Source organism: Sinohyriopsis cumingii, unplaced genomic scaffold (assembly GCF_028554795.1).
Source record: "Sinohyriopsis cumingii isolate HCF-2022 unplaced genomic scaffold, ASM2855479v2 utg000198l, whole genome shotgun sequence".
NCBI classification, from domain to species: domain Eukaryota; kingdom Metazoa; phylum Mollusca; class Bivalvia; order Unionida; family Unionidae; genus Sinohyriopsis; species Sinohyriopsis cumingii.
The window spans coordinates 2,492,094-2,636,272 of record NW_028315875.1 but is presented as its reverse complement, the minus strand read 5'-3'; the positions used below and the strand labels follow the sequence as shown (position 1 = coordinate 2,636,272).

General features: G+C 35.9%; 2 protein-coding genes across 3 annotated transcripts; one reads left to right on the top strand and one right to left on the bottom strand.

Moving 5' to 3' along the window:
• Window positions 1-47,378: 47,378 nt before the first annotated feature.
• Window positions 47,379-65,149, top strand: LOC149774580 (GPI-N-acetylgalactosamine transferase PGAP4-like). The gene is made up of 2 exons (XM_089945036.1): window positions 47,379-47,662; window positions 60,885-65,149. The coding sequence occupies exons 1-2, from the start codon at window positions 47,660-47,662 to the stop codon at window positions 62,142-62,144; spliced, it is 1,263 nt and encodes a 420-aa protein (XP_089801162.1). The 5' UTR covers window positions 47,379-47,659; the 3' UTR covers window positions 62,145-65,149.
• A 10,910-nt stretch (window positions 65,150-76,059) lies between these two features.
• Window positions 76,060-143,485, bottom strand: LOC149774579 (cytoplasmic dynein 2 intermediate chain 2-like). Of its 2 annotated transcripts, none has more exons than XM_089945044.1 (12): window positions 143,371-143,485; window positions 126,614-126,698; window positions 115,051-115,189; window positions 110,326-110,405; window positions 108,614-108,666; window positions 106,304-106,485; window positions 104,597-104,730; window positions 96,783-96,862; window positions 88,271-88,452; window positions 87,700-87,857; window positions 82,967-83,175; window positions 76,060-77,318 (listed from the first exon to the last, which is right to left on the bottom strand). In XM_089945044.1, exons 1-12 carry the CDS (start codon window positions 143,427-143,429, stop codon window positions 77,189-77,191), a joined length of 1,491 nt encoding a protein of 496 aa, XP_089801170.1. In that variant the 5' UTR covers window positions 143,430-143,485; the 3' UTR covers window positions 76,060-77,188. The 2 variants fall into 2 exon arrangements, with proteins under 2 accessions (XP_089801170.1, XP_089801169.1); XM_089945043.1 differs by lacking the exon at window positions 143,371-143,485 and adding an exon at window positions 139,388-139,521.
• Window positions 143,486-144,179: the final 694 nt, after the last annotated feature.

The window sequence follows — 144,179 nt, the reverse complement described above, 5'->3', positions numbered from 1 at the left end:
GTGATTTCAGTGACTGATAGATTTTTCAGGTTGATAATTAACACCTTAAACAAAAAGAACAGAAATATTGTTTCATTACGTCAAGAAAGGAATGAAATACTTGACTGGAGTTTAGTCGTTCAAATTGTTAGTACCTGTCTCTACCTTGTACGCTAATTGATTTTAATCACATGCTAGTTTCTAATTTTCACCTCTCAGAAGAGACGATTTCAAAAGGTATAGCCTCTGGAATACCAAGAGCGTAACTCGACATTCGAACAGAAACTTATGATAAAGAGAAATCACGGAAAAGTGCCTGATGTACATTTTTTTTTTACCTTTGTTGTTGATGCATCTGTGATTCAGACAAGGATTGTTAATACAGTTTTCGTTACATCATGTTTATATGCATGAAGTTGCTTATTATCCGCTGTAAAAAATATGTGACTGAACAGAGCTTTGTCTTCAGTTTGCGACCTCGACATTTTGAAGGTAAAATCAGTGTATCTTCATTATCAACGTAATATTTGTTATTAGTCTTGTCGTATCCGCTGGCATCATGCCAGTACCACATCTATTTCTACTTACAATCATCAAAAAGTGTTATAATCAGTCAAGGGTAATACTGTTGACAGTGAACTAAATGACAAAGTCAGCTCCTTGAATGACGCAACGTTTTCCTTGTGCTCTTCAATCTCTTTCATGGAAAACAATTTACTATCGTTTAATCAATTGTCATTATGTCACACCTTGTGTTTCCCCAGTGAAAACGTTGTCTTGACCAGGGTCGGATCAAATGATGAAGACGGTATAGTAGGAACTATGTCAAAATGATCATCACTCACACTTTCAGTTTGTTAATGTTTGCTATCTCCGAATGATGTTAAACGAGAATGATGATACACGTCGATAATACACCTGAGTAATCGTCCACCTGATTGGTGGTACACCTGATTTAATGTTTTGTTTTGGTTCAAATACTATTTTTCTTGTTTTAATTAATATAATTTTTGTCACTGTGATATCTTTATCTCATATATTCATTCTTCTATCCATTTTTTTAAATATTTATTCCAGTACTCTCATGCTCTGGTTTTTACTTGTTTTTTTGCAGCACTCTTTTAATATATATATATATATATATATATATATATATATATATATATATATATATATATATATATATATATATATATATATATTCTTTACGATTTTTGACAGCGCCATTTATAAATATCTTTCATAATTATGCACTTGGATTAAAAATTATTTTGCACTGTTTAAGTCAACTGTAATAAATCTCTGTTTCGGTGAACATTTCATGAATAACTCGTTTTTGATTTTATCAGACGGTGGCGCCACCTGCACCGTTGTTGGGTATGTTGATGATACATTAATACTAAGGTTAAAAGAACTGGAAGGTGGACATGACAAAAAGTAGGATGGAAGCAACACTAGCAAAGAACCTAGAACAGTTACTTTATAAAAGCAGAAGAAAAACCACGACTAGTTCTGACGTTCAAAAAGTAAAAATGTTATTTCACAGGTAGTGATGTAGCTACTTTAGGTGTCTTGTCCGTTTGGTCTATAGGAAACTCCTTTCTTCGCAAAGTATTCAGCATCCAGTTGTAACAAATGTTGCAGCTGAGCGAAGTTTCGTTGTGTTTCGAAGGAGCAAAAGAGACTGATAATTAGCAGTCACCCAAATAATATCATATGCCGTATGTATCAGAAGTGCAATCACAACATGACAATCTTATGTTAACATTTAACTAAATACCAGACCGTTTCAGCTTTATATAGAAAGAATTCACTTGGAAGTTTATAGAAGCATGTACTTGTTACAGATCACGTTTACCCAGTGTGACCCTGACGAAAACCAATCATTTTTACTCTTCAAAAATAAAAAGTAAAAAGAACTGTTTATATCTTAAAGACAAAGTCCCATCGTGAGCTTGGAAATAACCAATCATTTTAAAATAAAATAGAACTTGTTTACGAAGATTGCTACAAATTCTGAAACAAGGTCAGAATTTAGATCAACACCTGACAAACTATTTACTCAATAAATAGCTTCTCATCTCTGAAGATTAATGCTTATTTCTATTTCAAAGGACAATTGCACATTTCATCAACCTGAAAAAGGCTATTACTTTTCTATTTTGATAAATAACCCTAAAAATAGCACAAATCATGCAAAAAACAGACTTATTCAACGATTAATGAAATGAATAGCTGAGTATTTAGTGATAATTATGTTTAAAATATCTATCTTCATACTCTTAAATTCGTTTCTACTTCAGGAGCTTGTTACATGGCTTGTACTTTGTTCTTGTTTTGGTGTTGATGCATCAAGTATAGATATGGACATTTGGATACATTTAAGGAAGCAGATTTCAATATACATTTTGCAATTCTGCACCTGCCTTTAACTGTTTATGCTTTGACCTTATCACACAATGTAGCAAAAGATCATCTACTCCCTCGGGTCTGTAAATCCCTGGGGGTGGGGTAACCATCTCTGCAGTTTGTGTCAATTGACAGCTACTAGAGATATCGTACATCGAATCATTCAGATTGTTGCTGACTCGCCTCAGTTACACGCTTTTTAACATCTATTTCAACGCACAGGTCGAAAGGTCAGATGGTCCTGAAACAATTTAAGCTGTAAGCATAGTGAAATTGTTCTCCGAAACTTTAAAATGCACCACAGTTCTAACGTATAATGATTTGATGGCAAGCCATTCAAACCATACCACTAGCATACCTGACGTCGAATGGACTAGAAATAATATATATATATATATATATATATATATATATATATATATATATATATATATATATATATATATATATCCCTGAATAGAACAGAACCCGAGTCTACTGGCACTAAATTATCTCTATATTAGCATGCGAATAGCGTATAGGTGGTGTACAATGTAAATGTAAGGCTTCTCTGTCAGACACGGTCATTTTTTTAAAATCAATTGGATCAAAGACTGCAGTACATTTAATTATGTTCTGCACGCCATCCACAGATTCTCACTCTGTTTAGCTCTGTTGTTTCTTGATTAACAAAATCATCGCATGTATAAAAAGAAAAATTCTGATTGTTTCAATCCTATTTTTTTTTATTATACATTTCGTAGTTCGCTGTATTTTTGATCATATACATCCGTGAAAAGATATGTATTTTATTGTCCATTCCAGTTGAGACATTCAGAAATACTGTTCGAAATGTAATTTTCTAAATGTAAACATCTTTTTCAAAACGCTGTTCATGATATATGTCCGTGAAAGTATATGTATTTTATTGTTTATTCCAGTTGAGACATCCAGAAACACTGTTAGAAATGTAATTTTCTAAATGTAAACTTTTTTTCTAAACACTGGTCGAAATGTAATTTTTCTAATTGTAACCATTTTTATTTTTCAATGTGAGGGAAAGCCATGCAATGATAAGACTACAGTCATGATAAAATATACTGTGGTTAAGAGCTATATTACTCTAAATTACTAGTAAAAGAGGTGGGCCCCTAAAGACTGGTCGAGGGTGCTCGCCTTTACAGATCACCAATGTCTCACCTCTGTCAGTGTGGGCTCGAGTCTCTGCTTGGACAACGTGGGGATGAAAGAAACCATGCCAGTATCATCCCCTGGGTTGGTGGGTTTTCAGGATTCTTCATCCAGCAAATATATTGGCTGCCACGTATACCTCGCTTATCATGTGCTGAAAAATGGTGTTAAATCCACAAAACAAATAAACAAATACTTGTACAAAATGATCCATAGGGGATGTTATGTTATTAGGCTAGATTCGATTGAAAATATGGTGGGAATGTAATGCACAACTAACGGGCTTACGTGACGAATGCCATGAAGCCATTAGCGATGTGTCATTTATTTTAACATTGATACTTGGTCGAACATATTTGTTTGTCTTACCTAGCACTGGAGCGGATACGAAGTTAAAGAATTCAAATTATTTTTTCTCACTGTGGTCTTTATCTCTCATTTAATGCGAGGTGGATAAACCCCAAGGTCGTATTTTGAATTTCACAGCCATCTCTCTCTCTCTCTCTCTCTCTCTCTCTCTCTCTCTCTCTCTCTCTCAGAAATGGGACCAGGGATCAAGACACTTAGTAGTTTTCATGATACAACATATACACATTTGAATTTAAGTGGTGTGACGGTGAGTCAGTATAAAATTATCAAAGATAGTTTGGAAAAGATATATGACCAAGCAACTGGTTACGAGTTGATTTTCCATAGGTGAATATAAATGAATATAGGTTTTTTTTTATTTGGGCTGTTCGACTTTTGTGACGAAATCAAATAGAAAATGTAAATATATGTGAATAATACCTTCCCTTTAAGATAGGCTTTCGTTGTTTAGTTTAAACCAAGCACCAACAACATGGCAGACGAGATGTACGAATAAACTATTCAACGTTACGAGATGCAAGCAAAGTAGCAATTACCAAGTCAGCAAAAATAACATTGTTTATGAGAAGAATTTTTTAAAAAAAATATCTTAAACAGTTTCAAAATTATCGGACTTTCTGTTATGATCTTTAAATTACAATTGATTTCCAGCATAAGTACATGTTATTATATACCAATTACGATTCGGAAGGTCTTGGCCAATTTTCCAAAATTTAATTTTAAAATGGTGTCCCCCAAACAAACAATAACTGCTGATATGCTTATTTGAATGACAGTTTTAGTACATAATATGTTATTGAATAAATGAAACAACTCTGTTTAAGGTTAAAGGTTGTTTTATTTCTCAATTTTATATATGATTTGGACGTGTGTAAATCCTTTAGAAGTATACAATAATTCCAATGGACGAATGATTTATATTCGTAAACTTTACGACTTTGCAATATGGCTATTGTTCCTACACACTGTCCCCATGTAACATCATCGGCAACCGTATTTGTAATATCTGGACAAGTTCACTAATGAATTGATAGTGTTTGGAAGTTTAAGACAGTACTACAGAACATAAATAAAGAGAATTAGGCTTTTGTGAGTATATTTATTTGCAATGCTCGAGTTCATTTTGCCTTAGCGTGCCTAGTCGAAAATGGCTAACACTGGCGGCCTTGTTAGCTACCAGGTTGTTCTCCATCCAGGTAACAGGGACAGAAAATCGTCTGCTAGTGACCTTAGAAAGAAGGGGTCATATTTATACACGTATCATCTCCAGATCTGATAGCAATGGTATCTGTTATCTTGACATTCATCAACATACTAATATTTTTTAAATATATGGCTTAAATGTAAACGATCTGAAAAGATCAAACCTGAACTTTAAAAACAAGCCATTGTATCCATTAAAAATTCAAACAGCTTTGTAAAACATTCGAACCAAATTTTAAACGGCTAATGCAGACTATATTTTTGACAAGGAAGTACAAGAAGTACTAAAAACAACAACTACAGACAAACCAAAAGTCAGCAGGTATCTCTAGAAGTGAGCAAGTGGCAAAACTTTCTCAATAACATTAACAAAATGTAATCTCAGATAACAAAGTTAGGAACCACAGTTATTAATTATTGCATTAGCTCTGTTTTGACTGTGCCTTACTTATTTAATCGACTGAGAATAATCGAAATCGTAACTGTCACAAATAATAGTTTCCAGCTTTGAAAAGTTCAAAGCAATTAAAAAGTTAGTCACTAATCTTTGCTCGTCCACACACACACAAACACACACACACACACACACACACACACACACACACACAGACACACACACTGCTGTACAAGGAATCAACACTAGCTAGTCAGATGTTTATTCCTATGTATAAAGACATATGCACATACCACCACACAATTATTTTGAAAGAAACTATGTTCAACTGTACTTTCAGCATTTTATAAAGCATTCGTTTAAAATTGTCAGTAATGTGCAGAGACACACGCCAAAAAACAATCACACCTTGTTGAATTTTGGCAAGAAAAATTTAATTCCACAATTCAACAATTATTTTAATATAAGAAAATTATCTATGTATTGTAAATCCTCACACAGCATGATGTGTGAAACTAAGCAAACACAGTACGGTATATTAAACTACAGTGGCAATTAAAGAACATCACTAATTAACAGCAACATATATTCATCAAACTGCATTTGCGCATTTTAAATATTAAACTACAGAGCTAAAATGATTATTGGGTGAGACAAAACGAACAAAAATAGTTTCCAACAGGGTCCAAAGCTCACTAAATCATCCAAATATTTGAATAATAAATCATGAGAATATATGAATATTCAATCAACCAAAATATGATTATTAAAACATCCAACATATAAATATTAAATCATCCAACATATGAATATTAAATCATCCAACATATAAATATTAAATCACCCAACATATGAATATTAAATCATCCAACATATAAATATTAAATCATCTAACATATAAATATTAAATCATCTAACATATGAATATTAAATCATCCAACATATAAATATTAAATCATCTAACATATAAATATTAAATCATCTAACATATGAATATTAAATCATCCAACATATGAATATTAAATCATCCAACATATAAATATTAAATCATCTAACATATAAATATTAAATCATCCAACATATGAATATTAAATCATCCAACATATGAATATTAAATCATCCAACATATGAATATTAAATCATCCAACATATGAATATTAAATCATCCAACATATAAATATTAAATCATCTAACATAAATATTAAATCATCCAACATATAAATATTAAATCATCTAACATATGAATATTAAATCATCCAACATATGAATATTAAATCATCCAACATATGAATATTAAATCATCCAACATATAAATATTAAATCATCTAACATATAAATATTAAATCATCTAACATATGAATATTAAATCATCCAGTATATGAATATTAAATCATCCAACATATGAATATTAAATCATCCAACATATGAATATTAAATCATCCAACATATGAATATTAAATCATCCAACATATGAATATTAAATCATCCAACATATAAATATTAAATCATCCAACATATAAATATTAAATCATCCAACATATAAATATTAAATCATCTAACATATAAATATTAAATCATCTAACATATAAATATTAAATCATCTAACATATAAATATTAAATCAACCAAAATATGATTATTAAAACATCCAACATATAAATATTAAATCATCTAACATATGAATATTAAATCACCCAACATATAAATATTAAATCATCTAACATATGAATATTAAATCATCTAACATATAAATATTAAATCATCTAACATAGGAATATTAAATCATCCAACATATGAATATTAAATCATCCAACATATGAATATTAAATCATCCAACATATGAATATTAAATCATCTAACATATGAATATTAAATCATCCAACATATAAATATTAAATCATCTAACATATAAATATTAAATCATCTAACATATAAATATTAAATCATCCAGTATATGAATATTAAATCATCCAACATATGAATATTAAATCATCCAACATATGAATATTAAATCATCCAACATATGAATATTAAATCATCCAACATATGAATATTAAATCATCCAACATATAAATATTAAATCATCCAACATATAAATATTAAATCATCCAACATATAAATATTAAATCATCTAACATATAAATATTAAATCATCTAACATATAAATATTAAATCATCTAACATATAAATATTAAATCAACCAAAATATGATTATTAAAACATCCAACATATAAATATTAAATCATCTAACATATGAATATTAAATCACCCAACATATAAATATTAAATCATCTAACATATGAATATTAAATCATCTAACATATAAATATTAAATCATCTAACATAGGAATATTAAATCATCCAACATATGAATATTAAATCATCCAACATATGAATATTAAATCATCCAACATATGAATATTAAATCATCTAACATATGAATATTAAATCATCCAACATATAAATATTAAATCATCTAACATATAAATATTAAATCATCCAACATATAAATATTAAATCATCTAACATATGAATATTAAATTATGCAGTATATGAATATTAAATAATGCAGTATATGAATATTAAATAATGCAGTATATGAATATTAAATCATCCAACATATGAATATTAAATCATCCAACATATGAATATTAAATCATCCAACATATGAATATTAAATCATCCAACATATGAATATTAAATCATCCATCATATAAATATTAAATCATCTAACATATAAATATTAAATCATCTAACATATAAATATTAAATCATCTAACATATAAATATTAAATCAACCAAAATATGATTATTAAAACATCCAACATATAAATATTAAATCATCTAACATATGAATATTAAATCACCCAACATATAAATATTAAATCATCTAACATATGAATATTAAATCATCTAACATATAAATATTAAATCATCTAACATAGGAATATTAAATCATCCAACATATGAATATTAAATCATCCAACATATGAATATTAAATCATCCAACATATGAATATTAAATCATCTAACATATGAATATTAAATCATCCAACATATAAATATTAAATCATCTAACATATGAATAATAAATCATCCAACATATAAATATTAAATCATCCAACATATGAATATTAAATCATCCAACATATAAATATTAAATCATCCAAATCTGTGAATAATAAACACCCAAATATATTAAAACTGGATGTAGATAACATGAAACTCAAAGAACCGTCTGCGAGCACATTGTGTCAGATGATTACTTCTTGCTTGTCGAACGTTGCCTACAAGTCTGAGGAACTTTGGCTGCTATACAAAATTTTGAAACTCTGCGTAATAATGTGAAAAATACACGTGTTCTTATTGTATAACTAACTAGAGTTTAGAATGTGGAGGATAAGAATGAAGGAGACAGAACGTGTTACGTTATAAATTAGTTTCATTTGTTGTAGCTAACTGTGACCGTGGCAATAAGGAATCGGAACATTATAGAAGGTGATACAGTTATCCATATATCAAATTGTCGGACAAGGATTGGTTAGTATTATTAAGTCTGTTCCAAAGAATAATAAACATCTTGTTTATATGCATAGAATAATACTGAACTGGTGAATCTCAGAATTTTCCAGAAATGAGGAAGGGTTTGAATTACTGACATTGGCATCAAGAAAATTCAATGTAAATACACGCATGAAAATATACACGTGTCTTGTATTCAGAAATATGTCCGTGTAATAGAGCGAATTGTTTGTTTTGTAAAATATGTTTCTTCTTGACGGTAATGTATAAAAGCATAATGTGTATAGGGGCTCGGTCCAATAGGAACACATGAGGTTTTTACGCGAGGAGAATAAGACTTCGGATGTGATCATCCGAACTACTATCCATGTTATGAATGTCGCGACACGTGCGTGCAATATGAAGATGTTCAATATCGTAAAATACTGCACGATTCTAAAAATGTAAAGTTAACGTAGAAATAGAACTACATCTACTTCGGGGACGGTGTACCAACACGAGTCGACGTTTCAATGGAACAGCTGGATGTGGTTCATGCCTGGCGCACTTTCCGCATATTGTCTAAACGTTTGATGATGTTCCATACATATTCTAAACAAAAAATAAGTGGCCCTTTTATCTAAAACCAGATTTGATGAATTTCAAAGTATAACTACACATAAAATAGTGTTTACATTCTTCATTCGATATTTTCTAATGGATCGTACTCCACATCAGTTCATCTAAAACCTTCATCCATTTTTAGCCTCATTTTTCGTGTGCCATAAAGGACATTGCATCCTTATTTGGAAACGCAAACAGGTCCCTTGTAAATGGCATGCATCGAATAAACTATTGTAGAAGATTCAGATGTGGTATAAACAAGCCTCATTTGAAAAACGAGATACCGCGAGAATGTCGCGTTATCTGTTATGGTGGACAAAGGACGGTTAGTGTAATAATATCACAATAATTTATCTTATATTGGCTTAATAACTTCATCATAAGCCCAATTTCATTCAAACTATTACTCAGCCTAGGGAGTATATTTTTACCCAGTTATTCTTTCTGACTTAAACGTTAGTTGTATTTGATCCATTACATAATATGGTATCAATTCGTAGCTCGATGTGGTCGAGGCCAACTGCGATATAACTCAAACGATCTCAATTGGGCATGCAGATAATGACACTAACAACCAGAGAAAATATCAGAAACTTCAGCTTGTGAAAACCTAAAACGCATACTTGAGAGTAGGTTGTTTCCTTTGGGTAGTACAAGAGTGATGTAGATATACTAGCAAAACACCAGCATACCTGACAGTAGGTTGTATCCTTTGGGTAGTACAAGAGTGCTGTAGATGTACTAGTAAAATGCCAGCATACCTGACAGTAGGTTGTATCCTTTGAGTAGTACAAGAGTGCTGTAGATGTACTAGTAAAATGCCAGCATACCTGACAGTAGGTTGTTTCCTTTAGGTAGTACAAGAGTGCTGTAGATGTACTAGTAAAATGCCAGCATACCTGACAGTAGGTTGTATCCTTTGGGTAGTACAAGAGTGCTGTATGTGTACTAGTAAAATGCCAACATACCTGACAGTATGTTGTATCCTTTAGGTAGTACAAGAGTGCTGTGGATATACTAGTAAAATATCAGCATACCTGACAGTGGGTAGTACAAGAGTGATGTAGATATACTAGTAAACACCAGCATACCTGACAGTAGGTTGTATCCTTTGGGTCGTACAAGAGTACTGTAAATATACTAGTAAAATGCCAGCATACCTGACAGTAGGTTGTATCCTTTGGGTCGTACAAGAGTGTTGTAGATACACTAGTAAACACCAGCATACCTGACAGTAGGTTGTATCCTTTAGGTAGTACAAGAGTGCTGTAGATATACTAGTAAAATGCCAGCTGGAGAAAACCGTAGGTTCTTTTAAATGGAACAGACTCCATTTAGACCGCATTTGCTGCGATCTTTCTTTGCAAATGGTTTAGTGCAGAATGGGAACATTTTGCCAAAGTACGTAAGAATGGAAGGTAAGTAATTATTTACTTTCAAGAGATGAGACAAAGAGCTAACGATATTACAATGTAGCATGTGACATACGTAGCGATATACTTACGACATCAAAATGACGCACATTTGATACTCAGTTTGGTTCATTTTCTCTTGCTTTTGATTGACTTTCGGTCTGTGAAATCATGGTATGTAGGAACCAGCCGCGTGCCACTGTATCAATGCATGTTGGCGATTTACAAAGGATCAAATGACTCATTGCTCAACAATTTTATGACAGCGATATATTTTGAAAAGCAAGGGTGCATAAAACAAAATGAAGTACTGCACAACAGTAGTGAAGGGGGATCCTATAGGGTCTATGGGATTTATCATTAAAAAGACCCTTGGGAACATATAGGGTCTATGTAAATTTAACATGGAGAAAAATCGTGGGAACATATAGGGTCTATGGGAATTTAACATGGCCAAAAATCGTGGGACAATATAGGGTCTATGGGAATTAACATGGCCAAAAACCCTTGGGACAATATAGGGTCTATGTAAATTTAACATGGCCAAAAAACCCCTGGGACTGTATAGGGTCTATGTAAAATTGAAACAGGGAGGGTCTCTATCTCTAAAAAATTAAAAAATAAAAAAAGGGGTTGGCAATGGAAAGGCTATCTCTTTTCGAGAAATATGGCTGGCCCTGAAAAGGGCCTTTGGTTTATGTTAATATGCCCTTAACATAAAGGGCATTTGCGACATCTTCTTGTCCTCAAACTTCGTCTTACAGCAGGGCCATACATCAGAGTTCTCTTCAGGCAACCTTGTCTCTCTATATAAACTCTTCTTATCCACAGGCTGCTGCTGGTCCTGTGGACAACGGTCCACTTGGATCGGACATACATGAGCATGTCCGTCCTGAACATCATTGTTGACACAAGGGTTGAAGATTCAACGTCTGTCCACATGTTGAGGCTCCGACAATAGGTGAATCAATGCAGTGAACTGCGCTTATTTATAGGGACAGAAAGGATTGAAACGGATTGAGTTCATTCACCAATCCGAACACGCGTTACAGAATTCAGTCAGCCCGCATCCAATCTGAAGAGAGCAGTCTGTGACGTCACGTAGTCTATATAGATTCGCTAGCGCTTGTGTGCAGTCAGTCTATGCGACAGTGATTCAACATGACGGAAACTCAGAAAACGATCCAATGGGGTGCACAAACAGGGGAGACCGCCCAAGGGAACCCGGACTTACTTTCAGAAGAGGTGAATTGGGATTTTGTGGATTTTCTCTCCTCGCAAGAATTTGTTCCGGAACCTTCGTTACCTTCTTCATTACCGCAAGTGGAAAATTTTAGACAGAGACAGAAAGAAGAATTGGAGAAATTTATACAACGACAAAAGGAAGCGGAACAGGCTTTTCTCCTACAGCAACAGCAACAAAAAGAAGAGGTAAGAAAAAAACAACAGCAACAACAGCAAGAAGAAGTAGCAGCAAAGAAACAAGAGGGTGAAAATCAAACGGTCACGGTACTGTTGGACATTTTAGCGGAGTTAAGAAGTCTGAAACAAATGTATCAGACTTCTTTATCACGACCGAAGAGAATACGACCTTCCCGAGCTAAACACGTCAACCCTGTGACTAAGCCTACCGTACCACCCTTAGTGATTTCAACCCAATCATTATCATCATCATCAACATTACGCAGTCCAGAAGTAGGCCTTGGCCGTGGCAAAGGCATAAGGCAGTTAAAGTTGATTGCTTAAACTCACCCCTTCACCATGAAGAAAAAAGGCCCTTTTCAGGGCCACCCACATTTCTCGAAAAGAAATACAATTTCAATTTGCCAATAACTCAAAAAAATAAACCCCACCCATTTTACCCTTATAGTACGTGTCTGTGTATGAGTGCGTGAGTGTAGCTTCTTATTTTAAAATCAAAACTCAAAGACACTTACCTTATATCATTAATTTATTCTTTTCTCCATCTTTTACAATCCAATTCACAATTCACAACACAACACTTTAATTAAAAGTTCATTGACTTCTTCTTTCTCCTTGTTTAGTCTCTCTGCTTTTTGAATTTCTTCACCGTCTTTTCCTCATTTTCTTCCCTTCTTCTTTTCTTCTTCTCCTGTTTCTTTGCCTCTTGTAAATAGAATTGTCTTTTTTCTTCATCTTCTTCCTCTAAAGAATCCCTCTCTTCTTTCGAAGAATCCCTCTCTTCTTTCGAAGAATCCCTCTCTTCTTCTGAAGAATACCTCTTTTCTTCTGACTCCTCTTGTTTCTTTTTTGGGCAATCTGGAGACCAATGTCCTTTTTCTTTACAATAATAACAGGTATCTTGACTTTTGTCTTTTTTAGTCCCTGTTTTTGTTCTTTTTTGACGGTCTGGACACTCTGAAGACCAATGCCCTTTCTTCTGACAGATATAGCAAGTATCTTGACTTTTATCTCTAAAGGAAGGAGAGTAGTCCGTAGGCTGGTCTGAAGAGAATTTTCTAATGACCCCTCGCAAAGCTCTGACGAAACGTTCCATCTGGTTAGTCTCTTCCATGGTTGTGCTCGGTTTGAGAGTGAAATGAATAGTGAAAGGACAAGACACACACCCTTTTATATACGCTGGTCTGCTATGACTATAAAGAAGCTCATGGTGTTTGAACTTGAGTCATTTGACTTTTTGCTTTCAAGATGAAACGATCTAATTCATTCGAGAAGAAAGAAGAAGAAAGTAAGAGGCAGAAACGTGATCTATCGCCTCGAACCAGGGCTGAAATCTTGGCACAAATTCATGCCAGTGATTTTGAAGAGGACATGAGTGAACCAGAATTTGAAACCTCTAAACCAATTTCACCACCCTTAGTCAACCCTGAAAAATACTATTCCATTCGAGAGACGGAAAAGCGTTCCTCTAGAAAATTTAGAACCACGGCTTACAAATACACGGTGAAGTTTAAAGATTTCAAGTCCGAAGTACCGTTAGAGAAAGAAGAAGGGTTCATCACCGGAGTGTGGGATTCTCTGCTCACTGCACTCAAGCGACAATGTCAACCCAAAGAAGACGATCGCTTGAGACTTTCCATACAACACGACGGTTTGAAATCCCCTGTTTGGATCGAGTTTAGCACCCCTGCAGAATTGACCGCTTCCAAAGTCATGGACAAGATTCAACACGTGCAACAATCTAATGACCAGTTTGACATCACCGATGGAAAAGCCACATTGGACATGACCCACGTCTCTCCTCCTCAAGGGACCGGACGCAAAAAGATGTTATTGGTGAACGACCTTCGCAGCATTAAGCGTAGCCTTGTCCAAATTCACAATCCTCAAGACCAGATGTGTTTAGCCCGTGCCATCGTGGTGGGACGAACCTATGTCAACAAGAACGACACGGCAGAATGGAAAAGAGACTGGGAGAACATTCGACAATCGGACCGAGCCAAACAACGAAGTGAAGCAGAACTCCTGTTACGACAAGCTGGCATGTCCAAAGACACACCCTGTGGCATTCCTGAGATGCAAAAATTGCAAGATGCCCTAGCTCCACGATACACTTTGAAAGTGCACCCTCAAGAAGTGCGCGGGTCTCTGTTGTTTCGAGGGCAAGATTTTAAGGACGGAAAATACATTCACGTTTATCATCACGATGACCATTTCGATACCATTACCAGTATCACCGGATTCCTGGGATACCGTTATTACTGTGAGAAATGTGACCATGGTTATAATAATCGAGAGCAACACAAGCATTGTGGATCGAAATGCACAGGATGTTTGGCCTCTTCACCCTGTCTGAGCGAAGAACCAGTGCCTTGTTCGACTTGTCTGCGCACGTTTGTCAGCCCTACCTGTTACCAACAACATTTGAAGACGCAAGGTTCACAGAAGAAATGCGCTTGTCAACTGCTGCGATTGTGCTCTACGTGTGAACAAGTCATACGTACCAATAATACCAAGGCACACGTATGTTCAGGAAAGAAAAAATGTCACATTTGTCACCACATCGTGGACTTGGAACACCAATGTTACGTGCAAAAATACCAACCCCCACCAGAGAAAGAGGACGGTCACAAGAAGAAAGGCAATTTCATCTTTTTCGATTTCGAATGCATGCAAGAGACCGGCATTCACATTCCTAATTTCTGCGTGGCTCATCGAGCGTGCGAGAAGTGCATTCAAGAACCTATCTTCAGTCATTGCCCTCACTGCAGCAAGATTCCCGGAGGGCGTGAAAAAATATTTCAGGGGCCGAACACGTTAGCCGATTTTGCCCAATGGGTCTTAGACCCCGTCGACAAGACGTGGAGCCAAGAGGATATCGAAAGTTACGGAGATTGTCATCGTCATGCCACGGTGATGGCTCACAATTTCTCCGGATACGATGGACAGTTTCTTTTGAGGTACTATACGGAACAAGGCACCGAGCGTCCTAAAGTGACTTTGAACGGAGCCAAAATCATTTTCATGCAAGTGGGACAAGTACAGTTTAAAGATTCGATGAGTTACTTGGCCATGCCTTTGAGTCGAATGCCTAAAACGTTTGGAATGATTGACAGAAATGGCTAAAGGGTACTTTCCACACTTTTTCAATACGGAAGCCAATCAACACGCCGTTCTACCCCATTTACCTGAGGCTCACTATTACGACCCCGACAACATGCGTACCGAACAACGAGAAGCTTTCTACGCTTGGTACCAGGCTCACGCCTCGGACCCTTTCGACTTTCAGGAAGAAATGCTAAAGTATTGTCGTTCCGACGTGGACATTTTACGGCGATGCTGTGGAAAATTTCGAGAACTGTTCATGGAACACGGAGGGGTCGATCCTTTGAAAGAAGCTTGCACCATTGCCAAAGCGTGTTCCTTAGTGTATCGACAACGATTCATGCCTGAAAACACCGTGGCTGTCATCAGTCCTCAAACGACCCACTTTGTCAAACGTCAATACTCGGTCAAAGCCCTACGTTGGTTACATTACTTGTGCGACAAGGAAGACAAGTGGATTCAACATGCCCGCAACGGAGGAGGCGAAAAGACCATCGGAACGTATTCGGTCGATGGCTGGGACTTAGAAAACCCCAAGATCGTGTACGAGTTTAACGGTTGCTTATTTCACGGATGTCCCGTCTGTTACCCTGACCGTGGCACTAAAAATCAGTTTTTGCAACGAACCATGGAAGACTTGTACCAGGGCACTTGTCAGCGGCGCCTAAAGTTAGAACAGGAAGGATACCAAGTGGTGGAAATGTGGGAACACGAGTACGATCACCGTATGAAAACCGATTCCGAGTTTAAACGCCTCGTGGAAAGTTACCAGTTCATGGACCCGCTGAACCCGAGGGATAGTTTGTACGGAGGAAGGACCAATGCCACCTGTTTGCTGTACCAAGCCGACGAAGAGAAAGGAGAAGAAATCAAATACTTGGACGTGTGTTCGCTGTATCCCTACGTGTGCAAATATTGTCGCTTTCCTGTAGGGCACCCGTAATTGTTCACGGAACACATCGACCTGAAAAACATTCGACAATACGAAGGCTTGATCAAGTGTAAAGTTTTGCCTCCCACGAACCTATACCATCCCGTCTTACCTCACCATTGTCAAGGCAAACTGATGTTTCCCTTGTGCCGTACTTGTGCCGAAACGTGCAACCAAGACCAACCTTGTCAGCACAGCCAGGAAGAACGTGCCTTGACGGGAACCTGGGTCAGCGTAGAATTGTTCAAAGCTCTGGACATGGGATACCAACTGTTAGAAGTGTACGAAATTTGCCACTTTCCCAAGACACAACAATACCACAAGGGTGACCCTACTCAGAAAGGCATTTTCGCAGACTACGTAGATGCCTTTTTGAAACTGAAGCAAGAAGCCAGCGGCTATCCGTCCTGGTGTCACACTCCCGAAGACCAAATAAAATTCAAAGAGAAATACTACGAACAAGAAGGCATCACTTTAAACCACATCGAAAAAAACGAAGGCAGGCGATCGTTTGCCAAAGTGATGTTAAATTGCTTGTGGGGTAAAATGGCACAACGACCGTGTTTACCCAAGACGGAATATTTGACAGAACCTTCCCGCTACTTCCAGATGATTCACGACAAAACCAAATACATGAAACACGTGGACGTCGTTCGAGAGAATTTGATCTTGGTCAATTACGAAGAAGATCTGGACTTTGTACAAGACGACCCTTTTGGAAATGTCATCATTGCGGCTTACGTGACAGCCCATGCTCGCTTAAGATTGTACGAAGCTTTAGAACTGTTAGAAGAACGCGTCCTGTACTTTGACACGGACAGTTGCATTTACATCCATCACCCGATTCAACATCACCCTAACATCGAAGGAGACCGTTTAGGAGCCTGGACAGACGAGCATCCCGACGACAAGATTCTAAGTTTCGTCAGTGGTGGTCCCAAAAATTACGGCTACGAATACCGGGACAAACAAGGAGAAGTGCACACGACGTGCAAAGTGAAAGGACTGACTCTGAATTATCGTACCAGTCGAGTGGTCAACTTTGGGGTATTGAAAGAAGCCTTGCAATCGGGAGAGGATGGAAACTTTAAAGTGACCACCTATCAACCGAACAAGATTGTACGTTTACCCACTCACCACATCGTCAGTCGACCCTTGGAAAAAGTCTATCAAATCGTGTACCAGAAGCGAGTGCGATTTCCCAATCATTTCACCTTACCGTACGGTCACGTCGGTATTGGTCTGTATATAAAAAAAGAAACCCTAGGCAAGATCGATAGTTCATTGGGACTACCAAGACCGAGCGAACAAGATGAATACTTTGAAAGAGACATCGTTCCAGTTTGGGGATTGTAAAAAAGTTGTATCTTCCTCTAGTGTGACTAATACTGGATGGATAAGACCCAGGCATTGCGACGGAAAATGTCCGGAAGGAAACTGCGATTGTCCATGTGGTTACCATTGTAATTGCGTAACGGAGTTTGCAGACGAGTGCGATTGTGAGCCTTGCGATGTGTACGATGCTGTACGTTGTGACCTGAGCGATGCCGTAAAGCATCATGGGAACTTTAGTGTCCCTACCCCTATCATGGAAAGGGATGCTGTGCGTGTCAAACCTGTGGGATGCGAAAGTGATGCCGCTCGTCCTCTTGGACATTTTACTGGGTTTCGTTTTAAAGGGGAATGTCCACCTTCACGTCTACCCCCTTACGGATGTCATCCAGCCCTGAGCAAACTCCTACCTATGTCACTTAACCCTCATCGAAACGAACCTGTGAAAGACGAATATTCGTTCCCTGTGCGTTTGTCGGAATACTGCGACTTTGAAAATCGTCTTCAATCGTTCAAAGGAAAATGGCCAAAGTATCTGGGAGGACCGACCCCCGAAGAATTAGCCAGAGCCGGATTTTTCTACTTGGGTGAAGGAGATAAAGTCAAGTGCTTCAGTTGCGGTGTGTCACTTCACCACTGGGAACCGCAAGATTCGGCCTACGTAGAACATGCTCGATGGTCACCGAATTGTCATTACTTACCCTTAGTGGGACCGAGACATTGAAGTAACTTCTTACCATAATAATCTGTTCATGGATACTTTACAAGAGAACATTTCTGCTTTGCCTGTGGAGTTGAGAGAACGCATTTACCGAGAGCTGGTCAAAATACAAGTGAAACGTAAAGAACAATTGCATCCGTTACGTCACCGGTGTTTGAACCACTGGTACCTGAAGGCTATACAAGGACTGATTCAATTGAAAGTGTTCCATCGGACGGACATTGATCAACGATCCTCTAGTTTTAAAAAGGATTGGTTTGGTATGGACGATTCTATCTATTACATCACTGTAAACTTACTGCATCGAATTCCAGAGGAAGAGTTAACGAATTACCAACATCTTGAACACAATGTCAACTTAGTGAAAGAGGAAACTTCTGAACGAATTGTAATGTGTAGATTAGTGACTCAACGATTTAAATTCGACACTGAAGTAAAACCATGTTTGTGCAAAGAGTACATATCTTGTGTCAGACCAAAGAGGATTTAGTATGACCTATTCATGGATACTTTGCTAGAGAACATTCGTGCTTTGCCTGTGGAGTTGAGAGAACGCATTTACCGAGAGCTAGTCAAAATACAAGTCAAACGTAAAGAACAATTGCATCCGTTACGTCACCAGATCTTTAACCACTGGTACCTGAATGGTATAAGAGAACTGATTCGTCAGAAATTCTTTCAGTGGTCAGACATTGTTCGAAACTTTGAGGTCGCTAATGATCGACATGTTCATGATTATGGTTACTTCGAGATTCACCTAGTGCAACGCATTGAGGAAGACAAGTTAAAGGATTACAAACATATTTTACGTGGAATCTGCTTAGCGGAAGAGGAAACACCTAATCGAACTCTGACGTTTCGGTTACAGTATGCAAGATTTAGACTCCCTACTGGAGAACGAAGATCTCTGGCTAGAAAGTACGTGTATTGCATCCGAAAAAAAGAGAATATAAAAACAGGCTGCCATGCCACGGTTTATGTCACATGTCATCCAACAGATTCCGTGGAAGGAACTCAATGACCATATTCAAACCGTGGATCATTACCATCGATTATTACAAGAACTGTATCCATTCAATTTGGAACGACAAGTGGTGTGTGTCTTAGTGACTTGTTTTCTGGGATTTCGTTTACCAGCCGATTCTTTGTGGACTCTTTACGATCAGTACTTACCACCTCCATGGCCTTAAATGGTCACGAAAAACTCCATTTGCTCAAAGCCTTGCGGTTTCATCTGGATACTTCTCGACCTCAACAGGAAAAAAAGATTCGTCAACTTTTAGCTACCCAAGACGTGTATGACGATGTGTGTGTAGCTTGTGACTTACATCCCCATTGGACAGATGTCCGTGCCTGGAAAGAATGGGGTTTTGAGGCTTGGACCCAAGAAGTGGCCCAGTATGCACGAGAGTTGTTCAAGGAAAACAGTTACTTTTCAACCCGTGTTAGTGACGGTGCCAGAAGAACCCGTCACCCAGGACAGGACTGTCGTGGACAGGCCTGAAAGACCCTTTCGGGAGGACACTTGTGTGACCTTACCCCCTACTATAGAACTGGTTAGAACATTACCCAAAACATGTTGTTGTACAGACACGTGTGTTTATTCCACGTTCATAGTTATCATGTGCCTTTTATCCTTGTACTTAAGCCTTTGGCTTTTATGTATTTTTGTCTTTCGTATTCATGTTTGAAAAAAAAACATTCAATAAACGTGTTCTGAAAAAGTATATAAACTCTTGTCTTGTTTGTTTTTCGTGTCACAAGTGACATTTCTCACACCATGGCTACCTCTGCTGTCTCTGCTGCCTCTTCCTCTACTGTCAAAGTCATCGACGAACACTTAGATCGTGCCAGTTGGGAGGCTTTGTATCTTCGCCATCCCTTTAACATGCTCATTGCTGGACCTAGCGGTTCAGGCAAAACCGAATTCGTCAAACGTTTGATCGAACATAAACATCATTTGATCGATCGACCCCCTCAACGGATCGTGTGGTGTTACAAAGAGTGGCAATCGGCGTACAGCCTCTTGCGAGAAAGTCAAGGCGATTCCATCGTGTTTGTGGAAGGCATTCCTAAAGAAGACGACGGCATCGTCTCTGACTCCCGTCAAACCCATTTGGTCATTTTCGACGACATGTTAGGAGAAGACGAAGAAGAAATTAAATTGTGGTTCACGCGCAAAGGGCATCACCGTAATGCCAGTGTCGTTTACATCACCCAAAATTTGTTTCAACAAAGTAAAGCCCATCGCACCATCAGTCTCAATGCACATTACGTGGTCTTGTTTAAAAGCCCTCGAGATAAATCGCAAGTGCAAGTCTTAGCCAAACAGTTAGGAACGCCTTGGCTGACTCAGGCGTACGACGATGCCACTCAAACGCCACACGCCTATTTACTCGTCGATTTGAAACCTACCACTCCCGAGGATTTGCGATTTCGTACCCACTTGTTTCACCACTGGTGCCAAGACGGAGGGCCTGTCCTGTACACGTCTCCGTCCTCGACTTCATTTCACTCCCCATCAAAAAATCTATAAAAACCTCAGACCCTTTTTCGTCTGTCTCACACAGTGTGAACATGACGTCCATTCAGTCGCATCTTCCCGTCAAATTGATTCGTGCCTTGTATGGCATCAGTCGAGAAAAAGATCCACAAACGCGAGGTCGTGTCTTAGAAGCTAGTCTCAAAGAAGTCTTACGATGGTTTACGGTGACGGCACGTCAATTACTCCAAGGAATCATTCAGATTCCTCATCAAACCAAACGCTTTTTCGATCGAAACAAAGTCGCTTTGGTCCAACTGGCCGATCCCCGCATCGACACTCAAACCAAAAAACAAATCATTTTGAAACCTGGAGGGAGCGGTACTCTAGGAGGGGTCATCATTCGCTCACTCTTAAGATGGGATCCTAATGCCCTCAAAGTTATCCCTAAGACAAAAGTCCAACGAAGCCCCAAGAAGAAAAAGAAAAAGACCAGGTCCCCAAATAGAAGAACTTCTCCAGTGGCGGGACCCTCCTCTTACCAGACACCACCCCGGAAAAAGAAAAGAAGCCCCCAGAAAAAGAAACAGAGAAAAAGTCCCCAGAAAAAGAAAAGTCTACAGAAGAAAACTAGTCGCAAGAGAGGCACTGCGGCCAGGACGCAGCCTTACACTCGCAAACCACGACCTGCCACAGCGGTGACTGTGTCTCCGACAGCCTCACGTTTATCCACTTCTCCGTTGATGTCACCAGGAACTGAAGAGTACTTGGAGACGTTAATCACACCTAGAACTTCTCCGTTGATGACCCCCAAAAGAACTTCCCCAGTGGCAGGACCTTCCAATTTAGCGGCAGTGGCTGCTGCTCACAAATTACCTTCTCCCAAAATCAAAGTCCATGAAAGATCGGGCATGTTACAAAGTTTACTGGATTTGTCCAAGCAAGAACTGACTCGATTTAGTCCGTTACGTACCCCTGCACGACGTGTCATGCCTGTCATGAAGTTGATACGCCGTAAAGACAATCAGTGGCGACGCGTTCCAGTATAAAAAAGGCCTGTGACCAAGTAGGGTATCAGTGTTCTTTTGGTGCTCCTAAAGACTCAAAGATGTCACCCTCCAGAAAACCCCAAGGAAAGAAAAGGAAAGGACTGCCACCACGTTTAGCCAAACATGGGGACCTGTTATCTGTCCTGTCCAAAGCTTCTCCACCCCTACGAAAAAAACTCATTCAAACGGCCTCCAAAGAGGTCATCGATACCGTGTGCGAATGTTGTTTGAACGTTTTGAAAGGCACGATCCCTTTGTCCAAACACCAGAAACAATGCTTAGGCAAACATCGTCACGTTCTTCGCCAAATGGTTCAAAAGAAAATTCCCATTCGTCAAAAAAAGAAGATGTTGGTTCAACGTGGAGGCATTTTGCCTCTCTTGTTAGGCCCCATACTGAAAGGAGTCTTGGGAACCATGTTGGGAGGACTGATGGGAGCAAGATAAAAAGGCCTTCGAAAGTCCCAAGATCTCAGAATCGACCCCTGACAACCCCATGGAAGGACGAAAACTAGCTTTAGTGCCTTACAAACGATGGATGGAATACCATCGGTGGCAAGAACAACGCACCCCGCATTTACCTCCCAATCCCAATTTGAGCGAGATGTCCCAGTTACAACACGAATTGCAGTCCTTGATGGATCGCCAAGATTTGTCCGAAACAGAAAAATCGCAAAAGTACGGTCAACTCTTGCAACGACTGCAACTCTTTCACCAGAAAGCTTTAGACGAAACAGCTTTACCCACTCTAAAAGATTTTAAGACCTTGATGAAAAGTCCAGCACCATCACCACTACCAGTACCAGTACCAGTGGTCAAGACAGAAAAAGGAAAAGAAGAAGAAGAAGAAGGGTTTCAAACTCCACCAGAAAAAGTACGCAAGTTAACAACACCACCTACCTCCAGAATTGGATGGATTAAAAAGATGATGGCCACCCCTTCTTCCTCACAAGAGAAAAAGAAAGTGAAGACAGAAGTGAAGACAGAAGTGAAACAAGAACCGATATCCCCCGCTCAGACATCCTTCTCCTCTTCGACACCTATTGCTGGCCGCACACGCAAAGCATTGCAATCCAAGAAAATACCCCAAGAGAAAAAGAGTAGCATCCTCCAAGAGTGGGTGTCTTATTAACACACCAACCAACACAAAAAAAATGGAAAAAGTCTTAGCCAGCATTTACTACGATCCCTCGCATCCTGCAGGTTACGCAGGAGTTCAAAAATTGTATCGTGCTGACAAAACGCGACTGAAAAGTCTCCGTTTACCTCAAGTGCAACGATGGTTACAAGAACAAGCTACCTACACTTTACACAAACCCATTCGACGCAAGTTTGCCAGAAGTCGCACCCGAGTGGAAGGCATCGATCATCAATGGCAAGCCGATTTAGCCGATGTCTCTCATTTGGCCAGCTACAATCGTGGCTACAAATATTTGTTTTGTGTCATCGACGTCTTTTCCAAATTTGCCTAGGTTGTGCCCTTGACTTCCAAATCGAGCAGCGAGTTAGTGCGAGCCTTACAACGGGTGTTGAAACAAAGCGGTCGTCACCCTCTTCGATGGCAAACGGACAAAGGCACCGAATTTCTAAACCAAGCTTTCCAAAAAGAATTAAAGAAACGTGACATTCATTTTTTTACCACCGAGAATCCCGAAACCAAAGCCAGCATCGTGGAACGTTTTCAACGCACTTTGAAAGAACGCATGTGGAAATATTTTACGCATCACCACACTCTGAAGTACATCGACATCTTACCGCACCTGGTGCAAGCGTACAACCAATCTTACCATCGAAGCATCGGACGTGCCCCGCAAGATGTGACTCCCGACAACGAAGTGTTGGTGTTTGAGCGTCTGTTTGGTACGTCCCCGACGAGGGCTGTCCCCAAGAAAAGTGGAGAGTTGACCATAGGAGATTGGGTACGCATTGGCAAAACCAAACGCACTTTCGACAAAGGTTACTTACCTAACTGGACAACCGGACTGTTTCGCGTCACTGGACGAGTGCATGGCCGTCATCCTGCCGTCTATAAATTGGAAGACATGAACGGAGAAGTACTCAAAGGAACGTTTTATTTGCCCGAGTTACAACGTGTCACCAAAAAAGAAGACGACGTGTACGACATCGAAAGCATTCTCGAACGCAGAACCCGTAAAGTGGGCAAACGACGTGTCAAAGAAGTCAAAGTACGTTGGAAAGGATATCCACCCAGTTTCGATTCTTGGATCGACGCTTCGCAAGTCATCGACTATAAAAAGAAGAAGTGACCATCATGCCCTTTCACACAGCAGACGCAGCTACGTCGACCACTCCTTCTTCACCTAGTTCTTCTGTGCAAGATTTACAAAAACAACCCTTGTGGGTGTGGTGTGGAGAACGTGTGCCTAAAACGCAAATCGTCTTTTTCTGCCAAATCTTCGTGGTGTATTGTGTCATCGGGGCAGCCATTGCCAATTTGAGTTTGCAACAAGGAGACAAACAGTTGTGGACCGTTTTATTGAGCAGTTGCATCGGTTACCTGCTTCCCAATCCCTCCCTGAAATTCTCCTCGAACGGGAACCACGGGAACCTTGTGTCCAGTGCCAGTGTCAGTCACCAGTCCAACCACAACCAGAACCCCATTTTGGGCGGAGACACGCCTCTGACGTCCAGTAATATCCCCTCGGACAGCCACATAACTCTGGAATTATGAGTCACCAAAACCAATTTTACTTAACCTTACCCAGTGACAGTTCCATGGAGGTGTTTCCCCACAACACGTTGTGCTGTTACACGGCCAAATTACCTCAAGCCATCCCCTTAGATCACGAAGCCCATTGGGAAGTGGCTTTAGTAGAAATGATTCACCCGACCCAAGTCCTCAATGTCCTTCCCAATCAAAATTATTTTACGGTGGAAGTTCATGACGAGCCATTGCAACAGGAATTGAATAAGAGAACCATACCTGACAAGAAAACCTATAATGAGAAAACTCAAAAGTCGACCTACCACTTGTTCATTCCCGCAGGCTATTATTTTAGTGGTCATCATTTGGTCAGCGCCGTAGCCTCCAGGTTTAATGGCGTGTTTGGGAAAGCTTTTGAGCAGGTCAAGAACAAAAGTGTCACCATGGAGTACCACAAAGTAGCTCGTCGCTTCTTGATGAAATTTGAGCAGAGTAAAATCGTGACCATTTTATTTTGTCCTGAATTGTTTGACATGTTGGGCGGAGACATGAACATGAGAATGACCATGCTCAAGAAAAACGAATTACCAGTCATTTACGACAACGAGACTTTTGCCAAGTATTTTCGTACCCCGGTAGAACTGAACCAAGGACTGAATTTGATCTTTGTGTCCTCTGATGTGGTGGAGTACAACGTGGTGGGACACACCTCCGTACCGTTACTGCGTGTCATTCCTTTCAAAGTGGATTCTGCCACGAACGCTGACGAGGAAGGTGGAAACACTTACCACGTCCACCGCGAATTTGTCCATCCTCACTATTTGCCTGTCAGCAAGTCGTATTTGGACACGGTCAACATTACTATAAAAGGAGATTTGGGACAAAATATTCCATTCACCAAAGAAAAAGTCACGGTGAAACTCCATTTTCGAAAACGGTTCTCTCACGACTCGTAAGTAAGTCATGTATCCAGTGTACCAAGGGGTTGCACGACAGCGAGGACACGGTTTAGGAGACATGTTAAAATCGGCCTTTCGTTCGGTGGCCCCGGTGTTGAAACCGATGGTGACACGCGGATTGCACGCCTTGAAAGATGCGGCACTGACGCAAGGCAAAGAATTTCTCCAAAATGTCATCATCGACAAACAAAACCCTAAAGAAGCCTTCATGAGGGCAGGCAAAAATGTCCTGCTGCAAACGGGCAAAGACATTTTAGGCCGACGAGACACACCTATAAATGCCCTGCACGCTACCGAGTCAGGCATTCAGCAAGGACAAGGCAGAAAGAGACGACGCAGAAAACACCCTTTCACCAGACTTCAAGCTAGAAAGGCCAAGAAAAGAAGAACCGTTCGAGACTTAGACGTTTTCGATTATTGAAACATAGAAAAAAATGATGCACCGAGAGTCTTGCGCCTGTTCCAAGACGGAACTGGATATGTTTGCCATGCCCCCCACCATGATGACGATGCAAGAATCCCAGTGGGTGGAATTTCACCCGGTCTCCTCATTGACCGATTCCGCTCACATCGAGTTTGAAATCAAAGGACAGCCCGAAGATTACATCGATCTGAATAGCAGTTACCTATACTTGAAAGTGAAAGTAATCGAGCCACCCAACGCTAACATAGACGCTGATGAAGCAGTAGCTCCCGTCAATAATTTCATGCATTCCTTGTTCAGCGAAGTGGACTTGTACTTGAATAACAAACTGGTCAGCAGCAGTATGGATACTTACCCTTATCGAGCGTACCTGGAAAATCTCTTGACGTACGGAAAAGAAGCCAAGAACACTCATCTGGATGCTTGTGTGGTATGGAAACCTGACCAAGCGACTAAGTTCAACGGCATTACACTTGCTGGGGATGCTTCAAATCCAACGGGATTTGTAGAACGACAAAAGAAAATTGCTGGAAGTCGTAGTTTAGAACTGATGGATCGTTTGCATTTGGACATGTGGTTACAAGAAAAGTATTTGCTGAACGGGGTGGATGTCCGCCTGAGACTGAATCGCAGTAGTACTGCTTTCCATTTGATGGCTGCTGCTGATGCCACTTACAAAGCCATCATCCAAGAAGCCAGACTCTACGTGCGTCGTGTGGAGGTGTTACCTAAAGTAGGTAACGACATCAGTCAGACATTGAGCAGAACAACCGCCAAGTATCCGATACGACGCGTAGAAGTGAAAACGTTCACCATTCCTGCTGGACAGCGATCCATGATCGAAGATCATCTGTTCCAAGGACAGTTACCCAAACGTTTGATTGTTGGTATCGTCAAGAATTCAGCTTTCAATGGTGTCTACAACGAAAATCCTTTTGAGTTTAAGCATTACAATGTGTCCAAGATCGAAGTCAGTCGCGATGGCAAGACCTTGTGTACCCGACCTTTCGAGCCTAACTTTGGTGCCGCGAAGAATTATTTGAGATCGTACTTGTCCCTGTACGAAGCTACCGGACAGTTAGGAACCAACACCAGTCACGGCATTACGTACGACGATTATGCAGGAGGCTATGCTTTGTGGGCTTTCGATTTCACTCCAGACCAAGGCAGCGACGAGGGACATTTCCACCCTATAAAATCCGGCCAGATTCGTGTGGAAATTCAGTTTGCGAGTCCACTGGATGCAGGGAACACAGTGAACGTCATCCTGTATGCCGAAGTCGATAATACCATAGAAATCAACAGTTTGAGAGAAGTCATTCTAGATTACTAGAAGCCATGGAAGACTGTTATCCCTCATTACCTAGTGGAGAAACTTTGGACATGGAATGTGAGGAGACCCTGGAAAAAGAAGAAGTAATCATGATGAAGTCGAGATGGCCAGAACAAGAAGCCCATTTAGTCTCCTGTTTTGCCAAACACTTGGTCGACAAAATAACAGAATTGATCAAGAAAAATTGCTATGGATGTCAAAACGATCATCCCAGTCAAATTCAACACGATAAATGCCTGATGTTGAGTCAAGAAGAAAAATTGGACGAGTATCTGGACGAAGCTTGGAGTCTCATCTCGGACAAAGACGTGTTGCACCAGTGGTATAAAGACTTGCGTGAACATTCTTGTCCACCATTAACCACTCAAGAGATCCATCGTATCGAAGCTCTCCTGAATCAGAGTGAGGAAACAGAACGAATAACCGTTTATTCGTCAGACATTTTCAAGCAAAAAGTCAGGATCGAATTGACGACTTATTATTACCTGTGAAGAAGAAGAAGAAAAAAAACACAAAACAATGGATACCTGGGAACTTTATTACTTTTTGAACCACAGTTCGTATACGGCTTCTTGGAATCCTGTCGTCTGTGCTAAAGATGAACTCCCTCATCGCAAACCTAAAGACCATCAAGCTTACGTGATCAACACGGACGACAGTCATCTCCCAGGAACCCACTGGGTAGCCGTCTACTTTCCTCAAGAAGGATGTGTGGAATATTTCGATTCGTACGGATTGCCCCCTTTGGAAGACGATATCATTGACTTTATGAGAAGAAATGCTCAAACCACCCGATTCAATAACGTGAAATTACAAGGCACAGATTCCTTGGTGTGTGGACAATATTGTGTGTATTTTCTGCATCATCGCAGCCTGGGCTATTCCTTAGAACATTTAGTGACTCATTTCGATCCTCGTTCTTCTGTTAGAAACGATGTGAAAGTAGATCGATGGTTCTGTGACCATTATGCTTATCTTTTGTCTCAAGCTAGGAAACGTAGTGTCCATCAATGGCCTAATGATTTCCAACAGTGGAAATCACAATTTCATTCACAACGTTGTCAGCCCTGTTTAAAGTAGGTTGTAAATTGAGAAAAATTGTTTGTGATTTGAAAAAAATTGTTTGATGTTATATTGTTAAAAAAGTGTTAGAGTTGTTGTTTAGTGTTAAGTGATTTTTGAATAAAAAATGTTGTGTTTTGAAGAAAAAAATGCCTTTGTGGTTTGTTTAGCTATAGGAATGTTGGATTGATGCTCTTTCATTTCTTACTATCCCTCTCATGACACTCACTGAACGTTGCGACTCGAAAACCGTGTGGGGATGTTTTCCTTCACGTCCGCGCTTTGACTTTAAGAACCGGGGTTGTTTCGAGTCTAACCATCCATTGTCGACTCATCCTCCTACGAAGATGTGCTCCAAACTAGCTAAGCTCAACGAAGCCTACGTGAATTTGCATAGGGTCAGACACAGTCTGATACCAAAGCCAGAAGAAATAGAGAATGTGAGAATGTTAAAAATCACTGAAGACCTGATAGAAGAACTCTTCAGAGAAGAAATGAACAGGGAGAAAGAAGAATGGACAGAGAAGTACAGACTTCAGAGACAGCAGCAACAGCAGCAACAGCAGCAACAACAGCAGCAGCAACCTGAAGCTGACAGAGGCTTTGTCGATTGCCGTATCGACACCAAAGAGTTCTTCTTCTCTTTCCGAAGAAGCAGACCTATCGCCAGAAAGTCTATCCTCAGAGGACATCGCATTCTTAGAAACTAAACAAGAATGCCATAGCAAACAAAAAAAACAGCCCTTTTCAGGGCTACCCAATACTCTAGAAAAGAAATAACGATCGATTTGCCAATGTGTGTAGGTAGAGTAGTGTGAAAATAAACACTAACTCTTTTTTTAAAAAATGTGAGGGTATGTGATGGTGTGTTTGTGTTTGTAAGAGCTCAAGTAAGTTGGTGTGGATAGTAGATTAAAATGATGTTTTTTGGTGTTTGAGGTGTATATTTGGAGTTAGATTGGATTGCTTTGCGTATGTGGATAGTCTATTGAAGTGATTTATAAAAAATTTTAAAATAGTAATGGGTAGCATAAAAAAGTGAGTGAGTGTTTCTTTTAGGTCCGCGCGTTGTTGTTTTTTTTGGTCATGATCTAGGTAAGATGAATTTTATGTTATTAGGGGGATGTTTTCCTTCACGTCCGCGCTTTCAGTATAAATTGAAACTCGTTCGGCAGTCCAGCTACCCTTGTTGATTGATCAACACCAAAAAATGAACACGAGACTGGAGAAACTGTTGGAGCTTCATGTGCATCTGGAATATGCCAGGCGCATATTAAATGAACTGGCAGCGGAAGCCATTGTCGAGGAGGGAAGGATAAGACAGGAGGAAAGAAGAAACAAAGAAGAGGAGGAGAGAAGATATAAAGAAGAAGAAGAAAGAAGATATAAAGAGGAAAGAAGAAACAAAGAAGAGGAGGAGGAAAAGGAGAGAAGAAATTTCAAAATCCCAGAGAGCGAAAATTGGGATTCTGAAGCGACATATCCTGCCTCTGCTCTCTTCCCCCAAAAGGTAAAAAGTAACTGGGGGATAAGATGTGTATGTGGCGCCAGGCCTGGAAGGTGCCACCATTAACCAGGTGTCCATGAAGTTCCAAACAAAACAGCCCTTTTCAGGGCTACCCAATACTCTAGAAAAGAAATAACGATCGATTAGCCAATGTGTGTAGGTAGAGTAGTGTGAATATAATCACTAACTCTTTATTAATAGTGGGAGTGTATGTGATTGTGTGTTTGTGTTTGTAAATGTTGAAGTAAGTTTGTGTGTTTGTGTTTGTAAATGTTGAAGTAAGTTTGTGTGTTTGTGTTTGTAAATGATGAAGTAAGTTTGTGTGTTTGTGTTTGTAAATGATGAAGTAAGTTTGTGTGAATAGTAGATTATGGGTTTATTTATTGATTCTTAGTGTATGTAGAGAGTATAGTTGAGGTTTATATTATATGAAATGAGAAAGTAAGGGGATGTTTTCCTTCACGTACGCGCGATGTTAGTCATGATCTAGGTAAGATCAAATTTATGTTATTAGGGGGATGTTTTCCTTCACGTACGCGCTTTCACTATAAGAACCCACAGTGTTCGTTGTTCAAACCATTCTGCAAAGAATAAAAAGAAGATGGCGTCAAACCAAATGGACAAAATACAAACCTTGCAAGACGTTTTAGACAACTTAGGAATAATGGAACAGATGCTAATAAGACTGGTTGAAGACCATTATTCCTATAGTCCCCATCGTGTGAAGATGGAAATTAACAACTTAAGGAAAGCAAAGGACAAGATTAGTGGTGTCATGAAAGAGATCAAGGAGGAGAAGGAGGATGAAGAGGAAAGAATAAGAATACGCAAATGGAACGAAAAAATTGAAAAAGAAGAAGAAAATGAAAAGAGGAAGAAAGAAGAGGAGGAAGAGAAGAAGAAAGAAGAGGAGGAGAAGAAAAAAAAGAAAGAGAAGAAGAGTGTAGGAGATAAAATAAGAACTTGGTGGAGGAAAAGAAGAAATTAGAAGAAGAAGAAGAAAACCCAAAGGCCCTTTTCAGGGCCAGCCATATATCTCGAAAAGAGATAGCCTTTCCATTGCCTACCCCTTTTTTTATTTTATTTTTTTTTTTAAATAGAGACCCTCCCTGTTTCAATTTTACATAGACCCTATACAGTCCCAGGGGTTTTTTGGCCATGTTAAATTTACATAGACCCTATATTGTCCCAAGGGTTTTTGGCCATGTTAATTCCCATAGACCCTATATTGTCCCACGATTTTTGGCCATGTTAAATTCCCATAGACCCTATATGTTCCCACGATTTTTCTCCATGTTAAATTTACATAGACCCTATATGTTCCCAAGGGTCTTTTTAATGATAAATCCCATAGACCCTATAGGATCCCCCTTCACTACTCACAACTAATCGGCTATGAAAAAAAGTTGTTTAGACTGTTATGTAGATTATAAATAGACTTTCCTGACTGCCATTGCAAATTAATAACTAAGCCAAGGATTCATGATAGATGAAACGTCAAACGCGTGGGTACGACGGTCATGTGACAAAGTTTTACCGCCGTTGCATTTGACTTACGTAAACAATCACCTCACAATTAAAGGAGTTCTTGACAAAACATATTAGCTACATGTGCTCCTGCACATAGGGTTAACGGTGGGGTAGCAGATTTCACTTCTAAACATGTTATTCCAACATCTGTAAAACGTATTAGTTGACCACTACATGTTTGCCCCTCACCCCGAAAATGATTATGTGCGCGCACGTGATTAGTAACAACATCTGTAATGTGATTTCCAATTCACTAGCTAATTATTCAATAATTAATTATTTTCACTAATTCATTTTTTTTACAACTATGAGTAATAAAATGTCAAACGTTATCCAGAATATAATAAACCTGCATATTAGTTATCGATAGGTTACGCCGCATACTGCTAGGGTATAAGTCAGTCTTTTCAAATACAGCATGGCAAGAAGGTCAGACAGATTTTCATATATATAGGTCTATGTGTACCTGTATCCTAAAAAGGAGAGGTGATCTAGGTAGCATCTAAATAATAAGAGCCTAACTATTCATCCAGGTAAACGGCAATAATCGTCAGTATCATATATCAGACATTTGTCTCTATATCTAACATGCACGAACTCGAAGAGAAGTAATCAAGTAACAACCACGAAGTCTGCTTGCACGAAACAAACAAAATGCCCCATGCAAAGTTTTATTAACGCTCCTTTTAGGATTAGAACATATGGCTGCTTTTGTTGCATGAGTGGAAGGCAGATAAAGTATAGCGTCGCATTGTATCCATTATGCATATGTACTTTAAATTTTAAAAGCTTTTGTGACAGTATCGGTATAGACAGAATATGCCTATACAAAGATCGAATAATTAACACCTAAATAATAATAATAATAATAATAATAATACTGATAATCATCGAACATTCAAAGACGTCGTGTGTGTGTGTGTGTGTGTGTGTGTGTGTGTTAACGACACGACAATTTTTTGGTTTAAGTTTAGCTTTCCCAAAAGGAAAAAGAGTTAAATCCTCAAAATACGGAGTCAAAAAGGCTGCAACGTTTACCAATATGTCCAAATGTTTATACGATTTAAAATAATCAAAACGAGACCATGTTAACCTAAGCAATTAGAAACTCAACTTTCTCTCCCATCTGTCCGCTAAGCTTACTGAAGAGTTGATAGCTGTTATATTGTGCATGCCGTACGTTGCTGAACGTGCGAATTTTTCATTTGCAGTACGGCTTTCGCCTCTTATTACAATAAACTTTAGTTTGTAAGAAAAGTATTTTTTGAAAATATGTGATAGTTTTAATCAAAACTTTCCAAGGATATAGTTAGCAAATGTTAAGTATAACTGTATTGTCTAGACATGCGCGGAGATGCGGAAAATTATATTGTACTTTATTAATTGAGCTAACGTCGAGCTTGGCTTGACTTTTACTTGAAATATGAAAGTTAAATCTGATAATATAATGTCGGTATTAACTATCTACTAGTTACCCATATACAGGCAAAGTCAAATCTACAGGAAATGTTCATGGCTTCTAGTTTGCCGACGACTGTTCCCTGAATGTCAAATCTGGTTCTGACTTGCAACACAGTATGGACCATTTCTCTTCATCTTGTGACATTTTTAGTCTCACAGTCAATATCAAAAGACAGTTAATCACCAACCCGCACCAGGAAGCGTGACGTAGAGCCTACCATCGTAGTATATGGCCAACCCTTCTTGGCGATGGATAGGTACACTTATCTCGGCAGCACACTGTCAGGTGCAGTGCACATTGTTACGTGTTTAGGCTATAATGAACAGGAACAAAAGAAAGAGTGAAAACAAAAAGCGTTGAAAAATAACAAATAATTTATTTCTCTGGAAAAACACTGTAAAAATAATAAAAAAAGAACTTACGGTTTTAAGAATCAAATCCAGAAATAATCCAAGAATAATTCACGAGTTAAATTGCATCAGCACTCATCATCTTTCCAAGTCTATACGAGCTGATGTAAAACGTTGATGAAGCCATTGAAAGAAATTCATCGAAGTCGTTACCCATTTTAATGAAGCAAAAGAAACCCTGAGATATACTAGCATTCCAATAAATTTGATGTTGTTGGATACAAACGTACAAGGTCTGGCCGTATTTGAGTTGGTGCAATACTCAGTGATGGTCATTTGAGCTGATTTGGGCCGAGAGTGACTTGAGGAAAATTGTATTCAGAGTTGCAAGTGAATTTTACAATGATCCTGAAAATAAGAAGTCTATTTATTTGCAAAACCCGATTTACTATTTCGAACTACCATTAAACAAAATTATTTTACGCATCTTGATAAACTCCGTAAATTTCTCAACCTGACATTTGGATTATCCGCCTGACCTAATCATCCATGTAAAACCATATTCACGTGAGTAAAAAAAAAGTACACTCGCGACTGGAAAAACACCAAGAAGAAAAGACTGATTAAATTCTTGTGTACATAGGTAGTTCAGCGGCCTTGGATGAAATCAATGCAAGTGCATATGCCTTGGAAAAAAGTGAACTCTGCTGAAACAAGTGGTATTATGAATATTGTAAACCAGATTTGCTTACATTACGTGTTGTCCCTAAGGCTCGACAATACCTTAATTTAGGTATTGTAGTAAAGTCGCGCAAACAGCTTTGCATACCATGTGGAGGGGTCTGCGAGTATTATCGCGCTTGCCGGCAAAACCTTGAGAAACCAAATGTTGGAAAATACCATCAATTTTCTTGAGAAAAAATAGCGTTGAGTACAAAAGTACAGAAGTCGATGAAATGATATCCATGATTGAGACGATTGGGCTTTCAAATCCCGATAAAGTAAACATATATATATATCATCATTGGCGACTCAGTCTCGAAAGACCATGCGAAAAGCACCCTTGGGGTGTTGTCTGTCTATGTTGGCATCGTCTGCTGTGGCTGTGCAGGCCTATACGTGAGTGACAGTCCCTATTTCAGTTGGTGCAGACATACTGGGAAGTCTGCGTTGCTGTGGTTGCTGCTGCGTTCTTCTTTCTCTTACGTTTCTCTGCCGCCAACTGGCCTCTCCTCGCATCAGCGACTGATATGCCATTGTTTACCGTCAGTCTCCAGGTGCCTCGGTCCTCGGCCAGCTCCTCCCAGCCACCCGGTGAAATGTTGCATGCCTTATTGTCCCTCTTGCACACATCTTTGAAACGCGGTGAGGGGCGTCCGACTCTTCTCATGCCAGTGACCAGCTGCCCATATAGGATGTCCTTTGGCAGCCTTCCATCCTCCATGCGTCGGATGTGTCCCAACCATCGAAGGCGGCGTTTAATCAGCAGGGAGTACATGCTGGGGGTACTTGCACGCTGCAGGATCTCGCTGTGTGGAACAACGGTCTTGCCAGCTTTTTTTCAGGATGCGTTTTAGGCACCGTATATGGAAGGAGTTGAGCCGGTGTTCTTGCCTCATGTAGGTACTCCAGGTCTCACTTCCATATAGAAGGGTGCTGAGAACGCAGGCCTGGTAGACGCGGACCTTGGTGTGCTCTGTCAGCGCGTTGTTTTCCCACACCCTCTTCGTTAATCGAGCCATGATGGTGTTTGCCTTTCCAAGCCTTCTATCCAGCTCCATATCAATCGAGAGAGTGTTGCTGATGGTTGACCCTAGGTAGGTAAAGTTTTTGACTGCTTCCAGGGTGACACCGTTGATTTTGATGGAAGGGGCAATGGTGGTATCTAGCACGCTGACATTTGTTTTTTCTAAGCTGATGGTGAGACCAAACTGCATGCAGGCATCAGCAAAACGGTCTCCCAGTCTCTGGAGGGCTTCCTCGGTGTGGGCCACAAGAGCTGCGTCATCTGCAAAAAGCATCTCCCTGATGAGCACAGCTCTCACTTTGGTCTTTGAGCGCAGTCGTGCCAAGTTGAACAGCCTCCCGTCGGACCTGGTGTGTAGATATATGCCATCCGTGGACGTGTCGAAGGCGTAGGACAGGAGCGGGAGAAGAAGATCCCAAAAAGTGTTGGTGCCAGCACGCAGCCCTGCTTCACGCCGCTGTTAATTGGGAAGGAGGTTGAGGAGGATCCATCATACAGGACTGTTCCCTTCATATCTGCATGGAAAAAGATTATCATGCTGAGGAGTTTTGGGGGGCAACCGATCTTACTCAGAAGTTCAAAAAGGCCCTTCCTGCTGACCAAGTCAAAGACCTTGGTGAGTTCGATGAACATCATTTAGAGTGGTTGACCTTGCTCTCTGCTCTTCTCTTGGAGTTGTCGTAGGCAGAAGATCATGTCTGTTGTCGGCCTGCCTGCTCTGAAGCCGCACTGTGATTCCGGGTACACACGGTCCGGCAGCAACTGCAGCCTGTTGAGTATGATACGGGCGTACACTTTACCAACGATACTCAAGAGCGAGATCCCTCTGTACTTATTACAGTCACTGCGGTTGCTCTTGTTTTTGTAAAGGGTCACAACTGTGGCATCTCGCATGTCTTGGGGGACTACTCCTTCCTCCCAGCACAGGCAAAGTTGCTCGTGCAGTGGTTTAATCATTGTTGGTTTTCCACGTTTGATAGCTTCGGGCGGGATGCTGTCACTACCTGGTGCTTTGTCGTTTGAAAGTGAGTCGATTGCTTTGCTGAGCTCCTCTAAGGTTGGCACTTTGTCGAGCTCTTCCAATGTGGGCAGATTCTTTATGCTGCTGAGGGCTGCATCGGTGACTGACGTTTCTCGGGAGTATGGCCCCGAGTAGTGCTCCACCCATCTGGCCATCTGTTGCCCACGGTCTGTGATCTTCTCTCCCGTCAGAGATTTCAGGGGAGCGACCCCTTTCACTGTAGGGCCTAGAGCCTTCTTAATGCCACTGTACATACCTTGGATGTGTCCGGACTCGGCACTGCGCTAGATCCCTTCCAACAAGTGTTGCCAGTACTCGTTCGCACACTGTCTAGCGATGCGTTGGGTGTTACTTCGGGCACTTCTGAGGGCAGCATGTGTCCGTTCATTAGGGCATTTTTTGTAAGCTATGAAGGCTTTTCGTTTCTCCTCGATTTGTGGTTCCATCCTTGATAGGTGTGCGTTGAACCAGTCCTGACTGGGTCGTTCCTTCTTGCCAAACGTTGACATAGCTGTACTGTAGATGGCACTCTTCATGGCGTTCCACTTGGCTGTAGCGTCGTACTCAGGCAGGTCCTGGAGAGCCTTGTCCAGGGCGGACACATACTCCTCCGCCTTGGCAGGGACTGACATCTGCGCAGTGTTTATGCGAGGACGTCCTTTTGGTTTTGAGCGGTGTAGCATGTGTGGCTGTAGTCGCACTCTGCTGCTCACGAGGGCATGGTCGGAGTCGCAGTCTGCACTGTGGTAGGTTCTGGTGGAGAGGACGCTGTTAAGGGCAGAGCGCCTGGTGATGACCAAGTCGATTTGGTGCCAGTGATGAGATATGGGGTGTTTCCATGACACTTTGTGTTGTGGCTTACACTTGAAGAAGGTGTTCGTGACGCACAGGCTATGGTAGGTGCATAGCTACAGCAGTCTCTGACCGTTTTCGTTGGTCTTTCTAGTGCCATGATATCCGAGGCAGGTAGGCTATGACTCGTGGTCCGCACCTACTCTGGCATTAAAGTCGCCCAGGAGGAATAGTGGTTCGTTTTTGGGGCATCCTCTGATCTGTTCGTCCAGCTGCCCATAGAACTAATCCTTCGCGTCTTCTGACGACGTGAGGGTTGGGGCGTAGACACTGATGATGTTGACAGGACCTGAAGCAGTGGTGAGGCAGATGGACAAAAGACTCAGTGCCCCTGTGGGAGGTTCAACCGAGGCCAGGAGATTGTTTCTGGTGGCAAAGCCCACTCCGTGCTGGCGGGGCTCCTCAGGTTCTCGACCCTTCCAGAAGAAGGTGTAGTTTTCCTCTCTGAGGGAGCCACTTGAGGCGAGCCTGGGTTCCTGGAGGGCAGCTATGCTGATATTTAGTCTGGTGTGTTCTCTATCGATGATGGCCGTCTTTCTGGTGTCGTCCACTTCTCTGAGGCCGTCGGAGATGCCTGTACACATGGTGCGCCCATTCCAGCTTGCAAATCGAAGAGCTGGAGTCTTCTTTATTGGCTTCTTGTTTCTTTTGTCTGGTGTGGGATTACGGTCTGCTTGTCATGCTGAACAACACACTGAGCTCCAGACACCCACCAGAGCAGGCAGACGATGGCGGGTCAACACCTTATTGACCGGGGGCTGCCCGGCTTGAGGCGGGCGATAGTTGGCCAGTGGGACACGATGATCCCTCCCACCGTCAAAGCTGACTCGTGGCGCCCCTTCCCTACGCCAGTCGGGTGGGACTGATAACCCGTAAACTATCAGCTTCCGTGTTGTTTCCTCACTCAGTAGCGAGACTGGAGTGTCCTCTCCAGGGCGCAAGCCTGGGCGTGGAGTATGGAGATCCTGGGCTGCCCAGACGTCAGGATCCCCCTCTCGTCCTTGCTGGTGGGGTCCAAAGGAATGCTGAGCATGACATTTGGCACCAGTCTGGATGCAGGAGCTGCCGGAAAGAGGTTGTAGTCGACCCCCAGCCGCCTTAGGGGCTCCACTCCTGATTTTCTGTCTGGGTTTACTCCCGTAGCCTTTCCTTCTCCCGAAGATATCCACAAGGCAGTGGAGCCATAATCCAATGGATGGGACTTGGTAGGTTTTGAATCAGAGTTTCCTTCTCCTAGATGAACTGCCTGACAAGGCTAACGAGCTTCATCTGCCCGGGTTTGGAGTCAGAGTTTCCCTTCTCTTAGACTGGTTGCCTGCCAAGGCTAACGAGCCCAGTCTGCACACCCAGTTATACCGCCGGGCACTCGGTCGCGCCACACAGCAGGCTCTGTTGAAACAGGGGGCCCCGCGTGAAGGTGCTGCTGTGGGCACAATAGTGTATGAGAGGCCATATGCAAGTAACCTCCTGCCCCGCGAGACAGTGGTCATGCGGCGATCACTATAATCGTATTGACTGAATGAAGAATTAGATAATGTTTTATTATGACAGTACATATGCCGTGATTCAACTGAAGCAATTCGCGCGAGAGCGTGGAATAAGATTGCCGAGAGGTGCAAGAAAGGTAGACATATTTGGATTTTTAGGTCTTGCACTTGCACGCATGGTTGCTGATGAACAAGACCACCACCGTATCACAGCTACTATTGCTGCTGAGTGTGTCTTATAAACTCATCAACGAGTCCATATTCCCGAGTTTAAGTTACACAAGCGCGTCGGTAATTTTGACACTTACCGGGAACATATCGTAAGAATATAAACCGGGCAAAGACGCTATGAAGTTTGTTTTAAATACGCATATGTGAATCATATCAACATTGGAGCACGAGGACGTAATGTCACTCACGTCCTGTTTTAAGGTGAAAATTATTCTCGTTGCGGGCTTCGCTAAATCGTTTGCTTCCTCAACCAAAGCTTCAAACGACAGAGTTAAAATATAAAACGAGTAATTTAAGTTCACCCGCAAAAATCTACCCGTACGAATACGCGAGTTACTGGGAAGGTTTTCTGAAACTCAGTTGCCACTCATCGAGCCATTCTATTAGAGAACAATGTCTGGTCCCGGTTCCGTTATCGAAACTTTCCACGACTTGTATTTGCGCATGGATGTGTTGTTGCTTACCGATGTCTTTTGCGATACTATCATATTTGTGTACAAAATTGACTTTGCGCACTTCGTTTCATCACCGGTAATGGACTGGGATGCGTTGTTGTCGAAAACTCACACAGAGTTTAAACTGATAACGGATATCGATCAATGTTTATTTGTTGAGTATGGAAATCGCGAAGATTTTTCCAATGTGAATCATTCAAACATGGTGCGCATAACCCGACAGTGGCCTGATACGATCCCACCCACCCATAAGGTTTTATGATGCATCTTTATTATGACTGTGTAAGTTGGGCAATGATGCGAGATCTTCAAAGGATCGCACATGGACATAAAAAACACGCACTCGTGCACGACAGCAACATCAATATTGGGTGATTTCTTTAGCTGACCTGAAGTACCCGGACGAGCTTTATCAGTACTATATTGATTTATCCACTGGCCCTGGAAGTGCTGTCGATGCTACGCCAGTGGTCAGCTTCGTATTAATATGAGTTCGTCCATGAATGATTTATCAGTTTCAGGGGCAACATCACCGAATGTGCCATGCTTGCCTCGAATGTGCGTCAGAATCTCAACTGTTTTGTCCACGTAAAGATACTGCATTGTATTTACGATTGTGAATGCGTATGCTGACAGTTTACTGAAAGCTACGGTTTCGTCAGCGTGTGGTAATGGGCCACGTATTTCAGATAAATAAGGATCCTAGAACGGCCGCAATTATCAAATAAGGTTGAGAATGACTTCTTCATAACTAACAAACAATGCCGTATTTGGTAAAGAGATAGAAAACCTGTGGAAGCGAATCTGCGTTGACCCAGTCTGCGACAATAATCGGGACAAATTAAAACCTGAAGCTGACAAAGCCTATCTATGTTAACGCTTCAGTACTTGACTTATCCAAATGACCAGTGGACGAGTTCTACTATTAGAAGACTAAACCACGGTGCGGTTACAACGTCAAGATGATTTTCATTGACACAGACTTGTTGGTGATGCAGATAATCACCAATGATATGTATGCGGCCATGGGTGCACATTTTGCCATTTGTGAATTTGCACTAGTTAGTACACGAAGGACCATACGCTGTTTAACAACGCCAAAGAGAAAGTCGTGGGGAAATGAAATGAAAAGTGAGCGGACTAACTCACTGAGGGATTAATGGGACTGCGCCCCAATATTTATTTCATAAAGACTGCCAACAAAGAGAAAGAAAGCCAAAGCATCGCGCGTGGTTGTTCTAAAGGATCTCTTGTATAATATGACGCCTCAACAATCGGGGTGGGGTGGGGGATTACAAGGCTCTAACCCTGATAAGTAGCGTTGATTACAATAAATTTTACTCGAGCACTGGTCCAGTGATTAGGACATCCAAAATTCAGAAAGTAAACATTCTTACTGTATTCTAAGACTGATACGCAGACAAGGAGATCGAATCTCTACCTACGTATTTTATAATATCGCTCCTGCACTCACTTGTTCACTTATGGGACATTCATTCATCTATCCCTTCTTCAGTTTACTAATTTATCCATCCTTCCCTCTGTCCACCTATCTATCTGTGCGTGTGTCAATCAATCAATGTATTCTCTATACTGTTCTCTATTATATCTTTTTACTTCTTGGCAAACTCATGTAATGGGTATAACACATATTTCGCACAAAAATACAACAACAAAACAAAATTGATAAAATTTATTGACACACACACACACACACACTTAATTGATTGGTGTTAAATTTTAGTTGCTCTTTCTTTTAAGACTTGATTACAACAAATTTATCTTTCAGACATATCGATACGTAACACAGTTTTCATAGAGTCGTTTCATTAATTTGTAATTTCTAGCCTGATTGTCACAAAGGGTCGTTAACATTTTCATAGTGTTGGCGTTTCAAATCAAACAGGAGTTGTCAGTATAAACAATGAATCAAATCATTATCCTTTCCCGGTTCCCAGAAAAGTTCACTTGCCGTGAAGGGGTGAGGTAAACACTGTGTCGTCCATATCCAATATTTATAACTCCCAAAATTATGGAAATTGTTCAGAGATTTTGGAAGACGATGAACTACATCACTCCTAACATTTAGAAAATAAAATAGACTCGCATACGTAAACATGGACGCAGTGTTACGAAAGAAACTCCCATTTCGGTTGCAACGCAACAAAAAAAAAAACAACACAAAATGACAGTGTTATGCACCCCCTGGCAACAATACAGTTATAAAATATTGAATTATGTGACTAAGTTTTGTGCAAAACAAAACAGATCTCCCACTAAGGTTTTTCATATATTATCTCTTTCAACATACGAAACTATCAAATTTAAAACTGATAAAATCCTCGTGAATAAAACCCAAAGATAATGTAAAATTATTACAAATTATTACAAATTATTACAACATATAAATCATAATTCAGTTTGGTCTGTTTGTTTCGTCTTGAGTTCGTTTATGTACATTTTGGTCCGTTTTCGTTCGAGGATGGTCCGAGTAAGAAGTTCGATGGTGTGTTTCACAGCTGATACATTTTGAAATATTGAAGGGGTTGTTCATAATAAAAGGCCAGAGTTCAATGTTTAAAAAACTGAATGTTAAAATCGCCTGCTCTGCAACGAACACGATGATTTGTAAGGTGTTGTCAACTTAGTAGGTGCATGTCATTCAGGCACTTTCTTTTTACTCCCCACAATTCAATCTGTTTACTGTATACCAAAAACACTTGATGAACTTTCAGGGATTTATGCACCTAGATTTGTGTGTATGTGTGTAAATAAAGTTACAAAGATAAATCAGTTATAACGTAAGTGATAACGAATAGCTTTTCGAGATGTTTAATAGGAGGCTACATGGCCGAGTGGTCTACGGCGCTCGGCTTTCTCGCATCTCTCCTCTGTATGGTCCTGGTAAATACAAAAACAAGCGTAAAGAGGCACCACGTGCTACAAAGTGGTACTAAGTGGTCATCAAAGCATTTATTCAAGAAATGCAGTGAAAATCCTTATTTTTATGGATTTTTTTTATATAAAAAATCATTTTTTCATGCTATCAGAGAATCAAAGTTCAAGAAAGACAACTCTTTTCATGCAGTGTGCTAAGACTGCAAGCATCATCGTTCATTATTTGAGGGAGATTTATAAGCAAGCGCACACTAAAAATAATGATCCAGCACTGATATCTAGTCTTATTCAAAATATTATTTGACAGTAAATAAATAACAACCTAAACTACACGAACAAAGTGGAAACAAATAAATTTATGATTTAGATCGGGTAAGAAAATTTGCGACAAACAACCAAGAGTGATAAAGTGTAATTTATTCAAATTCATTGTAAACTTACATGGTGATGTAATTTTTTTAAATTATTTATTTTTTTTTTTACAAGAGTCTAATATAGCAATCCAGATAATGATTAGATGTTTTTCAATCACATACGAGTTATTATTCTGGCGTCATTTATTGTAATGTAATCAGTCCATGACTAGATGTTCTGTAATCTCACTCGAGTTAGTTTTTACATAAAGATGGCATTATTGATGTTGTTTATTGAACGCAATATATAGTACACGACGAGTCACAACAACTATTATTTTCATGAGATAAGTAATCCTGATACTTATCTACGCATAATAATTTATCTTTTAATCTTTTTATGAATCCGTCTTTGCCAAGTGGTTTGTCTTTAGCTATGTTAATCAATACGGATGAGTGAATTCTAGCCCCTCTCCCAGTTTACAATTACTATGGGGGAATGGACTGGGGAAATACATATGTATACAGCGATACAATGAAGAAAATCTCTCTCTCTCTCTCTCTCTCTCTCTCTCTCTCTCTCTCTCTATATATATATATATATATATATATATATATATATATATATATATATATATATATATATATATATATATATATATATATACTATGTACAAAAACTCCGGTCTCGTCACTATTTAGAAATTAATTACTATACTGTAATCTGAGAACAATCACAACACATAATTTTATACAAATATTATTCCTTACACCTTTTCTCTTTTTTTGTAAGTAAATAAACAAGGTAGATATAAAATGGTCATTCCTAACACAAACACAATATAGCATGATTAAAACAATATAGCACACACACACACACACACACACACACACACACACATAATACATTAGATTGATCCTTGGTCAAGATCACTAAAAAATTCAGGGACCATGATATAGAAACCAGCCGCAAGACCTAGTGTCTGAGGAAGGAAGCATATGTCATAAAAATATATACCGGGAAGGAAAACAAAGGGACCAGCTCCAGTCACCTTGTGAGTATGAATCACCATAAAATAATAAAATACAGATAGCAAAGAGCAAACCATGAACAAGAATAATAAATACTTTGTTTCTTCCAAATTCTTTTTGATTTGTTACAGAAAATCAAACACCTTCCCTATGGAGGATACATAAGCTTAGATAAATGGTCTAGCTATTGTGGAACGTGATCAGTGGATTATAGATCGGTATGACTAAAATACACAATGGAAAAATGGAACGCAATGGAAATAAAATAAGCAATGGATATTATTCGTGTTTCTTTTTTTTTTTTTAAATACGTGATCAGTGGATCATAGATCGGTATGACTAAAATACACAATGGAAAAATGGAACGCAATGGAAATAAAATACATAACGGAAAAAATTGAACGCAATGGAACTAAAATAAGCAATGGATATTAATCTTGTTTCTTTTTTAAAAATTTCATTGAAAAAAAATAAAAACACGTTTTAATCATCATATTCATACATATCTGTTCAGCTTTCCACAACACAATTAGAATTAATTGTCAAAACTGACAATAATAATTGCATGAAACGCACCATTTTGAGAAAGTATGCAATCGTCGTATGTAAACAAACATTATCACAATAAACTATGTTCATTGCTGAATTTTTTGATAGTTTAAGCTCGAACGCGAAGGAAACAAATTACGCAGTGGAAATTTTTTATTTTATTTGTACGTGATTTTTTTATAACTAAGAAAGGTTAACAGAAGGATTTCATCATCAGATGCATTTTCTAAGCGTTATGCATAATGTAGAACATAATCATGAATGAAGGTTCATAACTGACTAACTAAAATAAAATGATACTTTCAACATTCAGTTTAATTGTAATTCGTTTTTGTTTTCATATGTTTGTGTTGTTATTGTTGTTGATTTGTCAAGGAATTGTGCGTTCTCTATTTTATTATTCCCACATTATCTTCTACATTTTTAAAAACGTTTAAATTGCAAGTATTTGCACAGGTTAAACAAATACCCTTTGATATTTGATTATATCCATTGTGTCTTAATATTATCAGTCAATTACTATATCGCGCAGTTATTTAGGGAGTTTAATTGGAAATTTTGTCAGTGGCGAGAAATATGATTTCATTCACTTCGTACTGTTTTGCAATCAATGAATGTCGACCAGCAGCAATACCTACCGGAAATGCTTCTAGCGTAACCTCCTTACACTAAAGAGCTCGGAAAGACAGGGCAGCTAATGAGGTTACCGAAAGGGTCGATAGCCAGAAGTTGGGGGAGAGGGGACTATCAATGTGGGGTTAAAAGGGTACGCTTCTGTCAATGGATCAAAGACGACTTTCTCGGTGATGTGACAAACAGCACATATTCTACTGTATTTGATGATGATCATGCCTAGTTATCATGGCCATCAAAAGCATGATGATAATGCCTAGTTACCATGGCCATCAATACCATGATGATAATGCCTAGTTATCATGACCATCAATAGCATGATAGCAATGTCTAGTTATCATGGCCATCAATTCCATGATGATAATGCCTAGTGATCATGGCCATCAATAACATGATAGTAATGCCTAATTATCATGGCAATCAAAAGCATGATGATAATGCTTAGTTATCGTGGTCATCAATAACATGATGATGATGCTTAGTTATCGTGGGCATCAATAACATGATAATAATGCTTAGTTATCGTGGTCATCAATAACATGATGATAATGCTTAGTTATCGTGGGCATCAATAACATGATGATAATGCTTAGTTATCGTGGGCATCAATAACATGATGATAATGCTTAGTCATCGTGGTCATCAATAACATGATGATAATGCTTAGTTATCGTGGTCATCAATAACATGATGATAATGCTTAGTTATCGTGGTCATCAATAACATGATGATAATGCTTAGTTATCGTGGGCATCAATAACATGATGATAATGCTTAGTTATCGTGGGCATCAATAACATGATGATAATGCTTAGTTATCGTGGGCATCAATAACATGATAATTTAGGATGGGTTTCGAAAATGATGTTTGTTTTTGAATAATAAATAATAAATTTAATCAATTATTGTTTACTTAACAAAGTTGTTGTTTAATGAAATACGACACATATGAATATATAACTGATTACTCAGTAAAGAATTCTAACAATTTTGAATTCATTTAAAAATATGTTTTATCTTTTTAGAATATCTGCAAGGGAAGATAAATTTATAATAGTTTTTTTCCGACTTTTTATTAAATATATGTAAGTTTTTAAATATTTTACTTATCTGTGGCCTTAAACTCAGCAACAGAAACAAGCGAAAACCAATAAGTTTTTGTAAATTTCAACATTAATCTATCTCCGTAGAACAAAAAGTGAAAATTTAAAAAGAACATACAATATTCTGAATTATATCTCAAATAATCCTAATAGTTCGATCACAAGTTCAAATGAATGAAATTCCGTCTGAATTCCATCAATTATAACAAATTCTTATTTTGAATGTGTTGATGTACTTGTTGTCTTGAATCGCCTGGGTTATGGTGATTTGCTAAGTTTTTGATGTATCACAATAATATAATCCAAAATGTCCTTGCATGAATTCATTATAATTTCAAATTAATGTTTAAGCCAAAGAATATTATTGAGCATTTTGTAATTACAGTGAATAAATAATTAATCTAATAAATTATTCCACCCAATTTAGAAACTGAACAAAACAAAAAGACTGATTCTACTTCGGATATGAAGACAAGAATGAATAATTATTAAGTAAACAAGATTGTATAGCCCTCTGCTTGACCTAGGTCACAAGTACCATTTTTTTTTTTTTTTTTTTTACATACTCTGTCACCGTAATGGGAAATTTCCATTCTGGTTTATACGGTCAGAATCATGTTTATCATTTATGCTGTTCTGAATATTTAATCTACAATGATTGAGAAATATTTAGCTATGTGTTATGCTGCTTACAAAATAAATGCCCCTGGTCAGGTACTCCATTAACTTGATTTGTAACAAAGTTCAAGTATAAAAAATATATATAAATAACATAAAATCATTAAGAAAATTCAACAAATAATATAAATTAAATATACATAACACATAGTCGTTTCTTAATACATTTATAAACTGGCTATTTTTTTCTTTAAAAAAAAACTTATAAAATAACAAAAAAACCTATTCCTTCGCTAAAAAAGATTTCGTTTATTTGCAAATATAGATAACTAAAACATAACGGGTTTATTTTTCACATCAATGGTACTGAAGTCCAAGAAAAGTAAATCACGCAGCATAAACCACTGTAAATACTATAGTTATTCAAGAAATCAAACAGCCATATTGACAATAATTTTCATTGTATTTCTTTAATAAGTGTTTCGATGACTAATTAGTGCCCCTTTATTGTACTTAGTGTCTCTTATTGCTCCTAGTAGATCTTATTTACCAGGACCAGTATGCGTAGGTAGGGGAAACTGGCAGGCCGCTTCCCATGGCTTTACACTGACCGCTATGTATATCCTGTCATGTTCTGAAAAATAATGTTAAAAGCCCACGAAATCAAACCAAACTTAATAGTATAGATCTTGCGAGGCATCAATTATAACATCACAGTGTCGAAACTCTACATTCATACACACAGGCAGACATACAGACACACGCGCGTGCACACAAACACGCGTACATACATACCCAAATTCGATGTATACATTATAGGATTACATTGATGAAAATCTATAAAGAAGCTTTCTGATGAAGTTTGACTTTAAAACACGCCGAATTCCACGCCATGAAATTTCTCGAGAACGAATACTACAATTTGGAATTCCATATTGTTGCTCCCAGTTTCTCGAGAAATGGCATATTCCAAATAGTCCTCTAAATGTAAATTTCTAAATGTAGATTAGGGCCAATACGGTATCATAGAGTAAACATCTTAAGGATCATACAACGTTTGACTAGGATTTTCACTCATGAGATGAAACGGCGAAAGATAAATTTGCCCACAGGGCAGTCAACGACCTAAAAGTATGACAAATAGTCTCGTTATACACTCTTAAGGCTACCACGAGACTGTTAAGTTCTCTAGGTGTGTTCTGGACACTACGAATCGACATGAACTGATGCTATCGTTGGTGGCATGGAATGTAGCTCCAAACGAGTTGAACTAGATAAGCTGTGAAAATGGTAAGTGTGCTTTACTTGAAAGTGAGTTGAACAGCCATTATGATGAGATATGACGTCTGAACAGAAACACTGTAATCTATAATCCTATCTCTGACCCTTCCCACAATATGTTTGCTATTTGGACATGGGGGAGGGGGCAACGGGGGAGCAGAGGAAACTCGGATTATGCAACGTACTGACACTTGCACTTGATTGGGGGGGGGGAGGCTAATGTGTACACTCACATATTATTTGATGAGTGTACACATTAGTTTCCCCCCCAATCAAGTGCATGTGTGTACTGACCATTTAGTTTTCGAGGATTGGCGCATGGCCTTGGATTCTCATTTTAACCATTTTTATTTTTATTTTACATCAGTATAGTTTATTCTTTAAAAGAATTATAATGAATATTTGTATAGTTCTTTTAGCTCATTATCATGAATTAATTTTATAGCCAGGTCTGTAATAAATTTTCAAGTAAGCGTCGCGAGGGGTAGGTAAAATTGGCAGAGGTGAGAAAAGATTGCCCCTGGTTTTCATTAATATCTGTTTGTGTTATAATTTTTCAAATGAGTCATAAAATCGGTATTTACCTTCGTCAAGACATTTACCAGCAAGAAGCACATTGATATGACGTAAGTCCAAGTCCATATACAAGGATGCAACTCCTTAGAAGTTAGAAGAGGGGCCAATACATGTACATTATGAACTAAGGTTGCTGAATGTGACAGTGATTCACTACTTTGGAAATAATATTATGTATGTTTGATTTAATTTATAACTGATTTAATTGTTTGTAAGTTTTAAAATCTTTTAACTTTTTAATTTCATTATATGTCAAAATAATGTAGTTCTGTTTACTAGGAACTCTTACTTTTTCCAGAAAATAGTTTGACCTTGACTGTTCATTTTTGTAGACACATAAGGATGACTTGGTTCCTGGCCTTAATTCAAAATTAGTAACAGTCACGTCGACAATTTTTGTAAAATATTTTTATTGTGGGAATAATAAGATTGAGATCGAGGTTGTGTTGGATATAGTTTTTAGTGAAGTAAACAACCTTTTTTTAAATTGTATTTTCAGAGTAAATTGATTTGTTCTCATCAAGGTCATTATGGGGCTACAATTTTTTTTATATATGTAAACATGATCATGTGATCCTCTGTTTTGCATTTAGGCATTTCCAAAATTGCACATTACATAGTTTTAAACCATTGCTTAGAGAGAGAGAGAGATCTCAATCAGGCTTCTAAACACTAGGACATAAAGGTGTTTCTTTTGTTGTGTCTTTTTGGGAATTACATATTAATGTTTATTCAGATTATTTAGATTCTAAAAGATTAATTCGTTTCTCTGGAAATATTTTGGGTGCTCATGCAGAATTCTTGAACAAAGAATTTTCATTAATTCAAACACTGGATTATTTCTTGCATTTCTACAAAGAACTGTAGACTTCAACACAGTACAGTATACATCATACATCATCGCCTTCTATCTTGGATTCTTCATTGGGACTCGAACTTAATTCATTAGAACATTTTTTTATTAGGACTTCTGAAAGTTTATTTATGGATTATTCTTGGATTTGATTCATAAAACCGGAAGTTCTTATTTTTTTTCATTTGTTTTACAGTATTTTTCCAGGGAAATAAATTTGTTATATTTTTTAAAGCTTGTTGTTTTCACTCTTTCTTGTGTTACTGTTTATTTGAGCCTAAACATGTAACAATAGACCCTTTGACAAGTCATGGAGGCATCAAAGAATTTGCATGTGAACAGGCAATCCTATTCTGTTATGTATCTGTTGAATGGTGTTGTGCTGTTAATGCAAATCATGTTGAAATCATTTGTGCACAAAACAAATTAAATATTTTATCCTCATTTGGACATGTTCATTGTTCAAGTGAAAGTTTAGTGAGTTACAAATGTGTTGAGGATATCATTTTAGTGAAGCAGAGCTGAACGACGGTCTTTTCTTTTCTACAGAAAAAGAATAATTGTCTTTTTTAGTTATTTTAAGGTAAGAAATTTTATTTTAAAAAAATATTCAAGCCCATCCCCACCCCGGAAATGGTTGGTCCCTAAGGAAATACTATTGTCTACGTTGCAAGTGAAAAAGTCTACATGATTTTAGTATGACCTGCACCATAATTTATCAGCAGTGACAATTGACTGATCATAAACTTTCACCAGAGTGCTATAAGTCTAGATATCTATACTACTGTTATATCATAAACTTGCCCACCACTTCCTCCCATCTCCAAACAGAAGGTAAAATTATTGCCAGTACTTAAGGGAGAATACTATGTAGTAAAAGTACAGTTGGAAGTACATGTACACTGTACTCATTAGAAACAGCCTGTTGATTAACTGAAGAAAATCATAGGCTTGTGTGGTTCACCAGTAACAGCATTAAGGCTTGCATTTAATTGACTCACAACACTGTTTATGGATAAGCAGCATAATGTATATTAATCCTAAACAAGAACAGCTAATTGTTATAGAGGGAGTTGTATGATCATGCACAGGAGTCAAATAGTAATAAACAATATGTTTATGTTTTGTATAAACATAAGTCTGGAGCAGTGTTTAGTTTCACTGGGACTTTAGCATACAAGAAAAGCATGATTTAATATTCCAATTAAATTCACATAGTTGACTTAGAGTAACAACTTAGCAATGAAACTGATAAGAAAACAACTTAAGATAATTTACATGGATATGCAAACATTCTGAAACACATTCAAGAATCAATCAGTTAATTTGCTTGTGAGGGTGGGGGCCTGAAATTTTTTTTGTTGTTGATCCAGGGTATTTTTATTTTCCTCGAGGTAATTTATTATTCTTTTCCAACTAATATAAGGTAGATACTATTATTTATGTCTGTTGTTGCTTTAAATTTAATCAGAACAAGAATTTTTTTTAATGTTGTTGAAAGCTGGAAATATTTTTTCAAACAAATCTCAGACCACTCCCCCAAAATTAAATGGTGGATTCCTTAAATGTAGTTACAAATTGTTTAATATGTGTAATCTGAGACCTTGGTCCCCCTCCAAAATATGTGTGTTTCCTGTTGCACTTGTTGTTTTTTTTGTTTACAGTTAGTGCAGGTAGTGTTATGCATCTTTTATTTTGCATTGTTTTTTGTTTAAAAAAAATATTTTCATTAAATGCTATGGATAACCGTATTTTTGACTTGAACTCATCCAAAAAAGTTCATTTTCTACCGGACCTGATAAATCATTGATTTTGGTTTTGTAGTAAACATGTTTATCTCAATACCAGTCTAGAACTTTGGAAATTCCCCATGAAAAACTGGGTATACCTGTTGTTTACTATGTTCTTTTATTATAATTTAAGAAATATACTGTTAATTATAAAAGATTTTATCTTGTAAAAATTTGGTGCTTTTCCATGGGGTAGTTTTTTTATTATCGAAAATGCTAATTTTGACCCGAGGTCATATGTAGAGGACTATATAATCTTGTTTTTCTAGAAATTAATTATTCATGCTGTAAGATCATAGAAGAATCAGTTGTAGTATTGTTGTGTCCAGTAACTCATTTGGGCTGGAATTTATTTGCTCAAGTTATTTAATTCAAGTTATTCTTCTCTAGAAGCACTCAAAATTAACATTCTTGGAAACAGAGACTTCAATTTATATTGAAATTTCAAGTAAGGTTATATTCTTGGGTTGCATTATTGTGATCCAACAAAGACTTTTGGTACATCACCACTACACGGGCCACCACCAGCACATCAACACTTCGACCCTTCGATTTAGTTTGGATTTCCACTAAAAGTTTATTCCGAACTTTGTGTCTGTTCTAGGATTATTTAGGATTTAATTCACAATACTGTAGGTTCTTTTTTTCACAATTTCACTTTGTATTCTCGAGAAAAAAAATATTTGTTGAATTTTAAAAAGCTGGTTGCTTCTTACTCTTTTCTATTTCTTTTATAAGACCACAGAGTCATAATATTTGGTGGGGTTTTATAAAGCATTATTTATATATATTATTATGATATTTCTGTGTGTGTGTGTATATATATATATATATATATATATATATATATATATATATATATATATATATATTGTACTAAGCACTACAAGTACTGAGACAAACTGGCTTGATTAAATGCACATGGCAATTTTAGGAATTTTGTAACAAAACTTATTTTTCATTTTTTATTGGGGGTGGGGAAGGCTAAGGCCAGCAATGAAAACAGGGAAAGTCAGTCGACTGGAAACACATAATTTTGGGGCCTAACGTACATTCCTTGGTGTGTTTTGTATATTTAATTTGCATTGTCTAAAATTGTATAGCTTACCTTGTCTAAAATCAGTGACAATTGTGTAAACAAAATTGTTTACTTTTTCCTGGCTGAAAGATAAATATTACGATTAATATCTTGGTCTGAGTCAAGGACATTGTGTTTACAATGTTCTTTATTAAAGTCTTGATAATGGATCTTCTCATTACAACTAAGATTTTATTTTGTAAACATTTGAAACATTCTAGATCGTAATTTTTCATTAGGTAATAGGTTTTTTTCATACATAAAATGCTAATTGTAACCATGGTCAGGTAGAGGAGTATAAAATCTTGTTTTCTGGAAAAAGTATTTATAATTTCCTGCAATAATATCTGAAGCAGAAATCAGCCCTGTACTTGTGTTTATTCAGAGCTTTATTCAATAGGACTTGCATTAGAAATTCAAGGATTATTTGGGATTTAATTCACAGTATCGCAAGTTAATTTTTGGTACATTTTTGCTTTGTATTTTAGGGAAATAAATTTGAGTTTTACAAAACTTGTTGGTTTTTTTCTCTTTTTTTTATACTTTGTTTAAGAATATTTCAGAATTATAGACCTTGTAAGAAGTCAATATTATGATTCATAAAGTAGTGTCAAACTTTGGGGTTTAGATATATAATCGAAGTAAAACTTTCAGATTTGTAAAGCATCAGTGTCATTTTTGGGGGTGGCCGAGTGGTCTAAAGCGCTCACCGTTACGAATCACTGCCATCTCACCTCTGTCTGCATGAATTCGAGTCTCAGGCTCGGCTAGCGTGGGTACATGAGAAAGCCTGCCAGTAGCTTCTCGTGGGTCGGTGGTTATTCCCGGGGTTTTCCAGAGTTCATCCTCCACCAATTATACTGGCCGCCATGTATAGCCTATCTTATGCTGAAAATGGCATTAAACCCTACAACAACAACAACATCAATGTCATTTTTGAGCACTATAAATAGTGCAGAGGAATAATGTATACATAATCAAAGAACTGCAGTAGTTACCATAGAAGCTGATGACTGCATGTAATGGTGAGAATGGCAAAGACTCATGGTGAGAATGGCAAAGACTCACGATGAGAGTGGCAAAGACCCAAGATGAGAGTGGCAAAGACCCAAGATGAGAGTGGTAAGAACCCACAATGAGTTTGGCAAAGACCAACAATGAGATTGGCAAAGACCCACATCCCAGAAGAAGAAATGTGTCTTTTGGAAGAACTGCCTGTTCTGATGTGAATAGTTTTAGCAAGAAGATGGAGAAAATAGCACAGTACAGTAGATGCAACAGATTCTTCCAGCCAATGGAAAATGACAAAGTAAGCTGATATAAAAGAAAGATAGGCAGCTCAAAACAGTTAAAGTTCTATAGATGCTGGATTAATAATGATCCAGGTGATTGCATGATTTCCAATTGATGCTACAATATATTTATATCACAATGATAGTCTTACATAAATTAATGAGAAAGGAATGGATATGAATTCAATATAAGGATAAAGCTTTTTTTTTGCTAGAAATATTTGTAGAAAGTGAAAGTGTACATATATACTCATCATTTTTATCTTTAATGCATGACTGCAATGCATGCTATCTACGTAACTAGAAACTTTTTCTAATGTCATTAATATTGCTTAATAAAGAACACTACCAGATCAGTTGCTTTACTCTGCATTTCTTCATTACACATTGCATGTACTGCAGCAGGGCATCTTCTTTTCATTTATATTCCTTATTCTTTCTTTTTTTCAGGTATCACACCACATAAAACTACACTTTAACAGAACTATTCAAGCAAACATAGCAGGTGCTTGGCTGTAATTCTCATATACTGTATTAGAATCCCAAACCCTTTTGTCTGTTTAGACTCACTGAACTTGGCTGAACTTTCAGTGAGAGAGGTTTAACTCTTATGTTAATGAATTCTATGTATATATTTACCTTGAATGGATTTGTACTGTGCCTACAATGCATCCATTGAATTGGTTTAGTTTTTGTTTATTTAATAAAATTTACATTTTTGTTCTTGGAAAGAGGACAGTGATGATTGTTATGAATGTTTGAATGCAAGACGTGTTGCTATCCACTATCATAATAGAGATAATAATCAGAGTATTTAAAATTATCATCTGAATGAACAGAATCAAATTTTCTTTTTGCCAGTTTAGCTATTAATCTGAGGATCTTGGCTATCACAAATACTATTCACCTATTGACAGCTTCATACAAAACCACAAAGTGAAAAAAGTCTTATGTGTCCCGTTAATAAACCTGAGTTAATAATAAAAAAATGTTGTTGTTGTTGTTGTTATTTTTATTATTATTATTCAGCTGCAGCAAGCATAGGTTGTTATTTGTGGTTTACCTTTTCCCATTCACTACTTTGTACAGTCAGCTACACTTTAATGCATATCACTTAATTGCATAGTGAAAGTATGGTCCCATTTTTCATTATAAATATGCATGAATTCTGCTTAAATGCATACTCTGTTTATATGCATAGCTTGGGTCCGGTCCCGAGGCTATGCATATAAGCGGAGTTGACTGCACCTCAAAACCATTTCTTCTTGTCATGACCGTTTAAGGGAAATATTTATAGTTGATGAAAAAATGGAAGACAATTGAAATATAATATTATTAAGGTAGATGGAAAAATTGTTTCAGCTAGAGTTTCTGTTGTTTATAGTTGTAATCAAATTATAATTAGTATTTAAAATTTTAGAATAAATATGTTGTCATTAATGTGTGTTGTTATTATATCATTATTTTCAGGTAAAAGTAAATTTGATTTTGTTTTTGATGTCATGAAAAGCTGTTTCATGGAAGGTGGACTTTGTCAGTTTAAGAATATTATCTAAATATTTATCTAAATATTGATAGTATTTGGAATCTTTTCATAATTATCATTAATAATCATAATGTTTAAATATATAAAATAACATGACTTTTATCCCTATGCCTCTATTACAAAAATGGGGATTATGTTTTTCTCTTTGTCAACCTGCCACTCCATTAGTAATTCTGTGTGTCTGCTAAACTTGAAACTTTGGGACATGGTTGGAGTCTTTAGATATATATCTAGTGGTTTTAAAGTTTTAAGTAGGATGCTTGGGGTGTCCAGAAATAGTTACTGTTTTTTCTCCAATATAAAGGTGTGAAGTTTTGTACGTGGAGATCTGAAAGTTGGTTTATGTTATCTTCAAGGCTAGTGCAATAACATATGAATTGGGCTTTTGAGTTACACTCTCAGGTCTTGCTCTAGGGATGGTACATTTGGGTAAGCTTCTACTGGGTCACAATTTGAAACTGATGGGATCCCCACCCAAGAACCGTATATAGGTTTGAAGAATGTGAAATGGAACCAGACATGCTGGAATATCCAGTACAAATCATGGATCATGACCCTATGGTTGTGGACTTGCCTCAGGCTTATTGCATTGATGTAGTTGATACTTCACCTTCTTACCATATATTGGTTGAAGGGCATGAGAATTGTACACATTTGCATTGTACACATTTGCATTGCAGATCCTGAAAAGGAGGCTTGCTCTTGGGTCATCACTTGGAAGTTGTTAAGATCCCCAGCCTGAGGAGACAGAACTATATATATCCAACACAGACCCTGAGTTGTACCCCTGTGACTTTGAAGTTGACCATAATTTATAATTTGGAAACTGTTAAGATCCCGATCTTAGAACTATATATACACTTGCTGGGCACAAGGAAATGGGAATATATGCAATTGTATTTCAGACACATCCTGGGTCATATCCACAAAGTAGGTGACTTGTCTTTGTCTTATAAATTGGAAACTCAAGATTCCTATGTTATAACCAGATATATTAACATAGATATGGAAGAAAAACACATTTTCTGTACTGAAAACTTTGCCCTTGGGTCAAGCCATACCCATGCCATATATTTTGGAAGCTCAATGATAACCTATGCCATATTTACCTAATTCTTGTTTTTTTCATGTATCACACACTGAATTTGATGGTTACCGAAGCAATCATTTGGTGTTAAAACTATTCAAGTGGCACTGCCCACATGAATGTTAAAGAAATCATGGAATCAGTGTATATATACTTTGTAAATCTGTACAAAATCTTCATTATTATTCTGCTTAGAAGGTTTACTAAAACTCGTCTTTTAGCTGGATGGTGTATTTGTACATTTTTCAGAACTAGACAGCATGTTTTTCTTTTTTGAAGGTCAAGGTCGCATTTTAAGGTTACATATACTCTCAGTGTGGTGTTTGTAACACTGATTCTGATAGAAGTAGTTGTATGAAAATTGGTAAATATCTACACATAAGATAAAGGTGTCAAATTTGCCACTTTCATTGTTCTCATCTGAAGGTGAGAGGTGAATATTACTAACTCTTTTGGAGCTGTGACTTGCAAGCTTAATTTTTTTCACCCAGATCCTTCCATCCAATATTTGCTTGTCTTGCCCATATTTTTGTGACAGCTGGAGCAATTTCATGACACTGCCTCTGTCTATATCAGAAGTAGATGGTGTGCCATGTGCCATATACACAGGCCCCATGACACTAGATTACCTAAGTTTACAGGAGGGCAAGGGAAAATGTAATCTTGTGATCTTGTACATTTCTGCAGAATAACGTTTAAACTGCTGAATATATTTTAATGAAGCTTGAACCAGATATATATCATAATTAGAGATACCATAACCAGGACTTAAGTCTCAACATTAAGGTCACAACCAAAGAAAATATAAATAATAATCTTTGTCCATGTGAAGATATAACATTTTAACCGTTGAAGGTCTTTTCAATCAACTTTAGCCTGCTGCTTATCTGGACTTTATTGTGTCTCGTGCGTTCAGTCACATCCTCTGCCCCAAGAATAGGGTCAAAAATAAGGGAAATCAGTGGCCTTTTTTGGTTATCTAGGCTGTCACCAATGAATATATTTTATAGAATTTCATCTAGCTCCACACCTTATGCAGCTGGCAGATTTGTAGCAGCTCTAAGGTCAAGGTAACTGGAAAGGAATATATATATATATATATATATATATATATATATATATATATATATATATATTCTATTTTAAAATATTAAGAGTGTAGGTTATGTAGGAAGTGTTTACGATCATTACTAATAATACTAGTAATAAAACCTGTTGACAAATTTGTTGTAATTTCTCTCTGCTTGGTGGAATCATGTGGGTTCTTTTATGATATGGGATATTGGCAAAAGTCATGTAGCTGGTAGGAACATCTTTATGCTTGTATATAAGTATGTGGAGCTAGTTAATTATTTTCATTTTATTTCTTATGTTCTTGATGTAATATCAGGCTGCAGATGTATTTAATGATGTGCTTAGATATTATTTGAAAGAAAACATTTGATTATTCATTGGAATTACAAAGTGCTCATAGGACAAAAATTATTCCGGGACTAGGAATTATTCAAAGGAGTTCTGAACAAAGCCATTTTGATACATCAGGACTGTTGGCAGACCTGTACATTCGATAATTTGAAACTAATTCGGAACATTCCATTCTTTTGTACTTGAATAGAACTGTTTAGGATTATTTTAGATTCAGTTCATGATACTGTAAATTCCTCTTAAATTTTCATTTTATACCTTTGATAATTAAATTGTTTGTTAAGTTTTACAAAATTAGTTTGTTTTTCGCTTCTTTCTGCTACTTAGTTTATGACCATAGAGGCATAACAGAGTTTTGATGCCATCTTCATCACAGAAATTATAGTCCTTGAGAGGGTTATTCGACATGCTTTATTATTAACCCATGTAACACTAATGTTACAGTTGCCTGCTTGAAAGTCTTGTTGTCACTACTTTAATTAAATGGATGGTTATATCTACATGGGGTTTTCACTATATAAAAAAAAACTTGTGTTGTCTAGTTGGTTCTAAACTGAAATTGTTGTCGATTTGATGGCCAATATGGCTGCCATGATGGCCATCATGAAAGTCATATTATCGCTGCTTCTTTTCATCGGATGGTCATATCAACTTGGTGGTTTTACTAAAAGACGTCTTATGATGTCAGGTTGATCCTGCATGAAAATGATACGATCTGATGTCTAAATATCTTGTTTTTGGCTACTCCTAGTTGTAACCGCTCTGGTGGCCTAGTGGATAGAGCATCTGCCTCGGATACGTGAGGTTGTGGGTTCGAACCCTGGCTGAGTCATACCAAAGACTTATAAAAATGGTACTAACAGCTGCCTCGCTTAGTGCTCAGCATTAAGAGGTAAGTGTTTTAGGACTGGTCGGTCTGGTGTCAGGATAATGTGACTGGGTGGGACATAATGCTACATGTCTGCAGCATGATGTCCCAATGCTAGATCACTATAAAACTGCTGCACTGCAGATATTTTAGCGATATGACTGAAAAATTGTTCAAGCTACGTTAAAATTCCAAATCACACACACTCACACTCACGCTCCTCTTGTTTGCAGTCACATTGACATGAGGTTTCACTAAGTGCCTTCTTATGATGTGTTATTTGTCTTAAATGAAAATGATGCTAACCTGATGGCCAGGAAGACTGCCAGAGTGGCAAGCTTGAAATATTGTTATTGCTACTCCGTCTGAATGGATTGCATCTTCTCTTAAAAGATGGTCAGATTAACATAGTGTTTTCCCAGAAAGGCTTCTTGTCTAACTGGTCATTAAAAAAAATAGGGTTGGTCTGATGTCGAATATGGCAGCCAGAGTGGAAACTATGTTAGTGTTGCTTCTTATGAATGAAATGTAATATTGCCATTTGTTTTTGACCAAAACATTTTTTTGTGATGTCTTGTTGGCCCTAAATGAAATTGGTATTGATCTGATTTACAATACAGTTGCCACTGTACAGTGACCATCTTGGAAATAATCCCACGCCAATCTTTGTGAATGAAAAGTAATATTGGCACAGGGTTTTTACCATGAGACTTCTCATGATATCTAGTTCGTTTTTTGGTAACAACTGCTACTTCATTATATGTGACTTAGGCCAGGGTACTACGTATCAGTAGAAACTTTTTAAAAGATAGTAGAAAAGTACAAAAAATAAAAAATGTCAGCAAAATCGATTTTCGTTTTGCAGGAAATGTAACTGCGATGAAAATGACACTGGTTAACAAAAAGGAAACTATAGAAAAAGAGAGAGCACAAGTGAAGACAACAAAGAGAATTTGAATTCGAATTCGGAATTATGATTAATTCTGACTCTGTCTTGTCTGTGCTGAAGGACGCTGATAAAGCTGGCGGCAAGCTACAAATGTGAAAACTTGGGAGACCTAGGTTAGAAAAGCCATGAAAAGAGATGGTATATTAAAAGCAATTTGTGATTGGTGTAAGATTGTTCGATAGCAAAATCCTTTTGTGCAAAATGAAAATACTAACTTGCAACTATCAGCTGTTCCACGTCACAAATTTAACCTGGAGTGTTTAACATAGTATTTTTTAAAAAGCCATAAAACACCGTATGCCGTGAAGACACTTGAAATTAGTGTGTAAACAGGTAACTGCAAAGGAGCACCATTCCGTACAGTGAAACAGTGATTAAAGTAGACAAAATAATGGAAGAACATCCTGTACTTCAAGACTTCAGTAACCAGTGTGCCATAGATACGTGTACCTTTGTTCAATGAAAGAAGGAAAAGGTGAAGTCGCTGATTTGAAAAAAATCCAGATTGAAGATGATAGAGCACAGTATGAAATAAAATTAATTTCGACATTTACTGAAGAATAGTTGCTCTCCATTATGATCTAGTGAGGCTATGGAATTTAATATATTAAAATAATCATGTACTTTTTCATTTTTACTTTCTCTGTTTGAAAGGGAGGTAATCATGACTTTCTGCCTAGGGCCTGTAAGAAGAAAAAAAAATTATATATATATATATATATATATATATATATATATATATATATATATATATATATATATATATATATATATATATATGTGTGTGTGTGTATATATGTGTGTGTGTGTGTGTTGAGAACTTTGATATTGTAGTTTTTCGTTAGTAGGTGTAAAAGGGTTCTAGTGCACATCCTTCAAATGCTTTAGCAAGAAAGCAATGCCAGCTATGAGTGTTTTTTTACATATGCAGCAATCCTTGCAATCATCTTTATCACATTTGGGGTATTTCATTAGCAGGTATTGTACGACAAGGTAGAGCAGTACTTTTAATTAGTTATTTGAATTATCAGCTGGAATTAATAATAAGTTTTAAATAATTAAAGTTTCTGCAGTAGATTAGGGTAAGCTCAGTTCATTTGAACAATTCAATATGAGCATGCAAAATAAGAAAAATTATCAACTTAATTATTCCTTTTGTTAGAAGCTGTTAATGCCACACATAACTTTATGTCAGAAGTTTCTGTCATTTCGGAAAACTCGCTGTCGACTGCATAGTGCTGTAGACAGGGTTCAAGACGATTTAAGCACAAATATGTTAAAATTTAAATCTCGTACTTTCGGTCTCATGTCATGTTGGATTATGATTTTAATGTATTTCATTTTCAACTTTTATTTCCACAGATTTTTAGAACAACCCAGAACTCGGACAGAGCTTAATCCTTCTGTTATATTTTCTCTCGTGCCTTCTATTTTTTTCTGACCTAAGTTGAGATGCTTGAACAGACGATATAAAGTTTTAACCACATCATTATTTTTATATAACTATCTTAAGAGCGTATTAATTGTAATGATTAGAGCAAGATCCCGTTTGAAGAAGTATTCTCTGTTAAATTAAGTTACATTCTTTGATATAGGTTGTGCACAATATGACAGTAATGATGATTTTAAGGGTATATAAACAGATTCAAGAAGCAATAGACATTGTTTTCCTCCGGATCAAGACATTTTCGTAAACAAAGTTACATGGGAAGGAAAAAAATATGCCACCTTATGTTAAATTCATAGCTGCTTTATCTATTTTTACAGGGAAAATGTTGGGGATGCTGCTTTAAATGTTTACGGAGATGCTTGCCATACTTCGATCGTCGGCTCTTCTTCTGTTTAACTGCGTTGTATGCTGTGACCTTTTTTCTCATTCTGCCCGTGCTGTGCTGGAGGTTACGTCACAGCGCCTTTGAGTTGCTCCACAAGGACAAAGATAAAGAACAGGCTTTACTACAGAGAGAAAATACACTGCGGTTGAACAAATCACTAGCATATCTCCGTAGCTATTATAGAAGAATGCCCAATACTGTTCATAATTCGAAATATATTTCGGGTAATTCCAAGACAAGTTATGGGCTTTCAGATGGTCTCTATATTGCCGCAACCATTATCACAATGTCAAGGACGAGAGATGCCTATAAACCGATGTACTTTACACAGGTCTTGTCAGAATTTTTGACTTTGATTGACGACTTTCATGAAAGAAATAAGATAGCTCTTTTTGTGTGCAATGTTGATCTTCAACCAGAAAATCATAACGAAATTTATTTTATTCCAAAGTGGATCAAAGTTTTCGAAAAATACACTAATATTAGTAGCAAGGACCCTGTATATTCTTTATCTGTGATAGAAAAAGAGAAAAGGGACTACGTGTATTGCTTAGAGGAAACTTTGAGATTCAATTCAACCTACATTCTACTTGTCGAAGACGATGCTATTCCCAGGAGGGAACTGTTTCCGGTGCTATTCAATGTTCTGAAAGAATATGATAATGCTGGCATTCGTAATCCAAGGAGGCAAAATGTTACCTTTATTAAACTGTATCATCCAGAAAGACTTCTGGGTTACATTAGCCTTGAAGTAGAGAGGATACCAGAACTGATATCAATGTGCGTGATAGTTACTTCCGTTTTCGTCATGATTTATGTTAATTGGATAGACAAACCAACCTCGTTGTCTTTTCTCTGCATTTCTATAATGTTTTATTCTTGTCTGGTGCTATTAACTATTGGGAGACAGAATTTGATAGAACTGAGGCGCATGTCTACATTTTTATATCAAGTCACGCCAGCACCATCTTGTTGTACTCCTGCCATGTTTTACACGAATGATGGTGCTAGAATAGTTTCGAATTATCTAAATGGTGTTAATTGCTACCCTAAGTTTGGCAAAGATACCGCTATTGACACTCTCCGAAAGGAGAAAAAATTGAATGCTAAACTTGTACAGCCGAACCTATTCAAACATATTGGCCTTGTATCAGCTGTCCGCGGGGAAATGATTGATCCTTACGTAGTTTGATGCTGTATTTGGAAATAATTAGGACTGAAGTTTGAATATTAGAATACATATATTTAGACAAGTTTTCTTCAAAACAGACACATACACGCACACACAGAGGAGGACAGACTTGGCATTTCGTGAAACACTTAAATACTTACATTTTAGTGGGAGGTTAACTTCCGTTCGGAGAGAGAGCATAAGAGGTGATACTGTAGTTGGCCATAGATTACATCCTTTTATCGTTTTTAGGTTTGCAGTTTAATGAAATTTATTTATAACAACAGTTTATGGGACAATTTCTCATTGGAACTTAGTCCTATGTTTTAAAAGACAAAGATAAAATGTTTTCTCTTATCATTCACATATATGAGAGAGAGAGAGAGATCATTTGTTGACCCTGTGCAGCCGATACAAGTGTGGGCCAACCCAAGAATTTGAGAGAACTGTGTGGTGTGTCAGTGGACACATTTGCAAAGTTTTACAAATATTTATAAATCATATGGCTGTATAAATGACAGTCACATTTATTTCGATTGTTGTTTCAGTTTAGTACAATAGTTATTTTGATTACAAGAGATTATTTAACTATTTATTTTCATTCCATGAGATTATTTGAATCTCACTTTCAATACATGACATTACATGAAATTTTTTGAATCTTTCATCTCATGAGATTATGTGAATCATACTTTTATTATGTGAGATTATGTGAATCATACTTTTATTATGTGAGATTATGTGAATCATACTTTTATTATGTGAGATTATGTGAATCATACTTTTATTATGTGAGATTATGTGAATCATACTTTTATTATGTGAGATTATGTGAATCATACTTTTATTATGTGAGATTATGTGAATCTTACTGTCATACATTTGAATATATGAATATTGGGGTTTTTTTCTTCCTATTTGTGAGTGTTTGGATAGAGTAATTGAAAGAGACACAAGTTTAGAGCGTGAAAGAACCACTGTATTTGTAGAATATATATATATTTTTATTCATTTCATAAATTTCCATCTTTCATCACATTGTGTTGTTTGATCCAAGCATCCATTCAGGTCTATCCTGTTACATGGACCTGCTTTTTTAACTCATCGTGGTTATTTCTAAATGATCGTATTTGTATATATACACGATAAATTATATGACGATTTCACTACAAACTAGTCAAGAACTCGAACTGAACTCCCAGCTATGAAGGAATTTACATTTTTGGAAATTTTATTTTTTATTTTTGTGTTGAATTATTTAGAAGGATTATATTATGTTCATTACTAACATTTTAACTCATCTTAATGAGAGTAAAGTTTTGCCTTTGCATGTATCTAGTCAGTAATGGGTACATACTCAAATGCAGCAATATATTTTGTAAGCCATGGGAACAATTTCAGTCGTCTACCAATGTTGTTATAATTATTGCGGGCATTGATTGTTGGCGATATATAACAGTTTGTTGTACGAGTCCAGGTTGGGATCTTGGTTTCATGCAATTATAAAATTGATATGAAATAATGTACAAAGTACGTGATTGACTGTACCAGGGTCGCAAATTGTCTTTAAAATGTTTGATGCTATTTTAGACCATATACATAGTGATTGGTTTTTTACTTTTCCTTGAATAAAGAAACCTTTTTAAAGCAGAACAGCTTTAGTAAAGAAATCTGTTTGTAATATCAAAAAAAAGCACAATAGCTTGGATGAGTTGAAAACTGATTTAAACTATACAAAATAAAACTTGTCCTAGTTTAAAAGTAGTTTGAAAGAGCTATGAATTTGTTTGAATGCCTTAAAAATCTAGTTCAAGTCGATTTTCGAATTCTTAATGAGTTCCCAACTCATTTTAACGACAGTAACTCGTTTCAACAAAATTCTTGTTCACTTGAACTACCAGGACCAATATGGTAGTCTATAGGTAAAGGTCTCTCTGTCTCTAACAGGAGAATATGCTTAGTTTTTTCTTAAGAGGAATTACTTTTTTGATACAAACCAAGTTCAGGGTATTTCATAGGTTTACAATCTTCTCTTCTCTCAAGCCATGACAAATACATACATATCTCTCAAACTCAAATTTACATACGGAGTCTAAAGTACAAAATAGTTCATACCCCTAGGTCTTTATAACTATAAATATAGTATTTTTTTTCTTTCAAAGAATACCCATTTTACCAATCGTATCCTGTTTTCTAGTGAGTTTTACATAGCGTGCTAAAAGTGAATCTGTCCACGGTTATATGATTTTAACGCTTAAAAGTCGTTGACTCTTGACACTTATTTGATCTGTAAATTGGTGAAATAACCCGAAGAAATGATTATCATGCAAATATTTTATTTATAGTTTATCTATCCAAAACAAGCATGAAAATATACATGTGAATGGTTCATTCTAATACATTGCACTGTGCTTATTTTCATTGGACATAATGGTGGTTGTAGGCATGGAGAAAATGCATGTCCAACCTAGACTTGCGTGAGCCTTTTATGGGCTTTCTATCGTCTACTCAAACTTGGAATGTTGCTTGCAATCAATGCAGCTAACCCAGTCAATATATTCTGATGGAAGTTTGGTAAAAACATACCTAGATGTACCTTTCCAGAATTTACTGCAATAAAAGCAAACATATTGGTGCATGAAATCTAAGTTTGAATCCAGGTGGTTTCTGGATGCCAATTTTTGACGCAGAAAATCACTGAGGCGGGAGTCCTACGTACCCTTGTAATGTGTGCAGCAAAATTCAAAGACTTGCCAGTCCTGCTTCAGCCACCTGCTTTGTGGGAAAATGTGTTGATCAGTTAGCTGTGCTGATATTTACAATGACAGAATTCAGTGACTGAAAGACCCCTTGATACATAAAAAAGAACATTATGCAGTAGCTGGGTGGCAAGTTCAGAGGCTTTCACTGGCGGCGGGGTGGGTAAATGTACTGATATTTACAGTGATTGAATTCAGAGGCAGAGAGACCAAAGATGTACATGTGGTCATTTATAAAAGTACATCAAAATAAACAACTTTAGCTTTTGCTATTGTGTTCATTTGCGAATGTAGCAGATGAAGCAGTGCACTTGACCTCAGAATCAAGACATGTTGAGACTTAGATAAAATGCCATTCGTAAGTGGGGGACAAGTTGTCTTTTGTTAGGAAAGCGAAAATGACTTCACCCTGCGATTATTTAAGAGGTACATTTACTGACCATACCAAATTTTTTTAAAATGCCCCTTGCCTTATCCTGGTTAGTTCTAGTGTTGTAGCGACAGCTGATGGACCATTAACCCTTTTCCGAGCAAGGTAGCAACCATCAATTTCCTGCATGCTATCCTTTGATGATAGAACATACAAACTTGTGTTTTACGATCAGAATTGGTGATCTGGATATATATATATTAACTGCCTCTTATACAGTATTTGGTCATAAAATTAGTCTGAAACTGTAAGTGAACCAGTAGGCCTAATGGGAAATAATGGCAGACTTTAAGTCTGGGATGTACCAGTTTATTGTTTGTTTTCTTAAATCATCGGGCAAATATATTCAGAAAAAATATGCAAAAAATTGAAACCAAAGCCTAGGTATTATTTTTTTTAAAGATTTAACTTTAAAATGCAAATTATGTAGGTCAGAAACGTATGGAACAATGCTGTGTTGTGGAATTCGCGAGATGCGCTTTAAGGTCTAAGCTGTTTTCTGACTTGACACGTATTTGTGAAAATACGGGAAAAAACAGCAAATCAGATACTATTTATCTGCCTAAAATTACTACAAGTACGTATACAAATAAATAAACTATCAATTTGCGATCCTGTCAATGGACTGTTGTAATGAAGCTATATTACAGTGAGTGATTACATTACGAAAACCTCTCCATCTAAAAATAGATGCACTCACGTCTGTGTTGATTCTGTAGGAAAGAAGGAACTGCAACTTTTGATGGTGGGACTCCTATTTTCACCAAAATGGGAGTCCTGGACTCCTAGTTTTAAAATCCTAGAGAGACCTCTATATATATATATATACAAATGCAAAAACCCTACTGGGAATGTGGTAATGAGCTAAATGCAGAATAAACTAATGTGAAATGTAGTTCACAGTGACCCTATTTTGTTGTGTGTGGTACAAATAGAGATGCATACAATCCTCTATTTTGATGATTCCTGCATGAACAGAACTTGAGAAGTAAACTCAACACAAAATTGGACCCAAGTCACTGAGGAAGTAGTACACTTCAAGGTGCATCTCCTCACTAAGTTTCTTAACTCTGGGTAGAAAAGTACGGTTACAGGGTGCAAAATGCTTAAGCTAAAGCACAATCTTCACAAAGTTGGTCTCTCTCATGGGGGAGGGCAATGCTTTAAAACCTACTCCAAGAAGTCATCTAGGACATGGAAGAAAAAAAGATTGAGGCTGTACATGTATGATTTTATATATGCTGATGCCAACAATGTGTGTGTGTGTGTGTGTGTGTGTGTGTTAACAGTAGTTTTCCTCTACTATGAATAGAAGTTGAAGTTCTGAGAGCTTTATACAAAGCATACTTGCCCATTCTCACAGCAGATAATTTAGGCATAACAAAACTTAATGAAGCCATAACAGACATTGAATCCACAACTACTGACAGTAAATAATTCAGATTTTTAAATTTCATGATGATGTACCAAGTGCTTAGTCAGGGAAGACAACTCCTGTACCTTGAACTGTATAGGGGGCGCTCACCAATTAATATGTACTTTAGAGAGAGTGACGTATGTAAGGTGAAGTAGTTTGCATTTAAAACATGCACAATGGAGAGAATGTTGGCATACCTATATGCTACAGTAATGTAATGTGGATGATATTTCTTTGGATATTGTACTTTTGGAAATTTTACATGATTTAAGCACACTGCTAACTAAAATGACTGCTCCCTTGTGTTAAAAAATCAGCCTGAATTAGTCTAAAGTACACTATACATAGCAGCTATTAAAATAGGGAAAATGAATTTTGCCAGACTAGACAATACCAGCTTCTGGATGTGCAATGAATGAATTACCAAATATGTAAAATGTAAAAAAAGTTATCCGCTCTTTTTTATACAATTTACCTCTGAAGTTCAGGAAGTGAAAATGACCAAGTAGAGCTAGCACTTTTTTGAAAGGTTCATATTTGAAGTAAGGTCAAGCTGTATACTCTATAACCCATAGTACACCCATCAATCATACATCAAAATAAAGGGAATTAAAGGTTCTTTTAATTATACCTAAGATATACAAGGTCTTTTTTAAATAGCCAGTATAATCAGTGAGGAAAGCTGGGGAAATTCTTTTTCTTTAAAATCTTAACCCTATGGAAAATGTGAAACTGTATAGCGCCACCATAGCAGAAAATATATCGATCTGAAATGGAAGGATCTCTTTTGACTGTAGTACTGGTCTTTCTTGTTTAAGCATAAATAAAAGTTTGCAGAACACAGACTGATGGTTACTGATATTATATTCCATATGAAAGTCACTTTAAAAGTTACAATCTAACAAATGAATACCTATTAAAAAATTGAATTTCATCTTTCAATATTTTATAAGCAAAGTTAAAATTTTTAAAAGTTACACATGATATTTATGTACATCATAAATAGAAATCTGGTTTGTTCAATTGTTTTTTCAGTGGCTGATGAGCTGGCAATTTTACTGAAGTAGTTAACCTGCCTTCATTTTCTCTGGACTGTTTTCTATCATCAAAAGTTGTCCAACATCACGTTGCTTATAAGAGTGCATTAAATTAAAACTACAATATGACTTATATAATCTATTTTCAACATTGCAGTATATGACCTTAGCTGTGTTCAGTATGGCACTACAATAAGACCTTATCTGTGTTCAATATGGCACTACAATATGACCTTATGTGTTCAATATGGCACTACAGTATGACCTTATCTGTGTTCAGTATGGCACTACAATAAGACCTTACCTGTGTTCAATATGGCACTACAATATAACATTTTCAGTGTTCAATATGGCACTACAATATGACCTTATCTGTGTTCAATATGGCACTACAGTATGGCCTTATCTGTGTTCAATATGGCACTACAATATGACCTTATCTGTGTTCAATATGGCACCACAATATGACCTTATCTGTGTTCAATATGGCACCACAATATGACCTTATCTGTGTTCAATATGGCACTACAATATGACCTTATCTGTGTTCAGTATGGCACTACAATATGACCTTATCTGTGTTCAATATGGCACTACAGTATGACCTTATCTGTGTTCAGTATGGCACTACAATAAGACCTTACCTGTGTTCAATATGGCACTACAATATAACATTTTCAGTGTTCAATATGGCACCACAATATGACCTTATCTGTGTTCAATATGGCACTACAATATGACATTATCTGTGTTCAATATGGCACCACAATATGACCTTATCTGTGTTCAATATGGCACCACAATATGACCTTATCTGTGTTCAATATGGCACTACAATATGACCTTATCTGTGTTCAGTATGGCACTACAATATGACCTTATCTGTGTTCAATATGGCACTACAATATGACCTTATCTGTGTTCAATATGGCACCACAATATGACCTTATCTGTGTTCAATATGGCACTACAATATGACCTTATCTGTGTTCAATATGGCACCACAATATGACCTTATCTGTGTTCAATATGGCACCACAATATGACCTTATCTGTGTTCAGTATGGCACTACAATATGACCTTATCTGTGTTCAATATGGCACCACAATATGACCTTATCTGTGTTCAGTATGGCACTACAATATGACCTTATCTGTGTTCACTATGGCACTACAATATGACCTTATCTGTGTTCAGTATGGCACTACAGTATGACCTTATCTGTGTTCAGTATGGCACTACAATAAGACCTTACCTGTGTTCAATATGGCACTACAATATAACATTTTCAGTGTTCAATATGGCACTACAATATGACCTTATCTGTGTTCAATATGGCACCACAATATGACCTTATCTGTGTTCAATATGGCACTACAATATGACCTTATCTGTGTTCAGTATGGCACTACAATATGACCTTATCTGTGTTCAATATGGCACCAAAATATGACCTTATCTGTGTTCAATATGGCACCACAATATGACCTTATCTGTGTTCAATATGGCACTACAGTATGACCTTATCTGTGTTCAGTATGGCACTACAATAAGACCTTACCTGTGTTCAATATGGCACTACAATATAACATTTTCAGTGTTCAATATGGCACCACAATATGACCTTATCTGTGTTCAATATGGCACCATAATATGACCTTATCTGTGTTCAATATGGCACCACAATATGACCTTATCTGTGTTCAATATGGCACTACAATATGACCTTATCTGTGTTCAGTATGGCACTACAATATGACCTTATCTGTGTTCAATATGGCACTACAGTATGACCTTATCTGTGTTCAGTATGGCACCACAATATGACCTTATCTGTGTTCAATATGGCACTACAATATGACCTTATCTGTGTTCAATATGGCACCACAATATGACCTTATCTGTGTTCAATATGGCACCACAATATGACCTTATCTGTGTTCAGTATGGCACTACAATATGACCTTATCTGTGTTCAATATGGCACCACAATATGACCTTATCTGTGTTCAATATGGCACCACAATATGACCTTATCTGTGTTCAGTATGGCACTACAATATGACCTTATCTGTGTTCAGTATGGCACTACAATATGACCTTATCTGTGTTCAGTATGGCACTACAGTATGACCTTATCTGTGTTCAGTATGGCACTACAATAAGACCTTACCTGTGTTCAATATGGCACTACAATATAACATTTTCAGTGTTCAATATGGCACTACAATATGACCTTATCTGTGTTCAATATGGCACCACAATATGACCTTATCTGTGTTCAATATGGCACTACAATATGACCTTATCTGTGTTCAGTATGGCACTACAATATGACCTTATCTGTGTTCAGTATGGCACTACAATATGACCTTATCTGTGTTCAATATGGCACTACAGTATGACCTTATCTGTGTTCAGTATGGCACTACAATAAGACCTTACCTGTGTTCAATATGGCACTACAATATAACATTTTCAGTGTTCAATATGGCACTACAATATGACCTTATCTGTGTTCAATATGGCACCACAATATGACCTTATCTGTGTTCAATATGGCACTACAATATGACCTTATCTGTGTTCAGTATGGCACTACAATATGACCTTATCTGTGTTCAATATGGCACTACAATATGACCTTATCTGTGTTCAATATGGCACTACAGTATGGCCTTATCTGTGTTCAATATGGCACTACAATGACCTTATCTGTGTTCAATATGGCACCAAAATATGACCTTATCAGTGTTCAATATGGCACCACAATATGACCTTATCAGTGTTCAATATGGCACCACAATATGACCTTATCTGTGTTCAATATGGCACCAAAATATGACCTTATCAGTGTTCAATATGGCACCACAATATGACCTTATCAGTGTTCAATATGGCACCACAATATGACCTTATCAGTGTTCAACATGGCACCAAAATATGACCTTATCTGTGTTCAATATGGCACCAAAATATGACCTTATCAGTGTTCAATATGGCACTACAATATGACCTTATCAGTGTTCAATATGGCACCACAATATGACCTTATCTGTGTTCAATATGGCACCAAAATATGACCTTATCTGTGTTCAATATGGCACCAAAATATGACCTTACCTGTGTTCAATATGGCACTACAGGATGGCCTTATCTGTGTTCAGTATGGCACTACAATATGACCTTATCTGTGTTCAATATGGCACTACAATATGACCTTATCTGTGTTCAATATGGCACCAAAATATGACCTTATCAGTGTTCAATATGGCACCACAATATGACCTTATCTGTGTTCAATATGGCACCAAAATATGACCTTATCTGTGTTCAATATGGCACCACAATATGACCTTATCAGTGTTCAATATGGCACCAAAATATGACCTTATCTGTGTTCAATATGGCACCAAAATATGACCTTATCAGTGTTCACTATGGCACTACAATATGACCTTATCTGTGTTCAGTATGGCACTACAGTATGACCTTATCTGTGTTCAGTATGGCACTACAATAAGACCTTACCTGTGTTCAATATGGCACTACAATATAACATTTTCAGTGTTCAATATGGCACTACAATATGACCTTATCTGTGTTCAATATGGCACCACAATATGACCTTATCTGTGTTCAATATGGCACCACAATATGACCTTATCTGTGTTCAATATGGCACTACAATATGACCTTATCTGTGTTCAGTATGGCACTACAATATGACCTTATCTGTGTTCAATATGGCACTACAGTATGACCTTATCTGTGTTCAGTATGGCACCACAATATGACCTTATCTGTGTTCAATATGGCACTACAATATGACCTTATCTGTGTTCAATATGGCACCACAATATGACCTTATCTGTGTTCAATATGGCACCACAATATGACCTTATCTGTGTTCAGTATGGCACTACAATATGACCTTATCTGTGTTCAATATGGCACCACAATATGACCTTATCTGTGTTCAATATGGCACCACAATATGACCTTATCTGTGTTCAGTATGGCACTACAATATGACCTTATCTGTGTTCAGTATGGCACTACAATATGACCTTATCTGTGTTCAGTATGGCACTACAGTATGACCTTATCTGTGTTCAGTATGGCACTACAATAAGACCTTACCTGTGTTCAATATGGCACTACAATATAACATTTTCAGTGTTCAATATGGCACTACAATATGACCTTATCTGTGTTCAATATGGCACCACAATATGACCTTATCTGTGTTCAATATGGCACTACAATATGACCTTATCTGTGTTCAGTATGGCACTACAATATGACCTTATCTGTGTTCAGTATGGCACTACAATATGACCTTATCTGTGTTCAATATGGCACTACAGTATGACCTTATCTGTGTTCAGTATGGCACTACAATAAGACCTTACCTGTGTTCAATATGGCACTACAATATAACATTTTCAGTGTTCAATATGGCACTACAATATGACCTTATCTGTGTTCAATATGGCACCACAATATGACCTTATCTGTGTTCAATATGGCACTACAATATGACCTTATCTGTGTTCAGTATGGCACTACAATATGACCTTATCTGTGTTCAATATGGCACTACAATATGACCTTATCTGTGTTCAATATGGCACTACAGTATGGCCTTATCTGTGTTCAATATGGCACTACAATGACCTTATCTGTGTTCAATATGGCACCAAAATATGACCTTATCAGTGTTCAATATGGCACCACAATATGACCTTATCAGTGCTCAATATGGCACCACAATATGACCTTATCTGTGTTCAATATGGCACCAAAATATGACCTTATCAGTGTTCAATATGGCACCACAATATGACCTTATCAGTGTTCAATATGGCACCACAATATGACCTTATCAGTGTTCAACATGGCACCAAAATATGACCTTATCTGTGTTCAATATGGCACCAAAATATGACCTTATCAGTGTTCAATATGGCACTACAATATGACCTTATCAGTGTTCAATATGGCACCACAATATGACCTTATCTGTGTTCAATATGGCACCAAAATATGACCTTATCTGTGTTCAATATGGCACCAAAATATGACCTTACCTGTGTTCAATATGGCACTACAGGATGGCCTTATCTGTGTTCAGTATGGCACTACAATATGACCTTATCTGTGTTCAATATGGCACTACAATATGACCTTATCTGTGTTCAATATGGCACCAAAATATGACCTTATCAGTGTTCAATATGGCACTACAATATGACCTTATCTGTGTTCAATATGGCACCAAAATATGACCTTATCTGTGTTCAATATGGCACCACAATATGACCTTATCAGTGTTCAATATGGCACCAAAATATGACCTTATCTGTGTTCAATATGGCACTACAATATGACCTTATCTGTGTTCACTATGGCACTACAATATGACCTTATCTGTGTTCAGTATGGCACTACAGTATGACCTTATCTGTGTTCAGTATGGCACTACAATAAGACCTTACCTGTGTTCAATATGGCACTACAATATAACATTTTCAGTGTTCAATATGGCACTACAATATGACCTTATCTGTGTTCAATATGGCACCACAATATGACCTTATCTGTGTTCAATATGGCACTACAATATGACCTTATCTGTGTTCAGTATGGCACTACAATATGACCTTATCTGTGTTCAATATGGCACCAAAATATGACCTTATCTGTGTTCAATATGGCACCACAATATGACCTTATCTGTGTTCAATATGGCACTACAGTATGACCTTATCTGTGTTCAGTATGGCACTACAATAAGACCTTACCTGTGTTCAATATGGCACTACAATATAACATTTTCAGTGTTCAATATGGCACCACAATATGACCTTATCTGTGTTCAATATGGCACCACAATATGACCTTATCTGTGTTCAATATGGCACCACAATATGACCTTATCTGTGTTCAATATGGCACCACAATATGACCTTATCTGTGTTCAATATGGCACCACAATATGACCTTATCTGTGTTCAATATGGCACCACAATATGACCTTATCTGTGTTCAATATGGCACTACAATATGACCTTATCTGTGTTCAGTATGGCACTACAATATGACCTTATCTGTGTTCAATATGGCACTACAATATGACCTTATCTGTGTTCAGTATGGCACCACAATATGACCTTATCTGTGTTCAATATGGCACTACAATATGACCTTATCTGTGTTCAATATGGCACCACAATATGACCTTATCTGTGTTCAATATGGCACCACAATATGACCTTATCTGTGTTCAGTATGGCACTACAATATGACCTTATCTGTGTTCAATATGGCACCACAATATGACCTTATCTGTGTTCAATATGGCACCACAATATGACCTTATCTGTGTTCAGTATGGCACTACAATATGACCTTATCTGTGTTCAGTATGGCACTACAATATGACCTTATCTGTGTTCAGTATGGCACTACAGTATGACCTTATCTGTGTTCAGTATGGCACTACAATAAGACCTTACCTGTGTTCAATATGGCACTACAATATAACATTTTCAGTGTTCAATATGGCACTACAATATGACCTTATCTGTGTTCAATATGGCACCACAATATGACCTTATCTGTGTTCAATATGGCACTACAATATGACCTTATCTGTGTTCAGTATGGCACTACAATATGACCTTATCTGTGTTCAGTATGGCACTACAATATGACCTTATCTGTGTTCAATATGGCACTACAGTATGACCTTATCTGTGTTCAGTATGGCACTACAATAAGACCTTACCTGTGTTCAATATGGCACTACAATATAACATTTTCAGTGTTCAATATGGCACTACAATATGACCTTATCTGTGTTCAATATGGCACCACAATATGACCTTATCTGTGTTCAATATGGCACTACAATATGACCTTATCTGTGTTCAGTATGGCACTACAATATGACCTTATCTGTGTTCAATATGGCACTACAATATGACCTTATCTGTGTTCAATATGGCACTACAGTATGGCCTTATCTGTGTTCAATATGGCACTACAATGACCTTATCTGTGTTCAATATGGCACCAAAATATGACCTTATCAGTGTTCAATATGGCACCACAATATGACCTTATCAGTGTTCAATATGGCACCACAATATGACCTTATCTGTGTTCAATATGGCACCAAAATATGACCTTATCAGTGTTCAATATGGCACCACAATATGACCTTATCAGTGTTCAATATGGCACCACAATATGACCTTATCAGTGTTCAACATGGCACCAAAATATGACCTTATCTGTGTTCAATATGGCACCAAAATATGACCTTATCAGTGTTCAATATGGCACTACAATATGACCTTATCAGTGTTCAATATGGCACCACAATATGACCTTATCTGTGTTCAATATGGCACCAAAATATGACCTTATCTGTGTTCAATATGGCACCAAAATATGACCTTACCTGTGTTCAATATGGCACTACAGGATGGCCTTATCTGTGTTCAGTATGGCACTACAATATGACCTTATCTGTGTTCAATATGGCACTACAATATGACCTTATCTGTGTTCAATATGGCACCAAAATATGACCTTATCAGTGTTCAATATGGCACCACAATATGACCTTATCTGTGTTCAATATGGCACCAAAATATGACCTTATCTGTGTTCAATATGGCACCACAATATGACCTTATCAGTGTTCAATATGGCACCAAAATATGACCTTATCTGTGTTCAATATGGCACCAAAATATGACCTTATCAGTGTTCAATATGGCACTACAGGATGGCCTTATCTGTGTTCAATATGGCACTACAATATGACCTTATCTGTGTTCAATATGGCACTACAATATGACCTTATCTGTGTTCAATATGGCACTACAGTATGGCCTTATCTGTGTTCAATATGGCACTACAGTATGGCCTTATCTGTGTTCAATATGGCACTACAATATGACCTTATCTGTGTTCAATATGGCACTACAATGACATTTTCAGTGTTCAATATGGCACTACAATATGACCTTAGCTGTGTTCAGTATGGCACTACAATAAGACCTTATCTGTGTTCAATATGGCACTACAATGACTTTTTCAGTGTTCAATATGGCACTACAATATGACCTTATCTGTGTTCAATATGGCACCACAATATGACCTTATCAGTGTTCAACAAGGCACTACAATATGACCTTATCTAGATTCAATAGGAATGGGAATTATTTAAACTATGTAATGAAAATAATTGCATCAAATATTTAAAGAAAGCACTGCTACAAAGGGAACAAGACATTTATTTGTCTTTAATCATACAGTATAATTTTATCACATGAATTATCATAGATAATAGAAATTGGGGCAATAATGATCTTACAATGGATGCCTCCTAAATTCATTACTTAAATATGCAAAGGAATGATGACCATATGAAACATTTAAATTTTTTCTTTATCAGTAAGCACATAAAACCTGAATACATACAGATCAGAATTTTACTGGACAACTCTAGCATTAATCCAAAAGAAACAAATTTAAAGACATATAACAAGAACTGTTTTAAGTGTAAATCGGCAGCTGCAAGTAAAAATGTTCCTCATTGTTGAATAAACCAAATCCTTAGAACTGACTGATGGCCATGATTGTGACAAATATGACTTTTCTGTTAAATTTCCTGAGTTTGCTCCTTGTTGGTAATATCAGCCTTATTAATATTTCTAGACATTCCATTTTCATGTTACTGTTTTACATCAGCTGTGTGTCTTATATTATAAAACATGTTACAATTTTTCTATTTTCAATGATTCAAATGAAATATGTTTTCATAATAGCATTTTTAATCATTTTCAAGTTCGTTTTCAAAATACAGTGAAAATGAAGAGACCTATAAAAGAAGCATGAAAAACTTGACCTTAAGTGATACCATCTTAAGTGGAAGTCCTTATAACATTCAAAATTTGAATCTAAATCTTATTTCCCAACTTTTAAATAAAAGTTTATAAGTAAATAGAAGTACAGAAAGTAACAGTTCTTTTGGGCAAAGAAACAGCCCTTATTCTCAAGACCACATCAGATGGTTTTCTTCTTCACTATATTTAGGTCAACAAGACCACTTTCTTTCCAGAATCCTGATTGCTGTCCATAAGCCTCTGTTCCATAGATATAGACATGATGTAAGACAGGTTTTGTTGCACTAGACAGATATTGCTGCATTAGATGGGTGCTGCTGCTCTAGAAATAATTTTTTTTCCTGGAACTGCAGAATGGTTTTCTTGACGTTTTATAGTATATAATGCAATAACTAACTTAATTGAAATGACTTTATGACAGCAGTTTTCAGGTACTGCCATATTCATCAAATTTTTCGTGACAATGTAACTTTGCATCATATGAACTAACAATGTCTCTATTCTGCAGCTACACTAACAAGCTTTCCGATGAATTCAGCATCTTTAGCTGACATTTTGCGTAGACTCTGGCTTAATTTAAATATCTGTATATAACCTGCAGCATCTCCTGTGGCCAAAAACTCTGTCCTGAAATTTCGAAAAAAATAACTGATTAGTTACAGTTAACCAACAGTATTTATTGGAAACAATGGAAACATAATTTGCTTCCAAAGGAGAATTTTTACAACACATATTTCTGAGAACAAAGCACTTGTCTGTCCTTTGAACAAATGCCAAGATGAAAATTATTGCAATAATAAAATTGAAAGCATCTATGTACAGTCATGGTTTCAGCAATTAAAAGTCAAGCTTGGTATAAATACAACCTATTTTACATGGGCTCAATGGATTGTAAATATTCTGTTTTTGGCATAATACGATGTGATTAACTGAACAACTGAGCTAATAGAATGTATTTCTTATCCAGTACTTTACCCATGACTCGACTGATTAAGTTTTTGTTTAATCCCAGCATGCCAAGTATGTCTGATGTTACTAGCATCAAGTGCAATACTTTGTCATCTGCTATTACTATAATGAAAACATTGTGTAGCACTCAATTGTTCCAATTAACTGGGATAAAGGTGTATACAGATGAAGAGGAATGATTAATATGCAACTCTATGATCAAAATCACATTTACTCACTTAATAAAATAACTTTCATGTTTTTCCTAGTTTCACTGAAGAGATTTGTCACTTCATTTTAATGATATGAAGGTGAAAAAAATCGTCCACCTTACATCTGACAACAATATGACACCTCAAAAAGAAAATTTGCAAAGATTGCTATTTCATAATGTCATTAATTTGCATACACATATTAACAATATAAACATGTATACATATTGTTAGAACATCTCCGTTCTGCATGGCTCAAGATCTATACCTCATAGAATACATGAACCTTAAGGTAAAAACATTAAAGGTGTTGTGTACATGTGAAGTCAATGCATCCATGCGGTACTGACTTCAAAAATTTGCATACATCCAGAACATGTCTAAACATTAATCTGAACTTAACGCAGTAATTACATAATTCTCAAAACCTCGGTCCTTGTTGAGCAAGTCCTGAACACCAGAACATAATCCATTTTACCATAATCCATTTTAACACCATTACTGTCAGGATTATACAGCATAATAATTCTCATTTGTACTCCTATGTTTTTAGTCTCCGAGGGGATATCTTTTTCGACTTGGCACTTATCTTAGACTTGTAGCTGCAAATTCATGTGCAAAAGATTTCTTATTTTTGATAGTGACATTGTAATAACTCTTTCTTTGGTCATTACGAACATTCATTAATTTGTTTGGCTTCGACTGGATAGTGCTGCATAGTGTGATTATGTGTCAACCTTCTCCTGACTTTTTTTAAACATTATTAGCCATTTTTCCTGTTTCCTATTATCATAAACTATGCATGTTTTTATTTTTCTTAGGCACATACATTCCCACGTTACATTTATCAGACAAACCCCCCTGAAATGTGCATTTGTTTGTACTTTGTTTACTTATTTCCTCAAAATTCTGGACACAATTTGGCACACTTACACCACTCAGGGTAAACTCTTGCATTAAGATAGCTTTTAGAAGATTAAATGTGCCAGTATTTAAAAACTGGCTGAAGAAATTATGAATGTAATTCTCATTTTGACTTTTCATCCAAATAAACCCTAGACAGTAGTACACTGTACAGAGTACAGTCTCCTAGTATATTATAAATCTACTCCTAACCATGCCAACAATAATTCTTAACTTTGTTAACTAACCCTTGAATAATGAACTAGAGGAGTACAGTGTTCTGGTTGGGTGTTACCATGCAAGGGCTACTAGACCCACAAGCAAAAAGATGATTAGATACAATAAAATAATTTATATTTTGCTAACATATCACTTTTATTATAAAGGATTCTTCCTATTCCTATATATTGCCACATGCAGCAAAGTGTTCTTTTCAGAGCTTTTATTATCAATAGACCACTAATATGAAAAAATAAGATAATTAAGGGAATGTCATATTTTGTCCGCTTGTTGCTCTTACTTGCTAATGGCACTGACAATCTCCAGGTCCATGCATGGACCCTTTCTCACGCAGAGGCCTCACAGTTTATCACAATAATAGTCCATGTACCATATGACTGAACATATATAAGCAGGTTAAGCAAGTTCAACATTACTGCCATCAATGAGACAAGATTAGATAGATTCTAATAGAAAATATCCTAATACAGAATTTTCAAGCACCAATCTAGCTTGATAGAAACAGAAATGGGGGTGGTGTAGTTATGTATTTAAAAACTGGAATTACCTTTCTTGAGAAAAGCAATTTAATACCACACCTTGAAATCCTTCAGGGCGAAATAATTCTTAATGGAAGAAAACGTTTAATTGAAACTTTATATGTACACCCATGATTTGATATTGGACTTTGATAGTACTTTAAATTGAACAAGCAAAACAATACTGTCAAAATGCAATCATCTTAAAAGACTGAAGACCTCATGGTATCCAGTCGATGTAGATATTTTACAATTATCATTAATTTATATTAACTGATCAATAAAACTACAACAATTACTAATCACAGGTCCACAATGATCGATTTAATACTCCTGAATTACACAATTAAATTTTTATGATAACATGGTCTAAGAAGCTTTTAAAGCAATTATAATATGGATTACTGTTCCACAAACTTTATGAATTCTTTGCAAAAGAGCTTTCAATAAAAAGTATGGACAAAAAAGCAACTCATTTTAGGTACTGTACAAACAGTTGTTGTAATGCACTGACTGACTTTTCTAATCTTTGAATTGATGAAATGGGGTTAAGATTTCTCAGTATATTGAAGGCAGCCCATTCTGCTATTCCCAATAAAATAATTCTTTGAAGGGATCATCCTTTGGTGCACAATAATATAAGAAAATTAACTTGGCAATGGAAAAGAATCCACTTCTTAGCTAAAAGAATGACTCTTTCTTTACACTGGGTCACATTCTGAGATATTAGAAACTAACTCAGATGTTCTGTAAGAAGCACTGAACTTGAATATTTTAACAAATTAGCTAATGAACTCCAAGATGTCAATATTGGTCCAAATGTCTGGTTTAATAAAACCAACACATTTCTGAAGCAAAATAGAAAATTTGAGTATCCAGTTCTTATAAATAACCAATATTTTCACTCTAGTCTTGATAAAGCAAACTTGTTTAAAAAATATTTTTCTGAATAATCCTTTGTGATGGTACTTGCACCACCCTGCCTTCTATGCCTTTTCTTAACATTGGCCTTTCTAATTAACAGATTAGCATAAATAACATATATGTTCTTTCAAATCTCAACATCAGTAAGGCAGGGGATCCTTAAAGATCCACACTAGGTTATCTAAAGGCAGCAACTGCATATTTATCAAGTCTTCAATAACTCACTCTTATCTTCATAATTTCCAATGGTGTAGAAAGAGGCTAATGTTACTCTTATTCATAAAATGGGACTGAAATTGTTGTTTCAAATTATGGACCTATTTCACTATAAAACTGTTGGGGCAAAACATTTGAAAAATTTGTCTTTAAACTCTTGTACAACGGTCTTATAGACAACAACCTAATTATCTTCAATCTGGTTTAACTCCAAATGGTTTTGCTCCCTCACAACTGTGTGATAAATACAATATTTCTGCAAGGCAGTTGACAAAGGCAAAGAAATTAGAGTAGTATTTTGTGATATTAGTAAGGCCTACAACAAAGCCTGGCACAAAGGTTTAATTCATACCTAAGAAATATTAGAAATGGTGATGGACTTTTGAAGATTGGTGCCAAAAGTTGTTACAGAAGGTTCTATTTGAGACCAACAACATCTTGCGGCTGGTGTGCCCATGATCTATACTTGACAACTGTTTTGTTTAATTTACAATAATGATATTGTCACTGATATTCAGTCCAGTATGAGATTGTTTCCTGATGATACAGTGTCCTCAATTATTAATTATTGCTGAGGACCCAACACTGGCTGCTGGCATTTTGAATGAAGTTAATTGATCAATGGTTAGTTGATTTTAATCCAGACAAAACTGAGTCAGTGACTATATCCAGAAGATCTCAACACCCACAACAGTCAATGAATGACATGGTCATTAGGAATGTCACTTCTTATAAACACTTGGGCAAAACTTTACATGAATCTCTATTTTGGCATATATAGGAAAAAAGTACCAAAGCATGGAAAAGGTTAGGAATACTATGAAGTTTGAAATTTAAACTTGAAAGTCATCAGAACTTCTTTACTTTACATTCATAAGACCTCTTTTGGAGTATGGGGATATTATCTGGGATAACTGCACCCAGCATGAAAAAGAACAAATTCAAGCTAAAGCAGGAAGAATCATTTTTGTGGGGTAGCAAAATTTATATCATGCTAAAATTCTGGAGATGAAAAGAGACTTCCAAGAAGGTGCTACATACATAGAATGATAACTTTTTTTTAAATGCATCATGGTATGGCTTCAGAATATGTGGGATTTGATTCTGCTAAGTGTCGAGCAGGTGCATAATAGACACCGTCATGATGGAAGAAATCTCCAAATGTCCCTCACCAGGACAAATTTTTATCAAAGTTTATTTTTATCCAAGCCTGTTGCAGAAATGAATCTTCTCTCTTTGGAAATTCATTGCACTCTATTAAGTCACACCTAAATAGGAATCTAGAAAAAGTCCCAATCTATTATTGTCAACAGGAAAGAATAACACAAACTAGGTACACAAGACTTCAGCATGGTTGTAGTTTATTCAACAACAATCTTTCTATAAAAAAAAAAAAAAAAAACATTCGTCAGCTGGCAATAGGTGTTTACATGATGAACCAGAAACTGCAATGTATTTTCTTTTAGGCTGTACAAAATAAGTTACTCTAAGTAATAACCAAAGAAATTACAGACATAACTTCATTATTAATGGGTAACCCCTTCCAATTGGCAGAGGTAAGTGAGACCTTCAAGGCAGTGCATACAGTCCATACAGTCCATAAGTACACAATTACAAATATGAGATTTGCTTGATCACAACTTATGTCATCACTTTAAGCTGTTAGCTTTCTGATACATATTTTGTAATTCTAAATATATACCACCTGAGCTGAAGTTAAAAGTCCTTAACGTCCACCACTCCCAAACTCCATCAATATCAACATCTTTATTTTCCTTTTTATCTGTATTTGTTGACTTGCAAATTATATAATAATATGTTACTGGTGTAAAAGCCTATAAGTTCCTGCCTGACATCATTACAATATTGTATGTACTATTTTCTTTTAATACTTCAATCATCAGTTTCATGTTTCAATGTTTGCAATATTATATCATCATTAACTCTATCAGACACATTATAAATGTAAATATTGTTAATGAAAAGAGAATGCTCAGAATAAGCTCATGCTACTTACTCAGTCCTCTATCTCGTGTTGATTTTTAAACACTATCCACTATGACTTCTGTAAATAAATAGTATTTTAACCCAAAAGTCCACAAATACTGTATCTATTAAAACTACAATAATTATTACAACTTTTGATTATTTCGCCAGTGAATGAAACTAAAATGGTTAAATGGTTAATTTTTCTCTCCCCAATTCAACCTAACACCCAATCCTCCACCAGCATACTTCTTGCAGCATAGGGAATATTCTAAATAGCTGATGGGACGACTTTTGAAAATCTGATGGAAGAAAACTGAAAACTTACTGACGTGAATTGAACTGGCATGTGTAAACTGGTTGCTTCTGTGGACTAGCACTCAATCTCTGTACAGGTGTAGGTTGTCCTTGTTTTAGGTCATACAACAACAGGTTACCAGTCTCTGCCACTGCAGCAATTAGTGTTGGCCTGATGGGTGACCATGCAATAGAATAAATATACCCTTCACCAGGTTCAATGGTCATCACAGGCTGGGCCTTGGAAAAAAGAAGGGAATGCAATGCAAAAGTAGATAATATTTCACAAACCCATTCATCAACTCTAACTAACATATGCTATTAAAAAAGTCTTTATGTAACATTTCATCAGCAAACAGATCTTGATATGGATGACATGCAGACTGTAAGGCTTTTAAGATAACTCTCAGATCTACAAAACTTGATCTGATAATCTTACTACTCATAAAGTGAATCTCAGGCAAAATAATTTTCTCTGAAGGGGTTTATAACAATCCTGTAACATGTTAGTCTTGTAATCCTATTACTTGCTTACTATCAAACTGCCAGCAACAACACTTAGGGAAACTTAAAGCCAAACTATAAAGTCATAATTGTATAGGCTTATACTCATAATGCAAGTTATAGATGACCTTTTAATAGCTACTGATTAAATAAAACCAACTGTAAATAAGGACACATAAACATGTTGTTGTTGTCGTAGGGTATAACACCATTTTTCAGCACAAGACAGGCTATACATGGCAGCCTGTATAAATGGCGGAGGAAGAACCTGGGAAAACCCTGGAAAGAACTGCCGACCCACTGGCAAGCTTTCTCATGTACCCACATTGGCCGAAACAGAGAATCAAACCCACAAAGATGGGTGAGATGGCAGTGATCCATAATGGTGAGTGCTTTAGACCATTCAGCCACATGGGGCCCTGACATGTAAATATAGAAAATGACAAGAACAATGAAGGAAAAAAAATCCCAGTTAATGTTTTTGTTTGAGCCACCAGGGCTGAAAACATAAGGAATATGTCTCTATTAGTGTTCTTTGGCACTAAGCATTAATTCTAATTGAGGTAGAGAGCAATGTAGTAAATCCTAATATGTGCATCTTGAACTTTACCCAGCTAAATAAAAAGTAAAAAGAAAATGTAAATATCTCATAATTTAGTAATTAAAGTAAAACATCAATAATCCTGATGCTAATCATCCATACTATTTGTTCATACATACTACCATGTAGCATAAAATTTTTAATTATTACTATGTACATAATATGTATCTATCAATTAAACTAATTTGACAATCATGACACAAACACAGAACATAATCAGAAACTGAAAATAATCCCATACTATTCTAATTACAATGGTATTTACGTTTTCAAAGTAAAAATAAATGTAACTGGGAGATATGCATGGAGATGCAAAGAAAGTTTATTCTTACACACAGTGTCAGTAAGTAGCTGTTGCTAGGAAAATATCTAATTTGTCATATTGAAATCCTAAGCTAATCAAGCAAAATTAAAAACCTGTAACAATCTGATCAAAGAATTTTGTAGTTCAACTGTACATAATTAACTCCTGATCAACAATCAAATGGTGCCTTAAATGGCTGATAAAAGTTAATCACCTATCTGTACATGTGTACAGAAAATCAACTGTCAGCCAAATCCTCTGACAAACAGGACCACACATAAAAGACCACCCATCACACCTACTGTCATTACAACCCTTGGATAATGCCAGAATAACTCCGTTAAATGTGAAGCATAAATGTAAATTCTTATGAACTGCGGTATTTAAAGTATTTTATTTTTCAGGGTTAGAGGTGAAATTAAATTTTAAAATTTGAGGATTTTTCATGGTTTTAAATTTTCTTTGAGGTTCAATACATAAAACAGAAGATTATCTCCATGATGGGCATACATTTAGTAAAGATTTTATAAAGTATGCTTTTGAGTTTGATTCTAAATAAAATGAAAATAAAGTTGAAGTAAAAATTAACAAATAATTATTTAAAAAAAACAAATACCAGCAAATGCTAAGAAATTTCCACTAAAATGTCCTCCAGCACACTGCCCAGCAAATAATCCATTCGACAAATTCAAACATGTAGCCTGTATCATATTTAGGCCTGCCTGCAGTTTTGTACACAGTTGATACAAAATACACTGTATATTATATACAATATCCTGTCCTTTTAGGCTCTTGAAGCTTCTCATCCAGCTGCTTTGCAAGAGCCTTGTTTTCCTCTACTTTATCCCTTGCACACTTTCTACTTGCATCAAGCAGAAAAACTTCTTTGTATCTTTCCAACCATTGTGCAAACTCCAGTTTTGAAAAACAACTTGTTGGAAACAAGTTTTACTATTGCAACCAGCTATGCTTAAAATATTCTGAAATATGCATTTTTAAAGAGTAATATCATCTCTTTTGGATTTATAGGGGTCTTATTATAGCATATTTATTTTTCTCTCCCCCCACCCCTAAAATACTTAACCAGGAGCTGAAGAAAAGTTGACACACAAAACTATGTAGTCAAAATTTCCAACATTTGGAGATCAGCAGTTTTCTTGTCAACAACAGGGGAATTTGCAAAATGTCAACACATAAAACAATTTTTAATGCACCTTAAACTAAATAATGTGATATTCCATATTTCTTCAAGTGAATTAAAAAGATCAATATGTATTCCCCATGTTTTTCCTATATAAGTAATATGGGGGTAAATTGTCCTCGATTGTAAATTTGAATTCACTTGCTTTGATTTACTCTCCAAAAAGCCACATGATCTATGCCAGGGGTCTCAAAACTCAAACCACATAAGGGCCGCAAGTGGACATTTTATGGTACACCATCTTTATCTCTCATGACACCTTATGACGCTAATAATTTTGAGAGCCGCTTGTTTGAGACGACTGATATAAGCCAATCAGAGAATGTAAATGTATGTTACTGTTTACTGTTTCAATTGCATGCATTCTTGTAACTGAAAACTGAGTAGTAAATTAAAAGTCAAGATAATACTTAACAACACTCCCCCAAAAAATGATGGGACAAATCCAATGTTTATGTCAGACCTGCCAACCCTGATAAGTCCATCTCAGTAAGGCAGTTGATTTTTTATCTTCATAAGATTGACCAGTTTTCAGTAATGTTTAACAAAATATCAATAACTGCTACTGGAAAGCTCGAAAACATAATTAAATGTTTGATGCATCAAGGATAAACATTATATTCAACTTAAAAGTTTGTAAAGTATGTGTAGACTTTATTTACCACTAGTACGGTTGCACAATCTTTAGTTCCAAAGCTTATATAACTCAATGGCTTGCTGCTACCTCTCAACTAGGCATAATTCATGGAAATTCTTTTCCCATTTCACATGACAGCAATCATATCTCCCACAATGAGACATTCTCATATTGGCATGTGATGTCCAATAAAGGTACTTGTGTCCTTTCCAGCTTTTATTTACAAGAATCTGAATACTTCTTTTTATTCTTCTGTGTTGATTATTAAAACTTTTCTAGAAGCATATTTTCCCTTTCATCTGAACACACATTGCTTTCTGCACGTAATTTTTAAAAAAATTATATAACCAACAATTTGATCATGCAGACGCTTCGTATGAACAAACTGGTGCAGTTCAAAGTGTCTGGGGTGCACCTGTAAAGTTATCTGGTTCCCTGACTAATTTTACTAATTGTTATATGAAACCCAGATCCAAATCAAACACAGATGAACCAATTATCCGATTTTTTGCCAACAATCATTTTTATGTAGTTTTTGCTTGCATGCTGTAAGTCCGTATTTTAAGGGTAATTTTCATAAGACTTATGGCAAAATTGTACGGGTTGGCAGGTCTGATATGTGTATAGGTTGGTGCTAACAGGCCCCAAAGGTGCAGCCCAGATGTCTGTTCCCATTAAGCTGGTTATCAGACCTATTACAATTACATATCTGGTTTTCAAAAAGTTATGAAAATGTTATATGGTGTGCCGATATTGGTCCAAAAGTTGACATACTTTTGCAGTTCAACCTATTTTTGAGCCTTTAGAATAACATCACTAATTATATGTACTATAAACATGTTGGTATTGCATCTTCCAGTTTGGATTACATGCCTGATTCACTTAAGTCAAAACACAGTTTCAGGAAAGGCACATTAGTTAAACTTTTCAAAAATAACTAAAAAAGAGTAAAACTGTTGCTCTTTTGAAAACTGTTAACAATAATATGATGTTATCGGTCTATCAAATAAATGGGAGATAAAATGACCGGATGTCTTTAACTTGCATAATTTGCGCACTTTCTCAACTGTTGGACTAGCCTAACTAATAAGTGTGCAAAGAGCATTTTTTGTTGGGTCAGGGTCGAACCATTATTCATTTGTTCAAAAAAAAATCCTTCTATTTTTTAAGTTAGGTTTCCTTCAGTTTTTAAGCTTTTAAAATCAAAATGAAATTTCAGGTTGTTCATGGCTTCTGAGATCCACTGAGGACCCTGCTTATATCCATTTTATCAACTGTTAAAAATGTAATATGTCTACAATAAGTTAATATTTACTTGATACAGTACATTCACACCTATTATTTGGACCCATTTATTCCAGGTACTTCAGAGTTCCACATTTTTACTATGGGTCTAGACTACCAACGTTCTACAGGACTAGTTGAATACAACATAATCAGCACTAAAAACAGAGACTACGATGAAATTTTCAAAGATTTTCTAAATGTCTCTTTGCTACTTTTGATGGACCACATACTTGTAATATACTATACAGCCTAATACACTGGTCCATGGCTGAGCTGATAAAGGCATTTCTATGGAAGGGAGAGCACTCTACTGAATACACTGGACCATGGTGTGGGCTGTAAGTGAAGGTCACTGGAGATCTCAGTGGTATGGACGAGACAATATGACCTATAAAAAAAAATTAATATTGAAACTTGTGAGACACTGATTTATTCTTCATTTTAAATATGATGCAAAATAAAAACATCACGAAAAAGAGTTGCAAAGCCATGATTTAAAATATATTGATGAATTATATTCTGTATTTATGCTGGAAAAGACAATTTTGTTCTATTATATATCAAGCCTCCTCCTGAATCAAAGCTTAGAAGATTAATCTAACTCTTCAGTACACCACCCAAACCCCATTTTGCATAAATTCAGATTGTTTTCATTGACATTTGTACATTATTTTACTCTATGTGAACACAAAGTCCAGTTCAGTAATGCATCACAGCTGGTTTATCAAGGCTGTCAACGTAGTAAAGGGATATAACATCCCTGTGAATGTCACATTCTATTGACGAATTGTAGCTACTTACTGCCAGCAGGGTTGCCCTGTGCATGCATTGAACATTTGAAGATAGCCCCTGCCTCAGAACCCACAAGGAACATGTCTCTGTCCTCACTGTTATAGGATATACATGTGGCCCCTATTTCTTTGTCTCCTCTGACCCCTTTCACTTTCATCTTCCTAGGTAGACTCTGATTCATCAAAACAAACCTAAAGTAATATTATAACAAAAAAGTTCATCACATTTTGTCTTCATTACAAAAGAGATAATCACAATAATATTAAAACATATCAGGTAAATCCCTTAAGTTAAGGTGCTTTGTGTTTTATGGCACAGCAGCACAAGCAAGTTATTTAGAGTTGAGGCAATTGCAGTAAAGTGCCTTACTCTAAGAAATACCACAATAGCCAACCTGGGCTGATGGTAGGATGCATGATGGCAAGTGTAAGCAAGGCTGCGTTATGGTCTTGCATACTGAGTGTAAAACAAGGCTGCGTTATAGCCCTGCATACTAGGTGTAAACAAGGCTGCATTTTAGCCCTGCAGACCAAGTGTAAAAAAGGCTGCATGATAGACTTGCATACTAAGTGTAAACAAGGCTGCATTTTAGCCCTACATACCAAGTGTAAACAAGGCTGCATTTTAGCCTTGCATACCAAGTGTAAACAAGGTTGTGTTATAGCCCTGCATACCAAGTGTAAACAAGGCTGCATGATGGCCTTGCATACCAAGTGTAAACAATGCTGCATTATGGCTTTGAAAAACCCCAAATAATGATGAGGATATGAAAATATCAAATCACATTGGCTGGGTCAGGAATTTATGCACTGAATACAATTACTTTTAATGCTCCTAGAGGATTCAAGACAAAACTGATTAAATTTAAAATGAGATTTTCATGGGAAATCTGCCATGGAATAAAACAGATGGCAAGAATGAACTAGTGTACAGTGGATTATGTGGGCTACACTATTGGCTTTACAATTTCGGGCAGAAATTCGTGCTGGGTTGCTATCGTTTCTATTATACTTAACGCTCAAAGAATTTCGTTATGTTATCACTTTTTGTAGTAGTAATAGTAGTAATAATTGCAGCAATAGTTGTAGTAGTCGTAGAAGTAATACTAGTGATAGTAGAATAGTATCATTATTAGTATTGGTGATGATAATGACTTAAATAAACTGGTTTCAGTTCCTCATCGCTCACTGTATATACCTTTATGTGATACATCACATTAAAGTCCTTAAAAGAAAGTCCTAGGGATATTTTGGGCCTGTTTAGTACCTGAAATTGGGCAACATCCCCAGTCAGAAGTTTAACAAAGTTCTTCTTTGCTAAATTGATTTTGGGAGAAAAGTTACTATAATGAATCTAGTTAGAAATATAGTTTTTATAATGTTAGCAGGTGCAAGTTCACCACAGTCTTCCAATATAAGTAATTATTTATACAATCAGTTCGTTTACTGCTCGCAGTTATTTCAAGAATCCTGTACAATAAAATCTTAGATAAATCTCAAAACTGCACGGAAATGTAATTGACACAGCCCAATGTTGTTCCTTTTCTTGAAGGGATTGCATGTATATCATAAATTTAACTCACATTCAGGAATTGGTGATTCAAATATATTTTCCTTTGTGCCCTCACAGTATGTAATAACAAAATAATTTCCTATATATTAACCGCAATGAAAGCTGTTTTATAAATCTATTGAATAACACTGGTTGAACAAACAATATGGATACATCTTCATCTTACCTACGCGGTCCATTCGAGGGATCAGACCATGTATCTGTAAAACTTAATGTTTATATATTCAGCATAAACGTCACTTGAGTATTAGATTGGCATACATACCAAATTGGATTTAATTCATTGTAATTATAAACGTTACTTGTTTTGAGACTTAAAAGGTATGTGTTCCTAGACATTATTTAGATCCCCCTACTAACAGACACACTGACCCATTATTTGCATCCAACAGCAAAGCTTGACATCAAGAGATCATATGATATCTAGCCAATACGAAATACAATACGAACTGTCGAACAAACAAATACTCTGTTTTCATCTATAGTACATATAATGAAGTTCGTAAGAATAATACGGAAAAAATTAACTCATTTACTAACCAACTGGTGAATCTCAAAGATGTGTAGTTATTTCCCCATCAGTAGATTGGTTTCCTGGCAGAAGCTATGATTGGTTTATGCCTATGACCGATTATGCATTTTGTGCATATTTGTGCATTGGCAAAAATTGAAACCATTTATGTAATATCCTAATTTGGGTTGCATTATACATGCACTAAATGACACTAGTGCACACTTATACCATACCAACAGGCGATAAAAATGATTGCTGCATTTAGTTAGATATTGTTTCTTTCAAATTTTATACGATCAAAGAATAACTTGTGTCGAAAAAAATTGTAGACAGTGAAATTGAGCTAAAAAATATGCATAGATTTTAGAATCTGAAATCTTTTTTATATTTGATTTCTATCAACCTGGTTCACGAACACGTGAACTGAGTCTCTTTCTCTCTCTCCTGCTCTCCCTTCCGGGTATGTGGAAATTCTGAGTAAAACAGGATGAAACCAAAAATTATTACAACAAAAGGAAAATCCGTATTGAGATAAAAAAAATTCTAGAACATATAACATATGCACATTAGTCTCAAATAAAATCAATTAAAAGACGGTAACAAGCAGAAAATGAAAAATCCCTCATCGTGCAATAGTTTCAATTATAAGAGAAGCATTGAAAAGAAAATTGGCATTAAAGGCAGAAATTATAAAGATATTATAAGTTTAACAATGTAACTTGGATGACATAACAAATCCGCAATTCTGTATTATCATCCTTTATATCAGCCACAATGACGGAATATCCATATGCTGAGCGGGCAATACATGCACAGACAGCAGCTTCCACGGCCCTTTAACAGTGACATTCATTTCTCCCTTAGTGCTGTGAATGTCCATTACACAATAGGATTAAAGATTAGTTGTACAATATGGGCAATTTGAATACCAGTAATGACGTAGGGTGATGCCTCATAAATGATATTGGTACATAAATCGACGTCTTTTTAACACTTGAAATTGTTATGCCAATATACCCTTTGAAATCGTATGACCGCTACTCTCTTGACAAGCTTTGTGTCCTATAATCAGAAACTGAATGATGAACAAGAAATCCCATGCTTTTCATACACCAAAGCGACCAGAATTAAGCATTTCGTACGTATGGTAAGCTTTATAATAAAAGAATGCATGTTGCGAAATGAACAAATCATACATTGACTTAGGGCATGTCAATGGTATCAGTTTCCTATTAAATGTAGAAAGGGTACCTCTTCGCGATATGATGATATGATCATGACCCTCCATCTCTTTAAATAATGAAAGCCAAAATATCAGCAGAGTTGGTTGAGCATGGAAGATAGGCTTCCTGCCCTGAATTTTCACTTTATATAGTTCTAAATAGAAATGTTAAAGCCAGACAGGGCATGACAATCCATTGTAATGATTAGCAACACAGATACCACTGAGACTGGGAATCTTTATGTGGAGTGCAGTTACCGATGGATGATTGGCAACAAAGGAACCATCAAATAGGTGTTATCAAACCGCAGATTGGTTATATAGATAGGGCATGAAGCTCACTCCTTCGTCTCGCAGACGCTAAGGCGATGACAAAAACTGTTTTGATGGTACTATTCTCGACATAAGTTTTACCCAAATTATAAAAGAGGAATTTAGTTAAAATACACAAGATACACGAAATATTTCATTTAGGCATTAGAGAGCAAGACACTAGAATATGCATATATCAATGCCTGATCGGGTGCGCTATGTGATGATCCAAACTTATGGATGAGTCTTGAAAGTTTTGAGCGTATTATAAATGATCAACCTATAACATTTCATAAAATCAATCGAGCATTGTCTCTCTTCAAAAGGAAGATAGGACAGTCATCCAGATGTAATATGTAGTCAGTTTATTTTCAATGATATCCTTTTATATTAAAATCAAAATCTGCTTATATGAAATAAATGTCATTAATATTAATTATATTTGCTTCTTTAGACTAATATTCAATATTCATTGCGAAGGATACATTAATGTATTAATGTGAAACATTTCCTGCAACATGCCACAATGTCTTTTTAAATCAGTAAACATTTAACATACATGTACCAAACAGCTGCAAAGATTTTTCCTTTTGGATGGACTTTTTGGTCATTCATAAAGAGTGGAAAATCATACTTGACTAGTATTCATACAAAGTTGAATGCCTGTGTATATACAATAACTTCTAAGTGAATAAATCAGACCATTAGGTCACCTGAGTATATAATATTCATTATCTGTATGGCTACTTCATCTTACACTGATGAGATTCAACCTTCATGTGGCTACTTCATCTAACACAGACTGTATTCACTGTGTGGCTACTTCATCTAACATACACTTGTGATTCAATCGTTATGTAGCTACTTCATCTACCACATGCAGACCATATTCAATGTTTGTGTGGCTACTTCATCTAACACATACACAGACCATATTCAGTGTGTGACTACTTCATCTAACAAAGATCATATTCAATGTTTGTGTGGTGGTGCTCTAACACAAATAGACCATATTCAATATTTGTGAAGTTACTTCGTCTAACACACACAGATCATATTCACCGATTCACTATGTGGCTACTTCATATAATGCAAAGACTGAGCATATTCATTGTTTGATTACTTCATCTAACACAAAGACTGTATTCATTGTTTGTTTGGCTACTTCGACCACTCTGGTGGCCTAGTGGTTAAAGCATCCACCTCGGAAGTGGGAGGTCATGGGTTCGAACCCTGGCCGAGTCATACCAAAGACTTACAAAACTGTACTAACAGCTGCCTCGCTTGGTGCTCAGCATTAAGAGGTTAGTGATAGGACTGGTTTGCCTGGTGTCAGGATAATATGACTGGGTGGGATATCATGCTACATGTCTCCGACATGATGCCCCAGTACTAGGCATCACTATAAACTGCCACAGTGCAGACATCGTAGCGATATGACTGAAAAATTATTAAAGCTACATTAAAAATCCAAATCACACAATGTGGCTATTTCATCTAACACACAGTCATATTCTTTGTCAAGTAACTTGATCTAACACACACAGATTTTACTCACTGTCTGTGTGACTACTTCATCTAACACACAGATCATTTTCATTGTGTGGTTACTTCATCTAACACACATAGGCCATATTCAATGTTTGTGTGGTTACTTCATCTAACACACACAGATTATATTTATTGTTTGTGTAGTTAATTCAACTAAGACACACAGACCATATCCACTGTTTGTGGTTACTTCATCTAATACATTTCATTTCTGACCAACTCAATACCACAAGAAATCCTCTGGTGAAAATCCCATCTTGACATGATTCAGGATAAGTAGCAACAAGATTTTAAAGACAGCTGTGATAGTGGCCATATTTATGGTTAGACTGTCGTTACTTTCATTCAGGACTAACTAGATATAATAACGCTCCTGGTGAAAAACCCCATGCCATATGACTTTCCATTTAGGAAAGGCAGCAATAACAAGATTTTCCAGACAGATGCCAGGGTTACCATACTGGATAATAATAATAATAATGAGGACTTTGTATAGTGCCTAACCTTTAGAAGCTCTAAGCGCTTTACAACATTAGACAACACCTATAAGATAAAAATCATATATAATGATATGATTACAAACACCAACACCATGAAATTAGAAAACATAGAAAAAAAATATGCTGAGAATATTTAAGGTAGGAAACATTATTCAGTCTTTAAGTTTGTTCTTGCAGTCAAAATAAGTGAGTTTTGAGAGCACTCTTGAATGTGATCACTGTGTCTTTGTGTCTATGTTCAGTGGGCAATTCATTCCACGTTGATGGGCCCTGGTATGCAAAAGAACGCTGTCCATGTCAGATCAATACCATTTTTATTTAGTTACAACTGGACACAGTAAGAAATATTCTAGTGAAAACCCTATGTCAACATTACTTTACATCAAGAAGGAGTAATGACAAGAGTTTAGAGATTCTGGATATGAGTTTAGTACAATTTTTATTTAAGACCAACTAGACATAATAGTAAGTCTGTTGATATAACTTTCCGTTCAGATGGAGCAGCAACAAGAAGATTTTGAATATGGCCAATTTGGTGGCCATATTCAGTGTCTGATCAGCACCATTTACATTTAAGACCATTTAGACATAAAAAGAAGTATTTTAGGGAAGACCCCATTTAGACATAAAAAGAAGTATTTTAGGGAAGACCCCATGATGACAAGACCAACCATTCAGGTGGAGTAGTGATAAAAAGATTTTTCAGACTGCTCTGTTTTGGCCATATTGGATGTCCAGATAGCACCATTTTTATTCAGGACCAACTAGACATCATAGGAAGTGTTCTGGTGAAAATCACATGCCAATCTCTTTCTGTTCAGGAGGAGTATGATAAGACATTCAAGATAGCTGCCACTGTGGCCAATATTAAGCATCATATTGGAAACATTTTCATTTAGAACCAACAAGAAATCATAAGAAGTCTTTTAGTGGAATCTCGAAGTTGATATGACCATCCGTTCTGTAGGAGTAGCAATAACACAATTTTTAAGATGGCTGCTATAATAGTAGCAATACTGGTTGTCAGATTGGCACCATTCATTTTCAGTTAGGACCAACTAGACATCTTAAGAAGCATTTACTAGAAAGAACAAGTAATGTAACAATCCAATCAGGAGAAATAGCTATAGCAATATTTTCAAGATGGCTTCTGTGGTGGCCATATTGGATGTCTAAGCAGCACAATTTTCATCAAGGATCAACTAGACCTTGGGATGAATGTGCCTAACATATCATGGTAATCCTCCAAGTAGCTTAAGAGCAGTAGAGGTAACAAACTTGTGCTAACAGACTGATAGATGATAGACAATGGACAACATGCCATCCCATGAGCCCTTCTGTTCTTAGAGCATTGGAGTTTTAAAAAAAAGTGACCACTAAAAAACAGAAGCTGATTCAGAAGAGTGATTTCAGAGTTAATATTTTAAAAATATGCTTCTTGTGACTTTGGCTTGAGAAAAGTGATCTTAAATATCTCCTGCATCTTATTTTCATGTAGTTAAACAACTGGTTAAATCTGGACTAGACAGGCTAAGAAACTTGAAAAAACTAATGATGGAAGAAATGGTAAAGAAAGGCTACATTCCTTCTATACCAAAGCATCTCAAATACAAATATTTAGTGAATACAGCTGCTACTGACTTTTTTCCTAATCATCTGTAAAACTACATCACATAAGTAAAGCACAACTGTGTTAAGGTGGTACTCTCTGATGGATAGTTTACAAAAATATATACCTTTGCAGACCTGCCAACCCCAATGAGTCCATCTCAGTAAGACGGCTGATTCTTCCCGTAAGACTGACCAGATTTCAGTAAGGTGTAAGAATATATAAATAACTGCTATTGTAAAGCTGGAAAACATAATTTAAAGTTCGACGCAGCAATGATAACATTGTGTTCAACTGAAAAGTTTGTAAAGTATGCATAGACCTTATTTACCACTAGTACAGTTGCACAAACTTTAGTCTTAATCCCTATGCAACTCAGTGGCTTGTTGCTATCTCTCAACTCGACGTAATTCTTGGAAATTCTTTTTCCATTTCATATGACGATGGCAATCATATCTCCCACCACAACACATACTCAAATTGGCATGTGAAGTTCATTAAATGTAATTGTGTCCTTTCCATCTTTTATTCAAAAGAATCTGAATATTCCTTTTTATTCTTTTGTGTTGATTATTAACACTTTTCTAGAGGCTTATTTTCCTTTTTATCTTAAACATGCATCACTTTCGGGACACCATTTTAAAAAATTCTATAATCAACAGTTTGATCATGCAGAATTTTTGCATAAACAAATAGGTGCAGTTTAAAGCATCTGGGTGCTGATGTAAAGTTAGTCTAGTTCCCTAACTAATTTCACTAATTCTAATATAAACCCGGATCCAAATAAAACAAAGATGAACCAATTATCTGGACTTTTTGACAACGTTCATTTTTCCATAGTTTTTGCTTGTATGCCATAAGTCTGTATTTCAGGTGTAATTTTCATAAGACTTACGGCAAAATCATAAGAGTTGGCAGGTCTGCCTTGACAGCTGAAAATAATACTTGCTTACATCTAATTGCTAACCTGAGAATGATACTCTGTTCAGTCAAATTGTGATCCTGAAATACTGAATATAATTTTTATTTAATTTTAAAATTTCAGAGTAGAAAACACCTACAGTAAAACACTGACACCATGAAGCTATGGAGACCAAACCAAAATAAAAAATGTTCTATCCTACTTATTTATGAATTGGTCCAAAAAACCACGAAGAGAATTTGTTTTCAATAATGATCATTTGAATTGTGAAGCATTCATTGATAGAGCATTCTGATGCATCAGAAAAAATGAAAATTACCCATCCTTCAAGGACAGCTTCTGGTGCTTTCTGTCAACTTTCCAGACTAGAATTTTACCATCAGTTCCTATGCTCACAAGCTGAAAATCAGAAACAAAACTGGTTCATGCATTAAGAAATTTATTTCAAATTTCAAGTTAAGGTTGCAGTTTAGAGTCAATTAAATACTAATTAACAATGAAATGCTTCACACTGAAAACAATACTGAAGGTGCAAAATATTTATAGATTACTGTGTTTATATGGGAAAATATGAACAAGTTTTTCGAATGGAAATACTGCACAACCTTGGGAGTGCACTATATCCATCTGACAAAACGAGTTCATATTTTCCCATATAAATGCAGTAACCTTTTAATTATATGCTCATTTTTTTAATTCTACCTAATGCTTAATTATATTAACAAAATACACTACAAGAAACAAAGTAACTAAATGTATGCTGTATTCCAAATTAAATACACAAGGACAGATTCATTATTACACAACAACATTATTACTATGCACATAACTCCGTCCAGATAAATCTGAACTTAGTCGCGCGCTCAACATAACTTTTGAAAGAGAATGGCGTGTCTAGTTAAAATTGAAATTTGGAGTCATATTGTGAATGAATGTATATTGCAACAACTTTTCTATTTGATCTGGAATGAATAGATTTTAATATTTTTTTCGATTCTACAAAATTTCGTGACTTTGGACTGGATTTATATGTGACAATTCCACATGAAATACATTGGATTGAAGAAGCGAGGGAGAAGTGTGTTGACATATGCAAATGTGTTTCTGTTTCTGTCACTGAATGTTTGAAATCATAATGTGGGAAAAATATGAAGTCTTTCAATTGCAATTATCAAAAAGACACTATGGAATTTAATGCTTACTTCATTTTAAGTGCAGTAAGGAGGATGTAATTGCACTTGTATTCGAAATTATAGTACAATTTCGAAATGTGTAATCAAGATTGATAACCTATGACATGGCTCATGTAATTTGGATTTGCAGAACTAAGAAAGTACATTTTGAGGAAATTCAGGATGTAAAACTGTAAGTATATTTTTTTGCTATTCTTATCACCAGCTAAAAAAGACAGTATATGCCTTGTCACTTGTATGTTATTTGTAAGGACTCCTTCTTGCATCTGTTGTATAGCTAGCCTAAATCCAAAATATTGTATCAAAAAAGTTGACGCAGAATGTGCCAAAGCAGCTGGTATGTGGCAGTCCACGAAACATCTGCTTTACTTCATTCAGAAACAAATTTAAACAACCACAATGTAAAGAGCCTACTATGCGAGTGTACATGATTTGTTTACAAATCAAAAGTGCTGGTGTCTGTATCCATTGTTTGTTTACAATAGAAAGTAGTTCCTTTATGCACGTGAATGCAATAGGTGTATTTGCATATGAGTTCAGTATCGGGTAATATTGCACGATTCTGACAATGTAAAGTTAATGGAGAAAAAAATGAGCATATAATAATTATAGGTTACTGTATTTGTATTGGAAAATATGAACAAGTTTTTTTAAATTAATATTAAATGACCTTTGAGAGTGCAGTATTTATTCGAGAAAATGAATACATATTTTCCTGTACAACTGCAGTAACCTTTTTATTATATACTCATTTTCTTATTCTACCTAAGCCTTAATTATACAAAAATACACTATAAGAAATGAAGTAATTTAATATATTCTGTACTCCAAAATAAATACACAGCCACAGATTCATCAAAACAGAACATTATTAAAGCACATATATCACCAACCAGTGACAATGAACTTCACTTATGTACTCAACATTAGCTTAAAAAAGAATTTTCGCTTTGGTCTACTTAAAATTGAAATTTAGTCATACTGTGAATGAATGTGCATTGCAATAACTTGTACAGTTGGTCTGGAATGGACTTGCCAACTGTAAACTGGGTTGCATTGTATCCTGGCTTGCCAACTGTAAACTGGGTTGCATTATATCCTGGCTTGCCAACTGTAAACTGGGTTGCATTATATCCTGGCTTGCCATTTGTAAACTGGGTTGCATTATATTCTGGCTTGCCAACTATAAACTGGGTTGCACTATATCCTGGATTGCCAATTGTAAACTGGGTTGCATTATATACTGGCTTGCTAATTTTTAACTGGGTTGCATTATATCCTGGCTTGCTAATTTTTAACTGGGTTGCATTATATCCTGGCTTGCCAACTATAAACTGGGTTGCATTATACCCTGGCTTGCCAACTGTAATTTGGGTTGTATAATATCCCGGCTTGCCAACTGTAAACTGGGTTGCATTATATCCTGGCTTGCCAATTGTAAACTGGGTTGCATTATATCCTGGCTTGCTAATTTTTAACTGGGTTGCATTATATCCTGGCTTACTAATTTTTAACTGGGTTGAATTATATCCTGGCTTGCCAACTGTAAATTGGGCTGCATTGTAACCTGGCTTGCCAATTGAAAACTGGGTTGCATTATATCCTGGCTTGCCAACTGTAAACTGGGTTGCATGATATCCTGGCTTTCCAATTGTAAACTGGGTTGCAGTATACCCTGGATTGCCAATTGTAAACTGGGTTGCATTGTATCCTGGCTTTCCAATTGTAAAGTGGGTTGCATTTTATCCTGGCTCTCCAATTGTAAAGTGGGTTGCATTATATCCTGGCTTGCCAACTGTAAACTGGGTTGCATTATATCCTGGATTGCCAATTGTGAAGTGGGTTGCATTATATCCTGGCTTGCCAATTGTAAACTGGGTTGCATTATATCCTGGCTTGCCAATTGTAAAGTGGGTTGCATTATATCCTGGCTTGCCAACTGTAAACTGGGTTGCATTATAGCCTGGATTGCCAACTGTAAACTGGGTTGCATTATATCCTGGATTGCCAATTGTGAAGTGGGTTGCATTATATCCTGGCTTGCAAATTGTAAACTGGGTTGCATTATATCCTGGCTTGCTAACTGTAAACTGGGTTGCATTGTGATCTTTTATATTTTAATAATATCCCATGCTCCGAGCAAAATTATCTTCAGACTAAATTTTCAGCATTATCATGCTGCCTTCATCAGTGACTAATGTCAAATATGTTCTTATAATGGTCACATGATACAAGGAGACTAGTGCAGATGGGTGGTGATTCAAGCCCCTTGTCCCTGTTTAGTGTGGGCCTATACTATTGTATCTTGATCGCTTCCTTCACCTTCCTTTTCCATACATTGTCCCATGATGTGATCAACTTGGTTTGACTGGGGATGATGGAATGTCCCATATTGCTACAATGCTTGAATTACTACCCATCTACACCAATCTCCTCATTCTCCATTTTCACAAAATACAGTGATTCCAGGGGAAATCTGGATCAGAAAACTGGACAGAGCCAGTTAAATGTCAAACTTAATTAAAATGAATGCCATCATTGGTTACCACATCTTTTGAAAGAAAATGAAAATGCTTGTGGATTTCTAAAGAAAATGTCATTAGCAGTAAAATATGAAAGACACAACTCTTCCGTTTTTATGTAATTAACAACACCATGACTTGTAATAATTATTTTTACAATATGATCTAATTCATGTTCAAAACTCACTTTCATTTTATTATGAAGAGAATACATATTATGGCAAAAAAATGCACTTTTTTCAATTCACTTAAAAAACAAATTTATCTTGATACAATGTCTGCTGGTCTAGAAGCCAATCTACTGATCCAAATTTATCATTTTAAAAATGTCTACTGGTTTGATGCCCTGATTATGTCATATGTACAGTTACTTATGTTAAACATTTATATTCTTTGTGCCCGAGGGCCAGTGGCTTGAAAAATAATTGTTTTATAGCTTGGGTTATAAAATCATTGCCTAAAGCACTCATTTAAACTTTGCTTCCAGTCATTCTCATAATTGGCAACTGTATTTCCCTTACGCATTTCACTATTTAAGAAATGTTCATCAGCAAAGAGAAGTGTCATTTTGCAAATAAAGCAAGCACTTTTCAGATCTTTCTGTGGTCACTTATTTATTCTCAGTGTAAATTCATATATTTTGTAATTATGCTATTTGCCTTCCTCTTTATACATTCTTTTATGGTTAACTGTCAAGATTCATTCTTTGTTATTTCATTTATTTATTCCTTTTTTGCAAGTACTTTTTCACTTACCCACTTATCTGCATATACGTCTTTGTTCCTGTTTCTTTCGTGCATTCCTTTTAATTCTAAGACTGATTGGTGAATTTACAAATTGAATCAATCTGATTATTAATAGCAGCCTAAATAAGATTTTTGTATTCCCTTGAATACAGCCATTATGGATTGCTAAAATATTAACTGAACTTTTTTCATGGGAAAAAATATGCAAGAGGAATTCTAAGATCTAAGAGTGTTTTGTTTCTTAAAAACTAATTTTACACATAAAACTCTCTCCCTCTCTCTCTCTCTTTCTCTAACAGGCAATGTCTATCCTGGCCAACCATGTCTTATAATTTGTCCATGAGACAATGATATAAAGGTTTGTCTTAAAAAAATTGTTATCTCTAGAAAAGAACAAATTTTCACAACAGAAAATTTCTTGCAAAGCATTGCTACATTTTTGTGGAACCACTCCGGTGGCCTAGTGGTTAGAGCGTCCGCCTCGGATGTGGGAGGTCGTGGGTTCGATCCCTGGCCGAGTCATACCAAAGACGTACAAAAATGGTACTAACAGCTGCCTCGCTTGGCACTCAGCATTAAGAGGTTAGTGTTAGGACTGGTCGGGCCGGTGTCAGGAAAATGTGACTGGATGGAACATCATGCTACATGTCTGTGGCATGATGTCCCAGTGCTAGACAACACTATGAACTGCCACACTGCAGACATCATAACGATATGACTGAAAAATTGTTAAAGCTACGTTAAAAATCTAAGTCACACACACAACACACAGATTTTTGTGGAGGTAGTCATCAATGTTTAGAAGGCCATATCAACACTGACAAAAATCTTTCTAGTTTTACATTTTACTTTACTGTTAGGGATTATTGCACTGTGCTCAATAAAGATTATTTTTCTAATTCAATTTATGGACATTTGATCCACATGCATGATGTAACATTTCTTATACATACATGCCAACCTCTGGCAAGGAAAAAGTGTAATCCAAGTGGATAATAAGAGTAATCTGTGCAGAAAAAGAGTAATCCACATATAACGTGATAAAAATTCAATGAGCATATGTACAAAATGATTTACTTATCCCTCTGGAGTTTTAACATCAATTACTGCTTCAAGTTTTCGTATATGACACTTTGAGCTTTAAAAAGCAACAGACTCTCATACTGCAATTCAAAAGACTTTGTACCAGCTGAGACTATGAATCTTTTGCACACCAGCAGACCACTTAGTGCTGGTTTACAGAGTCTGGATCTGAATTCAATTTTATTTTTGTTAACAATGTTGAACAATCTCCCACAGTCAGCATTAAAATGTTAAAGAACCAATATTCCTTTCATAACCTGACAAAGAAGAGGAAATTCTTATATCTTACAGTTACTAGGTCTTTTAACTGGGAAATAAGATGAAAAAAATCAACTATGTCTGCATGAAGTACATTGTCAGGTAGAGTGCAAACTTGATACTTCAGGAGCTCTCCTTCTAATTTATCAGCAGCCTTTCCTGCAGCATGGTGCATGCATCATATGACAGAGACAACTTGATATGTACAATGATGGAGACATTTTTCAAAATATAGAATGCAACTCCTTTATGAATTCCAGTCATCAATGATGCAGTATCAGCTGAAAACCCCATACATTTCTGCCAACTTATGTTTATTTACTGCATTATCAAGCAAATAAAAAAAAAAGCTTTCTCCAGAGGAATCTACTGTTAATTCTGGTAATGAAAGAAGAGCACTCTGACTTTGCCCTTTTCGTTGTCAAAGTCTCTTACACAGACTGGGTACAACCTTTAGTCATAGTCACTACTCCTTTCTGTAGCACTAATTAATGGACCAATATTCATGGCTACTGCAATTTTAAGTGAAGTATCTTCTGCTAAACACCTAACAATATTAGATGATTTTGTTCTTACACATGCACATTTTCTGCAATTTCGGAATCAGGAAACATCTCTTTAAACAAAGGAATAATATAGTCTTAGTCTGTGTTCTATTAAGAACTCAATAGATAATGCCTCTGCATTTATAAAATTCGTGTCCACAATTTAGTTCTGCTGTAAAAAAGAAGTTACCTTAGTAATGGAGTTAATAAAACGAGCTAATTCAAGGTATCTTTGTTTTCTCACCATGACCAATATTAAAATCCTTTCAGTGCAGCCTGCAAGGGGCGTGAAGCTGCCCTAGAATGGAACACTGTATTGTTTAATTCATTATTCATCTCTGAATCAGTTTTTCATCTTTTCCTAATCCATCTGTGAAATTATTTGAAAAATATTTTTGCTCTAACACACACATCGACTAGAATAAATCTGACTTGACTTTTAGCACAAAATACCTATAGAATGGTTCTGTATCATATATGAATTAGAACAAGAATCTGCAAGCAAAGATTAAAAGTTAGAAAACCAGTCTGTTCTCTCCTAACTAAGCCATACAGCTGCTATAAATAGAAACCGAGGTCAAAAGTTGAAAGTAGAAACCAGCATATTTCTTGGAAATAGGGCAACTGCTATAAATAGCACATAATAAAAAGTGCATGCAAGTCTTCAGACAAGTGTACACTTTTCTAGAATACGGTCTGTGGGATTAATGGGATGTTAATTAAAATGAGAAAACAAATTATTAATTTGTTTGGAGGGGGATATACAGAAAACGTGTAATCCGAATACAGTTATGCATAAGGTGTAATTTAGTAAAAAAGTGTAATGATTATGCTACAAGCACAATGGTTGGCATGTATGCTTATAAAAGCTTGAATGGCAAAATTAAATATTAACGACAATGAAAGCAGCATTCCTCACAACTTTTCTTTTGAAAAAGTCATATCTTTTATCTGATGAATGATTAATCTTTGAAAGATTAATACAAGATGAAAAATAATATACCTCAATTCATTCAAACTATGCAAGTTTAAGTATAACATTCTTTATTTCATTTTGGTTGCACTGTTGCAGATTAAAATATAATTTCTCCTCATCTGCTAACACCACTGTTCCTACTTATATTTGTTTCAAAGTCTATTTAGTAACATAAAAATTAAATAACACATTTGTTCATTCATTTCAATTTTTCACTTAACTCGCTATAATATCCCCTCAAATGGAATACACAACATTTTCAAGACTTCTCACCCTAAGAGTAATCAGGGGAGACAAAAATAAAAATTGTTGATAATAAAAAATACAATTCAACTGATAGAAAAGTAGTATACTTCCTTCTTTTTCTCAAAATCATTGATTACAGTATATGTAATAACAGTAAAGGGTTATTGCCAGTAAAAAAAATTTGTTGAAAACTGACTGTTTTTCTTCACTTGCAAAAACTGCAAGTAGTAACAAATACATTAAATTCATGTCCTGATACAGCCATTGTTTTATCCAGACATCATAAATAAAATCAAAGTTACGACTCTGATTCACATACATTGTCTATAAATTGTGGTCATGCTGATGTGTAAATTGACTATGCAACAATTAAGTCTTTCAAATTGGCATTGTCATATACACAAAAGACAATTAAATTGGGGAAAAATCAATCTTAAGTATTTTATCATATATTGCTACTGTTCTGCTTTTAACAATACAGCGTATAGCTCTAAACTGATAATATCTGCTCTTTTCAAATACTATTAAAAGGAAATTCATTAAAAACAGAAAAGGATTGGTTACATTGAATCTCTTTCCTTTTGAATCAGGGAACCAATGGACTTTGGACACTGGCTCCTGGTGAGCATCATCCCCTATTCCTGAAGTGCACACCAGAGTGTCATCCTCCCTACTAAGGTCCCACAGCATTACCTCCCCTGAAACAAAGTAAAAAGGAAACTTTTCACAAAAGGTACACAGTGTATTTATTCTTATCCCTAACACTCTAATATTTTACTAGTGTTTACAGCCAGTATATTTAATTAGTGCCTGACTGACACCAGATGCCTACTAGAAGTTATTGATATTAAAGATGTAAAGCTATAAGAACATCACTGTTGGTTTCCTAAAGGGTAAATTTCATACTGGGTTCAAACACTCACAAACAGGCAAATGTCCATTTTCTTTAACTTAAACAGAAACAAAATTGAAAAAATCCCCATTCACACTGCTTACATGCTTTAGCTACATCACAATCTTACCATAATTTTTCATTTCAAGAATACATCCAAACTTAGGTCACAAGTAATGGTAGTTTTATTGTATATATGTGTGTGTGTGTGTGTGTGTGTGTGTGTGTGTGTGTATGTGTGTTTGTGTGTGTGTGTGTGTGTGTGTGTGTGTGTGTGTGTGTGTGTGTGTGTGTTTGTGTGTATGTGTCTTTGTGATTGTGATTTGGAATTCTACAGCAGCTTTAAAAAAAATTCAGTCATATTGCTTCTTGCAGTGTGACAGTTTATAGATATGTAGCATGATGTCCCACCCAGTCACATGATCCTGACACCAGGCCAACCGGTCCTAATACTAACCTCTTAATGCTGAGTGCGTAGCGAGGCAGCTGTTAGTACCATTTTTATGCCTTTGGTATGACTTGGCCGGGGATCAAACCCACAACCTCTCACATCTGAGGCAGATGCTCTTACCACTGTATTGTATATCTTTAATTGCCTAAATATTATTTCTCTTCAGAGAGTGGTCAATGATCACAATTCCAAAATATTCAAATGGGGAGACATCAAAATAAATTAGCTGCATAATATTGGTTTTATTATATAAACTTTAAAACTTGTATCTGCTGTAAACTAAATTCCATTGTTGATTGTAGGGAAAAAATATTTCTCCTTTCAGCCACAGTGACCTTTGATCTTTGACAGTTCTTCCCCAAAATCAACAGGCTTTCTTTAATACATACCAAGACATCTGCAAACTTTGGTTGAAGTATGTCATGCAGAACTGTTGTTAATTTGTGGAGTCTGTTTTTATTCTCTCAGGAACAGCAAAATTAACCTTTGGACTCCAAAATCAACTGGTTTCTTCCCTACCCAATGCACAAGCTATCCACAAAGTTTGGTAACCATAGATTGTGCAGAAACCATTTTTCTTCTTTCAGTCAGTGATCCTGATCTTTGAGCTTCTGATTCCAAAATCAATAGGGTTCATCCATATTTCAATTACAAGCTATCTGCAAAGACTGGTAACAGAAGATGTTGAACAATGTGTATTATTTTGTGGAAATCGATTTTCTTCTGTCACAATGACACTGACCTCTCTTTCTGAATACAATATTGACAGGGTTCTTCCTTACCGAATACGCAAGACATCTGCAGAGTATGGCAACTGATGATGGAAGACAACTCGAGTTATTGTGCGGAACCAAAAATGGTAACTGACAGACAGATGGACATTATGACATTAGTATGCTCCTTCTTTTGCCTACTGTATAAAAAGTACCATTAAAGTTTCCACCAGCTATCAAAGCTGGATTCTGGGGATGAAAGGCAATGCACATCAAGCAACTGGAAAGTTCCACAGCTGTGTCAGCTTTGTTTTCATTTATGTTCCGCCTGTCCAGATTCCATGTACAGAGAGCAGCCTTGTGTGTGCACCAATCTTCATGCTCAAAATTACCATAGCTGTACATAAGTCAAGGTATCAATAATTCAAATTCATCAAAAAGTACTGCAAGCAATCAGCTTCTACTCTCAGTATGTCAATATACTGTACTCTCAGCATGTCAACATACTGTACTCTCAACATGTCAACATACTGTACTCTCAGGATGTCAACATACTGTACTCTCTGTATGTCAACATACTGTACTCTCAGTATGCCTACATATTGTACTCTCAGTATGTTAACATATTGTACTCTCAGTATGTCAATATACTGTACTCAGTATGTCTACATACTGTACTTTCAGTATGTCAATATATAGTTCTCTCTGCATGTCAACATACAGTACTCTCAGTAAGTCACCATACTTTACTCTCAGGGTGTCAACATACAGTACTCAAAGTATGTCAATATACACTACTCTCAGTACTCAGTGTGTCAACATACTGTGCTCTCAGTATGTCAACATCAGTACTTCCAGTGCTCAGTATGTCAACATACTGTACTCTCAACATGTCATCATACAGTACTCTCAGTACTCAGTATGTCAACATAAGTACTCTCAGTAAGTCAACATACAATACTCTCAGTACTTAGTATGTCACCATACTGTAAGTTTACTAACTTGAAAAACTAATATACAACTGGTTCCGAGTATGGTCCAAGTACTGTATATTTTCAACGGAAATAAAATCTCTCAAACCAAAGAAAATCGAAGTATGCTGAAGCAGATATACCTCTTCATGTTAAGCCGATAATATTTCAAGCAACTGTAAACAATACAGTCCTCGATGAACAGCCCTTTTATTTCACAGGAAAATGAAAGAGAGCAACAACTCAGAATATAACAAAATTAATTCGAACTTGTTATGTAGTTTCTCATATATAGCTTTTCATTTTTTTTTTTAAACCAACAACTGATATTCATAAAGAGTTTAGTGTGTTGAGCATCAAGAATTACATTCATCAACACTTGTAACCTTTGTGTACTTGGGTGGATTATTTATTTTACTTTGGTAACTATTAGAGTTTGTCTGATAACATGCATGGCATAAAAACAGACTGATGCCAAATGACAATGAAAGTAGCCATGTCTTTTATTCAAATTAAACAATCTAACATAAGGCATTTTATGTTTAACATCTGTGAATGATTTGTAATGTAATTTATCAACAAGAACATATTTATCTACAATGTACAACATGTACACAGCGGGATATATATATATATATATATATATATATATATATATATATATATATATATATATATATATATTCCAATCGTCATGAATTGACAGAATTTTCTGCAATCTGATTCAAAATAAAAGGTCACATGACATAGTTTAAAAAACTGTATGCACTGGTAAACTGAATGGACTACTTCTGGTTCCAGGTTTATGGTAGTTTTATGTAAAACTTTATCCATACCAATGTTTTACACGAAATAATAATAAGCCCCACACATCCACCTTTGTGACCAAAATGTTCAACTTCCCTGATTAAAATTGCCAAGAGAGGATAAACAATGTAACTGCACAGTCATTCCTGCATTTTAACATTCACCTCTTTTGCCAAAAAGCATATGACTGACTTTACAGGCCAATCCTAAACAATTATTTATTTTGCTTCGACAATGTTTCACCCGCTGCTACTAAAGGTCAGGCTCATACGTCAAGCAAGGGGTGTCACTAAAAATGGACATGATTTTGCTTTTGAAAGATGCGTTAAAAGCATGAACTATGGATGCTGTAACACAAGCAAGCATAATGTTACAAAAAATGGAATAGACTCATTTAAACAGCATCAACCGATTTTTATAGACATTTAACTAATTATCATAACAACATATCACGGACATGACCTGCTCTACCCTATATATAAAGTATAAATGTCTCTTGGCTAATGAAAATCATGCCATGTATTCTGTAAGAGGATAATGTAAGAAAATTTCTACCTACCTAAAAGAGAATGTTATGTTGATATATGACAGAAAGGAAGTAAATTGGAATTATAAGGATGTGTAAATTTTAACAAATCAATCAAAGTAAATAAAGTCAGAAGTGTTATGTGAGTGATGAGGTAACAATTTAAACATCGATAAATACCCAACCATGATCATTTAATCACATAATCATACAAAGGATACGAGGCAGCAATAACAGAACCAGTGCAATTCCATGATAACCCTGTTACCTGAAACTAAGTAAAGCAAAAAACAGGTTGTTTTACATGCATTAGTCTGTGAAAGTGATGTAATTTTTTAAAAAAAAATGTTTTTTTTACACAGTTCTAAAAATATTGCTCTTATGTTACTATTGGTATGGAATTCATTTATTTTTGTAGCAAACAGTTTTGTGGTGTTTGGAAAAATGAAATTTTTACTGGTACTTAAATTCATGGAGCAGGGAAGGAGTCTTATTGCTTTAGAACAAGAGACGCTCCCAGGATTTTATCATAAGGGGGGATTTCCTCCCGATTATCAAAATAAGGGATAAGTAGAAGAAATAAAAAAAACAGACATAGTTTAGTATTTACCTAACACTTAAATATCTCTCTTCCTGCTCCACTCTGTTAGTGGTCTATCAAGGTCAAAATTTTTAAATGATTTCCCCCATAATAGGATTACTTTTGCCACAAATTTTGCAAATATTACAGAACAGACCTCATGTCTTGGAGTTGTATTGCAATGATTTGTACTCTGGCAATCAAGAATTCTGAAAGTTTGCTGCACATTTTGGTTTCATTTTAGCATTACGTATCACTCTGCATCTGACACTGCTGTTGAAATAACATCCATCATTTTGTAAGAAACTACACTACTTTCTTCATTCTTCTATTCACCACCACTGACTTGATATCAACCTTCCACATTACCACCACCACTAACCTGATGTTGAAAAAAAGTCAGTAATTTCACAAGAGTTGATTTCTCTTTCTGGAAATGGACCATAGTTGAGGCATGTGCATATGAAAGGAATGGAAACCAATTGCAGAACCCCTCTAGGATATACATGTTTCACTTATAATAATTAACAGGATTTCCATGTATCCTTTTGTATTAACATACATCTACCGACTTTGGAATGGAAAAGGTATGGTGACAAAAAAGTATCCTTACTTTTGAATTTAATTTTAGATTAGTATTTTTTCAATTTATTGTAACAGAAATACAATTTTTATACTGCCGTGCAGAGTACATTTTTATATGCACAACTTTGAACTAATTTGCATAAGTTCTTGTGCATCACTGCTTTTCAAGTGCACAAAATCATACAAATTTTCGTGCAAATCACACAATCAAGCACCCTGGAAGCATCTCTGGAAAAAGGATCCTTGTTTTTGGGTCTTAAATTTGTGGTTTGTAGCAGCAATGAAAACCACAAAAATTGGTACCCCATACAAAATAGTTTATTCACAATATCCTGTTATATATATATATATATATATATATATATATATATATATATATATATATATATATATATATATATATATATATATATACATATATATATATATATATATATATATATAAAATCTCAGTCAGAACAGAAAAGGATGAGATCTTTTCAGTCAAAAAGGGCCTCACTTTGGATACTATATTTTTCGTTTTACTAATTTTTTTCTTCCTCTATGCAATCTTTTATTCTTGATGCTTTTAAGTCCTCTAATAAATAACTCTGGATTCTGTAGGAACTTCAGTGAGATACATGGCAAAGTGGCAACTCTTATTTTGATTTATAAATTTTATTGACAATCAACCCAGATTTCTCAATAACTCTGAATATTCCAATTCAAGAATGCAAAATCTTTAAGTAATGAACTTTTGTGGATGATTGTGAGATGTGAGCATGTTACCTTGTTATTGAGATCACTATGAGTTAGGGTGTGTACACTGGTCACTGCTGATTTCTCCTCATCACCACCCACCTCATAATCTGAAACAAGATATTTTGTCTTTAAATGAAAAGGAAATGTAATGCATCATAAAAGTTTTTGTTTCAGTTTAATTGTCTTCTTCATCTAAAGAGTAACTTGTGTAGATGAAAAAGCTTTAGGGTTATTCCCCTTAGACTGAATAGTAACTGGTTGAAAATATTCAACAAGACATTAACATTTATTAAAGATAATGTTATAAGTGGGCACACATTTCACTTCCATATGTTAAATAGGGTATTACACTTTAAAAAATTTAATTAGAATTGATACTTAAAACATTAATGAACTTATGCTTTAAATAATCAAATGGCTAAAGAAAGCTGTATTGCATATTTCTTCTGGCTACATTTATTTGATATTGAAACAAATAAAAAGTATATACAGTAAAACCCCAATTGAGTGACTTTTGCTATGAGTGACTACCTGGCATGTACGACTAAAACTGCCATGACAATACTGATTTTAGTAAACAAAATGCACTAGCATGAGTGCTAATGATGACCAGCAGCCAAACATTTTTGGCAAAATAAAGTGTTTGAATACTGCTGTGAATGAGCAAATCATAAATAATCTACAACCTTTATTCAATCCTTTGTAAGTTCAGTGACTGAGGAGAGTCTGTGGTCTGAGTGCAAAACATTCTCAACCAAAGAGTACACAATGAAAATGAGGAAACAAGTTAAGTTTTTCTCAGTGTATGAGGCAATGTTATGTGTTATGGACTGTAAGGCATGATTTAAGTGCATGTCACAAACCTCCATTGTAGTGCCATAGTCATCTAAATCACTGTTATGGATTAACATTCCGTTAAAAGATTAACAATCATGGATACATAAATTGAGTCTAAAGATTCATCCTGTATGTCTCAGTGTTTTCAATATATGCGCATCCTTGGGTTTTGTTGCATGGAATTTAAATATGACCCATTTTTACTCACAGAAATTGAGACTTCTGCATCTTTTTGATGCATGTTGATTTGGGCTCAAGCATCAATCTTAATTACCTTTGACTCACCTCCAGCTTAGTTTCTTACAAACAGTACACTCTACATAACAAATTTACTGTATGAGGCACTGCTCGACAACAGTTTACACCTTGACGGCCAATAATATCACACCAATGGAAGATATATATGAACTGGGCAGAGCTAACTGTTCACTGATGTCAGGTCAGGCTTAGGTGCAATTGAATTAGTCTGGATTGCTTTGAGATTATCTTTGAAGTTTATGACAGTGGAAGAGGAAACAATTATGACATGAATGGACTGCCTTGTGATAAAATATTAGCATTAGTATATTTGGACATCAAATTAAAATCAACTGGTCAAAACTGGAGCATGTCATTATGGTGGCTCAAGAAGCCAGTTGTCAAAGTAAGTGGACCAGCTTGACAACTTGAATTGTTTTATTGGCAATTTGCTTCATTTGGCAGGATATTTAAAAATTCGGAATCATTTATGACTTCACTGGATTCATTTCTGACAAAATATCAGCATTTGTTTGTTTGCACTTTAAATTATAATCAGTTATATAGACAAAACATGAATATATGGCTTCTCACGAAGCTAGTTTTCAGCATGGGTTTGTGTTTTACTGGCGATTAATTTGCTTCAATCTTAATTAATGGCTCATTCAGAAATAAACTGCACGGTCATAACACTCAGTGGATACGTCTGAATTTTAAAACCACAATCACGCAAAGAAGTGTATTTTCTTTTCTGTCTCAGTCTAGGAAATGAAGAAATGGTGATGAGTTTTCTGACCCTAAGACTGAAGAAAAACCAGAAACTGTTAACTCTGACGAGAAGGAGAAAACTCAATCCCTGAAATTTGTTAGCAAATTTAAGGATGAATGGAAAAGTGAACTAACAATTCTGTGAAGTACATCCTTGATATCTGAATAATATATAACCTTCATTATTGCATGGGTATATTTTTGCATATAAAATGATTTGAGCAGTTGACAACAGAGTAAGGCGAGAAGCTGAAAATATAATAAAGAATAACCAATCCTCCGTCTCTTTCATATACAAAATATAATAAAGAATAACCAATCCTCCGTCTCTTTCATATACAAAATATAATAAAGAATAACCAATCCTCCGTCTCTTTCATATACAAAATATAATAAAGAATAACCAATCTTCCATCTCTTTCATATACAAAATATACACACAATACCATAGAGTAAGAAACACTTTTACAGAAATGAGACTGTATGTTTCTTACAAAATACTGTACAAGTATTTATCATTATTCAGCATGAGACAAGAAATCTTTTGTTTCCACTAATAATGATGAATCACATCTATGGGGTCATGGCTGTCCAAAAGAATTGACTCTTGCTATTTCAGTTGTGACTCTTGAGGTTTTCATTTTGACTCTTTAGATTTTGGGGTCAAAGGTAAACTGACTCTTCACTTTGTAAATCTAATGAGATCCCTACACAATGCCAATAATGTTATATTCTTCTCACACTACTTTCACGTAAGTGCAAAGGGTACACAACTAAATTGTTTGTCAATGAAGTTAATATACTGAATGACTGCAGTGAATGAGGACTTTGTCTTCTTCTCTAAGTACTTTGCATTTTTCAGACTAGTTTATTCTGTAGTTATTGTAAAAGTGCCACACACAACACAGAAAGTACCACAATCAGTGATCTCATTTGTTCATCTTACAGCTAATCCATTTAAACAAATATGGTGCCCAGGGAAGGTGCTTTTTTAAAAATATATGCCATGGTACTCAGATTACCAGAAAGTTCATATGAAAACAAAACAAAATTCCAAACTGAATATACGGATGACTATTCTACACTGAAAGTGCTTTCCCTGGGTCCCACATATTTGTTAATGGAACAGCCCTTATTGCATCTGTTACATCATTTTGCTTATTGAGTTGATGCATTTAGTATTTACATTGAGGGGAAACTGGTTTTGAACTGTGGCTTTAAATGAATTGACTGAGTATTATTTTTCAATGTATACGCTAACAGTGTACGTGTGAACTTAGACTACAGATGATATAATCTTTTAACTAGATAAATGCATGTAATATTTTAAAAAGAAATATTAATAAGAAAAAAGTTACAGTAATTATGGGAATCCTTTTCCTTCTAAAACTATTGAATTTTTAAACTGACAACTGGCCTTCCTATGCAGACCTTTCAAGATAGGTCTTGAGAAACAACTTTTTGGTGACAGAAGTGTCATCTCACAAGAGGTCTAACTGTTACACTAATCAAGTCATATAATATGGTAAAAATCATAGTTATTTTTTTGACTTCCAAGCAAATAAACACAAAGCTGACTGGAGATATATTTTCCTTTTAAAACTTTAAATGATTTGCAACAGTATCATTTTATAATCAGTATAAATGTATGTATCCTAGATGATTAATTCTTAAACTAAAATCTTGAAGATTGAATCATACAGCATACTCATTGGAAGAGAAAACATCCAACTGTAACAAGGCCTATGTACCACTTAATCTAAGATGAGATTTGGTCTGGTTTTGTGGATTTAGCACCGTTTTTAAGCACATGATAGGCTATACATGACGGTTAATATATCTGGTGAAGGAAGAAACTAGGAAGAACTACTGATGCACAGGAAGATAAAGCACTGGAATCCTTTCTCACACATCTACATTCTGAGTTTAAACTGGACAGAGGTGAAATAGAGGTGAAATAACAGTTATCTCTACCTTAGACCACTTGCAATTTTCTAAAGTACTGTCTATACTCGCTTATAAGTCATGTCTTACTGCAAACTGCATTGACCCAGATCTGCCATCACATAATGCACCAACCGATCTGGGTCTATGCAATTTATCTGGAATAATCTGTGGAACAAACAACTCACTGTCTGAAGTACTGGTGCAATCTGTGATGGAAAAATAGTTTCTATGTTGTTTGAAGTTAAACCTGATGTATAACCAAGCATGTGCATGTGATTTGGATTTTTGACATAACTTTAAAAAAAATTCAGTCATATTGCTACGATGTCTAAAGTGTGACAATTCATAGTGATATCTAGCACTGGGGCATCATGCCGCAGACATGTAGCATGATGTCCCACCCAGCCATATTATCCTGACACCAGGCCAACCAGTCGTAACACTAACCTTTTAACGCTGAGCGCCTAGCGAGGCAGCCATTAGTACCATTTTTATATGTCCTTGGTGTGACTCAGCCAGGGTTCAAACCTGCAACCTCCTGCATCCAAGGCGGATGCTCTAACCACTTGATCATGTAATGTTTCTGCATTATGCAAACAAGTGTGCAGGATCTGATGAAACTACAATATAACTACAAACATAAATCACATAAAATTACAGGGGCCCCGAGTGGCCGAGTGGTCTGAAACGTTCACCATTACGGATCATTGCCATGTCACCTCTGTCTGCGTGGGTTTGAGTCTCGGGTTCAGCCAATGTGGGTATGCAAGAAAGCATGCCAGTAGCTCTCGTGGGTCAGTGGTTCTTTCTGGGGTTTTCCCCAGGTTCTTCCTCCACCATTTATACTGGCCACCATGTATAGCCTATCTTGTGCTGAAAAATGGCATTACACCCTAAAACAACAACAACATAAAATTACAGAACTAATACTAGACTACTTTTTCAACTGTATTAATTAACTACCATCAAATGCTCGACTTCGCAAATTTTTCTGAAGCTGCTTGAGAATGTATGGCTCTACCCTGCGCAAGAAGTCTGCTAGATGCCCTGAGGTATCCTGTGCAAGCCGGAACTTTTTCTCTGGTTCCTCATCGGTTTGGATCTGAAAATTTAAAAACAGTAAACCTCTCCTTACAACCATTCTAAATTGAAATCACTTCCAAATCACAAAAATTATGGTATCATTTTCTTGTGTTATGAAGGAAAATATATTTATCCAAAGAAATACCAAAACTGATACTTCTTGAAAATGGAAAATCATGAAAGACCTAACAATGAGGAGGACACCAAAACATCTAAGTGACTGTCAATATTAAATTCATGTGAATCTACTGAAAATGACCTAAAAGCATCATGCATAGAAAATATTGTCAAAATTCGCATAAACACTGCAACAACTCAGTAAATACAACATTCCCTCACTATTAGACCCTTCTTTATAACACAGTTTCCATTATAAGGTGAAAATGGTCACATATCCTTTTCATTAAGAGATAGTAAAGTTATATGTATCATGTACTTCATTATAAGGCAGCCTCACTATATGGTAGTATATTCTATGGTTCCCATGAATTGTATTATAAGGGAATTTGTTTATTGTTATTCAGTAACTTTCAAAGTATGCTAATTAAAACGACATGATTATTACATGGATATAGTTAACTCATCACACATTTATTTGGACACTTTGTGATTCAAATAAATTATGACCCAACAGGACTTTTGTTTCAAATGGGTGAAAGTACTTCTGTGCTTTTGTATGAGAGAGATTCCAACCCTTTTTTCATGCCATTTTGCTAAATATACCTGTTAAATATTATCATTTAACAATAACTGAAGTTTTTATCCAAGACAGAAACAGAAAAGTAAATGGAAATTTAAATAGGGGTCATTTCTTGGTCTCAGAACTTTGGGTGAAGCGATTTCTCATTCCCATCTAAACAGGATGAAATGACAGGATATTATGGAGAAGGGAGATAACTGTTGAATTTAGTTCATCAACAATTTATGTTTTTCTTACTCTTCATATTAAATGGCAATAAAATGCATAAAATACTTACAATGCATAAAAAATTATTCAAAATTTTCTTTCTTGATGCTGAAAACTGCTGGTAACTGTCAAGAAAAATAGGTGATGACTATTGCCTCTATGTTGAGGAAATTTTTTTGGACACCACACTTTTTGGCCTGCCAAAAATATTTTTGTGCTCTTTACTTACACAGTGATGAGAAAAACAGAGTACTTGTATTAATGTTTTTGGGAAGAGGGAAAATGACTTGCTTATCACTGAAAACAAGTTACATGCTCCATTTATTTTTGTGGGTCTCAATTTTCAAGGTTTTGTAAAAAAGAAAAGAAGAAAAAAAAAAGACATTTTCAAGGCTACTTAAATTTGAGGTTTTGCCTGTCAAAGTTTGCATATTTATAGGTATTTACTTAAGTGGATCAACCTCTACAAATAACTCAAAATAGCAAAGCCCTGCCAACAACAAATAGCAGTCAGTTGTTTTGGGGTTACTGCCATTTTCCAGCACATGATAGACTATAAATGGTGGCCAGTATACATGGCAAGAAAAGAAAAGGGAAGAACCACTAGCCTATGGGAAGCTAATGGCAAGCTTTCTTGTATACCCAAGTTGGCCAAGTGCAAGATTTCAACCCCCCATATGGACAGAGGTGAGATGTCAGTGATTAGTAAAGGTGACCAAATTAGACCATTCTGCCAGCTGAAGACCCCCAAATGGTGGCCAGCCAACAAAACTAAGCTAACTGGTTATTAAAGTAAATGTGCATGATCTCTTCCTTAAAACACTGTCAACAAAGCTGCGCCATCAATTATTTTCTGACAATTATGGCATTAACACAGTGGCTTAAGAGTGGAAAATTCAACTTCATTCCCCATCAGTTCTGAAAATGTCATCATTCTACAAGTGAACCAAACATGTCACCAGCTGCCTGTTGCTCAATGCAAAATGCAAATAGTTTCAACATCTGAATTTTTTTCCAAGCCCATCAAATACAAAGATGCCAACTAAATTTAAAAACAAAGGAAGCATTCCTTAGTTTGAGCCTGCATTGTGTACCAATGAACTTCAACTGCTAAGATGTTACTTAAAAATTTATCAACCAAGCTGATTCATGCTGAATGGATAATTGCAGTTCATGCAAAAATGTGTGAAAGATCAGACCTAAATTTTCCATGGTTTTGAGAACTTTTTCAATTCAATAATTTCGTAATAATTTACTTGAAGAAAAAAAAGTGTTTACCAGCAGATTTGACTGACACTATCTTGATTCAGTGAGTATGTCCAAAAATTAGTGAAGTCCAAACTTCAATACTCTGCAGTAATTAATGCATATATCTAGTGTTTCATTAGTAATTTTGCTTCAAGTAATAACTTTAGTATTTTACAGTCATGCTGTTCAATGGGATTAAGCCTGTCTGGATAAAGTGAGACATGCTTTCCCAAGGATTTCAATTTTTCAGCAACAGTTTGACTGAATGGAGAATCACTTTGGGTAAGTATCATTTATTATTCATTCTATCACTTTCAGCAATACTTGTGTTGGAATATCTTATGCTTTTGCTTTTTCCTCTCTTTCCTCACTTAAGTCACAAGAGACTGATTTAAGGCAGTGACAGGAATTAACAGGAACTGGATAGTGTATAGATACATGTCAAACGAAACAACATAAAATGCATTATAGTTCATTTCTTTTAAAAGGTTAAAATATTATTTAAAAGGTTAAAATAATACAAACATGTAAAAGCTAATTACCAGATTACAGAAATGACTTATCAATTAGCTTTGTTAATCTCTAGAAACAAAACAATAAGAACATGGGGTGGGTGGGTGGGGTAAATCTTTATCATATGTGGCCAACTTGTTACTGAGTCTTTAAATTCACAGATTAGAGGGAAATAAAAAAATCCATGAAAATTTCATACCCCACAAAATTTTTGATACTACAATGTTCACTCTATCACCAATACATACATAATGAATAACATTTGCTCAATGTACAAACCTTAAAATAATATATCACCCTTTATAAGAAAAGAAAACCAGTGAAATACAAGTCCTCATCTCCAATTTTGTAAACACTTTGTCAATATTAAAACCTGCACATGCCAGCCATGTTCCACTGTTTTAACTATCTGGAAAATTACAATTAAGATTCAACCTATCATATCTATTTTCATTTTGCTTTTATTTAATGGCACTCTGACAAATATGTTTGTTTAACCAGGTTTTCATGGACAATAGATCATGGCAAGAGATTAAAACATGGTGGATTATTTTCCTTCAGATAAAGTTGTGTTTTTCAATGTGCTTGCATTTTCTTGTGGACTGAACTAAACAAGAGGCAAGTAATGTTCTTTTTCACTCATTCAAGTACAAGTGTTATTACTTTGCTGTGTGATTTCTACAACAACTTGCATTTTTTAATTCATCTGTTTGGGGATCTTTTTGCACATTTTGGAACAGAAGAAAAAGTAGTTATTTTCTGCCATCTGAAAACATGCAGACATATGGTAATACTGTAAAACCTGTGAGGAGATACCACTGCTACAAGAAATCACCTATCTTGAGTGACTAGGTTATCCACTCACAGATTTATTGAATAAATAATGTTATGACTTGTCATGAAAAACCACCTGTCTTGAGAAACCACTATTCAGGGCAGAAAGGGTGGTCTTTCAAGATAGGTTCTACTGTACTTGTAGAAGACAAAACATATGATCCTTCTATGTTTTAAGGTGAAATAAAAAATAAATTAACTAAACACTTAATGGTTTATAGTCACAAAACTTCTGTAACACAATATTTGTTTTGGTGCTGAAGAACCATTGCATTTCACTCATTTTTTACAGTTTCAAATCTGAATGGTTGGCAGTAAAATCAGAACTTAGTGTATCATCAGAGGATGCCAAAAGTTACTAGAATAAAAGCATAAAAGTTGTACTTAAGCATTTTGTAATACTGCATTATATGATTAACACCAAGATTCACTATGCTGGCAAAATATTAATAGGTGAACGATGTAGGTGTTGAGGGAGGTACTGATTACTGGTAAAGTTTGCTTTCCTGGCATGCTTAAGTGAAAATTAATGGACAATTAGGTTCTCCCCCACAGTATTTTGTAAAGTGAGATGTCTACATTATATGTATTTGGTATCATTGTTGAACTACATCTGTCTACTTTTCTGTAACACCACCCATCAGTACTGAGCTCAGAAAGTAAAGTACAACTTCATAACATATAAACATGACACACAGGGTTAATATGTTCATCAATAATAAAGAATTGTGTTGAAATGAATCAATTACTTTTACTTTTGATGGCCCCAAAATTATGCTTTTGATTCATAGTTTAAATTCATTGTAATGCCCTTTATTACAATGTGATTCCAGGTATAACACAGTAAAACTGTGGAGCCCATTACCAGAATGATACAAATACAAATACATTTTAAAAATTGAGAATTTTCAACATCCATTTGCTGAAAAATGTATGTTAAAACCATCATACTTCAGTTGGTCTATTACATTTATGTGAAAACCATTGTACTTTAGTTGGTATATAAAACCCTTGTACTTCAGTTCATCTATTAAATGTATGTGTAAACCATTGTACTTCAGTTGGTCTATTACATGTGAAAACCTTTGTACTTCAGTTGGTTCATTACATGTACAGTGTGACCCCGCTATAGCACGCTCCATCATAACACAAATTCAGATATAACACAGTTGTGATGTGGCTCCCAAAATTTTATATACATGTATTTTTCTTGTACACAAACAAAAAAATACTTTCTTAAAAGTATGGGAAAAAGAACGTAAAAGTTTATTATCATTTTGGGGGAGAGATCGCACATGAATAATATAAGACAATTTTGGCATAGCTCCTCAACTTTTATATGTATTTTTCTCGTCCACAAAGAAAAAAATTCTTCTTAAAAGTACAAAAAATAACGTAAAAAGTATATTCTGGGATTAAGTAGGGCTTCGCCAATATCACAAACTGTGATTTTATTTTCCTTATTGGTGGCAAAATATACCAACTGGTGATATTTTTTATTCGCGACATTGTTGGCTGTTTAAACTTGTATATACAACTATTGGTTTGGAGTGGAGAAATTCAGAGGCCCCATGAAAGGAAGCCACAAACTTTATATAAAATGCACTGAAATTTATTTATTGTTACATAAACAATTTCTTTGTCCATATTGACAAACCATCTTCACTGTGCATTGTTATATCATAATCCAATTATGTTGACATCGAGCACTGTATGTTGTAAGATATTTGCTCTTTGTTTTGGTGACATTTCTGGTAGCCAAGATCAACCAGACAGGGTATTATCTCATAATCTATTCTTTGTTGGATTTTCGGCCGCTTGCTTGTAATTAATATATTTACATACTCTGACATTTGTATGTGGATGGTAAGTAAAATTCCTCTTCTTTTCACTCAGAATTAAATCCTTGAGAACACTCACATTTTCTGTACTAATCCTTGTCATCAGACCAGAACACCTGTGTCCCTATCATCCGTTGCCCCTTTGTTAAATTTCTGATGCATGCATGAAGGGCAGTATTACAATGTAAAAAAACCACAAAAAAAAACCATCTTACTTGTTGGTCTATTCAATAAGCAAGGAGGAACAGTTACTACAATCAACTAAACGATGGACAATTCCTTTTTCAAAAATGTACCCAGATAAAATAGTTTGCTGGAATTTAAAAAAAAACAGATTACCTTTGACGCACTGACTGTTATGAAAACGTACTATGCAAATGGAAAAAACCCAGTCTCAATCATGCAATACAATTATTTAATATTGCCACCACAAGAAGAAACGGGCATTTGTTTGGTTCACCAAAGCTGTCCCTTTAGCAGTGACTTCAATAATGCATGCACCTTTCATCAAAGAAAGCGGGCTACAATCTTCAATAAAAACAAAGAGCTTTTCTTCAAAGGAAGTCAGTACCAAACTTAAACAAAAGCAATGGAATCTGATGCTTTCTTTCATTTTCCAACAAGACTCAAACACACTTACTGTGCTGTGAAAGTTTCCTTTTTGCAGGGAAAAAGTTTATGCTTACGAATGCTACCAACGGTGGCCTAAAACACAAACTAATTTTTACTGACTTGGAATGTATTGAAAAATAAATGTGCTTCATCATTCATTACATGATTGTGCAATGTTTATCCACTGAAATCAGACGTATATCACCTGTGACAAAATTATTGAACATTTTAAATGTGTGTGTGTGCATATTTTGGATGGAATTACTTGTTTTGTGCATTCAATATATGTGATGAGTTTCACAGTTGAGTACATGGTGTCGATACTCTATTCATGCTATACATTAGACTTGTATCTATAAACAGTATACACGTATATGTACCAATGCGTGGTTCTCAAAATAATGTAAAATATATGTGCCTTCTCTGTTTTCACTACAGGTGTAATTTCCATTTATTATGCATTGATTTAAGATGGTAACTGTGCCAATGAAGCATGTATTTTACCGCCAACATTTATTACCACCACCACCCCCCGTCCAACTTTTTTGGGGTACATGCATCATTTTCTTCAGCTAACTGACCTGGTTTCTTATAACATGGTTCGGTCTATAACACAGTCGGGTTCTATGGCTCCCAACTACCTTGTTATAGCGAGGTCACACTGTATGTAAAACCCATTGTACTTTAGATGGCCTACTAAATGAATGTGAAAACCATTGTATTTCAGTTGGTCTATTACATGTATGTAAAAACCATTGTACTTCAGTTGGTCTATTACATGTATGTATAAACCATTGTACTTCAGTTGGTCTATTATATGTATGTAAAAACCATTGTACTTCAGTTGGTCTATTACATGTATGTGAAAACCATGGTACTTTAGTTGGTCTATTACATGTATGTTACCCCGAGTGGCCGAGTGGTCTAAAGCACTCTCCGTTACGGATCACTGCCATCTCACCTCTGTTTGCATGGGTTCGAGTCACTGATTCAGCCAATGTGGATATGTGAGAAAGCTTGCCAGGAGCTTCTCGTGGTTCGGTGGTTCTTTCCGGGGGTTTTCCCGGGTTCATCCTCCACCATTAATACTGGCTGCCATACATAGCCTATCATGTGGTGAAAAATGGCGTTAAACTCCACAACAACAACAACATGTATGTTAAAACCATTGTATTTCAGTTGGTCTATTACATGCCTGTCAAAACCATGGTACTTCAGTTGGTCTATTACATTATGTGAAAACCATTGTATTCAGTTGGTCTATTACATGTATGTCAAAACCATGGTACTTCAGTTGGTCTATTACATGTATGTGAAAACCATCATACTTTAGTTGGTTTATTGCATGTACAGTCGACTCTGGTTAACTGCACAGCCTTGGGCCCGTCACGAGACTGTGCAGCTAAACGACGTGTGCAGTTAACTGAAGTACGGTACAGTACAGCTTTAAATCAGCACGGCACGAATATAGGTGAAGAATAACATATAAAGATGATTAGAATCCACTCAACGTTTATTTAAATGAAACAAAAGTCTACAGTGAACAGCACTAACATCATATTGTTAAATCAAACACAACGAAATTTACGATTTCCGAAAGAAATTGGCAATTGATGTCTGCACACAAGTTTTACTAATAAGTTGGTGAATTGCCGACTCTATTTTGTAAAACGGTTCAAACAGCTCACATTCTCTCTGTTCCATAAATCTGCATAAATTCTGGAGTGACTGAATAGCAACTTTAGATGAAACCTGGTCATCTACTGCATCATCGTCATCACTTCTTTTGTCATTTTCTTCTTGTTTTGTCTCTGTAAGAGCTGCAACGATAACTGAGTCGTCAATTTCACCTTCTGTCTGAAGACTGTCATCTATTGCAACATATTGTTTGAATTCTTCTACATTCATGCCATGTGGCGTTTCGAATGGGGTTTCGCCGGTATAGGTGGGGTCATCAAGTGACTCATCATCAGAAGGCACCAAAAAAACTGGCCTGCCTATAGCAGTTTGCTACGGTTGCCTGTGTTACATTGCTCCAAGCATTTCTAATCATATGAAGTGCATCTAAAACTGTCAGCTTCCTTGTCTGGTTGGACGCTTTTTCTTCGGGAGATGATCCATCAATGTCTGACAGTAGTTTTCGAACAACAAGTGATCTATAGAACCTCTTGAAATTCGCTATAATTCCTTGATCCATTGGTTGAATCAGAGAAGTTGTGTTTGGAGGAAGGAAAACAATCTTAACATTTGACAGTTTGATGCTGTCGCCGTCAGCTGCACAATTGTCGCACAGCGTAATGATGAATCTCTTCTGCAAACGTATTTGATTGTCAACGCGCTTCAACCATCTCTTCCAAATTTCTGTGGTCATCCAGGCGTTTTTGTTTGCCTCGTACTGTACTGGCAGCTTTTTCAAATTCTTAAAACATCAAGGGGATTTGCTTTTGCCAATCACCAAGGCATCCAATTTTTCGCTACCATCCATATTGCATGCAAGCAAAATTGTCAAACGATCTTTGGCAATCTTACATCCCGGTGCTTCTGCTCCTTTGAAAGACAAAGTCCCATCAGGTAACGCCCGCCAGTACAACCCAGTTTCATCGGCATTGAAGATGTCTTTTGGTTGGTAGTCTTTAAGGATTTTGGGTAGAACATCAATTACCCATCGTTCAGCTCCAAAGTCGTCTGCATCCTGTTTTTCGCCATGTTGTCATTTAAACTGAATTCCATTGCGCATTTTCCATCTTTCCAGCCATCCATTTGTTGGTTTGAAATCATGCAAACCCGAGCCATTTGCCAATTGATTACCTTTTTCAAGCAACAATGGTCCACTTATCGGAATCTGTCGACTACGAGCTTGAGCGAACCATTGTAACAGCGCTTCTTCAACTTCTTCGGACTTGCCACCTCATTTGCGCTTCTGAGAAGGATTGCTGTTATTTTGCCAGTCTTCAATGATCTTCTCCTTGTTCTTGAGGATTCGCGAAATCACACTGTGACTAACACCGAACTCAAGTGCAACACAGGCATGACTTCTGTTGTTCTCAACACATTTTATGACCTCAAACCTCTGAGCTAACGTCAGGGATTTACACTTGCGAGTAGTCATATTAGACTGTAAAATAAACGCTCATAAATTCAAGGTTGAACTTCCAATGATTACCCCCTGATTCAAATCATGGTTTAGAGTAAGGTTTTACCATGCTGTAATATGATTGTTCCCACGCTATTGCTCCCTGGTGGGTGGGAATATACATGTATCTACCACCTATAGCGTCCTTTACATGTCAATCATTTACAAAGTCGCATTTACCGGCTTAATTGTCGGCTTATTTGAAGCGCTACAGCAGTGGACTGGCAATAACTGATCCTGACTATACATTGTGCAGTTAACCGGAGTAAAATTGTAATGAATAATGTGCCACAGGCAGAACATTTATCGTGCTATTATCTGGAGTGTGCATTTAAGCGAAGTGCAGTTATCCAAAGTTTGTTCCCATTGAAAAGCATTGGGAAAAAAATGGGACTGGCGTGACTACATGCAGTTATCCGGAGTGTGCAGTTAACAGATGTGCAGTTAAGTGGAGTCGACTGTATGTGAAAACCATCATACTTTAGTTGGTCTATTACATATATGCAAAAACCATTGTACTTTAGTTGGTCTATTACATGTGTGTAAAAACCATTGTACTTGAGGTGGTCTATTACACAGATTTGAAAACCATTGTATTTCAGTTGGTCTATTAAATGTGTGTTAAAACCATTGTACTTCAATTGGTCTATTACATGTATGTGAAAACCATTATACTTCAGTTGGTTTATTACATTTATGTGAAAACCACTGCACTTTGGTTGGTCTATCAAACCATTGTACTTCAGTTGGTCTATTAAATGTATGTGAAAACCATGATACTTCAATTGGTCTATTACATGTATGTGAAAACCATTGTACTTCAGTCTATTAAATGTATGATAATATGAGTTGATGGAAAACAACATGAACTTTAGTATTAGTATTTATTTCTTTTTAGAAACATTTTTATTCCACAGAATTAAAAGCACAAATATTATTAAGTTAATAAACGTGTCACATTTCCATCAACTAAAATGATTACCATATGTGTAAATGGCTTTTTTTATATTCTTGACCCCACCCATCTTTCGCAACAAACATAAATGCATTTTCAGTCATTCTCAATATACCATAGTTTCGCACATAACACGGGCAACACAGTTATGGACCCCACATTAAAATAAGGCACATATGTATGATGCTATAGACCAACAAGTGGTTCTCTCCCTTTTTCCTGACATTACTGGTGGCCGAGACCAAAAGTGCTCAGCACTGTTTGTGCTGGAGTTTTCAGCCTTGGCTCTCACTTCCACTCGTGCATCAACAATTTAAAAAATTTCAGATCAATAATCAAAGGTTATAAGTGTTCTGTTCTGACAGGGGTTATTACTAAAAAGGTGAGTGTTCAGAAAGATTTAATGCTATGGATCAAAAGAAGAGGGATTTTACTTACCATCTGCAAAACAAAGATCAGTCAAAATAAATGTATTAATTACTAGTAAACAGCCAATAGTCCAACACAGCAGGAGGCTGAAAACTCCAGCACAAATACCACCAGTAATGTCAGAAAAAAAGGCAGAACACTATTTGTTGGTCTATATGATGCCATTACATGCATGTGTGGAGATACCACTGTTCATACAATATAACACACATCAAGTATTAGAATTATTAAATGTGTTTATCTGTTGTCATATCAATGACACCATGCAAAGAAATGTTACCAGAAAATTTATCAAAATAAAGCTGATTTCATATTAAGTGAGCATTTTGCAAGATTTACCAAAAATATTACAATTGCAATCCTGGCAGGTAGCTTCTGAGAGTCTTCTATCTAAGTCTCCATGTCAAATCGAAATATAAATTCAAAATAATGCACAGCTAAAATGTAATTCAGTATTATGGTAAACTTTAATTAAGGTACCTTTCATGCACAGTGGAGCAATTTTGCTTTCTGAGTCATTCACAAAGTGATACAGACTGCATACCAATTTGGCTAAAGGAATTTATATACTTGTGTTATCTATGCAATCTCACTTCATAGCTTAACAGTTCAATTAAGTAATCCAAAGATACAGGAGAAATTATGTTTGGATGTATTTTCACCAACTGTTCAGCGGAAACCAATATATGACTTACAAATTCAATTATCTCTCTTTTAATCTACAGTTGATAAAAAAATATTGTCTAGCAGTCAGGAACAAGTTTAAATTCAGCTGGGCAATTAATATTTCTTTTTCCTAATCTAGTTCAAAATTTATAAGGCAGATATTGTACAGCTTCTTTGTAATTTTAATTCTGACTAAATAGAATGTTTCCGCCACATTTTATCACTGAATTCTGACTTGAAAAATGACTCTTTTAAATGTTTGTAACAATAATTGGACCTCAAAAACGCTGTTTACTGCAACTTACGGCTTCATCTACCCATTTGATTGACTGCACTGCTGCATCTGAAATCAACAGATCCTCAGTCTGGACAGAACTGCTGGCAAGATCTCTGAAAAAGTGAAAACATTCTGAATGTTAGGATGCAATGTATGTATGGTATATCCCTCTGCTAGCTGTCAGAGCATTCTCAATTGGAAATGCAATCAACCTGGCACTCCTCAACCTTAATCATTCATTCAAGGTGAGTGGAGTTTCTTCATGTTTTTTCCAATTTACAACCCACCACCTATCCCCACACTTGCTGTAGGAGTGATGGGTGATTACTGTCTCCAACAGGATAAAATCATCCAAAAGAATACCTGAATGAAATTACATGCAATGATGACTAAACAAAAATATTTAAAAAATCATTCTATCTCCTTAATTCAGTCACTGAAGCCTTGACTCCACAATATAGGCTGGCCAATGCAGTCCCATGTAAAGGGTGGGACAATATATGACTTTAAGTAGGTCCAGATTATTACAGTAGTAATGGAAGCAAAAATGTATTGGCTGGATGACACTAGTTTCAGACTACCCCACTGCAAGCATTCCCACATATTTTTGTTACTGGAGTGCATGCGCCCCTCATGGTCCAAAATGAGGGTATATGGATATGTTTTAGAGTACACACACCCCTCATGGTCCAAACCGAGGGTAAAAGGATATGTTATGGACTACTTGTGCCCCTCATGGTCCAAACTGAAGGTACATGAATATGTTATGGTCTACTTGCACCCCTCATGATCCAAACTGTGGGTACATGAATATGTTATGGAGTACATGCACCCCTCATGGTCTAAACTGAGGGTACATGAATATGTTATGGACTACTTGCATACCTCATGATCCAAACTGAGGGTACATGAATGTTATGGAGTACATGCACCCCTCATGGTCCAAACTGAGGGTACATGAATATGTTATGGACTACTTGCACCCCTCATGATCCAAACTGAGGGTACATGAATGTTATGGAGTACATGCACCCCTCATGGTCCAAACTGAGGGTACATGAATATGTTATGGAGTACTTGCACCCCTCATGGTCCAAACTGAGGGTACACAGATATGTTAGGAGGTAAAGACTGGTTTGAAAATCAGACAGGTCAACAATGGTATAATGCATCTCATCATGTAATACATATCATTCTTGACAAAGAATCTCATCATGTAATACATATCATTCTTGACAAAGAGTCTCATCATGTAATACATATCATTCTTGACAAAGAATCTCATCATGTAATAATATCATTCTTGACAAAGACTCTTTCATGTAATACATATCATTCTTGACAAAGAATCTATCCTGTAATACATATCATTCTTGACAAAGAATCTCATCATGTAATACATATCATTCTTGACAAAGACTCTATCATGTAATACATATCATTCTTGACAAAGACTCTATCATGTGATACATATCATTCTTGACAAAGACTCTATCATGTGATACATATCATTCTTGACAAAGACTCTATCATGTGATACATATCATTCTTGACAAAGACTCTATCATGTAATACATATCATTCTTGACAAAGACTCTATCATGTAATACATATCATTCTTGACAAAGACTCTATCATGTAATACATATCATTCTTGACAAAGACTCTATCATGTAATACATATCATTCTTGACAAAGACTCTATCATGTAATACATATCATTCTTGACAAAGACTCTATCATGTAATACATATCATTCTTGACAAAGACTCTATCATGTAATACATATCATTCTTGACAAAGACTCTATCATGTAATACATATCATTCTTGACAAAGACTCTATCATGTCATACACATCATTCTTGACAAAGAATCTCATCATGTAATACATATCATTCTTGACAAAGACTCTATCATGTAATACATATCATTCTTGACAAAGACTCTATCATGTAATACATATCATTCTTGACAAAGACTCTATCATGTGATACATATCATTCTTGACAAAGACTCTATCATGTAATACATATCATTCTTGACAAAGACTCTATCATGTAATATATATCATTCTTGACAAAGAATCTATTCATTCACAGTGACTTAAGGTTGCATTGGTTTGCTTTCATTGTTAATTCCTAACCATGACTATAATCTTAATAAGAAATGTAGCAATTTGACCAGGTGCTTTAAAACATGAATAACTCACGAGTCCTACTTAACCTCACATATCCTGAACAGTAGTTTCCAAATTTAATTGGGTCATGACCTCATTACAGACCCAGTTATAAATATGTTCAAGTTTTGATGATGTTTCAAAAAAAAAATTTTGCAGTTCATACACAAAATTATAGGACCAACGCACTCATCTGCAAAACATGGCAATTTTGAATAACATAGTAATGAATGTAGTATAGGGCTTTATAATGATGTGCTAAACTACTAAAGGGTATTGATATCACATTCACAGTAGGGACAGAAATGGAATAGAAATCTAGGAATCATTTACTGGAAGTTTAGGACTGATAATATCCTGAAAATTGCCCATTTTAAAATTGTAATTTTTGTATTCCCTCTCCTATCCCATGACTGTCATAACTATAAATTGTACCATAGTCTACACATGATATGAATTTCACTATGAAGGCATAAATATCTGGACTTTTCTCCCTGTCTGGATAATTTGTGCAATAATGAAAATTATCAATTTTCCCAAATATTTTGTCCAGATAATTAAGGTGGCGCTCTACAGTTTTATATTTTGCATAGGTTTAGAATTTTAAAGAAAAAGAACTTCCCCAGGTTTCTAAACTGGGTATATCAACTATTTAATAAAAAGACCCTTTATACATTTGGGAATTCATTCATTGCACTTTCAGAAGCTGGTATTTTCTAGTCTGGCAATTTTCATTTTCCTTATTTTAATAGCTGCTAAAGTTAGTATACTTTTGACAAATTCAGGCTAATTTTGTTAGCACACGGGAGCAGTTATTTTAGTTAGCAGTGTGCTCAGATCATGTACAATTTCCACAAGTACAATATCCTAAGAATTGTCAGCCACATTACATCAAAGTAGCATAGAGGTATGCCAACATTCTCTCCACTGTGCATCTTTCAATTGCAAACAACTTCAATATGTCACTCTGTCAATAGTATATAATAACTGGTGAGCACCCCCTTAAAGCACACATAGGTATTATTATTGTATGATTTAATTTTGATTATATGACTAAAACATTTAAGTTGCAAGCATCAAAACAGTCCTTTTGAATCATTATCCCATATTTCTCCCCTACAGAACAGTATTTTTTAGTGGCAGAGTCTCACACAAACCCAGCCCCCACTCCCCATGATCAAAAGTGAACTATTTTAAAAATGCACATTACATTTTGTCAACATAGCAAATAATATTATGCTGAAAGACAGGAACATGAAACTAACCAGAATTTTTCCGGAGATAAATTTTACAGTCTGAAAAGGGATGAAATAGATGAGATTCATAAAGGTCAAAGGTTAAAACATTTGCTTACTGTTTAACATGAAAGAATGCAAATTTGCTTTGTCATCATTTACTTTTTAATTTCATTGCAAATAAATGAAAAGAAACATTTTCTCTTTATATTTCTTTTACTTAATCATAATGCAACAATTATAAATTTAAGCTGACTTTATTCATATGTTTTAAGACTTCAACATTTCCCATAGTTATGGTCACTACTCACACAAACATGCCTCAAGGCATGTTATGTAATCAAGAGCAAAATAAGCATAATTAGCTTATTTTTATGCATAAAATCAATGTTAATGCACAGTTTTGTTCAATACATTATACATAATGATATGAAAATAAGAAAAATAATTGCATAAATTTTCATATTTGTTTAAAGGTGATGCTCTACAGCAGGGGTGGGCATCAAACTACAGCCCACCAAGGGTTTTCATGCAGCCTAGGAACAAGTCATCATTCGCACTGACTCTGTTTATGTTACTCTGTTTATCAAATACTAACAACATATTAACAACTGAAAATTATTATGTTTTTAGAAAAACCTTTTGTTTTTGCTATTTCAAATATTAATTATTTTACTTAATGAACTATGCGGCCCATGACAAGGTGTAAATTTGTGTATGCGGCACTTGCACTGGAAAGTTTGCCCACCTCTGCTCTACAGTTTTGTATTTTGCATATGATTAGAATTTTAAAGAAAAAGATTTTCCCTGGCTTTCCTCACTGGTTATACTGACTATTTAAAAAAGACCTTGTATATCTAAGGTATAGTTCAAAGAACCTTTAATTCCCTTTATTTTGGTGTATGATTGATGGGTGTAATATGGCTTACTTCAGATGTAGACTGCTCCGGTGCCTAGTGGTTAGAGTGTCAACCTTAGATGCAGGAGGTAATGAGTTTGAACCCAGGCAGAGTCATAATAAAGACTTATAATATGACTGGGTGGGACATCAAGCTACATGTCTGCGGCATGATGCCCCTCTGCTAGACATCACTATAAACTACCACACTGCAGATGTCATAGCGATATGACTGAAATTTTTTAAAGCTATGTTAAAAATCCAAAACACACACACACATACTCTAGATGTGCACCTTTCAAGAAACTGTTAGCTCCACTTGGTCATTTTCACTTCCTGAACTTCAGAGGTAAATTGTACAAAAAAGAGCTGGCAACTTTTTTTGCATTTTATATATTTGGTACTTTGCACTTTCAGAAGCTGGTATTGTCTAGTCTGGCAATTTTCATTTTCCCTATTTTAATAGCTGCTAAAGATGGTGTACTTTAGTCTAATTCAGTCTGATCTTTTGGGCACAAGGTAGCAGTCATTTTAGTTAGCAGTGTGCTCAGATCATGAACAATTTCCACAAGTTGTATATCCTAAGAAATGTCAGCCACTGTGCATCTTTCAATTGCAAACAACTTCACCTTACATATGTCACTCAGTCAATGTACATAGTAACTGGTGAGCACCCCCTTATATCTTTACTGTTAGAATGGTGTACTGATGTGACTGGCATGTCCACTGCTTGTTGGAAGTAGTCTGGGAAACCAGTTTGCATTATATCCATACTTGCAAATAAATGAATAACGTTATGATTTATAAATAACAAAATCTGTTGCATTTCTGGTGTTTGTGTTTTTGATTTGTAAAACTATGTTAATTTAATGTTCACATGTACAGTAAAACCTGTCTTGAGAGACCACTGCCATTAGAGACCACCTGTTTTGAGAGATCCGAATCTCCTTGCACAGATTTATTGATGATATAGTGTTAAGACCTGTTATGAGAGACCACATGTCTTCAGAGACCATTATTTTTGGACAGAAGGGGTGGTCTTTCAAGACAGGTTCTACTGTACTACCATTAGTGATATCGAGTCTCAGGCCCGGCTAACGTGGATATGTGAGAAAGCCTGCCAGTAGCTTCTCGTGGGTTGTTGGTTCTTCCCAGGGTTTTCCAGGGTTCTTCCTCCACCAGTTATACTGGCCGCCATGTATAGCCTATCTTGTGCTGAAAAATGGCGTTAAACACTACAGCAACAACAACCATTAGTGATAAGTGTGAACCTGCATTAAATGATATAGTTACTATTCTATGATTTCTGTAAACTCTGGGCAAGTTCACAAACTGCATCAGGTACCACGTTCCTTAATATGTTTGTTTAAATATTAACAAGATCAATTAAATAAAGTCCATCGAATCTCAATCATATACTTGGTGTCCAGAATTTGGAAAACAAGATGTCCCGTAAATTTGAGAGGCTGGATATTTTGGTTTATTAAGCTAATATTAAAGTATGACACCCTAAATTCAGAAAAATGGAAGAAATTATGAAAATGAATGTCTTGGGAATGACAGCCAATATTGCAAAGCCTGCCATGACATCACAAGTTAACAGCTAACTCACAACTTAATTGATAGCTGTGTTAACAAGAGTGGTCACATAAATCAAAATCAAGTAACTCAAAGTTTTTAGTTTCAGTACCTTTAATTATCATTTAAAAATATGTAATTCAATTAACTTTTAATCCCATTCATTTTAACCATTTATGACTTCTAAGTTTTTGTTTTAGACAAAAAATTTCATTATTTTTTATTCTTCACTAAAAAAAATTAATTAAAATAATTCATATGAAATATCATTAATTCAAAATTCATGCCAGTCAAAAATGTGGATGCTGGCAGATACTTGTATCTTGTTCACCCAGTATTAAAACAAAATTATGAAATGAGTTCCACCAGAAAAAAAATATTGTCCACAAGTCTGATGTAGAGTGTACAGTGAAAGAAACTAACTAGTTATGGCATTATATTCATTTCAAAATGTTATGACAATTGTCTGCAAGCACTGATCCAAACAACAGATTTTGCACTGATGAACATACATTACAGTGACCAACAGGAAACAAAATAGTTGAAGGACTAAGAGCTAACTAAATTAACAGTTTGTTGGAAAACTGACTATGGATGGAAAAAATCATTTTGACACAAAAAAGCTTTAATAAAATATATGTCTTCAGTTTTATTCTATTAGAAATCATTCTGCATATAGTTTGAGAAAAACATTCACAATTAGGAATTCAGAGGCAGGGGTTTCTGGCATACAAAGGGTTAGTTTTGATAACCAGTTTACTGACTTTAAAATCAATCTTCCATCCTTCGATTTACCATCATGATAATGGTGCATGACTATTCATTCATTCACAGTAGAGTATATTGGTCATATTCATTTACTATGTCAATAAACTGTTACAAACTACTAAGATTTTTTTTATGATATTATTTTGCATGTGAATATTTTCCAATTTTTCCAACAGGAAATAAAATAAAGGTTAACTTCAATAATTCACAGGGTGCTTTAATTTGAATGCAAGAGATGTACTTTATTTAGTGCAACTCAAAATCTTCAATGTACATGTCGTTATACTGTGTTGAAGCAAGCTAACTAAATGCAAGCATTGAACAAATTATCGTTTTTCGTTCTTGTCATACTGGAAGATCATTTTTAATGAGTATCGTATTTACATTTTCAAGGCAAAATAAAAACGTAATTACTGGTGCACTGATACAATATTCTAAAGCAATAAAAAACAACCCACTAATGCTCAATTCTTGTCACTGATCAAATGATACACATTTCAATTTGGTAGACATAATAAGGAAACAGAGAAAAATGAAATATATTTATTGACTTTTCAAACAAATTAGATCAATTTACAACATTCCAATGTAATAATTCATGCTGATAGTCACATAACAACCACGGTCACCTTTTCTTTTTATGTCATTAATATTTACAAAATACACCGATCGATTACTAGACAAAGATGCAGAAAGTGTCCCAAGACTTATAGCACATAAAAAAATTGCTATAATTTTATGTCCCAACAGTTATAGGTCATTACAAAATTACTTTTGAAAATGACTGAGGGTGTCCCAAGACTAACAGTCATTATGGTATAGGGATATAAATATTCTGAATACTTAAACTTTGAAACTGAAGGAATATGGTATGTGTTTTTAAGTTACCATTTACCATTTAATTTATTCATGTTTGCTCACTTTGAAAAAAGCTTCAGCTAAACAGGGGCAGTAAGGTGTCAAGTAACATGAAGAAGGGCTGAAACCTCTCTCACTCTCATATTGGGGCATGTTTTATTTTAATCACGAGGTGCAAGAAGAAAAGTTCTCTCTCTTAAAAAAAGTAGAAATAACATTTTAGCATCAATGATACAATTTTCCTATAGATGGTAATCTGAAATAGCATACAGTGACATCATTTAATATTCATGGAACTGGAGATTATCATAATTTCATTCCACACAGCATCAAAAGTTTGATTTGTAACTCTGTACATTTTTAGGTCAGCATCATTAAATGTTGCCAATAGTATATAATTCATTCAAATGAATTAGTGAAATGAATTAGGAACTTTTTGCTACATTTAATGATGCTGACCTGAAAATTTACTGAGTTACAGAAAGGATATAATTTGCAATACTGTGTGGAACAAAGTGAAGAAGACAAAGCTGAAGTATTGACCTGGCTTTATCTTATAATCCGCATCAATTTATATATGGATGAGGGATGGAAAATTTTGAAAATCTGCAAATTCGGCTTATACTCAAAATTAAAGGCAGACAAATACGGTATTAGTAGTTCTAAGTTCTGAGAGTGGTAGAGTCATAAAGTATTAACAACTCTTGTTTCAAATGTATTCCACCAAAATGTTGCTGGAGTAAACTCCTTCATTGTCTTACTCAGTATTTATTTTCTTCTTTCTTCAGTCTTTCCTTAACAGAAGATACAATTTGCGGTAATGCTTTGAAAGGAAACTGAATGCATGCACAAATTTAAAATCTTGCCTATAGTAATAATAATCATAAATTGTAGTGTCTATATATATGACAAAAAAAAAATTTGAATAGGCTTTATACATCTTGTTTTTCTTTCATACGCCTTTTTAATTCCTTGGATGAACTATGATTTAATATTACTGAAGAGCAGGATCTGTGAGTTTACTTGTTTATTAGCTGCATCTTTAACAAAGAATGCTATAACCAGACAGTAGCATTTGGTGCTCTCTTCAATTTCATCCTCTTGACAATATAGTCTACTGTTAAAACAGAGATTTCCTTTTCACAATTTTGGTTTCATTAGGAGCAATCAACTACATAAATGGATAAGAATCAGAACTGGTCATAAACATTTTTGAAAACATAAAAGGCATTCTTTCTGATAGGCTCAGATTCAATACAGTGCTATTCCCACATTAGCTGTAACTTTTTGGAAATGGAAAAAATCAGCATATATAAAATTAACGGCAATTGGCTGCAAGGTCAATTAATTTTGGAAAAGATAATCCTTTTAATCTTATCAACTCAACTGTATGTGAAAACATTACTACATGAGTGTACATAATACCACAAGTAGTTCAATTCCAATAAACAAAGACAAACAACAACACAGTGCTACTAGGCATTAACCATCCAATAACAATGTGTAGTATGAAATTAGATCAAGTGCAAAAGTAATTGTTTATATTTACAGGAAACAATAAACATGGTTCCCACACTTTTCTAAAGATCAATTTCCAGGTCATTTCCAGGGTTTTTCCAGGATGAAATTAATTTTTTCAAGGTTTCACATATTACCATTAATGAATGGAATTAAAGAGCATTTTAGATTATAAAACATGCATTTTCTAAATCTAAAGCTGTTTCTCTTTCAAGACTCTCCAAAACATCTAAGTCAGAAAAGATGATCATGTACAAAACCATAAAATGTATCACACAAAGCAAGTTGTATTATACTCATATAAATTGGCAAGTAAAGTCAGGTAAAAATTCTAACTTTATTTTGCTGACCTGCATTATGTTGCTAAGTGGGAACAACATAATGAACATAAATTAGTTTTGTTTCCTTTTAAACCTTTAATTCTAAAGAATTCTACAGCAATATATATATACATATATATATATGCATCTTATAGACAGTAAACAATTCCTGTTACAGTATTTATAAAAAAAATACAACAATAAACGCAAATAATTAGAATCTTGTCCTGTAACGAAAAGAGTTTAGCCCTGAATTTATCAGTGCCAATATAATTCCAAACAAGAGTTTCCAAACAACCTATTCTCCTTAACCCTTTACCTCATAGAGCATAGTGACAAAGTGCAGCACACTATAAATAGAACACCTGTTACCTAGTCGACAGCATATGCATAGGTCTGCCTGTGAACTGTTAAGCAATGTAGTGTATGTTACGTTTAACAGCAGTTTTAACCATTTTACATTTTTGGTACACATCTATTATATGTGGAAAAATTTTGATTGTAAAGTTTGATTGTTATAGCTGTATAATTATTTTTCATGGAAGAATGTTTTATGTGCTTTAAAATCGAGAGAGAACTCGTTCACTGTCATGTCAGTGAGGCAGCGTGACCAACCGTAGCTGCCATTTCCGATACTCAAAATTTACAAGGTTTTCGTTTGCGTCTACATCACTAAGTCATCTGAATTTGATAATTTATAAAAACTAATTGCTGCCTACATCAATATCAGAGATTTTACCTAATTTATTGAATCTTTTGTGGTTGTGATTCTAATCGTGAAAACTTCGTACGTACTGAATGAAATCTGCGGCCGCCATTTTGGAGAGGAGATTAAGACCCAGTTACTTTAAATAGCAGATATCGACCAGTGCATAAATAGCGACCACATGATCTGACGTAATTGTCATTCGAAGAAATGACTGTAGTATCTAATAGGGGGGTTTTCCCTGAAGGTGGCGCTATGAAAACCAGCTCAAAATGGCTGATGTTTACAGCAGGCATCAAAAGGCGCTTCCACGTGAATCTTGTAGAGGTGTCAAAAGGCACTTCCATGCGAATGGAGTAGAGGCGTCCAAAGACGCTTGCATGAGGCAAAGGGTTAAGATGATCTGGTTAAAAATACATCATTTAAAAAAAAATCAAAATGGTTGATTTAAATTTTGACAAAAGACCTTCAAATTTATATAGTAAACAAGGACTGGATTTTCTGTAAAATCAACTTGTCTTCTTGTAATTTGTTAAACCAGTCCCCAAACCTGTACTGATATAAGGGCTCATATAGTTTTTCATATATAATACTGGGGACAACAATTTCTCATTTCAGCTCTGAGATTCAACAATTTGGACTACAAATCTGGCTTAAAATGAATAGCAGCCTGTTTTCTAATCTGGGTTTCCTCTGAATATTCTCTTCCCATTTTTCATACTTGGACATTTGGGTGTGGGGTCACTGCAAATGCATATCAAAAATTTGGAATTTGCTGCAACCTTGTGGTAGCGACACATGGTAGTCGCTTACCAGCGGGCCTATAAAATTTAAATGTATGTTATACTGACTTATACCTGTATGAAATCGATAGAAAAATGATTTATTTTCACAGAAATGGCAATTATTATAATCGTTATGTCTTTTAATCTGCTGACAGATGACAGACTAGACAAAACTATGGCATAGATGAAACCTGATCCTGTACTTGCCATTTGCATTACTAGTCACATGACTTCACAAATCTCAAACACGACATTGGAAGTCCAATAGTCACGTGATATCAACAATAAACTCCTTTTTAATGTTGTTGTACAGAAATTCAATTATATTAAACAAAAATCTGATACTTTTTGTACAAATCAGCAATCTGGCCAGTCTGATTTATCAAGCAGAAAGCACATGTCAACGTGGTAGTCACAATACAACAAAACTCCAGAAGTTGTTCTCGGAATATATAAATATGGAAAATTTTGTGTTCTTTCATTTTTCTATTTTTATTACAACCAGTTTACCACTTTCATGTAATGTTTTGTTTTAAAAAAATTCTCTACAACATTTGAAAATGTGGGTTGTTAGATTTTTATATTCATGTGACTAGCAATGCAAATCGCGAGTACCAGGTCACATTTCATCAACACCATAGTTTTATCTTGTCCTTCAGCAGATTAAAGACATAACGATTAAAATAGTCACAATTTCTGAGAAAATATATGATTTTCATATCAATTTCATGTATGTATCACTCGATCTAACAATGTTTAAAGTTTACTAGGCCATCCGGTAAGCAGCTACGCTTTGCCACTACTATGTTGGCCTCTTGTGACACTAGACTGGTTTTCATACCTTCCATATAAGAAAAGATACGGATATCGAGCTGACTTTGAAAATAAAAATCTACTAGACGAATCTAATCCACTGAGCGTTTGGATTTACTCAGCATATATGTTTATTGCAAGCAACCAAATAATCCATACTCATGCAACCTCCAAATATTCTGGTTAGAACTCAATAAATTTACTTAAGACTCAATTACATGACTGTTTCGGCAGTCAAGTGCTGGCAGAAAATTCATGGGTTTTTCCTGACTTTCATCAATATTTGCAAAATTCAAGGTCTTTTCAGTCGGGAAAAAATTATCATTTCTCCCGACCTTTTCCCAATATCTCCGTAGCACTGAATAAAGATCAATAAATAAACAATGACACAAGTAGTCCAAAAGAAACAATGACCTTTATCACTATTTAGGCAACACTGCATGGTGTTAGTACTCAGCAGACACAGTAAATTTAACTTGTGTTTTGGGCACAGATATATTGCCACTTACAATCACAGAAATTAAATCAGCCATATAAGAGACTGTCTTTGTTAGTGAAAATGAAAAGAGGGCATATTTTTGGGAAAAAAGGCCTTGCAGGATGTAAAAAACAAAAACAATAGCTTGGATGTAAATAAAACTGTATAGTGTGACACCATCCTAAAATGGCTTGTGGGAAATACTAATGATATATACAGAACCTAACATAAGTGCCCTTCAATTTCTGTAAGAACATCCGCATTGTCATCTTTAGCAATCGACATACACAGCTGGTTTGTGAATTACATACTGCAATAATGCATGGATATGCTAACAAGTCTACCTAACTTTCCAAAATATCTGACAAAATGATGCAAATATAACGAAATTTGTGCCATATATCGAGTCTGAAAACTATCCAAACTGAGGCTTATTAGTTAAATGTTCCATTGCCATTGTTTACTTAAGCTTACTGTAATACACGTTTAAAATGTTGACCTTGTAACAGATGTGACGTACTTTATATCGTACAAAAGAGACGGCCATAACAGTGCAGTCTTACGGACCTGGAAAGACGAGTCATTGACAACCACTATTAAAACATTGATATCTACATTAAGGACAACGAACTCCTATTGAGTTTCAACTAAATGCATGGTTATGAACCTTTCTTTTCTCCACGTTGATTTTATATCAACTCCATCGAGTGATTCGTCGGTAAACATTTTCGAAAATTTTCATTCATCTGGAATTCTGTGAGACGAACAGACAGACTATAGGCGACGAATACGACTAATTTATTGCTAAAACTCCGGTCCAGATAACTGGATCTAAAGTGTATATGTTTTTAATATCATAATGTATATGGACAAGGAAGCCTGAAATAGGATTCAGTGTATGATAGATCTGTTATATTCTTCCTAATGTATGAGAAATTTTAAAATTTAAAGCTTGTACAGACGCCATTATCGAATACAAACTTTGAATAGGAATACAATAATATACAGTGTAATAGGAATTATTTACAAATAAATTGCAATTCGTTGTAAAAAGTCCACAGAGCACAGTTGTTTTTCTTGAATAAAAGATAGATAAGATATACTTACCGATTATGAAATACATCAGCTGACTGTCATAAGTAAATTTTAAATATATTACAGTGCGTCGTTGAATGGGCAAGCAAAATTTACGATATTTTGAGAAGAATTAGGAGACAAGAGTGCAATTTTGCACTTCCGTTTTCCTTTGGAGAAAACGTGTATAAAATAGTGCTTTCATGTTTTGCTTTGGAGACAAAGGTATATATAAGTTTGCATTGCTATTTTGTTTTACATTTAGGATCGGAAGAAACGTATATAGCACGCTGAAATCTCTGAGATCAACAAGGTTTAGAATTATACTTTCGTGTCTCAAATATATGTGTGTGTTTGTGTGTGATTTGGATTTTTGAACGCAGCTTTAACAATATTTCAGTCATTTATAGTGATGTCTAGCATTGGAGCATCATGCCGCAAATATGTGGCATCATGTCCTACCCATTCACATTATCCTGACACCAGGATAGGCAGCTGTTAGAATCATTAGTGTATATCTTTTGTATGACTTGGCCGGGGTTCGAATCCGCGACCTCCGGCACCCGAGTCTCAAATATTTGCTTGGTGAATTAAAGTTTACGGAATGTATCATAACATATTTTTCTCTTGTTTTCACGACCATGCAAATAAAAATGTGATTTCAACTTTGTTCATAATTTTTCACTGTCATTACGTTTTGCTATAGAATATGTATGTATGTATGTATGTGTGTGTGTGTGTGTGTGTGTGTGTGTGTGTGTGTGTGTGTGTGTGTGTTTGGTGCACGCACTTACGCACTTATGCACGCACGCACGTACATGTATGTATATATGTATGTATGTATGTATGTATGTACGTACGTACGTATGTATGTATGTATGTATGTGTGTTTGCGCGCGCGCACTTATGCACGCACGCACGTACATGTATGTATGTATGTATGTATGTATGTATGTATGTATGTATGTGCCTGTATGACCACATTGACATACACTTTAGAGACTAGTGCCAAATCATGATGTACATGGTTAAGTGTTGTCACTGGAGTGAGTAAAACAAAACTCTGCAGAAATGGATGTTCAACGTTTCAGCTTTCTCAGCATATGTAACTTCATCTAACTTAAGAGGGGATTGCCCCTAAAATCTTGTTACGGCTGTTGATGTGTTTACAGCATGGTTTAAAATGTGAGGCTAGGTTCACAAATCATGTTGTTGACATGGTTGTTATGTGAATTGTTAGCAGTTTCTTTTATTTCCGCTCCAAACTGTTTCAGTTTTGTTCTCAATTTTACAGAGCTGTTGACCCAACACGTATATTTATATTCACACCCCTTTGTCTTAATTGTTGATGTTGTTGTTGCTGTGCATGTGCGTTCGTGCGTGCGCGTGTGTGTTCACATGTGTCTTCGTTGGTATTAAATTCAAAGCACACCTCTCGCTTAGATGATGCCACTGGGCCAGTCAGATCGTATCTAATAATATCCTTAATTAATGTATTTTATAAGTATTAAAGGTGCTGTATGTTCTTGCTCAGGATACATATCCCAAAATGACTTTTCTTTAAAAAGCAAATTAACACCCAACCTCCACCCTAAAATATAAACCAATAATAATAACCATGAACCCAGACCAGTAATTACTTTTTTCTTGTAAAAACCAACACTCACCCAGCAATCATATGTTCTTTTAAACCCTATTCATGGAACATTCATAAAACAATACGAAATGTTTCTTGCAAATTATACGATGTTTTCTTAATTACTTAGGACACATCACTTTGAGTGCCAGTGTTGTAACTGTTCATCCCTATCGCCTCATACTCCCTAGAATTTCAAATTCAGTACAATTAACACACAAATGCAAATCGTTGAATCATTTATAAATTAAAATAAACAAAATCCCCAACGACAAAACCATTATTTCCAAAATTGTTAAGTCCTATCGCTTTTGAGTCTACAATGTGGGCAAGAGGGAGTAATTCTTCAGATTACAAGTAATAAACCTTTTACAAGAAGTAATAGCTAATTAAGGTTAAAAAATACATAAAAAGTTTTATGAAGCAAACAGTAAGTTAAAAAATAGATAGTACATGGTTACAACACGCGGCTTATAATGTTTGAAGTTTCTAGATTGGATGTTTTCAAAGTTGTACCTTGGATAATCAAAAAAAAAATTATATATATATATATATATATTTAAAGACATACTATTATTACTCACAAAGTAGCTTTCGTTTCATAAAATTAATATATTTTCCTCACTTAAGTTTAATTCGCCCATCCGCCCACCCACCTAAATTAAACAATGTTTTCAAATACAAGCATCACTACAATGAAACTGTGTGTTCAAATCACACCATAAGGTTGAAATTTCATTTTCTGGGTAGATCCTCAGAATCAACGATACCTGAGATTATGGCATACTCGGAGACAGCAGTTACATGATAAAGTTAAGTTTGAATAGTTATGAGGAAAACGGGTGGGGGAGAGAAATGATGTAATGTTAGCATTATTTAAACAAGTTTATGGATAAAAGGTTACAAATAGAAAGGTCATACAACTGGCGAAAAAGAGAATGAATGAATTCATCTACAAAGGCGATAAATAAATTCCACGAGTATTAACAGCTGGCAATTCATTTTTAGGCCATAATAACAGACCTACAAAAGAATCTAATTAAATGTTTACCCCCTTTTAAACCTCGTCAGACCACTGTCATATTGATAATTGCGGTTAATCAATCACTGATTTTAACAAAGAAGTTCCAAACATGGAAGTTTCCTTGTATTGTTCGAAGATTAATTTGTTGTTCTTGTTCTGAAAACTAAAGACCCATATTTTTCCACCATCTAAACTTAAAAAGTAAGCAGGCATTTCTTTCTGATATAGTCATCGTTGTATTTCTAAACATAAATACTATTTCTTCAAATATATTAGACTTGATTGCATATTAAACAATTAAAAAATAAAACACTAATTTAAAATAAAGGTTTAAAGAACATTGTTGAATAAAACTTTAATAAGATATTGAAATAATAATATGATACAAAAATGTAAATCAAAGGAGCTAACAAATTAAAGGAGATGAAAGGAAGATGAAATACCCTGAAATGAGAGATTCTCCATCCGATCAATACACATACACAATGCATAAGCAAGCAAGACATAATTGTAAGTAAAGACGCGTCAATGTTAGCCACATGAATCTGACCAATGGCAAACGTACATCGCTGACATGAAAGGATATGAACCACAAATGATGGAATTGCATTTGGTAGTGAAAGATGTCTTCTCATGGTGCGCTGGAGCTGGAAACATAATGTGAAAGCAATCAAAGAGACGATATATAAACACTTTAAAAAATATTGTAATAAGCGAAAACCAGAATAGGTACAGGGAAATAATTATATAGCAGTACGGTCAATGAGCAATTGGAAAAAGAAAATACAGAATTTATTTTTAACTTACTACGACAAAAAGCTTCTATTATGGAATAATTTAATATAATTCTTAAGACGAGAAGATATAAATATTTTACAGAATATGAAAAAGAAAATGGTTAGATGTATTACTTAACCTTAGGGGCCCCGAGTGGCCGAGTGGTCTAACGCGCTCTCCGTTACGGATCACTGCCATCTCACCTCTGTCTGCGTGGGTTCGAGTCTCGGATTCAGCCAATGTGGGTATGTGAGAAAGCTTGCCAGTAACTTCTCGTGGGTCGGTGGTTCTTTCCGGGGTTTTCCCAGGTTCTTCCTCCACCATTAATACTGGCCGCCATGTATAACCTATCGTGTGCTGAAAAATGGTGTTAAACCCTACTACAACAACAACAACTTAACCTTATTGACGGATACAATTACGTCTATCAATGACGTAGATATAATAGATATGTTGCCTATTAATGCCAATGACTTTAACAATAGATCAAAAGTATGGATTAACTTATTGGGTTATCTGACAGCTGATACCTAAGTGTAAAATAAAATAAAATAGGAAGTTATGTTTTGCACGAAGAAATCATCCTATGGGCGAGGAAGTTATGTTTTGCACGAGGAAATCATCCTATAAACGAGGAAGTTATGTTTTGCACGAGGAAATCATCATATAGGCGAGGAAGTTATGTTTTGCACGAGGAAATCATCCTATAGGCGAGGAAGTTATGTTTTGCACCAGGAAATCATCCAATAGGAGAGAACATATGTTTTGCACGAGGAAATCATCCTATAGGCGAGGAAGTTATGTTTCGCACGAGGAAATCATCCTCTATGCGAGGAAGTTATGTTTTGCACGAGGAAATCATCATATAGGCGAGGAAGTTATGTTTTGCACAAGGAAATCATCCTCTAGGCGAGGAAGTTATGTTTTGAACGGGGAAATCATGCTTTT

Coding starts and splice junctions, on each gene's coding strand:
- LOC149774579 (XM_089945044.1), bottom strand. CDS start 143,429: ATGGCAGTGATCCGTAACGGAGAGCGCGTTAGACCACTCGGCCACTCG. Junction 88,453..96,782: donor AAGCTGTCCTTGAAGGATGG/GTAATTTTCATT, acceptor ATATTACTTTAG/GTTTGTTTTGATGAATCAGA. Junction 77,319..82,966: donor TGCCAGTTCAATTCACGTCA/GTAAGTTTTCAG, acceptor TCGAAATTTCAG/GACAGAGTTTTTGGCCACAG.